The 144179-nt window shown below is 33.6% G+C and overlaps 3 protein-coding genes and 1 long non-coding RNA gene across 14 annotated transcripts; 3 read left to right on the forward strand and 1 right to left on the reverse strand.

The window, feature by feature from the left end:
* Nucleotides 1-28977: 28977 nt before the first annotated feature.
* On the forward strand, nucleotides 28978-50145 carry LOC100265430 (phosphatidylinositol/phosphatidylcholine transfer protein SFH9). Of its 8 annotated transcripts, none has more exons than XM_059738027.1 (15): nucleotides 28978-29212; nucleotides 29726-30026; nucleotides 40971-41070; nucleotides 42273-42539; nucleotides 42623-42700; nucleotides 42796-42897; nucleotides 42979-43028; nucleotides 43127-43226; nucleotides 43358-43447; nucleotides 43536-43628; nucleotides 44184-44268; nucleotides 45085-45476; nucleotides 45603-45677; nucleotides 49554-49739; nucleotides 49898-50145. In XM_059738027.1, exons 1-14 carry the CDS (start codon nucleotides 29206-29208, stop codon nucleotides 49605-49607), a joined length of 1794 nt encoding a protein of 597 aa, XP_059594010.1. In that variant the 5' UTR covers nucleotides 28978-29205; the 3' UTR covers nucleotides 49608-49739; nucleotides 49898-50145. The 8 variants fall into 8 exon arrangements, with proteins under 8 accessions (XP_059594010.1, XP_019076907.1, XP_019076908.1 ...); XM_019221362.2 differs by having other exon boundaries at nucleotides 28984-29277; nucleotides 43124-43226; XM_019221363.2 differs by having other exon boundaries at nucleotides 28984-29277; nucleotides 29747-30026; nucleotides 43124-43226.
* Nucleotides 50146-54249: 4104 nt separating this feature from the next.
* LOC109122866 (uncharacterized) lies at nucleotides 54250-61237 on the forward strand. Its single transcript, XR_002030393.1, has 2 exons — nucleotides 54250-54733; nucleotides 60873-61237. It is a non-coding gene; the product is annotated as an uncharacterized LOC109122866 (long non-coding RNA).
* A 9216-nt stretch (nucleotides 61238-70453) lies between these two features.
* On the forward strand, nucleotides 70454-71804 carry LOC100250032 (trihelix transcription factor ENAP2). Its single transcript, XM_010654219.3, has one exon. It carries the CDS (start codon nucleotides 70583-70585, stop codon nucleotides 71429-71431), a length of 849 nt encoding a protein of 282 aa, XP_010652521.1. The 5' UTR covers nucleotides 70454-70582; the 3' UTR covers nucleotides 71432-71804.
* Nucleotides 71805-75817: 4013 nt separating this feature from the next.
* Nucleotides 75818-95702, reverse strand: LOC100267035 (chromatin modification-related protein EAF1 B). Of its 4 annotated transcripts, none has more exons than XR_009466037.1 (23): nucleotides 95613-95702; nucleotides 93785-93972; nucleotides 93615-93669; nucleotides 93418-93515; nucleotides 91863-93333; nucleotides 91639-91758; nucleotides 91192-91467; nucleotides 89729-89902; nucleotides 89372-89452; nucleotides 89042-89099; nucleotides 88443-88963; nucleotides 88294-88350; nucleotides 86629-86686; nucleotides 86338-86534; nucleotides 86170-86223; nucleotides 85995-86075; nucleotides 85639-85776; nucleotides 85382-85498; nucleotides 84067-84167; nucleotides 83694-83909; nucleotides 83220-83601; nucleotides 76742-78498; nucleotides 75818-76274 (listed from the first exon to the last, which is right to left on the reverse strand). XR_009466037.1 is itself a non-coding variant. In XM_059738029.1 (22 exons), the coding sequence occupies exons 2-22, from the start codon at nucleotides 93925-93927 to the stop codon at nucleotides 76825-76827; spliced, it is 6072 nt and encodes a 2023-aa protein (XP_059594012.1). In that variant the 5' UTR covers nucleotides 93928-93972; nucleotides 95205-95606; the 3' UTR covers nucleotides 76245-76824. The 4 variants fall into 4 exon arrangements, 1 of the variants encoding a protein (XP_059594012.1); XR_009466038.1 differs by having other exon boundaries at nucleotides 88294-88347; nucleotides 95613-95687; XR_009466036.1 differs by lacking the exon at nucleotides 95613-95702 and adding an exon at nucleotides 95205-95606.
* Between the last annotated feature and the right edge of the window lie 48477 nt (nucleotides 95703-144179).

Genomic DNA, 144179 nt, shown 5'->3' on the forward strand with positions numbered 1-144179 from the left:
CCATTCTTGTGGATGAGGGAAAATTAGGAAAAAATGAACCCTCATTTCCATTCATACGCATAAGTAATGTAAGGGAGATAAAACAATGAATTAACATGGTAGATATCAAATAAAATGCATGCAATGAGTATGTTGTCAACCAATAAGTGTGAGGAATGTCCCCCACGATTGGAAAAAGTAAATGAGCAAGTTCTTAAAAATCACTCGAAATCCCTTAAGATACACACCCTTGTACACCCTTGTACAGTTGGTGTACATGTCTTGTACAGTTGGTGTAAATGCCTTGTACAGTTGCAGGAATTCGACCTACCTACAACTTAAAGAGTGAAATTTTAAATTATATACAATTCTAAGTTCTAAATTAGCATTTACCCTCTATTCCCACTCTTGAAAACTACATCCACAACAATCAGAACACCCACATTCTAAGATATAAATAATTAGTTCACTCATAACCAAAGCAAAAGATGAGAGCTCATGTGCACATTAATGTAAAGCCTGCTGTGATGGAAAAATCATTCATCTCTCTAATTATTATAGTTTAGTCATGTACTTCATTGATAATATCCAACCATTACAGCCACTATCTAACGTAAACATGATAGGATAATATATACATATCCTAAAGATCATTGTCAATGTAGAATATGATGTTCTTGGATATTATATCGGATAGAAACGATATTCTAGTTCATTATATCCAATCAGAGATGTTATAATATGCTCATGTTTGATTTGTAGAAGAAATGAAAAATAAAAAGGAAAATATATTGCATATATGTATTCGATATTTTTTAAAATAAAAAATATACCAAGTGCCATTAAAAAAAATGAAGAAAATGGATGAGAGGAACGAATTTAGAATCCATGGGATGTATATATCTATATATATATATATATTTTTTTTTTGATAGGTAGATCCATGGGATGTATATATCTCATGAGATTTAAAAAAAAAATTGGATAAATTATCTCATCACTTATCATATCCTATTAGTTGAACATAAGATATGAGAAATGACGAGATCTTTGATTATTATAAGGAATAATCGAGAGGTTTACTTATCTTATCCTATTTCTTATCACCAATGAGAGTTTCTCTAAACCATTTTATCAGCCACCTTCATAAATATTTCTTTATGGCCAATCTCCCAAGCATGAAGCTAATCTTGTTTTGTAAATTCTTGTCCCATATCTTAGCCTCAACTCAAACATTAATTAAATCTTGCCATTAATGAAGCCTTAATAAATAAACTATTTTATCGGTCACCTTCATAAATTTTCTTCATGGCCAATCTCCCCAAGCATGAATCTTATCTGGTTTTGTAAATTCTTGACCCATATCTTAACCTACGGAGCTTTAACAAATCCATGGCATCTACTAACAATTTTACGTGAAAATTAAAATGGAAAAATCCATGCAAATGTCTTAGGTACCAAGTTCATTTTCATTCTCCACTAATCAAGCATATCATATTCAAATTTTGTGTATGCAGTTTCCCAGGAAAAAAAAGTTCAATGATAATTTGTTTTCCAGAAGGAACAACCTTAATTTTCTGGAAATGGGGGTAAGTGAAAGAGAATTTTGACTTTCCATTTTCAGAAATAGACAAAAATCAACATTAATACTAAAACATTTCTTGAAAAACAATAAAAACAACACTGCGAATATAAGCAGAAGAAAAGAATCCTAACCGCTGAAACAACTTCTCGACGGCCTCGGTCTTTCTGGCTTGATACATAAGAGAATTCTGATGAAGAGGACTGGTGCAGAAATCCTAAAGGAATGATGGACTGAGCCTGGGGGATGGTGCTCCGCCAGTTCTCGTTGTAGAGCGGGCTCCCTGAGGCGGGGTTAGGAGGAAGTGGAGTGGGAGATGGCGGGAGAAGGCTGGGCTTGGCGAGTTGGGGTTCCTGGGAGAGGAATGTGAAGGTGGAAATGGAAGCTTTAAAGGGATTGTTGTGGTGGTTTAGGGTTTTGAGGAGGGTTTTACGGGCTCTGGAGAGGATCGCCATTTGGGACGCCATTGATAAGCTCCGCTCAGTTCAGAGGTTTCATCGAGAGTACTGACAGAAGCGAAGGTGACATGGCATTTCACATTTAACACAATTCTCCCTTTTAATTTACAGCAATCTGACTTGGAAATTTGAAAGGTATATAGGTCACTCAATATCTCATAGCCTTTCTATTAATTCTGTAACATATATGGACCATTTGTTAATTTTTGGGCCCAGCTGGGCCCAAAACACAATTCTAACATAAATAATTAAAGACAAAGAAAAGAGGTTTGTGTTGGGAGGATTTGAGCCATGGACCTCCATAATGGTAAAGCAAATGTTGAATCATTTAGCTATATGAAATGTTGTTATGCAATAAACATATATAAAAATACTGATATGTTTTTCAAATTAATCAATAAACAAGTGCAAATATTTATATTTACATTCACATTTATTTTTATAATAACTATTAAATTATAAATATGAAAAATAATATAAATGAATTAATATAATAATTTTTTAAAATTTAAAATAATAAAATAGATAGACATATAAATAAAATTAAATATTATAATTTTATTTTCATCTTAAATATATCTATATAAAATATATATCTATGACATCATTGATTCGATCATAGTTCAATCGTTGGTTTGATTGTAGTTCAACCATTGAACCGTGAATCAGTAATTCTTTTTGTTTAATGACCAATTTGGTTATAAAAACATTAATTATATTAAAGACCAAAGCATTCCCACTACATTCTTTCTCTCTAAACAAACCCACCCATGGTCACTACTACCTGATGGAAGCCACCACTGAAAAATGCTCATGGAAGCCAAGACAAAGAAGCCTCATGGAAGCTAGGGCTATTAAAGCCTTGTGGAAGCCACCTCCAACAAACTCACGAACTCCCGTACAAATTGTTTCTCTATTTAGGTCTATTGGTGAGTTTTATGAATTTTCTTTTATGGGTTTTATTAGTGGGTGTTTTGGGAATGTTTGTGATTAAGTTTGAGACTTCATTGTTATTGGGTTTGTTTCTTGGTTGGTACTTTTAGAAAAGTTCAAAATGGTGTGTTGTTGAGTGTTTGTGGAAAGGGTTATAAGTTTGTCTCACCTCTAATTTTTATTTTTATTTTTATTTTTTTGTATGATGCTTGAGAAAATAAATACTAATCTTTATAGAGAAAATGTTAAGAACCCTGGATTACTCTGTTCCCATGCCTTGGATAGTGCAGGGTGCATGTAAATCTATCCTAAGCTCTCTAAATATATCGCAACGGATAAACTGGTATTCAAAAACAATAAGAATACCATTGAAAACATAGATCTAGAGAATAAAGTCACATACCTTTGATTCAAATGTTCCGAAATTGATTTCAATTGATATAGATAACCCTAAAGTTGTTGTAGATCTTATAAACACCATGATCTTCCACCTGATGACTCTTCCTTTTGTTTAAGCACTGAAATGGTGGAGATCTCAAGCGTTGAGGCTAAGGTTCTCTCTCTAGACTGAAAGGGAGAATGGCAAGATATTGAAACCCTAACCCCATAAATGGGTATTTATAGGCTTCCTATTGGGCTTAAGTGACTTAAGTCCACCATGGGCTTAGGTCACTTAATCTAGCCCAAAAAGGTTGCTAATTGATTAATTAACCATACAAGGCCCTAATTAATCAATTAGCCCAGTCCAAATATGTCACTAACTTATCCCTATGCAAGCTTGCACAATTACCAAAACTTCTTTATGCATAAAAGTGAATTAAAAACCCATCCAACCCTCATAAAGCATACAATCAAGGAATATAAGCTCAAAACGGGGACCACTAGGACCCATAGGAGTATTGGCTTTCTCATAATCAAATTTTGAAATTGATTCAACATCCTACTACAAAGAGTCAACTGCACTCCAATACGCTATGTAAATTACAATGAGACACCAAGTGCTCATGTTCGAGACCTACTATCCATTGCATACGAACACCACTCTCCATGAACTAGTGTCCACAATCTAACAAGGTAGTGCTATCACTTCTCAAATCCTTGAGTTACAAATCTCACTTATTATGTGATCAATTGACATATTCTAACTTCAAGGAGCATATGTCAAACTCCACTAAATGAATTACCATGGCCACAAATTTCGTGATCACATTTCCTTTGGATCACCTAAGGGGACACACTATCTCAATCCCATGAGATGTCATGGCGCCTCTATTGAGAATACTTGTTGCTACCATCCTCCATCAACAGTGATCCAATCTATAAGGATATATGACCACTTTAGGGTCTCACCCATAGGTCAAAGACTCCTGTTGATTTTGGCACATGCTCAATATCTTCTCAAAGTTAAGAATTCATGCAGTTTGGTAGCTTGGTGAATTATGACAATTGATAGTTTTGCTTCATGATTCACCATAGGTCTTGTCCAATGTGCATCACATACACTAGTACACTTACCATAGGAAATCCATCTTGATGGCTAAGATAAGCCATCTCTTCAATTAAGAGGTGGTGCACTATAGTCACAATTGGATTGCCCAAATCTGTGAACTAACTGTGAACAAGTTATCTACTTACGGGGAACCCATGACTTGTATCTTTTATGAAACTCATAATGCACCAAAGTCATGTACAATGTAAGAGACACGAGCTAAATACTCAAACCAATGTCAATATACCAAGGAGATAGCAAGAGTATAGTTAAGCCTAACTTTGTTACATCATGTCTTGCTTTTTGGGGCTTAATCCCAACAATAAAAACCCAAGAGGGAGAGTGAATTAGGTTTTAAAAAAAAAATTTCAAACACAACAAATTCAAGCAAAGGAAGCACAAATATAAAGAGATAAGGTTAAAGGAAGCAAACTCAAATTTAATAGTGGTTTGGCACCCCTTACCTACATCTACTCTATTCAAGCTCCTAATTGAGTGAGGGTTCCACTATACTTGAAGCTTCAACCAAACTTCTAACACCTTCGTACTTGGACTCCAACTCTAATGAGATCTTACATAATCTCTTCAAGTCTTTACTCACTTGAAAGTGCTAACACTCAAATAACAAGTGCAAATATCTCAACCTAGCTCAACAAGGGCTCGAATACAACTCAAATGCTAGGATAAATCACAAGGGAGCAATAAAGAATATGCAAGTGGAGGTTTAATGCACTAAAGAAAGAATGAGAGTTTTTTTTAGGCAAAAACAAGTACGTAAACAAATAAATTCAAATGTTATTTTTCTTAGAAATGAAGTGGAGCTCTTAATTTATAGGTTTTCAGCCGCGAGAGCCAAAAATGTTAAAAAGTAGTCTCGATCGATCGAGTTAAGGGTCAACCAGTTAACTAGCCATTGAGCAATAAATGTATGACAAGTGATCGTTAGGCCTAGACTGGTCTTTGAGTGGACCTCGACCGAACATCGACTAAGAAGGCATATCCCTCGACCAGGATTATAACACTATTGGAAGAGAGAGAAGATTTTTTACATCTTTCGATTGGACCTCGATCGGGAAGGTGTAACCGGTGAACTGGTACCTTAGCTAATTAAGTTAGTTGGCTAGTGCCTTGACCGATTCACCATTTTTAACCTGAAAACCTTTTTTTCTCTCTCTCTCTCTTCTAACACTTAGGCAAAGTCTTTAGGTAAATTAATATGCCAATTTTGAAACAATTTGCCTAAGGTTTATTTGATAAAGCTCAAGTTTTGATGAAAATGTAACTTTAATGCATAAACTAAGTTTTTAAAGATACATATAAAGATATGAAAATCCTAAGTGTGCCTATGCATCCATCTTACATATGTTTCCTATGATTAAAGGTCTTCCAAATGTCTTGATCTTGCATCCATTGGATCATTTGACAAATTTCTAAACTAATACCTGAAATTCTTTATAATTCAAATCAATTAGCAACTTAACCATGATTTGTTATCATCAAAACGTGATTAGGAGAACCTTTGGGCTAACAATGCTTAATGATCAAATTTTTTTTATTATTGTGTGTGGGATTTTGTCCAAATCCTCATAAGTTTTTAATTTTTTTTGGGACAATCCTAATTGCTTAACTTTCTAAACTTCTTTATGTAGCTCATGTGTTTGTTGATTAGTTAAAAGTGACTACTATGTAGCATGTAGCATGTACATTTGTAACCATATTTTGTTAATTTTTTTTAACTTCTTGATGTAGTTCATATTGTAATGTAACATATAGATTTGTTGTATATGACATGTATATTTGTGGTTATATTTTGTTAAGACTCTTGTTGATGCTAAATTATTGGTTAATTATGATAGAAATAAATGTCTAAATCTGGTTGAAAGTATAAGATAAAAATTTATTTCATTAGTTGTTGCTTATGAATAACCTGTTTTTGACCTCTCGAATGAATGTGTAAATTTGGACTTTGAGGAGCTTTTTGAGGTGTATTTAAACTTTTTATTATGTTCATATTATACAAAACATTATGGAGAATTTTGGTATTTAAGGAGAAATCCATTTTATCCTTATCAAAAAATTTATTTTTCATCATAGTTAAGTGTTGTTTGTGAGAAAATTTGTTTTTAATCTTGGAAATTATTTATAAATTTGGACTTTATAGGCTTTTTTGAGGTATATTTGAGCTTTATTTTGTTTTCATAAGAGATTCAATGCCTTTGATTGATTTTTTTTAGTGGTTAAGATTTTGTTGAGTATAAGAAAAAGAGAGAGAGAGAGAGAGAGAGAGAGAGAGAGAGAGAGTTGATTTTTGTGTTCCCTCTTGTGTGGCTTTACCTTTTTATACTTGTTATATATGTCATGTGTACTCTAATATTGTATTCTTTTTTGCCATATATATACATCCTTTTTTGCTTATAAAAATAAAAAATAATAAATTTGGATAGACACAAAGCTTTGTCCTACACTTAGCCCTTTAATAATGCTAGTATTTTCATGTTAATGTCTTATCCCACTAGCATGGTTAGTGTAAACCTTCAATTTTGTACCCAAATAATCTTTTGATCATTCCTGCTAACCTAAAGAACACCAATTAAAATCTTAACTCTATTGAACCTATTAGATGAGATAACCAATCAAGCATTATTTTAAAATTTTCAAACAACTTTGTAGAGTGCATAATTTATTGTCCATTACATTTTTTTTTCTCAAATCTATGATTGAAGCAAGTTTTAAATCCAAACAATTTATAAAGTGCACATTTCATTTTTTTTTTCTTTTTTGATAATGCTAGCATCATCACTTACCAAGAGCATGGAGAATGGCAAATACACACACTTTTCCACTAGAATTGTGTCAAAGGTAAATGTGGGATTTGAACCTAAGGCATCTAGTTTGAGAGTAAGACCATTTACTAGTTGAGCTACTATTCATGAGAGTCGACACCATTCCCATTTCACAAATCTCTTTCCAAATATTAGCCTATAATTAAAGTAATTTTTTTTTCCAAAAAAAGTTTCCTCCTAAATGCCTTCCTTCTTTGGCTATGTTATGTCTTCTTTGTCTTTAAAACATTTTTGAATAGTTATAGACTCAAAAGCATAAATAATCCTTGTATGAATTATTATTAGTTCTTTTTACAAGACTCACTTTTGCCATCCAAAGCGAGTTTTCCTCTTGGCCAATGCTTTGGAAAGGTGATCCCTTCAAAAGGCATAAAGGACTTGTAGGTTGGGAGGATGAGGAAAGTCTTGAAACTTAATTTCATATTTCCACTAAGGAAATATTACGGTCATAATCTTCCATATCACATGTCCTTTAGATCATCCAAGAGGACACAATGTCTCAATACCATGAGATATCATCATACTTATATTAAAAATATATGTTGCCACCTATTGTTAGGATAAAGCCTTTAAAAGTATGACATAATGTAATAGAGGTTGTCAATTAGTCATAGAGGGGAATGAGGATTAATAATATTGTTTTTTCGAGAAAAGAATACAAGGCACAATAGATTTGCTAGAAAGAATACAACCATTTTAAACCTTTTCTGGACAGTTCACACATAGGTTAGAGGTTTGACTCTCTACACATAGACAACACTCACCTTTAAGATGGGGGGTAGAATGCATTTTGCAGGGGAAGGATTGCAAGAATCACACCATCCAAATTTTTATTAGGGAAAGGGTTTGCACTACAAATTTTCCAATTATAACACTTTGAGAAAGCATTCAACACACACCCTTGAGGAATCCCGAACATGTGGCTTGCATTTTCTTTTTATCCAACCACACCACACAAGGGTAGCCATCTAAATGACTCCACACACCATCCATTCACTTTGAATAAACAGTCCACCACGTTGCCCATAGGAAAGGCTCATCAAGCATGCTGTAATGGAAGATCCCACGCACAACCCGCGATGAAAGATTTGCAACAACACGCATGCAAGGGAGGAAGTCTATCTAGGAGATATGGAAAGATGATTAGTCCATACCGACCATGATTCTTAAGGAGATCAACCATAAATGAGAGGTTCACAAGACATGCAGAATTTGGGGTTCTCCAAAGTAATCGCACCATTGAAGAAAGCATCCATACATGCACCTTTAGGAGGTTAGTTTTGCTTTAATTTTTGTTTAAAAGGTTGGATTTTTTTTTTTTTTTTGGCTGAGTTTTGGTTTAATATTTTAGATTGAAAGATAAAATTGTGTTTGTTTGAAAGTTAGAATTTTTTTTATTTAATTCAATTTTGATTCTTTGTGTTATATTGAAAAATTAGGTCATTTGTTTATTTATTTATTTAATCCAGTTTTGATTCATTAAGTTATTTTAAAAAGTTAGATTTTTAGTTTAGTTGTGATTTATTATTTTAGATAGAAAAGTTTGAAATCTATTTAATATAGTTTTGATTCATTATATAGGTTTGAAAAGCTGAATTTTGGTTTCATTTAGTTTTGATTTATTGGTTAGCTTAAAAAGTTAGATTTCTTTGTGCAGATGAAGAGATAGAGGACTATCTATTCCTTTCCCTCTTCTATCCACACTTTCTCGTCTCTCTTCCATGCCATAGACTACGAAAGCACATACACCATTGAGTACTTTCCTTCTTTTTGTTTTTTATTTCCAAATATTTTCTTAGGCACTCTCTACATTTCGGACATTCCAAGTATTTGATTTTTCACTCTTCTTTCTCTTTCCAATTGCAAGATGAATTTGGATTGAAATTAAGATTGAGATTAAGGTTGAGACATTGTATTTTTTATTTGCTTTGAGAGGTTGTTGCATTTTTTTACAAATTTCGGACAAATTGATATCCTCTACTTGATTTAATATCATTAATATGTTCGTCGTGATTTTTGGTTCTTTCTTGTTACAGATGGGAATCAAAAACAAAAATCAATTGAATCTAAATAAGAGCTTATGGAGATCAGTGATGGAAATCGAGATGACACTAGTCTTGAATCACCTTTTGGATTCTCTTTTTCTGAACCCCCAACCCGAAGGTACATCATAAGAGCTTTATTGGATAAAGGCAAATTGAATATGCGTGTCCTTGAGAAATTACAAATGAAGAGAAAGCGAATAATCATAGTACAACAAAATCCTCCATATTTTCTTAAATCCCCTATTACTGCTCCAATTCAGGATCTTACAGCTCAACCTTCCATTTATGAAGCCCCTACACCTACCCCAGTTACAAAATCTGCACCTTCACAAGGTTGAACAACTCAATTTCAATTTATGGAAGCCCCAAGAAAGAAAATAGCCTTTAGTACATGGGAAGATTCCTCGGGTAGGAGGTTCCATGAGGAATACTATGATTTCAAGGCATTTGTTGCATCCCTTTTGACTTAATTTTCTATGGAGTTGTGTCGTCGATATTTCTTGAAGTCATTTATGATACCTAGACCATTCTTTTATCCATGTATAATCCGGGAATTTTATTGAACCATGACTACCAGGGAGGTCTACTCTCATTCTATGATTTATTTTGAGATTGATGGGAAAGAAGGTATGCTAAATGTTGAAATGGTAACCAGACCTTTGGATATTCCTCTTAGACCTCTAAACCCAATTGAGTTTCAACATATTACTGAAGTTGAAGTTGTTGAAATGGTCCAAGTAGTTTCATGAAGTCAATTTAGCAATACACATGCAATGTTAAGAAAAGAAACGGATTCCAAATGTTGGTTTTTAGATCATGTACTGCGCTCCAATGTTTATCCTTACCAATACTCGATGCAAAGGCAAGAAGATATACTTGTGGCTTTATTCCGAATTGTTAGTGGGTAATAGTGGACACTTGCCAAACTATTTATGGTTGCCCCATTCTATTTTGAAGACAAAGTACATTCGAAAAAGTTACAAAAAGCCAAGAAATATCATTTATTCTTCTCTCGGGTATTAGGTACCATTTTAGAGTACTATGGCTTTCCTGTTGAACTTGGAAAAGAGAATAAACATCATTGTATGGAAGTTTACACTGTTTCTAGATGACAAGGAAGTGTGACTAAGATTGAGTCTACATTCATGGGTACTTCATTGACTATTGTTAATGAGCCTCATTATGTGCCACCTTCAAATTTATTTCTTGAAGATTTTGGTGATAGAGAGGATACACCCTCGAGACCACCAGTTGTCTCTGCACCAGAGGTTGTCTTTAGTTCTCCAAATCCTATTGTAGCCTTCCATGTTTTAGTTCGTCTTTCCTTCACATTGAACATCAGTCCTTCTTCTTCTACTTGCTATATACACATCTCAATTGAGGCTTTCAAGCAACTATTAGATCAGTTGGACATGATTCAAGAAACTCAAGCAAACATCCAATACACTCGGCAGCAACCTATCCAAAGAGTTGATGACCTCACAATGGCTGTCCAACAGTGGAAATCTTCTTTTGAGAAGTCGAGTATATTCAAGAATGCATGACTTTCACCATTCCTAGGGTAGACATTTCAACATTACCTATTAGACCAACTCCATCTCCTTCAATTTATACTTTAACTATTATGGTCACTATTTCCACTAAAATGGAGCTACACAAGAGACTATTTCTTTAGACATGGAGTCCATAATGCCTACTACTACTGTGGCACTTTCAGAGATCATCTCTTCCATCTCATGTTTGATCATAGGGAGTGTCCCTCTACCTTTCTCTTTAATTGTAACTCTGTCATTACATATACACTCCTTAACTTTTGTTTTTTTTTTTTTGTTATGTTGATAGTATTCATTTTTTGTTTTCTTCTTTTCCTTCCACACTTATACTTTTATATTGTTTTGTTTTAGTGATAGGAGCAAACAATACTTTACAGGTGCCTTTCTCTTCCTTTCTTTGCATCTGCTTAGTTAACATTGAGGACAAAGTTTAGTTTGGTTGGGGAGATGGTAGGAAAGGAAGAGAAAAATATTTGGTGATTTAGAATTGCTAGATTTTTTTTTTCATTGTTTTTCTTTGTTTTGTTTGTAATAGTTTGCATTAGCTAGTTTGTTTTTAGACTTAATTGGTAATTATTTTTTTTTTTTTTTTTTGAGGAAACCATAACACTTGTGATTGATGAATGAGTACACCTAACTTGAAAAAATTGATTTGGAATACTATCTTATTTGTTTGATCTTAGAAGACTTGTTATGTAGATTGAAGTTGATTTGACTTTGAAGTTTTTGTTTTCCCTAGGGTCATTTCTATCTAAGTGTTGACACACACTATGTACCCTAGATCCCTGATATAAGATGAAAAACTAGTATAACCTTGAGACTTGGACTCAATTGTCTTAGTAGCTTGAATTACTTTCGAATTGAATTGAGACACCTTAAAAAGAAGCCAATGTGCCCAACTTAAAAGAAAACAAAATTATGAAAAAAAAAATTGATGAATACAAAGGTTAAGTTATGTTTGCCTTGAAACTTGAGCAAGGTACAAGGGGTCTATAGCCTAAAAGTCTTTAAAGCCTGGTGCTCTAAGCCATTTTGGTTAAGAGTCATTGACCTCAATGCTCGCTACATGGATGGATGGGTAGAGTATGAGCTCAATTATAAGTGCTAGGGTATTGGATCCTAATTTGTAGAGTCCGGGGTAAAGTTCGAGGAGTTAATCATTGAATTAGTCTTATAAACTTAGTGCCCTATGCTTTATGATTGGGAGTCATCAATGAATCCCCGCTACACTGTATACTTGGAGTTACCTTTAGCATTGCATTCTTGCAATAAGGTCTTGACCTATGAGAGAGTGGTTTTTGTTGCTTGAAATAAATTGAGCTAGGTTGGGGGGAGGATTAGTTTTGAATACTATATCACGAGGCTAGTTTACTTACACTCAAGACTTGTTTGGAAAGATCATTTTGGGGAATGAAAATGGATGTGTCTTTTATACTTTGATTTGTATGATATTTTTTCAATTAGAGATAGTAAATAAGTTTGGGATTTTGATGATACCTATGGATGGGGAGATGTGTTTTATTATTTACCATTTGTGCTATGGGATTTTCAAAAACATTTTCCAATTGAGTTGTTTAATTTTTTTTTTTATAGTTTTTTTGAGTATTTTTCTATTTCTTTTTGTTATACCATTGCTAAGAGACTAGCAATGTGTTGGTTGGGGGAAATGATTACTACTCAAAAGGAGCACATTTTAAATAAGAATTTTCATGAATTTCATACCTTTTGAGTAGTAATTATGCCTAACAAGCCCAATTAATACATTTTCATCACTCTTGAAGCAGCATGTAGCAGCTGATGCCTTGCTAAGTTCTTTACAATAACCACATTTTAACATTGTCACAATGTAGGGCTTTGGTAGACCACTCCCATCAATAAGCTTAGAATTATTAATATTATCAATGCAAACCATAGCCAACATCATGAGTGTCGATACACAAAGTGACCCAAATCATGAGGACCATTAGTTTGTGCTCCATAATTTCCAGAAACCTGTGATGGATCAGATTTCCATGTTGTATTCCCAATCTTTACTTGCTTAGAATCCAAAATATGGGTAAAATGACTCTTCCCAGAAGTACAGATGCTGAAACCATAGATGTGAGGCTCATATTTCTAGCTTGCTCACTTGGATAATCCATCGAGCATCTCCAATCATCTGGCATTTTGCATGCATATCCACAAGGGCATTTTCAAAAGTTGCCTCTTCCAATCTGAGTTTCATCCCAAGACCATGGACTGATTCGAGACCTAGTCCACACATGCACAGAAAGCACATTTGAAGTGGTAACAGTGTTTAGCAAGAAAGCCCCCTTGTAAGAGAAAGAATGAGAGCAAGTGGGCATACCGTATGTGCCCCCCACAGTAATCTCTATTAGTTTTTGCCTTAGAATTTGATACAGTGGCAGAGGACTCAGTTATCACTCACAACATTTTCTTGCTTTTCAGATTTGGAGGTCTCCAATTTCATACCTGATGATGAGCGCCTGGATGAGGGCACCTGAGATGGTATCCACTATAAACTCCACTGTGCCAGCATCGTGATAACAGACTGTCTTGGCGGTATTGGTTGGTGAGCCAAGGTTACAGATGGCCTATCTGGTATGCTTCAGTTCATCCCAAGCTGCACCAGCATACCCTTCAATTGCTTCATAGCACTTATGTCATCTTCATCTTGGAGTAATAGATTTAACTCACGCCATAGTATTTCTCTTCAAGCAGCAAAATCATCTTTCATGTGCTGATCATCATTGCCAAAACCAGCTAAAACAAGGCAATGTACTCCTTGCTCGCTTAGTAGTTCAGATTTCAGAAGAAAGTGCTTAAAAACGATCCAAAGTTCACATTGATCTCTCTTTCATCTTCTTTATCGATGTATTTGAGTCGGAGTGGCTCCTTGCATTGGTGGTTTCTCTCTCTAATTGCTGAGGCCTGCTATCTACTTTTACAGAGCAGAAGTCATACAGTGGAGCCTCAACTTGCCTAGTCAGGAATCATTTCTTCCATGTCGCTAAGATACCCTTGGGAAGTACAACAAGAAGTCAGTCTTGGGAAGACTTTGCTAAGAAACTCTGCATGAAGTACAACAAGATTCTGGAGCATAAACCAGAATGCATCCCTGGGATTTTCTACCTCCAAGTTGCTTATCAGAAAATTGAAGCCTTCCCCCCTCCCATTTGATGAGGTTTCACTTGCATGTTGTGCCTTATCTCCCATTCCGATGTCCACTTTCCTAGTTATATATGACTAATTTGGAATTCAACATCTTCTTCTAAGATTGGCTTTTCAAAGTTTGAGGGGAGATGTCCCTAAAGATACTCCACCTCAGGCTCTGTAAGACCAGTTCATGATGAGGGACTCTAGTGAACTGACTTATAGCCTCTATCTGATAAAGGTAGTTCAGATGACGGTGACAAAGGATCTAAACTCAGGGCTTTTTGGTGGGAAAGAAGAACCATTGGCATGAATAGAAGCCTTTTATGCACCAAGAACCTGCACCATGCTTCCAGGCTATTTTGCAAGATCAGTAGCTTCAAAATTACAACCAGAGACCAACTTATTTGACCCAACATCAGTAGGCATTCCAATGATCTGGTGCTTATTAAACTAATACTCGAAGTCCAGAATTCCTCAGATGTTTGCAGAAAGTCTTACCAAAAGTTTGATTAGCAGACTCTAAAACTGATAATGTCAGTTTTCGAGCTACAAGAAACCGAATCTTTAGCAAGAGACCATTGAAATTTTGAAGCATGCTCAAGTGGATGAGGTGGAGCAGAATCTTAGTTTTTCTGTTTTCCATTAGTGCCCAATACCTCCATTGCTGAGATTGACTCAGGCCATGGTTAACGTAGGGAGTTACTGAAGATTTGGAGTACCCTTCTCTAATACCAAATCACTGCACTGAGGGCATGCCTTGGCCATTCTAGGTATTATTAAGTGACCTCCCATTAACTGCAAAACCTCATTCCATAAACTAGATGAAGACATTTAAGCTACATGCAGCCACATACCAGTAATCTGATTCAATCTCCTCTCTCAACTGATATAGCTACCACACAACACATTAAATAAAGAATCTGAAATCCTGATGCCTAAGCACCCTTGCTTCACTAGTTTTGGGTTTTCTCCTTCACTTCATCAGATGTAAAGGGCATTTAAAAAGGCAAGGAAGGACACTTTCATTGTGAGATACAATCTCAGATTGCAAATGCTCAGCAAATTGACCCAATGCAAACGATGCAACCCCTCTTACCATTCCAGATATTGGATTATAGAACCAATCTTTGAATTCTTGATGAGATTGAAAGATATGGGGCTTCAAAAAATGCATTAGAGACCAGGGTTCCATGAGATCATTCTGGTTCGTTGCTGCTTCATCAACAAAAGGAACTTATATGTCTTTGAGTTATTTAGGAGGCATTGAGTAGTTCCATTTTCAAATAGTAAAATCATTATGTTGCACCCAGCTAAGTTGAGGTGAGTGAGGAACCCATTTGAGGAACTATGCTATCTAGGACCCCTGTTGCAGCAAGCCAACAACTAATCCTGATCCCCTGATATGCATCCATTTAACTCCAAACGGCTTTCCAACAAGAATTTGCCTCTCAAGGAAGGATCTTGATTAATTGTAATCTGCAAGTACAAAACTCCCAGGTTCTACAACTTTCACTATAGCCCAACTCAACAGCTCTCTGGTATGGTTATTAACTCTGATCCCCACCATAAACATCAAAATATGCATACACCTGAGTTGCTAATCTTATCTGGGATTTGTCCGATTTATCTGTTCCCCTATAAGTTTATGGATTGCGGATTTCTTCAAATCACCAACTGTTGACAAAATCTGCCCACCGAAATTCAAATTTGTCAGGTCCAGAGAAACAATTGGCAAAGTTGACATTACCAGAGAAAACGCCTTTCCAAGAGCCAAAATCAACATTGTGGCCATCATCTTGGTGGAGAAGCACATGTGTTTGGGATTGCAAACAGAAGCTAACCATGCAGCCTTCAAGAACAAGTCACCATTCTGCTGAATCAGGTCAACAAGCCAAGTGTTATCACTAAGAAAGTTATCCATGTTCCAACCTGGTCTTGCATGTCATTCATTTGAGGTAGAACCAATAGGACTGGAAACTTTGGGAGATCCACTGCCAAAATCCCCAGTTTCCAAGTAAATCCCATAAAGCACCTCAACTTCTTCAATGGATTTCTCTATAATCTGCCAATATTCATGTTACCTCTTAAATCAGTAACATTTCCATTCTTGTTGAAACATTGAGCCCTGAAATCATCTGCATACTTCTGAAAATGCATCCAATGTACACTCTAGACCAGTTTCTAACCCAAAAGTCTCCCCACCGTATGATCCAACTGGAGCAAGGCCCAAGACACCTCCAGTGTCCAAAACATCTCCAGTTTCAGCAATAAGGTCATCAACTGCTACTGTACCATCCTCAAGGAAGAGCCCAGGGTTGATGAATGATAATAAAATGCCAAACTAGAAATAAATTCTGAGAAGCCCCGGGTAAACAACAGTCACTACATAGCACTTTCTCCAGGAATAGGAAATAAAGCCATAAAATAGAGTAAAAACTGAAAGGAGAGTAAACAGGGAGTCAAAACACCCAGCAAGCATGAGGAAACCCATTTCATTATTTCATCCATGGGTTTAAAGATCAATGCTAAAAGTGAGTTATATCCATATTAATTTTGAAATGAAACCACAAAACATGAAACCATGAATTGATATCCATAACCTAATTGGAAATTTCCATCAATCAACTAAATGCATATTTAAGTTTCAAATTCACATTTTCTATGATCACTTAGATATTTCATTATCCATTAGAAGAAAATATCAAATTACAATTAATGGAATTACCATGACTATATATTCATCTTGACCATTCACCTTACCAGATATAGTTATCCCTTATGGGATATCATGGTGTTATTATTGAGCATCCATCTTGCTATGTGTTAAATCAAATAATCAATTAATTCAATAATGATATATGACCACTTCAGGGTCTGATGCTTTTGTTACTTAAAGTAGTCACTAACTTAAACATTAGTTTGATGATCTTTTAAGACTAAGAGTGCTTGCAATATAGTACTTAGGAGATGTTACATGTCTAATGTATAACTTACATGACATACATCTTCATAAGTGAAGGGGCCTCACTGAAGGCACCCTTTTGAAATAGCACTGTCAGTTTACAACTTAGAAGATGCATTGAACAATGAGGGATCTACCAGCAATGGAATCTCTGAATTTAAAAGCCTAACCTCTTTGGAGCTTAGTTCACAGATCTCTCCTTCAAGATCTGCTTCAATGGGGCCTTTCGCCCAAGGGGTAGAGCGGCTACAAAGCGTAGGTATGCATGGACTATGTGAGAGACAGTTGGATAAACCTGGTTCCAGGTAAACAACACAAGACAGTGGCATAAGTAAAGCCTCGAATTTGGACAATCCCAGCCTCTTACCTGAGAAATTGATTCAAGTTGGGAAAAACCAAAGAACCTAGCTAGTCTAGAAATTCTGATTCGCAGCGTACAAATGAGATGCAAATAGCTCAGAGCATTCTAAGGCATGTTCATGTATATGTTCTAGTAGATAGAGAGAATTAACATTGAAAAACTGGAAGTGATTTCTAGTATTAAAACTACTTGATGCAGTACATGATCATCGTTAGTTTCTATTTTAAGTTCATCATTAGTTTCTATCTTAAGTTCATTATTATTTTTGTTTAATTTATATTTTAACTTCATCATTAGTTTCCTATTTCTTTCCTAGTTTTCGTAGTTTCTAATTATCTTCATTTCCTATTTTTAATTTCCTATTTCAGTTATTTCGTATATTTTTGCACTACGAACATTATTTAAAGGCTTATTATAATTGTTAGAAGGAGTTCAATTTAATTTTTCAAAATTATTCTCTAATTTTTAGGTCCTATTGTAATCTCTGTGTTTGTTCTTAAATGTTTTTCCATTTCATTTCAAAGCAAACCTTCTGCTACACCACTATTGGTTTGAATGTTATGCCGAAAATTATTCAAGGGCTGGAAGATGCTATATTTGCTAATTTATCGGAGGCCTATGTCTATGGAGATCTGAAGTCATCCAAAATTGCAGTTCATCTTTTGAAATGTTACTCTAATAGGCTGCTTCTAGGGATCCATGAAGTTGGGGATTTTGCGGTAGTGATTCTTTCGCGTTTGCCGTTAACATTTGGAACCATAATGTAGCAGATACTAGTATTGAGGTGACCAAGAAAGAGCTCACTGACTATCTTGGAATCATAACTCAGGATGGTGCCTCATAATTCTTAAAGGCTCTTAAGGAAAATAAGGATTTCGGGGTTGATAATAGACAGATTGGTAAACTTGGTGTTGGGTTATATCCTACATTTCAGATGCAGTGAGGGTGGTAGTGTTAATGAAGAGCCCATGGTCAGAAAAACTCTATTGGAGTTTGTCTTTTTTCATTTCTTACATTGAAATTCATGTCAAGGTGGAGATTGTTAGAGTTTGATGACCCAAATTCTATGTGGTGAAGTTATAATTATGAGATTTTTTTGGAGGTTTGTAGTGGTAGTAGAGGGATCGGGCTGATCCCCATAGCCCACCATTAATCTCGTTGGGGGTGTGGGGGCTTGCTCTCGTGGTATGGACATGCTTTGTTAATTACTCCCCGTATATATATATAGATGATGTATATTTTTAGGGTTATGACGTTTATGCTTCTCTTGTAGCCACTCATAACTCTCCCATCTTGTACCAATTTTGACATAGTGGATTTTCTTCTCCTCTACCCATGGTTTTCCTCGTTTAGGGTTTTTCATGTATATCTATGTGCTCTTCTTTTGTTTTTTCTTATTGCCTATTCTAGCTATTTCGTAACAATCTACATATAATGATACAAACGCAAACACACATACAAAGGAAAGTGAAAAGGATTTTGTAATGAATTTGTATCATGCGTGCATATGTGATGAATTGCTTTGCATGAATTGACAAGCACAAATCCTTGAGCCTCTGCCATGTACTCAAAAGATGTCCCAAAAATGAAAACATAAAGAATAAGTCTTAATTTTTAGAATTATGTGCCAGCCAGTCATGCTATGTTTTTACTGATTAATCTTCAAATGAAATTAAAAATCTTTGATTAATTTTCTAATCCTTGAAAGAGCAATGAAAGAAGAAATAGATCTTGTAATGGATTCTTAATGAACTAAGTCCAAATGATAAAAATAAAAATAAAATGAACTAGAAATTTAAAGAAAAAAATGGAAAGAATTCATTCATTTGTTGTTATAGGTATAAAAAAAATATTTATAGAGGCACTTAATAGAAAAAGGGATGGAACCAAAGGACACAAGATAGATATAGAGCATGCCAAGTAGAAAAGGACCACAAACTGTACCTACTATCTAACATTCAATAAAATCTAAGGAGAACCAACATGCAAATCCAAAAAGACTGGAGACCAACAAACAAAATGTTTAAAAGGTACTTTTCATAATCACTCTAAAACATTCCCCACCCTTGAAACTTCTTCTATTTCACTCTTTCTAATGCACCAAAGCACACATAAAGGAGCAACCCTCCACAAGCTCCTTGGGCTCTTCCGTACAAGTCTCCTATTCCATCCCAACATTCCTTTAAAGACATTGGAATTACCTGATAAATCCCAAATAGAAAAAATAACAAACTCCACAAACTAGAGGGACAAAGAACTTAGAAAACTGTTGAGCTCCATTAATTGTGAGGGGAAGTCGGGCAGAGAATCAGATAGGGGTGGTATCCGTTTTTCTTTCAGTTTCTCAAAGAAGTTACATATTCTATCTTGGGATTTGAGAGGAATGCATGGTCTAGACAAAATGAAGGTAATCAAATATTTTGTTTTCAGGAAACTAAACTAAGCGACATGACTGTTAGGGTTGTGAAAAGCTTGGAGGTGGAAAGGAACCTGGAGTGGGCTTCTCTGGATGATAGGGGGACAGAGGGAGGGGTCTTGTTAATGTGGGACTCTGGGGTCTTGGAGTAGTTAAACAGGGAATAGGTTCCTTTTCCATTTTTGTTTGTATCAAAAGTTATGTAGATGGTTTTACCTGGGTGTCTTCGGGGATCTATGGCCCTCTTAAGGTGATGCAACTTTTTGAGGAATTTTACTTGAAGGATTTCTTTGTTCACAACCTCAATGCTACTTTCTTGCTCTTATTCCTAAGAAGGGAGGGCAAAATAAGGAGTTTAGGCTCATTAACCTAATAGACAATCGTTATAAGCTTCTAGCAATAATGCTAGTGAACAGGTCAGACACATCCTTAAACATCACAAATGCAACCCCAGAATCTAGTGAACGCAACAAAAACCATCCATATAAAACTTGTTCGCCAAACGAGTACTCACAAAGCCCTAAACTAGAAACAAATAAGCAACATGGGCAAGTGAAAGATAGTATAGGCCAGGGGAAGTAATGGTCTTGGGGTCCCAACTTCTGAAATTGGCTCTTGGCTAATGCCTAAACTTGACATGCATGGGAAAACTTCGCTTGTAGAGAGAGCAATTCCAGGAAAGTAGCATGCCTAGAAAGTAACTGCCAATACTACAATGGGAGATGACAGTTGAGGAGTTTTTCTGCACCTCCATTTTTAACAGCTGATTGTTCCAACTGGGGAGAGGGGAGTGTTTCTTCTTTGTATACTCTTGAGTCATTGTTTTGGCAACTCTTTTCAATACAGTTTTTATGTTACGATGGATGGACTCTTTTTGTTAATCAAACTAATTCCTACGTCCACAAAGTATATCACTTAACAAACCAAAAGTGAATGAGAAGAGTTATAATAGCAAAGCTCTTAAAAAAAACCTTTTAATTATAGGTGCACTCACCGAAAAAACCGTAAACATAAAAGGGTAACTCGTCAATCATCACATATAAAAATATTATTTAGAAGGCGTTGTCCCCTTCAACCTTACGAGCTGATCAGATGGCTCAATCCCCACGAGCTCAATGGAGAACACAACCCCACAAGCTGATGGATCAATTGGATCTCTGGCATTCTGAATGAAAATCAACAAAATTAATTCAAGTTTTACAATCCCAATATTTTTTAATCATGTAAATGTGATTTAAAGTAATGAAAGTTATTAAATATACCATAAAAATATAAGAGGGAGTACACATTTTCAATGGTATGAGAAGTGATTCTTGAACTTGATTGTTTTACTTCACAAAGAGTAATTGTGATATTTTATATGAGAAATCGGATGGAGAAAAATATTTATTTATTAGCTCTCTCTCCATTACATAGAGACGGTGATGGCATTTTATGATGAGTGGAGGGGGCCTTCTAGAAGCAAACCGATGTATACCTAAAAGCGGTGAGGTGGTGGTGGGCGTGCCATAAATGGAATGGGACAATGGGTTCACAAGACTCTCCACCCACGTGACAATGAAAAAAATGTAAAAGAAATCAAAAGAGAGCCACTTATTTGGTGGGACACCCACCCAACATGTCCAAAAGGTGGCAAATTAGAATTGGCTACACTCACCCTTCTATTTTTCCCCTTTTTTTCTTTATATAACAAAAAAATTCTTACTTTAGACTAGGGTTGGCCTGGCCAAGTCCAACCATCCACTTTATTTTGAATGAGGTGATTCTACACCCACCATTTTTTTCCAACTTTATCAATACCCATTTTTACCCTTTTTTTATTTTAAAAAATAAAAACAAAGAGGCCCATTCCATTTTACAATGCAAACAAGGATTATTAATTTATTATTTGTAAACAGGGAAAAAAAAATATATTATCTTTTGAAACTGAACGAGACATGTGACCATGCAAGCCAATGGAAGTCAGTTGCGTGGGTGAACCAAAGCCAGGAATTGAGGTAGATCTGTCTTTCAATTTAATAAAAATAATAATTAAAAAAAAAGAGAGAACAGCAAACGTGGAAAAAATTAACGTCAGTACGTCAAGTTTTATACGAAATAGTTTCTGGAATGAAAAATATTTTAAACTTTTGTATTGATTTTTATTCAAATTTAAAATAAATATATATTTATTCAGATTTTAGCTAAAAAAAATTAGGTAAAATTTTACATATTTTAAAACTGTTATTTATTTATTTTTTAAGAAATAATAGTTGATATAAAAAATTAAAATTAAATTTATTTATTTTTATTTTTCTTTTTTGTTTCCCTCCTTAATTTTTTGTCTTCCACCTTATCCATCAAAAATTAAATTTAAATTTATTTATTTTTATTTTTCCTTTTTGTTTCCCTCCTTAATTTTTTGTCTTCCACCTTATCCATCAACCTCTGGATTACACTTAAATAATAATGCGTTTATTATTATATTTTTAATACATCTAAATTTGAATTTAGTTCTTGAGACACACACACTACAAGAAAAATGGGAAACAATGACGTTTTTTAAGCGTCAAGAAAGGTAACAGATGACGCTGTCATTGTATGTCTTAGGCAACAATGACATTTTCAGGAAGCGTCATCTTAGATAAAATAAAGGTTTTGTTTTTGGCTGAAAGATGACTTTCCAAAACTCTAAATCCGATCTTCACCGTTCAAATTTAAGATTAATGACTTATAAACCTCTCCTCCAAATTTCAGCTCAATCAGACCATGAAAAAAGCGGCATCGGACCTTTGATGAAATCTGGGCATGATGTAAAAAACCATTGTTTTTCTCTCTTCTCCTCTTTCCCTCTAATGACTGTCCGAAACTCCAAATCCAATCTCCACCGTTCATATTGAAGATACATGAGCCACGAACCTCTCCTTCAAATTTCAACTCGATCGGACCACGGACGAAGTGGGATCGGACATTTGATGAAATCTGGGCATGATGAGAAAAACCTACGTTTTTCTCTCTTCTCCTCTTTCTCTCTAATGACTGTTTGAAACTCCAAATCGGATCTCCACCGTTCATATTGAAGATACATGAGCCACGAACCTCTCCTTCAAATTTCAACTCGATCGGACCACGGACAAAGCGGGATCGGACATTTGATGAAATCTGGGCATGATGAGAAAAACCTACGTTTTTCTCTCTTCTCCTCTTTCTCTCTAATGACTGTTTGAAACTCCAAATCGGATCTCCACCGTTCATATTGAAGATACATGAGCCACGAACCTCTCCTTCAAATTTCAACTCGATCGGACCACGGACGAAGCGGGATCGGACATTTGATGAAATCTGGGCATGATGAGAAAAACCTACGTTTTTCTCTCTTCTCCTCTTTCTTTCTAATGACTTTGCGAAACTCCAAATCCGATCTTCACCGTTCAGATTGAAGATAAATGAGTCACGAAACTCTCCTCCAAATTTCAGCTCGATCGGACCACGGACGAAGTGGGATCAAACCTTTGATGAAATCTGGGCATGATGAGAAAAACTTGCATTTTTCTCTCTTCTCTTCTTTCTCACTAAAAACGGTGGCTCTCTCCCTTCTTTCTTGTCTTCCAAAAGTTAGGATTTTCAAGGGAGACTTTATAACAAATTCTAAAATACCATACATGTCCTTTTTCAATAAATTAAAATAGTATTCTTTATTTCATCTTCTAATAATAATTTTTATATATTGAACTCATAATGAATTTATATTGTTTAATTATTTGATATTTTAGGTTGATGTTGGTTTAATTTGAATATTGATATTTTAAAAAAAAAAACTAATTTAATAGAATGAGCTTAATTCCCATAAATATTAGAAAGTTTTTATAAATTTTCTTATTGCATTTAGTTTTATTGTGAGTCTAATCATCATTAAATTAATTTAAATATTAATTTATTTCATTTTAGTTAAATAATTTCAAATTTATATTCATTAACTATAAAACCTTCTCAAATAAAAGGGTTAAACCCAATAAATGTGGCCCAAGGCTCGAACAAGTGCTCAAAATAGGCCACTTTTTTGTGGTCCACAAATAAATTAACAAATTATTTTTAAATGAAATATAAGATAATTTCTAATTTAATAAAAATGAAAAATAGTTTATGAAAATAGATTGTATTAATACAAACTATAAAAAAATTAATATCAAACAATAAAAAAATAATTGATTAGGATTTTATTTTATTTATATCCAAATTTTTTTTAAAAAAAACCTTAATGTAGCAACTTTATGTCATTAATATTAATGTCAATTTACCATAATTATTTTATAGAATAAAATTCTAATATCAAAATTTGTATAAGTTAACTTAAAAACAAAAATTTTAAAAGTCAATACAACTATGACACTTCTCAGGAACGTCATTACATACCCATCAAATAATGATGCTTATAATAAGTGTCAAGGTAAATAATAAAACTATGACGCTTCCTATAAACGTCATTATATACACAGTTATAAGGAAAAAGATGACATCAAATAATGACATTTATAATAAGTATCAAGATAAATAATACAACTATGACACTTCTTATAAGCGTCATTGTATACCCTCAATAATGAGGCTTTTAGAAAGTGTCATAAAATAAAACGTCATTAATTTCAATTTTTGTAGTAGTGACACAAGTAAATTTTGGAGGATTAAACCGTTCTCAAAAATAGTTTTCTAACTTAGAAAATATGTTTTGTAAACTTTTGATATAAAACAAATTTCAAAATTTGCTCTAAAAATTATTTAAAGATATTTTTCTTTATTTTTTAATTTTTATAGTGTTCTTAATAATAATTGAAAAAAAAATACTTTAAAAACTTTTACATTATGCATAAGTGGATGGTATCATGGAGAATAAATTTATAAAAAAAAAAAATTCATATTTGAATTCTCAAATAGAATTTATTCTTAATTAATTGAGATCGGTTTTTTAAAATTGCTCTAAAAGACTGTTTTTGAAAATTTATTTTTTTTGAATGTTGCCAAATAAACCCTAATTTTTTTAAACAAAATAAACAAATGAATGAATATGATAGATAAAATATCCTTTTTTTTATGAGAATTAAAGTGTTTTCTTCTTCAAAACAATAAATACAATTTTATTTTTAAAATATAATTTTGGTCATTCATATATTTTAATGTTAAAAAATAAAAATAAAAGGAGCAAGAAACAAAACACAACTAAAAGAAATGGGAATATGCTATTTTTCACCCCATTTTTCTTGTATCAAGATAAACAAAATTTGCAAATAATGTAATTTTCTTTTCCTCAATTTTTATAACTATGTTTGATTCTCGAAAGGTATTAAAAAAATAAAAAAATAAAAATAATAACAAAAATTATTTTCTCATGTTTAGACTGTGAAAGAATCAAAGAAAATCAATATAATTAAATTTAATTAAAAATATATATATTTTAAAATCATTTAGTCTTTATCTAATAAAAATAAATAAATAAAATAGTTTTAAAAATTAATATAAAGATAATTTATTAATTTTAAATTTATTTTTTATTTTTCTTCATTTTTTCTTTTTATTTTCTGAAACTAGACCATATAAACAATCAAATAAGATTAAAAAATTTGTAATCTTTCTTATATTTTCTTTCACTCAAACCTTGTCGGAATTAAATAAAACTTAAAACCACATTGAGAAAACACAATTTGTAGCAATCATACGAAAACATTCACAACACACCATCACCCTCATGACTAATTTTCCATTTTTTTTACTTCAAAAAATGACTATATAGTAGTGGTAGGTTTCAAAAACTCAACGTAATCCCCTTATTGGATGTTCATAAGATTTGGATTTGACAAAAATATTTACTATAATAGTTACACGAAATCCGAGTAGAGGGGGAAAATTGCTGGGTTTGGTGGGGAAATGGTCAATAATTTTACAGGTAATGCAGTCGAGGTTTGTCATTCTTCTAGAACTTTGGACAAGTCAAAGATGTTCTCACCATGTTGACATTTTTATTCAAGTTCGGCGTAGGAGTTAGGGAGCCAATATGAGTTTAGACTCGGGACTCAACCATTGCTACTTCAAAAACCTTTGTGGGCACAACTAGGTGTATTTATGCTTAAAAAAAAAAAAACAAAAAGGGTATGTTTGGTTTTTTAGAAAATTTTAGAGAAAATATGAAGGAAAAAAATTAAAAATATTAAAAAATATATTTAAAATTAATAAATTATTTTTATATGTTATTATTGATTTATTTTATATTTTATATTTTATAATAAAACCAAGAATGAGAAAATAAATTTTTATAATAATTTTTTAAATTATTTTCCTCCAACCAAAAGTAGCATCAAAATTTAATATTTGATCTTGATTCTTAATATTTCAAGAGTAAATAGAATAATGAAATAATGAAACTAAAATAAAATGTCTATCAATCTCTTGAAAATGTCAATCTTTGAATTAATTAAACATACACACACTTTCTAAGTTCTTTAATAATTTGACACAAAGGTTATGTTTGGTTCCGAAAAGTATTAAGGAAAGAAAAAAGAAAAAAAATAAGAAATATGATTTTATCGTTTGGTTTTATAATGAAAAATGAGAAAGATAGTTAAATATAATTAAAATTATTAAAAAAAATTGTGTATTTTTAAATTATTTAAATATAGAAAAGTTAAATCTACGAAAAAAAATTTGAAATAACATATAAAAATAATTTATTAATTTTAAATTTATTTTTTATTTTTCTTCACTATCTTTTTCCTTTTACTTTTTTTTTTTGTCTATTTTCTTTCTTTCACATTTTCCTTTAAACTTTTTTAGAACCAAACATAGCCTTAACAGACATTTTTTAGAAATAATTTCTTTAACCATTTCTTACCTCTCACAAAGCTACCATCAAAACAAATAAAAGTTTTTTAAATGATCTAAGAGTTCATTTGAATGACTTCCTATTTTTTGTTTTTAACTAAAAATTAAAGTTGAAGTGAAATTCACAAAGTTTAAAAAGCAATATTAATATTGTAAAAATTCTATTAAATATCTTTTTTTTGTTTTTTTTTTGCACAAGCCAAAATAAAGCTTTTGCAAAAGTGATGATATTTTTTCGAACATATTAAATTCTCTTTAAAATTATAAGCTCTTTAAACAATATTAACCAAACGATTATGAAAACTCTTCTCGACCTCAAAAAAGGGCATTGAAATCTCAAAAATTGATTAAAAGAAAAAGGGTTGTCAATAACTTAACTTTTAGGGATTGAATGACCATGACCCGAATTAATGTTCTTAAAAATTCAATGCTAAACTTGAAGTAGAATTGGATATATAATTTTATTATAGCATCACGTTTCTTTAAATTCATGTTCAAATACGATTTAATTCATGAAATCTAAATTCAAGTGTAATTTCATTTTTATTGCAATCAAACACTAACCAATAATTAATTAAATTAAATTAAATGAAAAGGGCTGGCATCACCCCCGCCCAAGAAGGCAAGCAAATAGAAAGAGTTGGTATCAAAATCTCTAATTCTAAACTTTGTCATAAGAATATGATGTAGCTTGCTACAATACCACTTCCAATGATGTAATACCAATTTATTTTTAATGCTAATTATGAATATTTTATTTTTATAATAAAGTAGAAAAAAAAAAAAAGTTAAAGACTTTAACGTCAATTTCATCGCCCTACGTACCGTATCAAATTAATAAAAATTATAAACTATTTATAGTTAATACAAAGACGAAGAATCCAAAGAGGTAGGACGGATTAATGGTTAATATGTTGCCTAATTAATTGTGAGGAATGGAATGAAAGGGAGATTTTTGGAATTATTGGAATTGTGGGGTCCACTTCATTTTGAGGAAACTCGTGGCTTTTCGACAAAAATGTCTATTATTAAATTATTATAATTATTTTAAATTAATATAATGACATATTTAATTCTATTCAATTTTGATATTATAATTATTTTAATTGACATAATGACATATTTGATTATGAAAATTTTAAATTTATTTTAATTACACAATTCTAACATTTTTGTGTAACTAATTTTAAGTCACTCTCAATTTTTGTAAAATAAAAATATAATATTATAAAAATATAAAATCAACAATTTTATAAAGTATTTATAGTATTTTCTAACAATTGAAATTTTTTATCTTTTTAGTATTAAAAATATTATAAATATTTTTTAAAATCATTACCAAATACATCCTTAAAGTATGTTTAGTAGTGATTTTAAGGATTATTTCTAATATTTTTAATGTTTAAAAATTTTATTGTTCAAGTATTAAAAATGTTAAAAACATTTTCTAAAATCACTGTCAAATTCACTCTTAGAATTTGTTTTAAAGTGATTTAAAAAAAATCTTTAACATAAAAAATATTTTTTAAAAAAACCATTAGATATTTATCAAAATTTAGGAAAAACTTTTAAAAATTTAGAAAATTATTGTAATGTTAAAAAATAACTTATTTTAGAAACACTTCTTAAGAAAATATTTCCATTAAAAACACTATGATTAAAAAAAGAAAAATTTATTATAAAAGAATATTAATATATTTTTATTTAATATATATTGAATAATATATATATAAATTTTTTATTTATAAATATTGTTAAGCATAAGACAAATATTTATTTTTTTAATAAAAAATATTAGAATTTAATATAATTTTTATTTTAATAATAATTTTTTTTATCCAATATGATAATAAAAATATAAATCCTCGGAAAATGAGAACAATCAAATTTAACTTTATATGAATCCGATCTTATTAGCTCAATCATATTTAGTTCCATTGTATCTTGGTTCCATGGCATTCATGCTCGCCCATAATATGTTTTCAATGATTTGAAATACATCTTTCTATAAGTTAGGTGAATAATTTTTTTTAATATATTAATATTTTTTTAATAAAAAATATAGTAATAGTAAATTGGTATAGTAAAAAATCGGATAGGAATAATATTGTTTTGAAAAATGGAAATGGAGTCAGCGCCAACGTAATTATGACCACCGACACATGGCGAGACCCGAGTGGGTGGTGACGTGGTGGAAACAAAATCGTCCGACTCGGACTATTCACAAAACCAAACTCAGTAAATTCCAACTTCCACAACCCCACACTCACCACCTGAGCTGCTCCGTCTCCGTTAACAAACGGTGAGCGCCACAGTTAAAAACACAAGACAGGTATGTGATCGTGTAAGCGCGTATGTTAAATGAGATAGAACTAACGGAGGAGCCCCGTTCGGCGGAAAGCGGCCGTTGTACGCCACGCCCACACTCGTCTAGCATGAAGAGCCTCTGACAGCGACATTCTCACCGTAGCATGAAAGCAACCGCTCCTTCTGGAGAGAGAGAAACTGAGATTTGTAGAGAGAGGGAGAGAGGCGCTTTTGCCTTTTGAATAGTCTCTTTTGTTCTCCAGTTTCATCGAATGCCAGGTGCTTGATTCATCGAATGGTGTTTGATTCGCATTCCGGTCTTCTTTTGTTGATTTTCTTTACTGGTTTGTTCGATTTGAATTGTAAATGGTTTTGGTTTTGATTCGCATTTTTCGTGTTCTTTTGTTGATTTATTTTTATTTTTACTCTTTGGTCGAATTGAGTAAAATGTTAGATTTTTTATCGGCGTTTTGATGTTTTTTGTTTGATTTTTTTCTTTAATTGATTGAGTTCAAACTATTGATTTTTGATTGGCGTTTGAATGTGTGTGTGTGTGTGTTTTTTTTTGAAATTTATTTTTACGTTGTGAATTGAATGGAGTTGAAAAAAAGAAGGTGATTTTCGTTTCGCATTTTGATTGTTACCTGACTGATTGAATCGAGTTGAAAAATTTAATGATTTTTGTTTAGCAGTTGGTTGTTTTATTATTAATGGCAGTAGGTTGATCGAATTGAATTGGGAAAAAAAATTTGGTTTTGATTCGCATTTGGATGCGTGGTTGTTGATATTTAGGGGAAATTGTGGCGGTTGCAGAGGATGAGAAGGGAAGGAGGTCTGATCCGGAGACGTCTGAGGACGAGCGGCCAAGGAGGCGGATCAGATCGCTGAAGAAGAAGGCGATGAGTGCTTCGACGAGGTTCACTCACACTTTGAGGAAATGTGGAAAGCGAGTAGTGGATTGCCAATTTGCCGCATTTTCGATTGAGGATGTGCGGGATGCAGAAGAGGAGGATGCGGTGGATGCTTTTCGGCAGGTGCTGATTGCCAAAGATCTGCTTCCGGCTGCACACGATGATTACCATACTATGCTGAGGTAAAGCCATTTACTGTTTGATCGCCAGTTTGAATGATAAAAAAGCTGGCTCTGCTTTGGTCTCTCTCTTTGTCGGCACTTAAGCATTCCAAAATTAATTTAGAAATCAGAGAAAGTAATACTTGTGCAAAACCTGTTGGAAAGGGATTCAGATATGCTGAAATTTTCAGTGTTCCACAAAGTCATAGTTTGTATGAATCTGTTATTTTTTCGGGTAATGAATGGATGTGAAATTGGTTAAGAAATTGAGGTTGAGTAAATCAGGCTACAATGCTTACACAGCATTTGGTTGATGACTAACAGTTTGCAATCTTTAGGTGGTACAAAATGTATATGTAGTTTGTATTTGTGTATGTTCTTACTTTTTGGGTGGTAACTGGCAAGTGAATGTGAAATTGGTTAAGCTGGTGAAGTCATTTGATTGAATCGGTAGATTGTAATACTAAGGTGGCCTCAGTGGACGACTAGAATCTCACCATCATTAGGTGTTACAAATTGTATAGGTCCTCTAGGAGTGTAGTAGTTTTCTAGCTTTCAGCAATGGATAATTTAAAAGTTGAAAATTTCTTAGATGATCTGTAGAAGTTAGGAAATTGCTGATGATAATATTGAGGACGAAATTTGGAACTAATTATGAAAAAAATTCAAGAGTGGTATTGAATCTTGGAAAACAAAAAGGTAACGTATATTAGGGAAAGGGAGCAAATATTGGCATTATAATTTGTTGTAGATAATTCTGTAATTATGTGAAAAAATGATTGATTTGTGAATTGCAAAGTTGTACACAACATTGATAGACTATAGTTTATTTTAATGGGGGTGGCGTGAGATTTGGAAAATTTTAAAACGATAAGTATGCTAAAATGCTAACTGAAAGTATGTTTCATGATCTTGGATTCCTGAAATGAGCTACAACTTTTTTGCTCTTATGGATCATAAATCTTGGTTTTGGCCTAAATTGAAGGAAAGAACCATGCACTGCAAAAATATGCTACCTTTTTGGATTTATTTGCATCAAGCTTTTTATTTTTCATGAAGAGTTCCTAGATATTCTCCTTTTGTTTTCATTGACTTTATAAATCCAAGATCTTAAAATTTTATGGAAGATGCTCAAGTAGGGATGACAAAGACCTGTAAAATGATTGGCTCTTATAAAATTAGTCAAACATCAATTCCATAACTAATCTTCACTCTACTATAGAGGGTTAATTGTACTATAATATTTTATGTAAATTACATGAAGTAATTAATTAATTAATTGATTAATAATTTGTTTGGTCTATGACCTACTATTGCATTGCATATTTTCCCTATGAATTGATATCTATGATTTAATAGGAAATTTCTATCAACCGATTAAATTACATCTTGATTCCATTGAGTTACAAAATTCATATTTTCTATGATCACTTGATATTTCTTATCCATTAGTATAAAATATTAAATTTTAATTTAATGGAATTACCATGACTATGGATTTAACCTGATCACTCACCTTAGTATTACTAAGGAGATATAACTATTCTTGGTGGGATATTATGGTATCTATATTGAGCATTCATCTTACTATATGCTAAATGATTAATCACTCAAATACATGAGAATATATGACAACTTTAGGGTTTCGCAATATTATGACTCAAAGTTGCATGTCAAACTGATAATATACATGACGTATATCTCCATAGGTCCTTTTCAATGCACAACACATGTATATTAGTACATCTACCTTAGACTTTGATGATCAAGACATGTCTTTTTTACCGATTAGGGAGATGATGCACTACAACCACTATTGAGTCACTCAAACTATGAACTGTTCTGAAAACACTTATCAAGCCATAAGGATCCAATGATTTGTATCCTTTGTTTATTTGCATACACCCAAATCATATACAATATGCTTAGTTGAGCTAAGTAGTCATACAGACAATGTATAATAAAGAAATACATTCATGAATTTTTTTTTTTTTTGATAGATAACACACATATAATAAAGGGCAAAGGCCACCAAGCATACAAGAAGTATACAAATCAGCCTCAAAACGAGAGCACAAAAAAAAAGAAGCACCCTTACCCTCCCTTAAGTGGCTGCTAGCCACTCCAAAAAACCTAAGAGTGAAGAGGACTCCTCTCCAATATACACCCTAGCCCAACTCCACAAGGTACAAACAAAAGAATTTTTGAGTTTCTGTATATTTAACACTTCTCTCTTAAAAGCTAATCTATTCTTTTCCTTCCATACCGTCCAAAAAATACACAACGGGATAGAATTCCAAATTTTTTTCCTTTTTTTCCCCACAAAGGGACCCCTCCAACTGAATAACGCCTCCTTCACTAACTCTGGGAATACCCACTGAACCCCCACAAGGGCAAAAACGATTTCCCATAAGGCCCTTACAACTATACAATGTAATAGAATGTGATTTACACTTTCCTCTTTATAGCTACACAAAAAACAACGGTTAGGGAACTGCCAACCCTTTTTTTGAAGCCTATCCAAGGTGAGAATCTTCCCCCACGTGGCTTCCCAAGCAAAAAATGCCGCTTTGGTTGGGACCTTGTCCACCCAAACACATCTATACAGAAAGTCACAAGCATTGATAACAACCAGCCTGTTGTAGGCACCCTTCACCCCATACTTACCATGGCCCCCCCCCTTTCCAAAGCACCACGTCCTCCTCTGAGGATATCTTGAAGTCCCTGAGCATATTAAGCAATCCTCTAATCAAGTCCAACTCCTAATCATTGAAGTCTCTATGAAATCTAAGATTCCAACCTCCTTGACCACTGCTATGATCCCACATCTCACTAACCGTTGCATTCCTATTGACCGCCATCTCAAAAAGCTGGGGAAAAGAATGGGACAACATCTCATTCCCACACCACTGGTCAGTCCAGAATTTTACTTTGGTCCCTTTCCCTACCTTAAACTTTATGTTATCCCAACACCACTTAGCTTCCTTCATAATCTCCTTCCAAACCCCCACTCCATAAGTACCACGGGCTTCTTTAGTTCTCCACCCAAACTCTTCCTGACCATATTTCACCCCAATCATTAACCTCCAGAGGTTATCTTTTTCAACGACAAATCTCCATAACCATTTACCTAACAAAGCTTTGTTCAGAGAGTCAATCTTCCGAATGCCAAGGCCACCCTTCTCCCTTTGAGTGCACACCACCTCCCATTTAATTAAATGGACTTTCCTCTCCAAGCTGCCTCCTCCCTAAAGAAAGTCTTTTTGTAATTTCTCGAGTCTATTTACAACACTCTTTGGCATTCGAAAGAGGGACATATTGTAAATAGGAAGGATGGCCATAGTACTCTTGATTAAGGTGATATGCCTCCCTTCGAAATATATTGTCTTTTCCACTGGGCTAATCTTTTCCTCATTCTCTCTTCCACCCCATCCCAAATAGAGACAACTTTGTGGTGAGCTCCAAGGGGCAGCCCCAAGTAAACAGTGGGCAGCAATCCCACTTTACAACCAAGCTCCACAGCCATCTCCTCAATATCTTCCACCTCACCAACTGGAATTAAGACGCTTTTATCTAGATTAATTCTGAGACCGGAAGCCGCCTCAAACCAAGTCAAAATCTAGCTTAGAGCGGACAGTTGATCTTTGCTAGCTTCACAAAAGATGATCGTGTCATCAGCAAAGAGAAGATGGGAAACTATCATCTCCTTTTCCCCTCTCCCCCAAATTCTGCAACCTGATAAGAAGCCCTCATCAACCGCCCTTCTAATCAAATTATTAAGAACTTCCATACCCAACACAAAAAGATACGGGGAGAGGGGATCTCCTTGTCTTAGCCTCTTGGAATTCGAGAAGAAACCAACCAGCACCCCATTGATCATGACTAAAAATTTGGCGATTGAGATGCACCACCAAATCCACTCCATCCACCACGATCCAAAGCCCATTTTAACCAGAACTTTCATGAGAAAGTTCCAATTAATGCTGTCATAGGCTTTCTCAATGTCTAATTTACAGATCAACCCTTTCTCGTTCCTCTTGTGCCAGAAATCGATCACCTCATTGGCAATAAGAGACGCATCTAAGATCTGTTTGCCCCTCACAAAGGCGTTTTGGTCCCCGGACACCACCTTATCTAACACCTTCTTTAGCCTATTCGCCAACACCTTAGCCAAAAGCTTGTACAAACCCCCTACCAAGCTGATTGGCCGGAAATCACCCAAGTCTTCAGCCCCTTCTTTCTTAGGAATGAGGACTATAAAGGTGGAATTAAGGCTTTTGGCAAAAGGACACTGGTCATAGAATTCTCTAAACAATTCCATAATCTCCTCCTTCACTAGCTCCCATCTTGATTGCCAAAAAGCAATTGTGAAACCATCTGGGCCCAAAGCTTTATCCCCATTCATACCCATTAAGGCAGCAAAAATTTCCTCTTTAGTAAACTGCACCTCCAAGACTTCAGCTTCACAGGAATTTAGACGTTTAAGGTTCAGCCCCGCAATATCCACCCTCCGGCCTGGATCTTCTGAAAGCACCTGCTGAAAAGCACTCACTATTCCCTCCCTCATTTCCTATTCCTTAGTCATCCAAACTCCATTAATTTTTATTCTATCCAGAGAGTTATTCCTTCGGTGAGCATTAGCCATCCTATGGAAGAATCCAGTATTTCTATCTCCCTCCTTAAGCCACAATTCCCTTGACAATTGTCTCCAGTGGGTCTCCTCCAATAAGACCCATTTTTTAAAGGAATCCTTGGCTTCTTTTTTCAGTTCAGTTTCACCTTTAGACAAGTTCCTTTCCCTTTCCACCCCGTCCCAAAACTCCACTTGTTGAAGGGCTGAGTTCTTATTGGCTTCTAGTCTACCAAACACCTCCCTATTCCACACTTTAATCTTTTGCTTCAGCACCCTCATTTTAATGGCTAGTCTGACACTGGCCCTCCCTCTTACCTCAACTCCCTGCCACCAGCCCCTAAGAAGATCCGTGAAGCCATCAGCTTTAAGCCACATATTTTTTTCAAACCTAAACGGGGATGGATCTCTCCTTAACCCACCCCCCATCAACACGATAGGAAAGTGATCTGATGTAGGTCTGGGCAGCCTACATTGCATGACCTCATTGAAATGGTCAAGCCAACTCTGGGTCACCAGGAACCTATCCAATCTGGCCCAAGCCTGATTATTCCTCCCCCCACTCCAAATAAGCACCCCTCCTTGCAATGGAAGATCAATGAGTTCTAGCTCATCAACAACCTGAGCAAACCTTCTCATTGCACTCGTTAGTCTTCCCTGATTGCTTCTTTCCCTTAGTGACAGGGTAACATTGAAGTCACCCCCTAGACACCAGGGATCCTCCCAAATGCCTCTAATTGCTCCTATCTCCTCCCACATCCACTCCCTTTCCTCTCTAGAGAAGGGCCTATACACCCCAGTAAACATCCAAACTAGCCCATCTTCCACGTTCCTCATCCTACAAGAAATTGAGAAATTTCCCACTTCCATTTCCATTACTTCCAAGGTCCTCTTATCCCAGCAAATCAGTATCCCTCCCGCAGACCCATGGGCATCCAGAGTACCCCAATTAAGAAACCTACCAATGCCTAAGCTTCTCACCAGGCCCTCTGTCATTGCCTGAATCTTGGTCTCCTGGAGACAGAACAGATCCACTCTTTGACTCTTGATCATGACCTTAATCACCTTTCTTTTTGAGCTATCGTTAGCTCCCTGAACATTCCAACTCAAGATTCTTAGCTTCATTTAACCACCATAATCTGACACCCTCTTACTAGCATTCCACTCTTCTGCTTCTTCCCCCCCTCGTAGTTAATAGAGCATTCCAACCTTTTCAATTCCCTTTCAAACTTGGATTTTTTTAGAAGGTTTTTGTTGTGGACTTTTTCCCTTCTTTTTTGGATTTTAATCAGAAAATCCAAAATTTCTTTCTCCAAACCTTCTGTTGAAAATCCCAAGAACTTACTGAATTTGGCCAACTCACTCTCCTCCCAACTTTCCTTCTCCCATCCCTTTCCATCTCGTGGCATAGATTGGGCTAACCTCAATTCCTTTCCACAGCTATCCTTGCAGTCGCTTGGGCCCTCCATCAAATCCTAGCGGCTTGCATTCTCCTCTTCTTGGGATCCCAGGGGAAGAAGCATGCGTAAGGGGGTTTATCTCAGGTGAGTCACCCTATCATCCCCAGAAAGGTCGCAAAACTCCCCCAAAGGAGTCCGACCAAAAAAGAAAAGAGAAGAAGGAGAGGGTCCAGACGCCATCAAACCACAAGGGATAGGAGCACACCCGTACCTCGACGCTTCTTCAATTAGGGCACAGTCGGTCCTTAACTTCTCCGCGAGAAAGAGCTCCACCTCAACTTGCCTCCGCCTGCCATCATAATCCCAGAAAGGGAAGCATTCAACATCTGGCTCCCTCAGATGACTTGGACCAGCCCACACAAGAGGCAAAGCCACTCCAGAGCAGCCCACCAAGGACTGGGCTGGATCACGACAATCTTCCCTCCCAGTCAGCCCGCACATCCTAATGAACTCCACTGGCCTAAGGCCCTCTAATGACGAAGGCCCTACAGATGACGAAGGCTTAATAGGATGTGGCCCGGCCTTAGGCGAAGAATCGAGCCCATCGGACCCAACACCCAAGTCAGGGCCTCGAAAGGCCCCAGCAGGGCCAAGCTTCCCATGCAAGCCTTCTTGGTCCCCTAGTAACGGCCCAATTGGGCCTCGGGACCGAGCCCAAAGGGACCTCGGCCCACCTGTCTGCTCCCTCGTCCCATTAGCAAACTGTAGGTGGGTCTCGAGCCTCGCGCCATCCACTACTTCCATCACGTGCTTGCCCGCGCGTGTAGAGACATCACCTTCAACCTCTCCTTCAACACCGCTGTTCTTTCCCCTCCTTTCTTCCGGCAGCACTCTCATTACCGACCTTACCTCCCACCATAGGACAAGCGAATAACACACCCCTTCGACCCCAATTTCTATCATGCTAGGGATCTCCTCGTCGGATAGTTTCATCAAGATTCTTGCCCACTGCAACTCTTCCAGCCTCTCTGTCTGAGTATCAATCGCTAAGAACCCCCCGCATTTCTCCCTTACCTTTCTAAGGGTATCCCGATCCCATAACGAGATGGGTAACCCCACAACTCTCACCCAGGCCTCATTCTTCTCCTCTCCTACCAACAGACACCCCGTCCTAGGGTTCCATTTCTCCAGTCGCAGAAATGTCTTCCCTACCAAAATCCCTCCCATATTTAGGGTTTTTTCGGCTTCAACAATCATCTCAAACTCTAACAACACCTTTCCCCTTTCCAACTTAGCCAATCCTAAGTTGCCCTTCAACCCCCAAAATCGTGCCATTTGGTTCCCCCAACTCCTCAGATCCTCCCCCTTCACTGACTTTGGATCCCACGATCCAACAATGCACTGATCCAGCCTCTTTAGGTCTCGGCAGAGGTCCTTGTGGCTTACTTCCACCCTAGCCACTGACCTGCCATTGCGTTTTTGCCCCTTCACCACTTCTGCGAAGCTTTTCCCCACACTAGGCGCCACCGGCATCTTCTCCTCCTTCTGACACTCCTTCCTCTCCATAGTAACGTCCAGCACCTTAAGTGTTTCCAACATCGCAATCTAGCCCCCTTTCCCTCCTTTTCCTTTGGGGATAAAAATATTAAACCTCTTCTTTTCCAGATCCTCTACACCCAGCCAGATGAAGCTTCCTCCCTTATTATTATCCCACGACAGTGAATAGGTCCTCCCTTTCTCCCTCCAATTTCTGACCCATTTGCCTGTTCGTGTATCCTTAATACACAGAGTCAACCCTTCCACAACAAACCCTAGACTGTCCGACCCCATCTTAATCCACGAAGACACCCCTCTTTTCCTTTCCTCAATGATGAATTGCATTTTGCCTTTCTTCCTCTCTACCTCGATCTCGAAGGTCTTCGACTCCACCTCGAAGCTTCTCTTCCATCGGCTGATTTGAGCTTCCAGGCCACTGAAATTTTTCTCACCATCGCTCGCACACAGATCTGCTCGCTCTCCTTCTTTACTCACACACTCTCTCTCTGCAGCCCCCTCTCTCTCTCTCTCCTCCATCTCCCTTTTTGTCTTCTTGCATTCATGAATATGTGCACAACAAAATTCTACAAGAAAAACATAAACAAATCCTAATTACAACTCTAGGAGGCAAGAATCTCTAAAAAATAGCAGCAAATGCTTTGCTGGATCTTTTAGCTAAAAGGTACACCATTTGATTGACTAAGTGAGGAATCCACCCAATGGAGCATCCCAATTATGTAATGATATCAAATATTTGACAATGCCATCTGTCAAACCTCTATGAATTTCTTTCCTTCTTAGCCACCTATGAGGCCAACAAAGCTAGAATCTCAACCTTAATAGCAAAACCCTCACTTGTAGGTTTAGAAAAAAGTTTTTATCTTTGTACTATAGTGATCTCCAATTACTCTACCAATTTCAAGTTGTCCTAGGCTATCTAAAGAGCATTCATAAAAGTTCAACCTGATGAACTCTTTAATTAGTAGTGACCATACATGATATTTTATAAAATTGAGTTTATATTTTATGGTTTTTTTTAGCCTATCAGAAAAAAAATACATGATAAGTCTTCTCAGCCAAGAGAGTGCCTATGTATGCTTTGGGATGCTCTTTTGGCGCCCCTTTTCTTTTCTTTACACTTTTTATTTAACCTATCTAAATAATAATAATAATAAAAAAAAAAAATGAAGGCTTGACTAACATCCGAAGGGAGGTAGAAAATAAAACAAGTTCCAAATTGCATCTGCCTCCCTAAACAGCCTAAAAAATCCTCACATTTCTTTCTTGCCATATTGTCCGAATCAAATTGAGGTTTACCAGTTACTTCATACAACCTTGCCTTTGGAATGACTATAAAGCTATTGAAAGAAATGGTCATCATCTACACCATAGTAAAAGGTGTGGCTCTATCAATCCCAGCAAGGCTAAACAATCTATGCCACAAATCCAAAGCTATTGAGTAATGAAGGAAAAGATGATCTATCATTCTCCACTCTCCTCGCACATGACACACCACTCCAAATTAAGAGCTTTGAAGGGCTCCACTTTTGGTGCATATCATTGGTATTAACCATCTTACTAGCTATAGACCACATGAATGCCTTTACATTAAGAGAGGCTTTAGATTTCCAAACAAAATTAGTTGAAGCAAAGGGGATAAAGGTAGACGAATAAGAGAGAGCTTTGAAAAATGAAACTAACTGAGAACCCAAGTTATATCCAGTTTGTGAGAAGCATAGAGGTCTTAAGGACCTTAATTTCTTCACAACTTGTATCCAGTTCAAAGAATTGTGTTAAAAACTCTTTTTCATTTTTTAATAGGTAAAAAATAGTAAGAAATTCAGACCTGAAGCTAAGAAAGTGGTGCTACCAAGCAGACAGGAAGCATATGGGAGAATCTTCCATAAAATTTAACATCTGATAAAACATTTCTTTGAGTCTTTTTCAGAGTTGGTGGTCCATTTAGGGAGCCCCTTTGCAGAAGAGGAAAGGTTCCTTGGGCTGGGGCCTGGCATAATATTGCATTCTAGTCTCTCTTCTTTTTATTTATTTATTATTCCCAATTTTCTTCCCAAAAACTGAGTGAGAGTGTATGTGAGATCATCTCAGCAGTGTTTTCTACTAGGTGAAAGAGATACCAATAGTAATATCTCCATAGGCAATAGGTATATTCCTGGCATGCAAATCATAGACAGTTTTGCTTGTTGCCAATAGGTACATGAACCCTTCAACTTTCAAGTGTAACTTGCACACACATAAGAACAGGTTTTTGTTATGCTAGAAGTCTTTTTCTGCTTTTTGTATGCTTCATGCCTTCATTTTGCTAAATGTAGCCTTTTCTGTTAATTTTTAAGCCAATTTCATTTTTTGTTTCTTTTTTACCTGGATCTATCTGAGCCAACCCTAACTCTAATGTGTTGCACTAAAGAAAATATTACTTGACTCTCAAATGGAGGATCCTAGTTGAACAAGCTATACTGTATCCCTGCAAGTCCAAGCTTTCAGGGGTTTAGACTGGTTGGCTTTAAAAACAAAACTGACATCTTCATTCTTAAAGACTATGGTGGTGTTTGTTTTTTGGCTGAATAGAAAAAACCAAAATATTTGACTTTTTCTATTCAACTAAAAGTAACCTGTTAACATCATCCAACATAGCTAAAGTGAACTTGTTATCAATATGTTCAATTTAATTATGTTAAATGATACTAACAGGTTACTTTTAGCTGAATAGAAAAAGCCAAAATATTTGGCTTTTTCTATTCAGCAAAAAAAGCCAAAATATTTGGCTTTTTCTATTCAGCAAAAAACAAACACCACCTATGTCTTCACAAGTCATAGTGCTTTTGAAAATTGAGACTAACTCATCCATCATGGACATTTTTTTCCTACCAAATAATACCTTCTCATCATTGCCCTTATTCAGATTTATTTAGGTTTGCACATAGTATGTGCCAAGTGGAAGCTGCATAAAAAGGCACATGCTTGCATATAAAAGATTATGTTGTAATTTTATATTGTTACTGCTTAAAAATTTACTGTTGCTAGGCCTGATCTCTCAAGAGCTCTGTGGGCTTAAACTCAGAAGCATGCTGGATGGTTTCAGAGGCAAAGCAAGAATGGTCATTTCAATCATTTAGATTCCAACATCAATAGCCTTCACTTTTTCTTTGTTTTAGAGCATCCTGTATTTGTTTCATTTTTAAGTATATACCTTTTATAATTTCATTTGTTTTCCCTATGTATGAAATATGAGGGGGTCATGTTGAACCTTTTGTTTGGCTTCTTTTAGTATGATGGTTGGCTGATAGATGAATGCTTTTGATTTTCTATTGTTATTAATTTTTAATTTTTTCTTGCATGCAAGCATGTCTTCTTATCACTGGGATTTTCTTGCTTCAGGTTTTTAAAAGCAAGGAAGTTTGACCTTGATAGAACAGTCCAGATGTGGAAAGAAATGCTCAACTGGAGGAATGAGTACAGAGTGGATTATATTTTACAGGTACATATGTGATCATTAAAATATTCTCTCTTTTTTTATGGATTCTACTATAGACAAATTCTAAGATGCTCTCACCCAAAGTAAGGACTGAGAACGGTAGAAATTCTTGCTGAAAGGTCTTTCTAACATTTTATGCTGCATGCTGTATTCTCCATTTCTTTTCCTCTTAATTTCATCACTGTTACTAAGCAACTAAAAATGAGATGCACACAGCCTCTTTTTGTTGGCATTAGTTATTGCTGAAAAGGTTTCCTAGCAGGGCTATTTAGGTTTAACCAAAACATCAATTTGGGCTTTAATGCTCAAAACCAATTTAGGATCAAAGGCTCAACTAAGGCTTTGTTGATACTTTGAAGTGTGGTGGAACATGAAGAATTGATTCCTGTCTATAAGAGTAGTATATATATACACAATCTTGTAAAACATGCACACACATGCACATAAGCAGTTTTGTAATGCATTTACTTAATTTTATTGTAGTAGTCATGAGTTCTTGAAAAAGGGAGGCTTGGAACCCTCTATAAGGAAATAAATTATGCTAACTAGTATTATGGCTTTCCTGTTGTCATTGGATCAAAGGCTCAACTAAGTTTGCTTTTTTGATACTATGAAGTGTGGTGGAACATGAAGAATTGATTCCCGTCTATAAGAGTAGTATATATATACACAATCTTGTAAAACATGCGCACATATGCACATAGGCAGTTTTGTAATGCATTTACATAATTTTATTACAGTAGTCATGAGTTCTTGAAAAAGGGAGGCTTGGAACCCTCTATAAGGAAATAAATTATGCTAACTAGCATTATGGCTTTCCTGTTGTCATTTGAAAGGAAATAAACTTCTGAACTTTGAGGGCACAACTCTTCAATAACAGTGGCAGAAAAGTTTGTTGCTGCCAACTCATCTTTCGGTCTTTGGTTGGGATATTTTTAAGTTCCTATCTACTTCTAAGGGATTGAGATTCCACCATGTACAGAGTGTGGCTTATTTACTTTTCTATATGTTATTTAAGTACTCTATTCTCTCTATATTCCTAGTGTGGGATCTATTACTTTTCAAAGGAAAAAAAAAATTAGAATGTTTACAATATTTATAAGCTACAGTTTTGTTGATGAATTTATGCTATATAATTATTTGTTCTGTAACAATATTATTTTAAAGATTCTAACAGATGCCACAATTTGATGATCCATGTTTAGGAATTTGTATTTGATGAATATGAAGACGTTCAGCATTATTATCCTCATGGTTACCATGGTGTAGACAAAGAGGGACGACCTGTTTACATTGAAAGACTTGGAAAAGTTGAACCTAGTAAGCTGATGAGTGTCACCACAGTGGACCGGTTTTTGAAATATCATGTTCAGGGGTTTGAGAAGGCATTTGCTGAGAAATTTCCAGCCTGTTCTATTGCTGCCAAGAGGCATATTGTTTCAACAACAACAATTTTGGATGTGCAAGGGCTGGTAAATTCTGAGTTTCCCATGATAGCTATTGCAGTTTTGGATAAAATTTAACCTTGCTTCTCATTATTTTGCTTATTATGCAGAACTGGATGAGTTTTGGCAAGGTTGCCCATGATCTCGTTATGCGCATGCAAAAAATTGATGGTGACAACTATCCTGAGGTGCCTTAACTGTTATTAAAAACCTAGAATATGATTAGATGAATTTTACATATACTTACATAGTTTCTTCTGGCATTGCCTCATTCTCTACACAGACTCTACATCAGATGTTCATCGTTAATGCTGGCAGTGGATTCAAACTTCTATGGAACACAGCAAAAGGTTTTCTTGACCCAAGGACAACCACAAAGATACATGTAAAAATGACTCTTGGTATTTAAGATTCTTTTACCTTTTGAGGTCATCAGAACCTAATCAGATTTGCACTATTTGCACAGGTTTTAGGAAACAAATTCCAGAATAAACTGTTGGAAGTTATAGATTCAAGGTCAGGATCTCTACTTTACTACTATTTGCAGTATCTTTTATTAGGTTATTGTGGTATTCTTACTTCAGCACTTACTTTAGCCGTTTATCTTAAAGCAGCCAATTGCCAGATTTCCTAGGTGGCACTTGCTTATGCCAAAATGAAGGTGGGTGCCTCAGATCTGATAAGGGACCCTGGAATGATCCAGCAATAATGAAAGTATGAATCTTCTGCAGCACTCTTTATTTATTGTGCAACAATGTTTGTTTGACATTTGAGCATATAATTTACAATGTATAATGCATTTTCATCCCCCTAGCTTTATCACTCATATCAAATGTTATTTACAGCTGGTAAATGCCAGAGGAATATCATATGTGAGGAAGGCTAATAGTTTTTCTGATGGCGATGATTCGGAAATCAAGCTACTTGCCTATAAGGTTAAGTGTGTATAAATTAACATGATCCAACTGTCAATCATCCTATTTCCATGCATCCTGTTTTACATAATTTTGCTTCTTTAAACAGATTGCAGGTGGTGATATATCTTCTGCTGAGTCAGGATCAGATGTTTGGCTAAGTACTTCTCAAATTGTGCAAGTAATGCCACACCGTAACAAAGTAAGTGATTTAGATTTTTTTCTTCCTCCATTTGTATGGATTTGATCTGGATAGCTAATACCAATTTGGTATCTATTCTTTGAACTGTTTGGCCATTTTAATAGTGAAATATGGCCAAGAATCATCATATCCTTCTCTACCAAGAGAGAGAGAGAGAGAGAGAGAGAGAGAGAGAGATGTGTTATTGATTCTGCATATAGATTTTTCCCGAAAAAAAATCAGTATGTTTTGGAGTTATCTATCACCATTTATTATTAAAAAAGAAAACAAATGAGAAAGAAATGAAGATTATCCTGGCAGAAGAGGGCAACAGGGTGGAGTAGGGATACAGATGCCCTTTCATTGACCTGCCCAAGTGGAGGAAAATCCCTTCCAAACCTGTCCCAAGCTCAAGCATGTGGGTCCATAACATGTTTGGGGTGGCTTGGGTCCCACTGGGCCTCTTGAGTTCACATCTATGTGCTTGTGGATGTTATGTGATTTTTAGATTGTCTGTTGACAACATATAAATCATCAATTTATTTCTGTCTTCCTGGTTTGCACCTACTGTCACAGGAAAGGATGAGGGATCCGGCATCCATCCACGGCCTGGTTCAACCAGTTGACGCAGCTGCTAGAACTGAAGATGTTGGTTCAATAAGTAGGTGATCACTAAGCTAGTTGTCATCCAGATGCCTGTCTTAATCTTATTATTTTCCATCAATATTATAGGTCATGATCAAACATATATATTTATCTGGAACAAGTGATTGAATCTTTTGTTATTCAGACCTTAAATTTGGTTTGCAGCTGTGCTACTAGATAAAAAATAATTTGTTCAAGGAAAAAGAAAAATGATCAAACTTGAGCAAACATAGTGTTTAATAAAGGCCATCCATGAGCCTGATCAACCTGTGTAGCATAATTGTCCAAGCTGGAGTTAGGCTTGTACTTTTAGTTGGCAAATTTGGATTTTAAGCCCATCCAAATTTCTGATCTGAGCCTGGGCACTATGAACTGAAGCTGTCACCCCCAGCCTAACCCCAGCATATGTTGGATTATAGGGAAATTTGGGATAGTTGTGTTAGCTGTATTGTGATGTGATTAATGTTTGGCATTAATTGATGTCTAGATTTTTATTTTCATGACAGGTAACTTTTTGTCCTTGCTAGGACTCCAAACTGGAACCTCCCACATTCCCATCCCAACCCCTTGCACTTGAACATTAATTGACATCTAGATGGATTGATGGTAGTTGGATTTATTTTGTACATATCTAGATTTTATTATTTTCTTGTTGCCTTGTGTGGTAGACCAGATTTGATGCCTTTGATATTTGTTCAATCTTAAAATCTTTTAAAATATTCTTGGTTACTGTCATGCAATCCGGTCAATTCTGTTCATTTGATCTAATAACTTAGAAGATATGCTTCTGCATTCAAGTTTTGACATGTTCCTGACTTTGTATTTGTGACAGATCATACTAATAGTGTAACACGAAGAGATCAGCTGAAGTTCATTCCCCATGTAGCAAATTTAATCGTTCACTTCATAGTCAAATTATTAGCATGTATATTTCTTATACTCCCAGGGTTAGGGAGATTTTTCGAGGTAAAAGGTGCAAAGAAAGAGTTAGGAAACAAGTGCAAACCTCAGCTGGCAGGTGTGCATTCTCAAGAACAGCATACATTGTGTGGTATAGAGGAGGACCAACTCCATCCATGTTTGCAGAGACTGCAAAATTTAGAAGCTTCAGTAACTGAATTGTTTAAAAAGCCTACAAGAATTCCTCCAGAGAAAGAAGACATGATTCATGAGTCACTGAGTCGTATTAAATCTATAGAATATGACTTACAGAAGACAAAGAAAGTAAGATGCCTTCCTTCTTAGCCCTTTAACATGTTTTTATTCTGAAACATACAGTTCTCAGAGATTTCAATATCCTTTCTTGATTGTGTACAGTTGGTTGTTGAAACTAAACCATCATTTTTGTAGGTGCTGCTTGCAACAGCATCAAAACAAGTGGAGTTGGCAGAGTCTCTAGAAAGTTTGAAGGAGAACAACTCAAAAGTAAGTTCCTATGGTGCTTGAAAACTTTTGGATTTCCATTAATGAAACTAGAAACATGGGCATGTGTTCTTTTAGTAGAGGCAAGCATTTTCCATTAATGATTACTTAAGGACTACAGTGTCTGCAGTTAATTCTTCTGGCCGTTCTCTCAATATAATCAGTTTCCTAAAACATAATGTGATATCACAAGATTCTTTTGATAAATGTATTCTATGCTTGAATTTTAGGGTTCTTGCATTTCCTTGAGCATTTCTAGGCAAAAAAAAAAAAAAAAAAAGAAAGAAAAAAGAAAAATGGAAGTCATTACACAATAATGCTAAGAATTGTGGCGCCCTGATTGAGTTTTGGAATTATGGAGAAAGCTGAATACATGTACACTGCCATTAGTGGGAAAAATATGTGTTGTGTGTGTGTTCACATGCCTACATTTTGGAAGCCTTTTGCTTAAAGTGTGTTTTACATGGACTCAGGTATGTGTGTTAAGTATGGGTATGTAACTTAAGTGTCAGAGTCAGATCTCAGGACATGGGGATTTGGCTGAACCATGAAGCTGTCCAAATTTTGTTATTTTTATTTTTGCACCAAACACGAATGCGAAACATTAGCCTGTTTGTCACAGATACTTCACTTGTTTTGAAATAAACATGCAACAGAAATTAGGAGTTTGAACCTATAAGTCAACTGGAAATATGTTCACCCCTTCTTTTGGTGGATGCATGTGCACCTGTTGAGTACTTATCTGCAAGTGTTCTCTGTCCATAATTATACCATAATGTATTATGTTTGACATGGGTATTTCAAATACTTTGAAAAATCTCCACACAATGTTGCTCAAAGAACATTAAATCCTAGGAGAGAGGAATAAAATGGTGAAAAGAAGATATTGAATAACATTATGCTTTTCAAAAGGGTGTTTAGAGAAATTAGGCATTTTCCTCTTGATAATTTGAAGCTCCACTTTGAATTGTTGGTATTGTTTCTCTAAACCTTTTTGGTTATGTTTGGTTCCCAGAAAATACTAAGGAAAGAAAAAAAATGCTATGGAAAATGATTTTCTCATGTTTGGTTGCCCTATGGAAAATACCAAAGAAAATCAAATATAATTAAAATTAATTAAAAATTTATAAAATTTCAAATTATTTAATCTTTATATCGAAGGGTTAAAACAAGTGAAATGAGTTTAAAGTAACATATAAAAATAATGTATTGACTTTAAATCTATTTTTTATTTTCCTTCACTTTTTCTTTCCTTCCACTTCTCCTCTCTATTTTCTTTCCCTCACATTTTCTCTCAAATTTTCCGGGAACCCAACATAGCCTTTGGGATCATGATAGGTGGATGGGACATAGCATGGAGCTCTTTTCTTGGCCTTAAGGAGGGCAGGGTTTGATTTGGAAGATTATTGTAGTGTGTGAAGCCCTATTTGAAGATTATTGGCCTTGGAAATGCTACTATCACTACCCATTAACACTATTGCTAATATTTGATGAGGCAAAACACATTAAATACATGCAAAGCTTGCATTAAAGACAAAATGCCATGGCCCATACATGGATTGGCTGCATACAAGGGCCACACAACTTGGAAGTGGAGGTGTTTCAAGGAGTACTAGTACTGCTACAAAACCTACTACTAGTTCTATTACTGTTATTCTGATAAGATAAATGCATGTCAGTACATGGGAGGTATACAACAGGACCTCAGAGCTTAAAATGCTAAAATCCTGAAGAGAAAAAGATATGCAAAATTCAAAAAGAAGAACTTGCTGCAAAGAAGCAAAAAATAGTTGAATAGACTCTGAAGAATATCTCTGCAGATAGAGGTTTTCAAAGATTACTTATTGGTTGGGGTAGGGATGTGGAAGATTCAAGGTTTGATCCCCAACAGGAATAAAAAAATATCTTACCTACAAAAAGGCTGCTAGCATTTCATGATCTTGGAATTGCTGCTTAGATGGATGCCTATCAGAGCAAACAATGAAGAGGGATATTCATGAAAAAGAGGAAAAAAAAGGAGTTTTTGAGTTTATGAGTAGAAGGAATTTGACATGTCTCTCGAACTTCTATTTATATATAAATTTTTCTTGGTTATTCTGTTCTTTCTTTTCTTTGATATTTTTGGTGATCTTCATTCTTGTCTTTTCCTTCTATCCTTCTAATAAAGTTTGTTGCCATAAGAATTCGTTTTCTCTGATTTTCTGGAGAACGCCTCAGCCTCCCTTGTAATCCCCTTCAAGAGGGATAAACTTACAAGAGTTCACACCAATGCTGCCATGATCTTGATTGCTCTTGTAGCAGGAGCAACGGCAAAATAGGGATTGGTTAAGCCCATGAATTTAGAAGCTTCAAATTTTTGGAGCTGGTAAGAAGTGCCATATGATTTACCTGGTACAAAGTTTGGATTTGTCCAGTGCTAGAGTATTTCTTAAGTTGGTTCAAGTAAGTAGCTACAGAGTGGTAGCAATAGCTAATATAGGATAGAGAAGACATCTCAAAGTCTTATTCGATATTTATCCATCCATATCCTAGTTTTCCATGTGACTTATAGGTTCTATAAAACACTTGCAACAAATAGGCTCTAGGCAGTTGCTTTGGCAATTCTTTCTCCTACTTATTTTACTGATCCATGAATTTCTGGAGACCTGATAGAAGTAGTGCACTTCTTCTCATTTGAGGAAACAAAGTTAGAATCAAACTATTCTAAAGAAAGAGGACAACAGAAAAAAAAAAAAAAAAGAGGAAAAAAGAAGCCCTTGAGGCCTGGCTCAAGTGGTAAAGGGTTGGGGTGGGTTTATGGGAGGTTCTAGGTTCAAGTCCTAATGGGGACAAAAATGGAAAAAGAAAAAAAAAATTATCTTTCAGAAAAAAAAAAAAAGGAAAAAAGAAAGAAAAAAAGGCTGTGGGCACCCAAAAGCAAAGGTTGTTCTATTGCTCTTTTGGAATTTTAGTAAGGCCCACTTTGAAATATGAAAGAGGAAACCATATCACTGAGTGGTTTCTGGGATGTTACCTAAGCTTTGAGAAGCTGAATTTTTTTTTTTTTTTTTTTCCAATTTGATTAAGCTTTATTTTTAATGGAAAAATTCTTTGGCTTTCTTCCCCATGTTAGTATGAGAAAATAGAAACAAAGTCATCAACATGCATATTGTATTGTGAATAAGTTTTTCTTCTTCTCCATCATGATTCATATTATATTGTGTATAATGAAATTATTTATATCCTTGGAACATAGATGTAAGCATGGACAATCCTGTAGGAGCAACATATATTATTGCAGGAGTGGATTAGACAGCAATACACATTAAGTTTCACGAAAGACACTTAGATCCAAAGAGGCAAAAGTCAAAGCATTTACCAATATTTTGTATGTATGCAAACATTAAGATTGTGTTTGGTTTATGGAAAACTTAAGGAAAAATGTGAGAGAAATAAAATAGAAAGGAAAAATAGAAGGAAAGAAAAAATGAAGGAAAATTAAAAATAAATTTAAACTCAATAAATTATATCTTTATGTTCAAATTATTTCACTTATTTTAATTATTTATATAAAAATTATATAATTTGAAAATGTATCAACTTTTAACTAATTTTAATATATAATTTCGTAACTAATTTTAAATAATTTGAAAATATATTAATTTGTAACTAATTTTAATCATATTTGATTTTCTTTTGTACTTTTTATATAATGAAACAAAACACTAGAAAATTATTTTTCTTTATATTTTTTTTTTCCTTTCCTCGAACAATCCAAAGGTTGGATGAAGTATTCTGCTAAATATTGTCCTGTTTGGGGATTGATTCTCATACCTGAGAGCTTGTTCCAGCATCAAATAACTTTCCAAATGCTGATTAAATGAGCCTTGATGATAACAGGGAACAAATTCTTGTTGGCTGAGGAAATGCAACTCTTCCCACCATGAAAGATGAACACCATTGCTGGAAGACACAAGTTCTTTTTTTTTTTTTTTTTTTTCTCTCAAGTTGAACTCGGACAAATGACGGCCAATAACCACCTGTTTCCAGCTCCTGAATGATTTTGATGGGTTGCATTCACTCTAGGTGACAATCTCCTTTCTATACATTCTAAGAAAGCAAATATGGTTCTGTCTGCCTCTCCGTCTCTCTCTCTCTCTCACACACACACTTCACTTCATTTTTTCCTCAGGTTTTCTAGTTGGACACTGTCATCTCTCATTTCCTATTTTTTTCCTCCTCAGGTTTGAGTTGGTGATCGAAAGCAACAGGTCTCGGATCCATTTTTTTTCAGAAAGATAAAATAGCAGTGAGTGCAACGCTGGCTGAAAATTTCCTCCATGTTTTTGTACATAGTTTGATATTTCACCCTTCATATTCAGTGCGAAAAGCATATTTACAAAACCATAGGCTTGTTCAGGGCAAATTTTGGTATGTAAAACTTAAATTGTTGTTATTTATCTGTTATTAATCTTTCATCTTATAGCCTAAAGCACCTTCTCCCGCAGATTTTGATGCCTGAACCAAACTTTGAGCAGTTAGTTGCTAACAAAATTCCTATAAATTTGTCATCATTTGCCTAATAATTTTACATTTCTTAAGAGTAAGAGCTGAGTGATTTTAGAAAATGTTTTTAATATTTCTAACACTTGAAAATTTTTATCATTTAAGTGTTAAAAAAATTTAAAAAATATTTTTTAAAATCACTGTCAAACACATTCTAAATGTTTTGAGATAGTAAAAAATTTGAAGTACAATTTTGTTTCCGGGCCTCTATCAACAAATGGACATAAACGGTTAACTTTTCTTGTTCAATTATCTATAGTGCACACACACAGGTAAAGCATATGCGTATACTGTTTGTGGTTTGCAACATTCTACGAAATTTGGAAACGTTTCCTTACAGCATATGACTTTTCGCATTTTATTTGAATTTGAGGATTATTTTGGAATTTAGAGTTCTAATTGAGCTATAAATTGTAGTGAACTATGGTAGTAGCTTCATCCAAAAGAGAAATGTTTATTCGAAAAGAGCAATGAGAAAAAGAAAATTTTTGCATGACCCTTTGCCCACTAAAATTTTGCATTTCTCATAGTCTGAGTTGATTAACATTTTCCAGACACCGAAGAAAGTTTTGTAAAAGCTTTAAGTTCTTTTAGTTGATGATCTAAAATCATAAAATCATAAATGGAATTGACCGGACTTTTTAGCAAAATAAAATACCTTTATGCTATGTTTTGGATCCTAGAAAGTTCTAAAGAAAGGGAAAAAAAGTATAAAAGAAAATTAAATATCATTAAAATTAATTTCAAAATTATTTATTTCAAATTATTTTATATTTAATTTTATTTATTTATTTATTTATTTAATAGTTGAAGATTGAGAGGCTAATGTTTTATTTTTATTTTCTCTCTCTATTTTCTACTCTTATATTTTTCCTTAAAATTTCAAAAAAAAGTAAACGTAAGGCCAATTAAATTAGCTAAGTAAATTTTGTCCTTGTTGGTGTTGAAGGGCAAATAACTTCTATACCTAATCTTTCATCATATTTCAAAAATAAAAGTCCCTACCCTCTTATCCAAAAAAAGTATATATAAATAAAATCAACCACAAGCCAGAGGTTTGGCTCAAATGGACCATTTCGGCCATTAAAATATATATTTTGGCTATCCTCCCAAACTATTGTTAAAAATGGCCCTTTGGGCCAATGTTTCATTTTATTTTATTTTAAAAAAAAATTGTTTGAAATCAGGTCTTGAAACTGTGGTTGTAGGATAAATTTAGAAATTGCATCTTCAAACCGTTGTAGCACAAATTTGTTCTAGTACAAATTTAGAAACTAAAAATATCGTATTAAGCTATTTTTTAAAGGTTGATTTGAATCAGGGATAACAACGAGACAGGTACAGGACATGACACCCCATCTCAACCTCCACCTCTTTTATTTAAGCATATTCATATCCTTGTCCCCAAAAAAATTTAAATTGGATGGGACCAGACAAGTATGAGAATTTCTTGCTCCTTCTTGTTTAATTTTAATTTTAGGTTTTTTTTTCATTTTTTTTTTCTAAATTTAATAAAAATAAATATAATTTTAAATAAATAAATATTATAAATTTGTATAATTTATTTTAATGATTTTTTTTCACTTTATATGTGTTAAAATAGGGAAAATAAAAAATAAACTAAAATAATTTTATATTAATTATATATTTAAATGGATAAGGTAATATGTCAAGGAAAGAGACATGTACCTGAAAACACCAACCCTGTTGTCATCCTTAGTTTAAATAATAGTTTTTAAACATACCAAAAACCTACATTTTGTTTGATTAATAAGTTAGTTTGACTCAAAATTCTAGAAACAAAATCTTCTTTAATATCAAATAATGATATCTAAAACAATATTCTTGAAATATTAAAGATAAGCTTCATTATGGTCAAACAAAAATAGGCATCCATCTCCTTCTAGATACGATTTTCTCTTTAAGAAAATTTTTGATTTCACCTTCAAATTTTTATTGATTTTAATAAAAAATAAAAAATGATGTGGATAGAATCTCTAAAATGTCCAATACGTATTCCTTTTGTAGTCATCGATCAATGGCTTAAGTATCAAATGAAGAAATTGTTGAAGATTTGATTTTGCATGAGGTTAATTTGAATCTTACCATATATGGTTGATCAAGTCTTGAGACTTGATGTAACTTGAACCTTGACTTGTTTTGAGCCTTAGGTTTGACTTGAATAATGCCAAAAAGCTTGATTTTGGATCAAGTATATCTATTTATAGATTTGAATTTTGAAGGTTGAACCTAAAAACTTAAAAGATCTTAACAATTAAAAGGTGCTTTGAAGAAACTTTGTTGAATCTCTTTTGAAAACTCTACCTTAACTTCTACTTTATGAATTGTCTTTTGAAGTTGGCTAAAATTTTTCCTTTGAATTATGCTTTGAAAACTTTAGAATGAGGCTTATTTATAGCGAAGTGAAGTGTCATATTTAAATATCTATTTTTTTATCTCTTACAAAGACCACATTTCGAAGATTCAAAAGACCACATTTGGCTAATTTGTGAAATATTATTTTTAAATTTAAAATGATATTTAAGATGATTTGGAAGACTATATTTAATAATTTTCAATTTGTTTCTCAATAACAATTGATAAATTAGTTTTTCTATAATCAAATTCATTTTTTTTTGTTTATTCTAACCATTATATCTTAATTTCCATAATAAATGTTTTTTTATATTTGAATAGAAGAGAACTTTTCTTTCCTTTATGTGGAGCCTATATGACACATGACATTATTTTACTGCTAAAAAATTTATATTATGTGAAGATTTTCATTCAGCCACAATTTGAATTAATAATAAGAATTTGATTTTTACTATTGATCAATAAATAACTTGATTTGACTTGTAAATTATAGAAGGTTAAATTTTATCCTCCTACAAATACTTTCTCAAAAAGTTTTCATGAACATAAGTTGAATATAGAAACTAAACAACTTTTTGAACTTTAACTTTTTTCCTCCTTCAACAGAGTTTTAACTTGAGTGGTATAGAACATGCATTCTATTTGAATTTTTTTTTTTTAAAAAATTGAAATATTTTCCATGTCGCCTACATATACGAAAAGGATCTAGTCATAATGTAGTTTAAGGAACTTTTTTTAATGCTCTTACTTGGAAACATAAGGTAAACACCTAAGAGAGAAGGAGAAGTGAATTGGGTATTAGTCTCTTTTTGCTTTTAACAAATTTTAACTTAGATGATTCTCGGTTCCAAAAGACCTTCCATGATCATTAAGAAATGCCTCATTTTTTAATAATCCTTCAAGTGACACTTTGAGAATCCAAAAATAATACTTCACACTTAAATTCCTTCCTCATAAGGACACAATGAATTAATTTTTTGAATCGAATTCCTAGTTTACAATTTTGGGTCACGGAGTATAAATGAAACTAAAATTGAGATGTACTACATGAATAAGTAAATCTATGAATCAAGATCACTCGAAAACACTTTCACAATGAATAATAATTAATGTTTGGTTATTGGAAGAACATAATGAGAGTTAAGGAGCCTTCTTTGGTTATTTTGGAAAAAAATGAAAATTTTAATTAAAAAATTCCTAACTAGTTTCACTCCACACAAGTAATCACACCAAGCCCTCTTTGGTTATTCTTTGGATATTGAGAGGGTGTCATTTACAATGGGTTCTTGCTTCCAAACAAAAAAGGAAAAAGGGAAAAGGGAAAAGGGAAAAGGGGCAGGTGATTAAGGTTTCACCATTTTTTTTTTTTTTTTTTGGGGGCATAAATTTTGATTGTGAAAGATGTGGACTGAAAATCATAAATGGTGATTCTTTTCTTGCAGTTGACATTTTTTTTTTTTTTTCTTAAATCCAAATACTAGTGGACAATGACATAAGAATGAAGTAGAATCATATACCCAATTATCGGTGCCCTCTGTTTGGAATATTCTTTATTTGTTTGTTGTTGATAATTAAGAGGTCCATGTGTATATCAATGTGCGTCTCTCTAGTCTCTACCACTATTGGGGTGCTTATCTCTCTGTTGCCTATAGTATCTGTCAGTGGGTTGATTTCATTTGAAGGCAAATGGTGCCCTCAAAACCTTGAAAGATCCATTCGGATAACCTCCTATCTGTATCCATCCTACTTTCTCTTAATATGAGACCAAGATTGCTGAGGAAAAGCATCAAACTACACAGTGAATTTAGGCCAAACACAATAAGTTACAAGAATCCCAAGTGAGGAGCCATGGATTGTGGGCTACTTATGTGAAAAGCTAGTTCTTGTTTACAAATATAGTCGGAAACCCGTTTTTCTTTAATATAGTTTTTAAATGCAGATGAGAGGTTCTTTCATAGCTTCATTGAAAAGCCTACTATTCTTACCTCCTTCTATTTTGCTAATAGGAGCTTCCTTTGGTAATCTAATTCATATTTTTTTTCAAAAATTGTAAATGTATCCTTGCTTAGCATCTTTGTTCTTTGAAGTTCTCAAGTCTACAAGGATATATCTTTCCTGCCTATAAGCAATAGTTTCAGGTATGCCTACAACTCACCTATTGATTAAGTTTTTAAATTTCAACATCTAATTACTACATGGAGTAGTTCATACGCATTTCTGAAATTTATTGGACAATTGTACAAGTTGATTAGAAGGTCACTGCATCATGACCATTGATTTTCAAGTTGGACCATTTAGTTTTCACATTATTTAATTGTTCAGTAAAGTATGAAAAGAAAATTTAATCAAAATCCTCTCTCTCTCTCAATCTCTGATAAAGAAGGCAAATGAAACCAGAATTAGAAGATGGCCCATTTTCTGATGCTTGAAAATTTTCATCAACAATATTAGCTCTTCCTCTACTTTAAAAGCCCTCAAGGTTAATCACTGGAACCTGGAGTTGAGCACCAGCTGCTGTAGGCACTTGGCAGATCCTCTGGTAGGTGAATGAAAATAGTTGGGATCTTGACCACCCTACAATCTGCCAGTCCCTTCACCCCAGCCTTTGTTTCATTATACTCTCCTGTACTTTTCTTTCCCTGTCATAGTTTGAACCCCTTTTTTGAATTCAATTCTCTGCTGCAGGAGAGAACTTCCATTATGGCCTACAGATGTTGATTAGCAGCAGAGATTATGCTCTATTCTCTGAAACAGTTTCATAGTTTAGTACCTTTATTCAACTACAAAAATAAAAAATTCAAACTAGAGTTCAATATAATACCAATTGGTATGTTACTATTTTTCTTTCAAATCTATACCATATATAAAATCACAAAAAATTTATGAACATTTTAATTCCTCAAGTAACTCAGTTATATCATTATAACACTCATTTTTCCTTAACATCCCCATGGAGGACACCACCCTAAATTGCAGCTCCCATTGCAACAGCCTTATCAGGGGCTAACACCTTTGCTTGGACTCTTGCTAAAGATCTCTGCTACTACTTCTTGTACCTTAGGAACATGGGTCATCCCTCAAACAAAAAGAACTTCATCAACCTCCTTGACTGATATTCCTGCATCCTTCAAACAACTCTTTGCATGGATTTCTTGTTCTCTCAATCAAATTGTCCACCAAAGCCTCAAAATTTGTTATGGTCAGGGTGATATTTAAATGTTTTGCACCAGAAGCATTAGTAGTTATGAATGGTAGTTTGATATCAGTATGGGATGTAGATGAGAGTTCTATGTTTGCCTTTTCAGCTGCTTCTCGAAGCCTCCGCAAAGCAAGTCTGTCCTTTGTCAGATCAATTCCTTTAGTTCTCTTGAACTCGCTCACCAAGAACTCTAATAGATCATCGTCAAAGTCCTCCCCTCCTAAAAAGGTGTCTCCATTTGTTGTTTTAACCTAACACAGAGATAGTTAATCAATTGAATTGCCCAAAGAAAGAAGAATAATATCACATTGAATAGCAATAGATCGCTACCTCAAACATGCCATTAGATATTTCCAAAAGTTCCACCTCCAAGATCGAAAACAGCAATGAGACCTTCCTTGTTATTTAACCCATAGGAAAAAGCAACAATAGTTGGTTCATTAATAATCCTTTGCACACCCAAACCTACTATCCGCCCAACATGTCTTTGTGAGTCATTAAAGTAAGCTGGAACTGTAATAACAGCTTTAGACAAAATTTTCCTGAGGTAAGCCTCTGCAGTTTTTTTCATCTTTGTGAGTACAAATGCCCCAATCTGACTAGGGGAATACTACTACCTATTACTAAGATTTGCCCAAGCATCTCGATTGAGAGCTCTGTCTATCTTATATGGCACCGTCTTCATTTTTTTCTGTCTGAGGGTCATCAAATCATCTCCTAATCAGACATTTAGTTCCAAAGAGAGTGTTTGTTGGGTTGGTCATGACTTGACCTTTTTTATATCCCTCAGTCCTATCACACTCATTACCCTATTTCATTTATGGAATTTGACACCTTCCCCATTTTCATAATTTGTTTTACTTGGCTTTCATAATATTTTCATCTTTTTCAAATTACATTACAGCCACTTTGACTCTAGTGGGAAAGAATTTGTGCTAAGGGTAATTTTTCTTCTTGACAAAAAACCTAATTAGTAACCTTTCAGCTCAAGGTTTAGAGCTTTGTTCCATGAGTTCATGCTGAAACCAAATGATAATTTATACCTTCAACTCAATCCAATCCTGTGGAACTGTATCTTCAAAGAGGCTCTCATTTGTTGATGCAACCAAAGCTTGCTGGCGTAGAACCTAGTTTTCTGCTTCGAGGTTGGACAAGCTCAATTCTAATCTATAAGTGAGCATAGAAGAGTTATTTGCAGAGTTAACTATACATGACTATCTGCTTTAGGGTTTGTTTTTTATTTATTTTATTTTTTCCTTCTCTTTATTTTTATTTTTTAAATAAATTTCCGGAGTTTGTCTTGATTGATATGGAATTCATAGCAAATTGGTTTACACTTTGTTGTAAGCTTAGTGTGATTCATACTTCAATGAAACTTCCCAACTTGAGGTGGAATTTGGAGCCTTTGGGTTAAAGGCTTGTTGGTAGGGGTGAGCATGGGACAGGGCAAGGTAATTAGAATGTACTATAATTAATAGAAGTTGTGCTTGCCTAGCCTGGCTTGATCTTGTGTCTTATCTCTTCAGCCTAAATGAGGCCTAAATATAAAATATACCAAAGTTATATTAATTTATGACGTAAAAATATGTACTAATGAATTGTCAATCAGATATTTAGAGATAATGAAAAACACCAACCTTAATGGCTATATATGGAGAAATTCAACTGCAAATTATGGAATATCTGCTTATGTCCATTTTGAGTTGGCACTATAGGATTGCTTCTGAAATTTAACAATAACTGCTCAAAGAAACTGCAGATGTCAGGAACAATGGAACACAAGCAATATTGGAAAGCACTATTAGTAAAGTTTGGCTTAGGAATCCCTAATACAGTTTTAAAATTCAACAAAGGAGCTATACAAATTCAACTAAATTAGCAATTGAAATGCTGATTGACTGCATTTTACAACAATATCCTTTTTGTAAGCAGTGATCTCCATTGAATGGCAGCAATGGTCCCCTGTTTAGCCTGTAGCAGGACATACCCCAATCTTTCATATATGATATACCCCTAAACTAGCTAGAATGGCACACCATGATCACATGAATAACTCCTTAAATTCGAGTCCCTGAGTACCGTTTCTATTTAGCTTGTTAGTTTAACTCTTTTCAAAAGCATGTACCAACTATTCTTTATAGTTGCAAACCTCTATTAGCTGGGTACAAATTAAAGCAACTCCCCCATGTAGATGCGAAATGAGTCTAGTCCCATAATGGTGGAAGGGGTTTTAGTACTTGTTGTAAGTGGATGGCAGGAGGTATCCTACATGTAAGGAGGAGGGAAGAGAGTATACCATTAGGAATAGAGACTTAACTAGACCTATCCCTTAGAGAATATGATTGTGGCGTGACTACTTCAAAATAGGGTTGACAATTTCACGGGTTTTTTAGGTCACCCACCCTGCCCCACCTCTATTAGGATGGGTATGGAACTTAGTGTTGGGAACCTTGGATTACTCCGTTCCCATGCCTTGGATCTCATAGGGTGCATGCATCTATCTTTAGGGCTCTTTAAATCTAATGCATCGAAAAATAATGGCTTCAAAAACCATTATAAAATAAAGATCTAGAGAAAAAGTGTTCATACCTGGATCTGGATGTTCCCATGTTAATTCCTTGCTATGAAGAACATGCGTAGAAAAAAATTGGAAAATCTCTCCTCATGCTACTACCCATGTGCACGTCCTGTGCACACAACTTGTGCATATCCTATGCAGTTCTCATGCGTGCGGCCTATGTGATTCCAATACGTTTCTCGTACACCCAAGATCTTCTACTTGATAACACTTTCTTCTGTCTAGACACTGAGATGGTGGAGATCTCAAGGGTGGAGGCTAAGGTTTTCTCTCTGGATTGAAAAGGGAGAATGACAAGACCTAGTAATAACCCTTAAAAGGGTATTTATAGGTTTCCTATTAGGCTTAAGTGACTTATGCCTACCATGAGCTTAGGTCACTTAATCTAGCCCAAAAAGGTTGTTAATTGATTAATTAACCATACAAGGCCTAATTAATCAATTAACCCAGTTTAGAGATACTACTCACTTATCCATGTGCAACCTTATGTAATTATGAAAATGCCCTTATACACAAAAGTGAACTAAAAACTCATCCAACCCTCATAAACCATGTCATCAAGGAATAAGAGTTCAAAGTGGGGACAATTGAGACCCATAGAAGTATTGGCCCCCTTAGAATCAAATTATGAAATTGACTTAACATCCCACTACAAAGAGTTAATTGCATTTCAATACCCTATGTATATTACAATAAGACGCCAAGTGCTCGGGTCTGTGACCTATCCATTGCATGTGCTCCATGAACTGGTGTCTATAATCTAATAAACTAATGCTATCACCTATCAAGATTACCTCTCAAATCCTAGAATTATATATCTCACTTATTATGTGATCAAATGACATATTCTAGCTCCAAGGAGCATATGTCAAATTTCACTAAAGGAATTACTATGACCATAGATTTCATGATCACATGCCTTTTGGATCACCCAAGGGGACACATTATCTCAATTCCATGAGATATCATGATGTCTTTATTGAGAATACCTATTGTCACCATCCTCTATCAATAGTGATTCAATCTATAAGGATATATGACCACTTTAGGGTCTCACTCATAGGTCAAAGCCTCTTGTTGATTTTGGTTCACAATATCCTCTCAAGGTTGAGAGTCCATGCAGTATAGTAGTTTGGTGACTCATGACAATTGATAGTCTTGTGTCATGATTCATCGTAAGTCATGTCCAGTATGCATCACATACATTAGTGCACTCACCATGGAAAACCCATCTCGACGGTCAAGACAAGTCATCCCACTAATTAAGAGGTGGTGCACTATAGTCTTTACTGGATTGTTTAAATCCATGAACCGACTGTGGACAACTTATCTACTTACAAGAAACCCATGACTTGTATCTTTTGTGCAACTCCTAATGCACCCAAGTCATGTACAATGTAAAAAACATAGGCTAATTGCTCAAACCAATGTCAATAAACCAAAAAGATAGCAAGGGGACAATTAAGTTTAACCTTGTTACATCATGTCTTACTTTTAAGGGCTCAATTCCAACACTTAGTAATCGGGGATGGGATGGGTTTGAGTTTATTTTTTAAAACCTGGATCGAGTTTAGGTTTTGTAATAATCCGCCCTACTCCGAATATAAAATTACAAGTTTACCTTTTACATCTTATAAAATACCAAAAAACTCCACCTATAAATATTTGTTTCCTATATCATCTTTAGGGTTTCTCCCACTCAATGCAGAAATCTCCTCTGCTTACTATACTCAAATGTTTTTTTTCCTAGACTGATTTTTCCAACTAAAAAATTTTCTATCTCATATTTTGAGTCATTAGAAGAGACAAGAAATAGAGTTCACAACTTGTGGAGACGACTCATCTAGCTTCATTTTTTGCTTTCTCGAAAGGCAAAGAAAACAAAACTAAAGCTCACATAGAGCACCAAAATCTAAGGACTAAAGGCTTTGGTTTTGTTTGGATTCCTTTTTTTCTGGTAAAGAAACTCAAAGTTTCTAGGTTTTGTTTGCTCAAATCCCTCTTTCTTGTTCTTGCCTGAAATCTCCATGTAATTTTTTATTGTCAAAGCTAAACCGATTTGATTTAGTGGCTTCACATGCACGAAAGCAATGAATGATTTTATCTCTCCTTTATCAACTCATCAATTGTAAAAAAAAAATTCTAACTCTAACCCTAGTTTGAAATCCATAATCATTTTTTTTATAATTTTTATTTTCATATTTATTTTCAAATTTTCCATTTCACATAGATTTCATTTTAATGCTATTTAGAATTAGCAACTCCATATTTTTGTGTATTGCGTCATTGTATTGTATAATTTTTTTTCTCTATATGTTTTATTTGGTTTCCAAGAAAGTGTAAGAAAAAATAGAAATGAATTAAAAGTTGGAATAATAGATTTTTGTTCTATTTTTGGGGTCTATTTATGTGGTAACAAAGACTTATTTATATGGGGTTTACTTGGGTTAGTTTGAATGTAAATAAGATTCTCTGATTGATTTGAATGATTTAATTATAGGCTTTACTTCATATTAAGAAAAATGTCATAAGAAGAAGGGGAAAACTTTTTCATACCAAGTGCGGGTTCAAATCCAAGTATAGGTGGTACTTCAACTACTGATGGAACATTGGGATCTAAAAGAAGAAAATTGACTTCGGTTGTTTGAAATGATTTTGATGAAGTCATAGAAGATTGACAAGATTATGCTATTTGTAAACACTATAAAGGAAAGCTCAAGGCTGATAGTAAGAATAAGACAAAATATTTACATGTATATGTGGATAGGTGCATGAAACAAAGAAATGTTGATATCAATAATTATTAGCAGTGGGGAGAGAAAGTCATGGAAAAATTCAAATTGGTGGTTTCACCTTTGATCAAGATATCTTAAGAAAGAAGCTTGCATGTGCAATTATATTGCATGACTATCCATTTTCAATTGTTGGCCATGTAGGGTTTAGAGATTTTACTACTAGTCTCCAACATTTGTTTAAGATAGTTTTCTGTAATACAATTAAAGGTGACATAACAAAGATTCATGATGTTGAGAAAGGGAAAATGATTAACTACTTAGAGAAACTTGAAAGTAGAATTGCAATCACAACTAATATGTGGACGTCAAATCAAAAGAAAGACTACATGGCTATCACTGTACATTACATTTATGAGTCTTGGTTACTGCAACATCATATTGTAAGGTTAGCTATGTTATTTATTTATTTAGTTTTAACTTCCTAAGTGTTTTTTTATTTGATCCTTTAAGGATATCTCTTGTATTAATGATATATATATTTTTAATGTGGGTTTGTTTATTTGCCTCCACACACAAAAGAAGTTCTTTCAAATGTGTTAATGGATTTCTTGTTAGATTAGAATATAGATAGAAAAGTATCTACAATTATTGTTGATAATTTCTTAAGTAATGACAGAATGATTGATATCCTTGTGGAGAAATTATCTTTGAGGGGTTCACTTTTATTGAATGGAAATTTTTTTCACATGTGATGTGCAATACATATCTTGAACTTAATTGTGAATAAAGGTTTGGATGTCATTGGAGTAGAAATTAAAAATATTCGTGTATTGCATATTGGTTGGCAACACTATCAAGAGTGGAAAAGTTTGAAGATGCAACTTGTCAATTGTCCATTCCATGCAATAAGAAGTTAAGTCTTGATTGTAAAACATGATGAAATTATACATACTTGATGTTATCAATAGCTATAAAAATATAAAGATGTGTTCCCATGTTTGAAGCAATGTGAAAAACACTATATGTTTGTGACATTAGAGGAAGGATGGAATATGGAAAAAGAAATATGTGGAAGATTAAAATTGTTTTACAACACAATAGAGTTGTTCTCAGGGCAAAACTATTCCACTGCAAATACTTTCTTCATCAAAGTGTGTGAGATCAAAGAGGCATTGTATGATTGGTTGATTTGCTCAAATGATGTTGTGAGAACGATAATATTATGTTGTAAAAGTCTGACAAGTATTGGAGTGGGTGTCATATTGTGATGGCAATAACATCTATATTTGACCTAAGATACAAAATGAAGATTTTAGAGTTTTACTTCCCAATAATGTATGGCTCTGAAGCTTTAAATGAGATAGAAAAAGTTTATGGAATGCGTTATGAGTTGCTTTCTAAGTACCAATCAAAGTCTAAGTTGGGGCAAAAAACTTCATCCTATGGCACTTCATCAAGTTCAACTCTTTTGGAGTTCAATTATGATGAATAAGATCCTCTTTCAAAGTTTGACTTATTTGTTCATAGTACCATTGGAGAAAGTCATATGAAGTCAGAGTTAGATTATTACTTTGAGTAGTCTATTCTACCAAGGACTTTAGCTTTTAATGTCTTAAGTTGGTGGAAGACAAATGGTATACTTTGTAGATGATTGTTCGAAACATCTATGCTATTCCATATCAACAATTGCATTAGAGTTAGCCTTTAACACAGGTGGCAGTATGGTATTAAAACATTGTAGTAGGCTTCATCCATATACTTTGGAGGCCTTAATGTGTGCTCAAATTTGGTTATGAAAGGAAATAAAAGGTAACCAATTTACAAAATTATCAATTTTATGAATGGTTTTATATTAAAATATTTAGTAAAGTTACTTATATTTTTTTGGGTTTTGTTTTCTTTTTTTTTTACTAGGAGATTCTTCAATTCATGACTCATAGCTCCAACTCACAATTATGGATGGATGATGATTCACTTGTGCTTTAGGTTTTTGACTTGAGATGATGTTAGAGACATATTTTGGGATGTTAACAATTTCTTTGTAATGTCTTTTTTTATTTATTTTTCAATGTTGTTAGGTTTATGGATATCTTTTAATTTTGGATGTTGTATTTTGGGATGACACGTATGTTGAACTATTAATCACTACCAATTTCATTGTCAATCTTAATTGGATTGGTTTTATAAGTACAATGGTTGCAAATGTTGCTTTTACCTACAAAATTCTATATTTAAAGAAAGCAATGGTAAGATCTTTCTTGATGAAAGTGGTCGTGCGGGCTGGGGTGGTTAAAACTTAAATTATTTGCTTGTCTTTCATCTTTGAATGTATTCAATCTTTTTAAACCGAATTCTTTCCAAGAATGTAGCCTTAATTTACCCTTGTTTATGCAACAAGTACCATGGAATCTAATGCGGTTTAGCTCCAAGAAGTACCATGATGTTTCATTACACTCATATTTTGGTTGTTTCTACTGCTTGTCGGTCTTATTGATTTGAAATATTCACTTTGATCCTATACCCTGCAAAATGGTTACTATTTCACTAGTGGTGATTTTTTTACTTCCTCATTTTTCGTTCCCCTATTTGACTAGGTTAGTGATAACTCTTATGAGTTTTAAAACTTATAGCTACATAGTTTTCATCTTTGTATTTTTTTATTGTTGTTGCTCCACTACTGCTTGTCTGTTACAATACAAGGAATTAAAACAAATGTTTTTTTGTTACATATTGCAGCCTTTATTGGAAACTATAAAGAAGAAACTTTCACAACTTTTTGGTTATGTTTGCCTTCATCAATGCACTCTTGCTTATTTCTTTTATGGCTTGTTATCTTCAATTTTTTTTTTTTTTTAATGATTTTGGGTTTTGTTTCATGCTATAGTTCTTAATTCAAATGAGGAGTTCATTTTATGCATGATCAAGTTGTTCCTTACTTTAGAAAGGAAAAAGCAAAACATAGGTATACATTGGTGTTTGGGTGAAGTTCTTTTTTTTTTCTCTTCATCATCTTTGTTTCTTTTTTCCTATTTAGAATGGAAAAATCAAATCACATGCATAAACCTTGTTGGGTTTAAACATTACAACTGTTCTATTCTTGTAATTTGAGGGGGAAAAAAGCTTACCTAGACATTACAACTATTCTATTCTTGTAATTTTGAGGGGAAAAAAAGGTTACCTTCTTATAGTCTGCATAAGTTGATTCTAGATAGATTGTTTTTGCTATGTGGATGAAATGCTATGAGATAGATCCCAAGACATAATTAATAGGTATGATGCATGTCTTATATTTCTATGCTTTAACATGATGTCATAATAATTATAATCAAAGCCCTGAAAGTTTAGGTAATGTGAATTATAGTTAGTTGAAATTACAGAAGGACAAAATTTTTTGAAAATTTTTTAGAGGAGAAGAATTAGTATGCATCAAATACTTGTTTATGAATCCTAATTATTTTTTAGGCATTGCCTTTAGAATAGAGGACGTGTTCATGTCCATCATTTTAGTGAGAAACAATGCACTATTTCTAATTAAGTGGCTAGCTCCAATTTAACATTATTTATTAGAAACTGTATTAAGTTTAAAAACTTCTCACAATATGAGAATAAATGAATCTCATGAATAAGTTAATGTGGACGATCCGGTCAATTGAACAATGAATTTCAATAGAATTTATGGTGTTTAACAATTCTTGTATTTGCACTTCTCCTCTTTATATGCATACAATATTTTTACAATTTGTTTGATACATAAGATCTTTTTATTTCTATTAGTAAAAGTAGTCATGTCTATTCTTTAGGTTGCCAATCATCTCATCTTTGGATGTATAGGGTACATGACTCACAGAAAGCCATTGTATGTGGCTATTGCTCAAAGGAAAAATGAAATTTTTGCCAATTTGATTAATGGATAAAGTCTTCTCCTAATTACATGCACTCTTTTTTCCATTTTGCTTTATTTTATGGGTTAGATTTTGTCAAATCATCAACTATTGCTGTAAAAATAATTATAGTCAATTCATTTAGAAAAGTGAACAAGTATCTTGTTTATGCCATTGTCTTTAATGGTTGAGATGTAATTGACTTTCTTATATTTCTTTAACTTTCCTTCTACAGAACAAATGCTTAATACTCCTAAACAGCACAAGAAAAACAGGGTGGGACAAATGGGTATATTCAACCACAAGGTGGTGGTCACTCTACTTCATTTATGCCACATTTGCAGTAACTAACTCAACTAGTGATTTCACCGAAAGATTCAATCAATCAACAAGTTTTTCCATATCTTTCTTCATGCTATTATTTCTTCTCACTATGTTTGGTATGGTGGAGCTTTTCACTTGCTGCAATTATTGATGAATTTAATGCATTATTCAATCCTATATGTAACTCAAGTCACTTATCAGTCTTCATTTTGCTTGTTTGTTGCTCCCTACATTTCATACATGTTGCATGACTACTCGAGCATGGTTTATTTGGATACCCTATTTAGGTCATCTAATTCCCATATGATATCATGAGGGTTTTTTTATACATTATTGGAAACATTCATTTGGCTTTATTGGAGATAGACAGACTTGTTTGAACTAAATTGTTTTAAGATATTTGCTAGTCTACAATAGGAAAGATATTCAAATATGTTTTATCATAGGAAAGGCTTTTGGATATGTCCTACCATAAAAATTAATATCCAAATCTTTCTTAATCATGTACTACCTTTAAAGTAATGGGTTGACTTTCTTTCTAATGCACAATGTAAAAGGAAATTGATTGAATTTTCTGCTATTCTTTTCTTACTTTCTTAAGATTAGTAGATTAGGATTGTTTGCTTTTAGCATGTGGCATTGTTATAAGTTGTGGGAGCTTTTGCTTAACTTTGTCCACCTAATTGCATGATAAAAAGTATATATATTTGATGCTTGTAGCAAATAGTTAGTATTTCTTTCTTATTTAGCAACTTAAGTGAGTAAATAGTACACACCATCCACTTGTATTCTTACCCTATTGCTAGTTCAGGGTGTCACAATGTGCCAGAATAGCCAATTGCCTTGCAAAATTCCTAGTTGTTTTTATTTCTTTTATTTTCTATAGCCACCTGTATAACTTATATTCGATTTTGTTCCTTTTAGGCGACTCTAAAGGCATCATGGGTTCTGAATCTAAACAATAACAAATATTTCTCAGGACCATATAGTATGGACCATTTCCTTTGTATCTTGAAACTTTTGCCTATATTTGCTAATTAATAAAAGCGCATGCGTTTTTATTACCTCCATGTAGGAGAGGATGTTGTCTTCATTACTAATGATTAGCACATTACTCTTCTGCCATGCCACCTAAAATCAATGTACCAATCTAGGGGAATTTAAAGAAATGCCAAGGTAAAAGGGTGTTTGATTTTACTAAAAAGTGAAGCATTTAGAATTCTAGCCAACTCATAAGTCTCATTTCTTAAGGTTTGAGGTTTTGCTTGTTAAACTATGCCAAATAGCTTTTTACATCCACAACATTGCCTACCAAGGTAGATTTACTTTTCTGATTTTGCAATCCTCAATCTACCACATAGATTCAAGAGCTCTTTTGATTTTATGGACGAGTATGTATTATCAAACATTACATATTATATGAGTTTCATGAACTTTTCTTTGCTCTTACAAATTTAAAAGCATTTCAATTTTGTAGGTATGACAAACATGTGAAACAAAGGAAAATCAACTGGATGAAGATTGGAATACTAGAATAAGATAAAGTTGTAACCGTAAGCCTATACTACACCCAGGAACTTGTTTTTAGTAAAGCTAAAGGTGTGGAATTGGACAACATCATTTATAAGAAAACCATATATGGAATTGTGAACAGTATGAGTGGAATCCATCCATAAACAAACACATTGAAATTCATTACAATGCTGCAATTGTAAGCTTTCTAAGATTTTCTTTTGTTTTTGTTTTTTTCTTTTCTTAAATCACTAAATATTTATGGTTGTAGAAACCTAAACTTTAGGTCCTCTTTAGGTGATGAATGTAAAACCTTTGTTAGGACATAGAGTTTTGCTTATATATTGACAATTTTGTTCATTTAAAAGTTTGACCATAGAAGACTTTTTAGATAGTGACTTGCTCTCCATTGAAGATCAAGAGTTGGTGTTCATCCAATTGGGAAGTCACATGTACGTCTAAAAAGGTTTGACTTGTGACATATTAGCTCCTTTGAGGTAAAGAGAATCTGCTTTGTTTTTTTAACTTAAAATGAATTAAATTAATTTTTTGAAAAAGGTGGGATTGCTCAAGAGGCCTGGAGTGCTTAAGTGCTTAGGACTGTTCAAGTGATACTTACCGCTCAAGCACCCGAGGCACTCAAGCAACGGGTGAGTTGGCTCAAGCAGTCATGTTGATTTTACCAAGATTTTTCATGCAAATTTGATTTAGAACTCTTTCAAAACCAAACCTATTTGGGTTTTTGCCTATAAATACCCTCTCTTTTAACCCCTTGAGGGTAAAAGATCGAAAAAGATTGTAGAAGATTGTATTGAGATCATTGAGAGACCTTACATCCTTTAGAGAAGGTCTCCTAGTAGGAAAGCCTAAAGTGTTACACCATTCTCGATCTCTCATTCAAGGATTGATATTTGAATCTTGGTTTGAAGAGTTTCATCCCTTAGGCGAGATTGAAGTGATCCACTATAGATATTGAAGGTTATTGCGTTGCAAACATGAATCAAGTTATAGGTATTAGAGAGTAAGTCTTTAGGGTAAAATGGTTAAGTAAATTTGTATGACTAAAAAATATGTCACTAATGAATATGAGATCAAGAAGGTACCATTGGGACCCATAGGAAACTATTGGCTCCTTCAAAGTCTAATTTTAAAGTTTGACTCAACATTATACTACAAAGGGTCAACCGCACTCTAATACCCTATGATATTAGAACAAGATACTAAAAATCGGGTCCATGACCTACTATCCACTATATGTAGGCTCCTTATGAAGGAATAACTACCTAAAAACATGACATGATGTAATAAATAATTAGATTTTTATTATTTATTTAATAAAGTTTCAATTCACTTTTATCTATCCTATTTTCATGCACTATATCTTATAAGCACTCTGGGTTGCATCTTTTGCATTATACATTACTTGGATGCATTAGAAGTTGTACGGAAGATCTAAGCCACATGTTCCTTGCAAATAGATCACTTGTTCATAGTCGGTTCATAGGCTTAAACAACCCATTAGAGGTTGTAGTGCACCACGTCCTAATTGGCAATCCATAACATGTCACAGACCCGAGCACATGATGTCTCGTTGTTATTTTAAACTCATTTAAAAGTGATTTTAAAAAAAGCTAAAAGTGTTTTCTAGTAAATATATTTTTATTTATAATTTTTTACATTTACTAGAATCACGGTTAAATTGACTTTAAAAAAGCTAAAAGTGTTTTTTAGTAAATATATTTTTATTTATAATTATTAAAAAAGTTACAAATAAAATCACGTTTACTAGAATCACGGTTAAATTGACTTTGTATTGACATATGCAATTATCTATGAATTCATTGATTGTTAATAAGATCGCTCTACAAAAAGTCTTTTGTGCATTATAAAAGTTTTGATAAAAATTTCTTATTTATAGAAAAAGTTTATTTCAAATAATTGCATTGGATGAAAAATTTAGATAAGTAGTGCAATGCATTCTTTCAAAAGATGAATAAGATCATTCTTTTATCGGAAAAACCAATCATCTTACAAATTGATAATCTTTTTATAAAATTTTCAAACTAATAAAAAAAAAATCCAAGTGTATTGCTTATTGTCAGGTTTGAAATTTTGGTTTTTATCGTCAAAATATCGGCAAAAAATAAATTATCGGCAGTGACCGAAATGAAATCGGCCACGGATATCGGTGGGAGGAAAAATCGGCAAAATGTTAGAAAAACCACTGACATATCGATGAGATTTTGGTTAGGAAGCGACCGCGCATGGGGCAAAGGGTGGTCTCAAAAAATCACTGTAAGCTTGCCAAAAGGAGGAGCCAGCCCAGCACATTTCTTTTGATTAATACATATAACTATATATTATATGAATGCTCTTTTTAATTTTTTATAATTTAAAACATTTAAACAAATATAAATATTTATATTCATACTTATTTTTATAATAATTATTAACAATAAATATGAAAATAATATAAATTAATTAATATAATAATTTTTAAAATTTTAAAATAATAAAATGCATAGATACGTAGATAACATTAAATGTTATAATTTTCTTCTCATATTTAAATATTATATATTCTATTTAATAAAATTTGATACATTAATATATTTATTTTTATGTTTATCATTTAATTGACATATCAAATATTAAAAAAAATGAAATGCAATAATTTTAATATTATATATATTTCTTAAAATTATTTTTAATTTTAATAAAATATAAATTATATATTCATAACATCACCCGTTCGAATGTGGTTTGATCATCGGCACCGATTCGATTAGTAAACCCTGAACCAATAATTTTTTTGGTAATAATTTTTTTGGTTTAATGATTGGTCCAATTTAAAAAACATTACAAAAAATCATCGATAAATCATGGATTGAAAAATTCGTCAAAAAATTGGAGATTTTTTTAAAAGTTTTTTTTTATTCATTTTTAATTTTTAATTTTTTATTTTAAATTTATATTATCTTTTTATTTTAAACTATTTTTCATATTTGTCTCATTAGTCATATTTTAAAAAATTATTATCACTTTACTCTTAATTTTTTTTTATTTATCCTTTTAGTTTTAAAGATTTTTATTTTAAAATATTAAAAATATAATTTTAGTCCAAATTTTCTATAATATAAAAAAATTTAATGAAGTCCTAATATTTTATAAATTAAAATGAATTTGATAAGATAAATTATTAATAATTTTAATTATTTAAATAAATTAATATTAATAAAAAAATTGTTACCACATATTTATAATAAAAATTTAAAAATTAAATTTCAAATAAAATATTTTATATAAATCAGTTTAATTTTTTTATTTAAAATGAAACAAAACATATTTTAATAAAAGTATTTTTAATTTTTAAAATAAATGAATATAAATATATTAAAAAAATTTAAACTAATTTTTTTTATAAAAATGTGATAAATATTATCTTTAATCATATTTTTATCAATTATATTTATAAAATAAATCCAACATATATACTTACTCATTTTATCATTTATTTTTTTGTCTATCTATATTTATTCGATATTTTCGACATTTATGTAAAATTAAGTAACTGTATATCCGTATTTACTCTATTTATCTATTATCCAAATCCGTTAATATAGGGCGGATCCAGCCCACCTCCAGGTTCGGGTCCACTACCTCCCACCTACGCCCACCTGCCTCACCTTCCTCACCTCCCCCACTCACCCCCACCCCATTCCCACTTCCACCACCGCCACTGCTCACCACCACCACTAATGGCCACACCGTCACCACCACCACCATCATCCTCACCTCCAAACCGGCCCAAGAAAGCTCAACCCCTCCCATGGTCCCACCAAGAAACCACGCACCTCATCCAAGCTTACCAAGAAAAATGGTACTCCCTCAAGCGCGGCCAGCTCAAAGCTTCCCAATGGGAGGAAGTCGCCGTCACCGTCGCCGCCCGATGCAACTACGACGAGCCCTCCAAATCCGCCACCCAGTGCCGCCACAAAATCGAAAAGCTCCGTAAACGCTACCGCGCCGAAAAACAGCGCATCGTCATCGGCGCCGCCGCCTCCTCCTCCTGGCCATACTTCCATCTCATGGACTCCCTCGAACGTGGCCCCCTCCCCATCTCCGCTCAACCCATGTCCGTTCTCAAATACGAAAAAGCATACCCCTACTCTCACAACTGCAAACCCAATGACGATAATGTCGGCAACGACGATTACAGCAATTCTAGCAACGACGAAGATTCTGGGGCTCTCAAAACCAGGTCGCGCAGCATCAATTATATTCTGCAGAGGCCCGCTGTTGTCAACCGGTTTGCAGTAGACCCGAAATTGAACTGGAGTACAGAGCAGGAGGAGACGGGGGCGGTGGTGGTGGAGGGAGGGAAGGGCGTGGTTTGGGAGTTGGCGGGGGAGATGAGGGCTTTTGCGGAGAGGTTTGTGCGGATGGAGAATATGAAGATGGAGATGATGAAGGAAACAGAGAGGCGTAGAATGGAGATGGAGAGCAGGCGAATGGAGATGATTGTGGAGTCGCAGCGGAAGATTGTGGAGACAATTGGGAGGGCCCTGGGGTCTAATAAGAAGTTGAAGATGAGTCAAGAGATATGAAGGTTTATGTTCCCTTTCTCTCTCTGTGTTTAAGTTACAGAGTAGGAAAGTTTTTGGATGATAATAATTTGAATTAGGATGAATAATAGATTCTGTACAGTGAACTCTAGAAATAGCATGTTTTGAATAAGGTGGCTGCCTGATTCTTTAGAAAGTAAAATAGGGATTCTTTTTCATTCATCCCTTTCAATTAATGTCATCAAGGCTTGATGAGCACAAATCTTGTGGTTTTGACAGAAAATTTTGAGTTTATGTTAGTGGATTTTGTTCATTAGAAGAAAAGAGTATTGAGGATTTGTGTCACTGGGCACCTTTCAAATATCGATTCAATGTGTGCTCCATTTCAATGCATTTTCAATCAGATTCATTGTTATGGTTTTTCTTCTTGCAAATCCTATTTCCTGGCAACATATTTGTATATTTCTCAGTTTTTGTTTTGTACATCTTTTTATATCTTTTTTTTAACATTGAGTAATGTATTTTGTGTCATCAAGATAAGAAATGATCATATCTGAATGATGTGGCTCCTCTAAAGATGTGATCAGTGAGCTATTTGGTTTGGTTCCATTTGGACATTAGTTCTTCATTGATGTAAAGTCCAAGGATTGATTTGTCTATAACGGAAATGCCCTTGGTCCGATGAAGGAATGTCTCTTATTTCCTCTTTTCACCAGGTAGTGCTGTGAAGATTGTAAACGCAATAGAACTGTAAATTTGAGTAGTATGCAAGAAGAGGTTAACTCTTCTTACTAAAAATTTAAAAAGTAAAATGCTGAAAAGAACACCTGGTCCAACTTGGCATGCTGTGTATCTTGCTGCACTAGATTATATGTGGTATTAATTTTTTGATAGGCAATTAAGAATACACTGACTAACATCTTGTGGAGGGCTGGAACCTCAGTGCACATGTGTCAAGGAGCATTCGACAAGCAAAAAGGAAATCTAAGAAATATGGACTCCCATTGATCTTCCTGACCAGACAGTATTAGTTCTTACTAATAAATCTCCTCATCGACCAGATAAAGTATCCTCAACTGATATAAGCAACAACCAAGAAACATTGGAGAAGGGGAAATGAAAATCACCAAAGGCTTCTAGCCATAAAAAAGTATCGGGTCTGTACAACTAATCTAGTCCTATAAATCTGCATCTGTGCAAGGATTCAGCTGCTTGGAATACCTATTTGAGTGCAGAGCCAATCTCTTGGATGTCATGTAATCTTAACTTCCATTGCAACCTTTTGGATCATGAAATAAAAGAACTTACTCAGCTCATATTGACTTTAGGGAATGTCTATTTGTTATTCACTTTTCCGGATGAAAGGTTTTGGTCCTTGGCATCTTTTGGTCTGTTTTCAGTCAATTCTCTTTTTAAAAGCCCTTACTGTCTCCCCAACTTAGTCCCTTTCCACCTGCAAATTGTTTATCTTGAAATCTAAACCCCCTCTAAAAGTGAAGGCCTTCACATGGCTAGTGGCAAATGAGAAGGTTAATACAATGATTTGCTGCAAAAAAAGAGAGCTTATAAGGCTCTCAACCTAGTCATGTGTGGGAGTTGGGAATCAAGGCACTATGGTATCTATTCTATTTCTCTTCATCTCTTTGGGCATAGGCTTGTGCAACATTCAAGGATACTCCTTTGAGCATTATATGCTAGATTGGAACCTAACATGCAAATCTACTAGGCCATCTAAGGAGACACTTCCTATTTGCTCTCCTTTTCCAATGTGTGTTGTTAAGCTGAACTTTGATAGACATTCTATTGGTAATCTGGCACAACTAGAATTGGAGGAATGCTCATGGATTATCTTTGAACCATTAATACAAACATTCTTGAAACATGTTGGACAGGGACTAGCGATCCAGGTGGTGACTTTAGCTTTGGCCTTTCCTAAGCTCACGTGCAGCACTTAGATAACTAAAGCCACTTGTCTATGACACAAAGCTGAAGGTCCCTCCAATCTTTTAATAAAGGGAGATTTGAAGAAAGTCATATCTTGGTTGAAGGAGAAAAGAACAAGGATCATTGAACTTAGATAGCTGGGTCTGCCAAATCTTTGATATTGCCTCAGAGTTAAATGTTCTTTTGTTGGATTCCTTGCTTAGTTTATCTATTGGCATGTCCATTAGCAAAGAGGTAGAGCAAAACATTTGACTTCCTTTTCGGGAAGGTTCTGCTTCCAGGAAGAATTGATTTTTATAGTTATAATCTCTTTCTTATTTTTCATCAGGATGTTGTAATTTTTTTATGGGGAAGTCTTACCATTCCTTGCACCTAATTATTTCTTGACAATAAAATGTTTGTTTCTGATAGATAAAAAAGAAAGATCACCAAAACAGCTGCTGCATCTTTCCTTTTCTTCAGAGTTATTCAAAGATTCTCTGAAGTGTATCCTGTTGCCTAAGATGTCTTACCCTTTTTCCATCTCCAGTTGCTGCTGCTTCTTTCTCATCAGCTGAGTTTTCATGTAACCAAACAACTTTGGCTCCTTTTCACTCTTATAAGACTTTCTTTTTTAGCCTTTTTTTTTTCTTTTCTTAATAACCCGCATAAACTGTTAAGTTATTTTTTAGTCTTTTCTGTCTACATTGCCCTATCACTTGTGAACATATCACTGTTCAAACTTGCCATCCTTGGTTTTTGCATGACTTGTGCCACCCATCAGTAGGACATACCAGGAAAGTTTTATTGTCTCATGGGCTTCCAATTGTAAAAATGCTCCTCTTAGTTCAATAAATATGTTACAACATTTACTTAGCCCTTTAAACAATCAAGCATCTACCAAAGCTTCCTGAGAAGAAAATTCTGGAATAGACTGAGAAGCAGTATAGCGCTGTTAATGTGTAATAGAAGCCACTCTGACCATGCTGGTGACTTATTCCATGATTTCTGCATTACTTTTCTCTCAAAGGCTAACAATCTACGTTTGCTACATATACATAAATCCAGACATGTTCTGGCGTCTTGATTGTGTAGTAGGCATTTGCAGTAATGCTTGGCACTCTGAGTTGTTTACAAAAATGTTATTGGGAAGATTACAAAAAAATAATCAATAATACACCAGGACTCTTACTCATAATGGAGAAAAGAATTTAGTAGATGATCTTTTGAAGGTTGAATGCATGTAGGTGGTTGTTTGTTTGTTTGTTTTATTTTCTTTCTTCGCTCTTTTAGTTAGAAACACAGAATTCATTGGCCATGCTCAGGAACATGTTAGGAGGATTTAGATGCTCAATTCTACCGTCTCCTGTAATAATACTTTCACTCTTTTAGGCCATAGCTTGAATGCAAAAGTTTCATCTGACATTTTGGACCATTAGGACCAAGAGTTTTCCATGGGTTTTTTGGCAGTCTGATGACCTATAGCTGATTAAGTATTTTGCTTTTGAGCAGCATATTTGGAATTGAATAAACTTGGGGATTTTAGCATAGGAGGAAATGAATCATGAGATGTGATTTTCAGCCAAATGTAGACCTTGTTTGTGGGTTATTGAAATTATGTCCTTCACTAAAACAGTTGCATCACACCCTGCATATCATTTTCAACTAACCAAGATATTTTTGTATTTTATTCTGGATATCATTTTCAACTGACCAAGAAATATATGATACTATTTTACGTTTTCATTCAATGTCAGTGAATGTATAGATGGCCACAACACTGGATATGCAACTCTTGCCTTCCGAAATAATTAAATAAAATCAGAGCATCATGTTTTTCTTTTTTGTTTTTGATTTTTTGATTTTTTTAGCTGCTTATCATGATTATTGATTACTCTCGCACTATGGTTCTAGAAAAACAGAGGAATAAAAAATAATAAAAGAAAAATCAAATTTAATTAAATATATATATATATATATATATATATATATATATATATATATATTTGAAATAATTTATTATTATTATTTTTTCATTTTCTCTTGTTATCCTTTACTTTTTCCTTTTTTTTTTTTTTTTTGTTTTCTTTTGTGGTCATATTTTATCTCAAATTTTTTGGAAATCGAACTTAACCTAAAACTGCCAGTTTGACAACAAAGCTAGTGACTTGTGTAAAATTAACATTGCATGATTGCAATTTTACAGTGAATTGTTATGGTGTACAAAAAGAAAAGGGTTATTGAAAGAATGTACAAGATTGTTCAGTGGTAGTGAAGTCTCCTTTTCACTTTGAAATGTACATGGTTCATCCGTAAAGTTGATTTTGATTATTCATTCCCACTCCCGTCTTCATGAGCCCCGGATAACTACGCAATTGCAAATAAGATATCAAAGGCTTTTTTTTTTTTTTTTGTTTTGGCATTATGGAAATTGGGGAAACAGCTTACAAATTACAACAATTCCACAAGCGCCCATGGCAGTGACAGATGATTGTTGCAGCATCATTGATCAAGAGTGTATACACCAGAAACCTTATATTCACAAAATTTTCTAAGGCTTTTCTTTTGCCCAAATACAATGAGAGCTACACTCCCCCCTTAAATCCAAAAGGGTAATAATACATCCACTAATCTAATGGGGCAAAAAAAGGAATGAAGCTCCTCCCCCACCAAGGAGGGGAACCGGGTAAAAAGAAAAAAAAAGAAAAGAAAATGTTAAAAAAAGAAAAAAAAAGAAAAAAAAAAAAGGAAAGGAGAGATGAGACCCCTGTACACATACCTCTATATCCGTCTCTATCTTCCCCAGGCTCTCTAGACCAGTGGTAATATACATAATTCCCAAAAAAAATTATGCCCCGCCAATATTCCATCAGTTATCTCTAGCAGAACCCCTACAAATAAAAATCGCCACCTCTTTCTTTTCCATCTTCTACTAATGCCCTTGTGGAATGACCAGCTTCATCTGCATACAAAACTCAATGCCTCAATTACCTCTAATTCCATTCAAATGTGCAACAAAATGCATAGATCCCACACCAAGTAAATGACTAAAAACCCAGTTGGAAGCATTAACATAATTCAATGCAGCCGAGCATTTCCTGATGGGGATAGTTCCCAAGAGGAAGAACTAAAGGAGTGAAATTTACAAATCAAATTACAGATAGAGAGAGTCAGGAAGAGAAGCTTCCCAACATCAATTGTGCAGGACAATAAAAAAAAAAAAAATTGGATGCATGTGATGTGAAAAATAAGCATATGTCATCATCATAAGTATTAACTAAGGAATGGAGATATTATGCGTACCAATAAAAGCTATGGAATAATTGAAGATCATCAAGAAAATTGGAAAATTTTGTCAAAATGATGTAACCAATGGAGCTATATCATATGTATTTTAGATCACTACAAAGTATTTGAAATCAAAATTACCTGTACACTGCTGCCACAAAGGCATGTGGACCCAACCTGACAGGACCTACTGCTCAGAGAACTGCTCAATCCAGAAGGCTTGTTCATTCCAGTCTAGAGTTAGTGGGTCTGATATACATACTGCCTTGCCCTGGTTGCAGATGCTGCTGCTGCTGGGACTGTTGCTGTTGTGGCAGCTGTTGTTGGGGTGATTGTTGTTGTTGTGATTGTTGCTCTTGCTGCTGGTGTTGGTGTTGTTGCAGCAGGGATGGCGGTGTTGAAGGCTGCTGTAGCTGTTGTTGCTGCCACTGTGACCCGCCATTATGCGCATGAGGCAAGTTACCTGATAACTGTCTTTGGACAGGCCCACTGATGGAAGGTACTGACTCACCCCCAGCTGAGCTTGTCATTGACGGGCTCCCAATGGAACCCACTTGTGTAGCTGGATTTGTTATACCAGAATCATATAATGATTCTTTATATGATTCTGGTGCTTTCCATTGAGAAGCACTGGCAGTAGATACCATGGTAGACGATTCCATTCCAGCCTGAGACACTGCTGTTGTACTCATTTGGGACGTGTTATTCACAGGCTGTGGATCAGCTCGAGCTTGATCGGTTTGAGACTTGCTTGCACGGTCAGAATTTGCTTGACGGTTCGGTTGAAGCATTCTCTGAACATGCGGTTGAGTGTTAACCTGTTTATGGTGCGGAGACGGCTGCATCTGCAGCTGCTGGTGGTTGGAAGTCATAACTGATGGTGGAACCACTTGATGTGGAGCTGATAAGGTGGCATGACCGGATGGAACTGCTGGAACTTGGCCTTGATTGCTATTGTCAGAATGAGGAGGCATCTGCTGAAGTTGCTTTGATGAAGTGGGTGCTGGGCGCTGGGACTGGGTTGCAGACTGAGGCACTAATGGTTTAGCCGGTTGAACTGGGTTTACACCAGACCCAGAATATAGGCTTTGACCTTGCATCATATGCATAACCTGCTCGCCTTTCTCAGTGGCATGGCTTCCAGGAGCCGTTGAAAGACCATTCAGATGAGAGGGATCAACAGAAAGGCTATGATGCATCAACATGTTCCCTCTTCCCGTTCCCTTCAGAAGTTTAGCCTGCTGTTGAGATTGTGACTGTTGTCGTTGTTGAGGATGGTGCCTGCCAGTTTGTTGAAACTGCTGCTGTGGCTGTCGTTGCCTTGGCTTCCCTATCTGATTGGTCAACCCACTGGCATTTATTTGAGGGTTCCGGTTGAGCCCATGAGGTGGCAGATGATGTTTCTGCTGCTCTTGTGAGGATATGGGTGTCATTGGGGAAGATGCCGTTAGAGGTGGCAACGTCACAGGCTGAGAAGTTTGCGAATGAATCTGAGAACTATTTTGCACAGAAGATGACATGGGAAGTTGAGGCTGGGGTTGGACATGTGGCATCAAATTATTGGATGAAGCAAACTGTTGCTGCTGGTGCAACATTCGGTGCTGCAGCTGCCTTTCTTTAGCAACACGCATGGCATAGGCTTGCTGTGTGCTAGTAGTATGATTGGGGCCTTGAAGGTGAGGATGATGAGGGTTCCCAAGCACATGGGACTGTTGAGAGGACATTTGATGTTGCTGCTGGGAATGGATCGGATATGGTTGAACAGGAGGGACTGTCTGATTGGAGAAAGCAGAACCCATGCCATTGAAAGCAGGGACTCCTTGGCTGTTTCCTTGTGAGACTTGCATCTGATGCTCTGGTACCATCATTTGCCTCTGATGTTCAGGATTATGACCAGGCTATCAGACCAAAATAAGAACTGTTAAGGACTGGAAGTGATATGCCATGCAACAGTTGCTACAGAACAATGTGTCTAAATATAGAGCAGGGACACCAATTGATCATTTGGTGCCAATTTAGTGCAAATAAGCATAGAAGGATGTAAAAGTACATGACCAGTTGCCATGCCCAGAACAATATTCTTGTAATTTAGAAAAGACAACAGAAATAATTCAAGTTTATGCGCGCGCACGTGTGTGTGTGTGTGTGTGTGTGTGTGTGTGTGTATATTCAATAGGTCAATAGCTCAAGTTCATATATACTATAATATAAACAAATTAAAACACCATATGATTACTATACCATGTTATCAGAGAACAATAATTATCTACCCAGCCTGCCACCAAACCCAAATCCACCTGCCTTCTCAAGGATCAAGATCGAGGTTTTAAACCAGTTTCAATTTTCAAATCTCCTCACATCCGGGTCATTACCTACCTGGTTATTACATTCTATCAACAATTTACTAACTATTAATCAATAAGACATGACATTAAATGTATATAATATTTGAGAAACGAACTTGCTCCAGTGGAGGATAAAACAAATAACTTGTAGCACCCTCAATGAAGCCTTTTCCCAGCTATCACCATCTACCAACACATTAATTCATTTTGGAAAGTCATGTCACATTATTGGTCACTAGAAGGGAAAGGAGCTGTGTGTGAACAAAACTGTTAAGAGTAGGAATAGTGCAATTGGGAGTGACATCAAATAAATGCACCTAATTCTCTAGAAGGTTGCATGGCAAAATCTGCACCTTGGTTTAATAAAGTCATGTGAATACACATGAACTTACACAGTTATGCAAAGAAAGTTATAACATGCAAAGAGTTCAAAAATAAATACTAAACCTGCAGTTCTGATTAATCAAGTTTCTTGTATTCATTGAAACATGCTGTCAAAATACGGGCTCAATCATTATTATTTTTTTTATAAGAGAAAATACTAAATCATTATTAAATATCATTGATTAATTAGGTTGTGCATGATCAGGAAGCTATCTCACCAAGATAAGACAATAATCCAATTAAAGTAGCAAACCCATATACATTCAAGATCAACTATACTCATCTTCATAAATCAATTCTACATATATTGGACTTAAAACAAAATCCAGCTGTTACTTCAAAAAGGGCATCTTTGGGCTTATTTAGAGGAACAAATTGTGTCTTTCTTGTTACTCATAGAGCCTGCACAGTAAATTAAGGCACAAACAAAAGCAAGAAAGTTCAATCATCTCTATTGAAATAGACCCTCTCGTATACATCTTGCTAACTGATAAATTTTGTGTCTAGCATTGTTCCTTCCCCTCACCATGAGGTAGGACAACCCTAGGATGCTTGCCTACAATCAAATAGGTGGGCTAGGGTTTTTAGTTTTTAGGGTCTAAGTAGAGGGGCAAAGGATAAAATTTATGATAGAGAAAGATAAAATAAAAAATATAAAGAAAGAAGATACCAAGAAAAAGAGATAAAAACCTTAGAGTCTCACTAAGGCCTTCGAGGAGTCTCACGTAGAAAAAAATCAATTGAATCTCACCATTTAAGGATTGCAACACTTGCAAAAAACCTAATATCATCTATCATCAATTAATTACTTTGGTTTACAGTAATTAACCTTATTTATAGGCTTCTCTGAGAAATCCAAAGTCTACTAGGATTCTAACAACCTATTATATCTCTCATTCTAATTCCCCTACAACTTAATTAGCTATTCTTAATTTAACTCCAACAAATACTAATCCTAATTTAATTCCAAATAATATTAATCCTACTTTAATTAAAACTAATACTAATTCCCTTTCTTGAACATTCATCCTTATCCATTCCCCCTGACTTGAATAAAACTTGACCTCGAGTTTTAGTGATTTTCCACAGTCAATTGAAATCTTGAGTAATGCCTTCCAACCTTTCTTTTTTCGTCGACTCTTTTCCATGATAAGACAAGGCATTAAGATCTCTTGAACTTGTTCAATTTCATGCAAGGCAAGTATCAAACTTCGAAAAACTTTCAAATGTTGCAAAACAAGTCGATAGTTCTTGAAATAATTACGTGTCATCAAAAAGCTTGTGGAGAGTTGCTTCCCACACTCTTCTTGTAAATTGTCTTACAAGAAAATAAGATTCTTGAATTCCCTAAATTCAAAGGAAATTTCAGCAACTCATATTATAGAATAGGATTCTTCATGTTTGCCACCAATCATGATAATGTTTTGCCTTAGGAAATCAAGCATTGGTTCTTTTAAAGCTTTTACAACTTCTTTGAGCTCTCCTACAAGTTGTTCTAGGATTAGTTCCATTACCTCTTGCATTTTAAATTCTCATTGGCGATTTTCTCCTCCTCACTAGTAACTTCGAATTACTTCTTAGTGGGAGTATTTGATGGCCCTTCTAGTTTCAAGGATGTTAATTTTTCTTTTGGTTGCTTAAGTAGTGGAATTTCCTTCATTAGACAAAGGATATTCTTACGCCCATTGCATACAAGTGTCAAGCGTTCTTATATCCATCATGTTGAACCCTTTCATAAAAAAGTCACGGTCTTCCAAGCACCATATGGGTAACTTTCATTGGCAAAACATTACACCATATTGACAACTCAAAATTATTGTTAAAATTAAATGTCATTAGACAACAAGAACTCAGCAAAATAGATGTGTCAATTGAATGATATTTGATAGAGATTTGGATGCTCTTTTCTCTATAGATTAAGCTTCTCAACAAGTTCCTCTTAAGCTAAGTTGGAACTACTTCCTTCCTTTATCAATAATCATTGCACATAGTCTCCCTTTGGCAAGTAACATGAGTTCGGAAGATGTTAGTACATTGCCAATCCTCTTCTTCATTTAGCCTTGGTATGTTCACCAACAGTTGCATAAAAAAGTTGTAGCCTTCAACCATGGTTGCATACATTGCTCCACTCCTTTATTGCATACGCCTTCAAGCCAAGAACTTTTGCTTTTATACCAAAACTGATGTAGGACAACCCTAAGATGGTTTTCTACAATCAAATAGGTACACAAGGATTTTAATTTTTTAGGGTTTAGGTAGAGAAACAAGGGATAAAGTTTATGGTAGAGAAAAATAAAATAAAAAATATAGAGAAAGAATACACCAAGAAGAAATAGAAACTTGAGAGCCTCACTAAGGCCATTTAAGAGTCTCACCTAGAAAAAAAAAATCAATGGTGTCTCATCATTTGAGAATTGCAATACTTGCAAAAAAAAAATAATATTATTTACCATCAATCAATTACTTTGGTTTGCATCAATTAGCCTTTATTTATAAGCTTCTCTAAGAAATTCAAAGTCTACTACGGTTCTAATAGCCTATTATGACTCTAATTCTAATTCTCCTAACTTATTTAGCTACTTCTAACTAAACTCTAACAAATACTAATCCTAACTTAATTCCAAGTAATATTAATCCTACCATAATTGCAAATAATACTAATTTTCTTGATATATATCTTGGACATTCATCCTCATCAAACCCCACCCCCCACCCCCTTTTTTCTTCTTTGATGGTCAAACAAAATAATTTTGTAGATAGAACAAACTTTGTGTCTTGTGTTGTTTTCGATATCTAGAAACCTCACCTGTGGTTCAATCTTAATTGCCACATTAGTCATTGCACATTTGTACACACCTCTCACCATTCAAACCCTACTCTTTACAATTTCTCCTATAGATCTAGTATTAAAATACATAAGATTCGGAAACTAAGCCTGAAGCTTCTACCTCACATTTATAGGTCCAATACCGGATCTTGAACGTTTGCCTTTCAAAACAATAAATATTTGTAGTTGCTGCTACCTAAATAACTAGTATCCAATGATACTTCAAATATGACTATTAAAAAAAAAATCGTGATAAACTATTAATAATATAAGTGGCAGACATTTTCATACTGTTGTATTGTATTTATATACTAATCTCTAAATTAAAAAGGTCAGGTCATTATGACAGTATGTTTGCATATAGACAATAAGGCATTGGCCATCATAATCAAATTATATTAATAGCAGAATTTGTCATAAATCCTTCTTGAAAGGACCATAAATTGTCAAAACAATACACCCAACAAATAACATATCAATAGATAGCGTTGAGGCTAAAAGAACAGAAATATTGGTGGGGGATATCAAGCAGTTCAAATAGATAGTCTTACTTATTTGATAGATATTGATGTAGATATCTAAGCCAAAACAATTTATTTGTCCTACATATTCAAGCTATTGCCAAATCAATTGAAAATTTCATAACATGACTATATATTCTCAAGCAAAATATATCTTTGTTCTCAGAGAATTAATTGAAAGCAGCTATTTTCTTTCGAGCAGTATAAGTAGGAAAAACTAAGAAATGAAATGAAATAGTGAAGTACAATGCTAGGTAGTAATTTGGCTAATTTCAAATAAACTAGAATAAATGTCATTTTAGACAAATAAAATGCACTTGACCTAACCCTTCCAACCCATTGTAGCCCTAATAGCTTGGTGATGCGCAATCCAGAGGTTGAACAGAGGTTAAAGATAACTTTTTATTTCACTTTTTTGAATTTTAAAAAAAGCACAGTTGCTTGCATCTTTTTAACATCCTTGCATTTAATGTAAGCAAACTTGTGCTCACTCAACTGAGAAATTCTGCAAGTAACATACTTAAAAAGGGTAAATAACTCACCCGTATCATATGCAAAGCCTCACGAGGCCGAAACATTGAGTTTCCTTGACTAGGACTAGCTCCAGAGTGCATATTTACAGGGCTTGGCATTCCGACCATACTGGAGGAAAGCATACTTCCAGAATTCAGCATAGTTGATGAGGCAATTCCTTGAAACCCTGGCCTTGGCATTGGTATGCTTCTATTCAGCCCAGACACCACTCCCACACCATTTCCACCAGTTAGCATGCGAACACTACGATCAGTTCCTTGAAGAGTCCCAGGAACAGGCAAGCTGGGTTGCTGAATGTTCCTACTGGATAACATTGGATTATATTGTTGCATTCTTTGCTGCTCATCAACTGGTAAAGATGTGGCTCTTGGTATCGAATATCTATTATCCCTAGAAAAACATAAGACCCAACATGCTAGTACATAAGCACAATACAATGACAAGAGCAAACAGAAACCACAAGCTGTAGCATTGCAAACTACCTGACAGAAGGATTGAGTGGACCAGATGGTGATGACAAGTTACTGCCAAGAACAATGTTGGAAGACCCTTGAAGTGGAGAATTTGCACCAGAAGCAGGAAGCATTGATGCTACAGAACCCTGATTTGAAATTGCTAAACCGCTATTATGAGAACCTTGATACCCAAGGGACATAATGTCTGAGCTTGATGCAGTTGCATCACAGAGATCAAGAGGCCTTCATTAAAACAAATAAAACAAAGAAATAAAATTTCTTAACCAAGACAAATGCAATCACATTCCAGAAAATGTGAATTTAAAAAAATATTATGTGATGAAATAAGTTGAATACACTGCAGGTCTACCACTAATATGCACAATAGCACCAAACTTACGTTAGTGGACCTCCATTCAGGTTATTTGGGCAGACTTGGGTAAGCGCAAAAACGTGAGAACCGTGGACTGGTGCTAGTTGTTTAGGTTCCTGATTATCATTCTTCACAAAAAGCAAAATAAGACAGAAGCAAAGTCATGAAAGAATTCAAAATTCAAAGTAACAAGAACACCAAGTGAACTTATAAGGTTGTTTTCAGATTTTATGATTGTAGATTCCACCTTCCCCAAGATCAACATAATGCTTCAATTTTATTTTATTCCCTTCTAATCTCAAATCAAGCATTGCAAAATGTCAATCTCAAAGCCATGTACCAAACAAAACAAGGAAAAAGTAAATTGGGTAAAGAGAGACAAAAAGGGGGATCAATGAAGAAGTACATTGAGTTGAGATAGATGAAAAAGGGGGTTCAATTTCTATTTTAATGTAAATGGACAAAAAAGAAAACAGCATTACAGATTTGGATTTGTGCATGTATATGTGCAATGACAGAGCCAGGAAATAAGTTGGGGGGTTTGGGGAGGGAGCAAGATCTAGGAATTTATTTGAGGGGACAAAAGTAGAACAACTTGCTTGTGTAGCCTACTGGTAACCATGAAATTCATGTGTAACCCAATGAGAAAGGGATCAGATCCCTTGGTGCCCACTTGCTCCCCATGTATCATATGGCTCCACCACTATATACACAAGTGCACAGTTTTCTGTGCTTTTTAGTATTCAACAAGGTTTTGAAACTTTTTTTTTTTTTATTTTTTATATCAACAAGGTTTTGAAACTTAAAAGTTCACATTTTTCCAGTACATCTACGAATTTGAATCCCAATAATGGTCAAAACAAGTACAAAACAAAAATTTGAAATGTAAATGTGCAATAGATTTCAGTGCTCTTGCATGAAAAATTTATATAGACCTCAGAAGTTCTTTGAACTTCTACATTATATAGAGTTGATTAATATGGAAAATCAATCATTTTAAATACAGGGCATGCCAACATTCCATAATATGGTAACAAGAACGGAACAACAAAATACTAACACTAGCTATTCCAGAAACCAGCAAACTGAAGCACAGAAATGACCTCAATCATAGAGAAGAAAAGAGTATGGAAATGTTGAAGTAACTAAGTTCGATTCTGGGACAAACGAATACTAATAAAAAAATGCTTCAAGAAATTACCTTTGAAGAAAGAGAGTATATTCCAATTCAAACAGTTTATTTAAGAAAAGGCATCAATAGAAGCAGTATCAGTATTTGGCTAAAATCTAGCAATATGTTTGTGCCAGGATGGATACAACTAGTACACTTCAAGGCACATACCTGACTCCTTCGATAATGATGCTGCTGCCCAATCAAAATGATTTTCTCAAAGTGAGACTTGAGGGTTTCCTCTAGCATCGGCCCCTGCAAATGTTGAAACAACTGTCTGGCACTGCCCTGAGCAAGTGTAGAAACAGAGATAAATTCAAACAGCTAAAATTAGCTCAATGTCAACAGTCTACAAGTTTACATCAATACAAAAAAATAAAAAAGGAACTATTTCTAACTTGTCAAAAAGGGAAAATCAAAATTCTTACCTTTGGAATGCCAGGCAATGTAGATGGATAAGGCTGAGATGACCCTGAATCTTCAGCACTATCAGCCCCATCACCAGCAGTCCTATCCATTAAAATTTTGTGCCGCTCCTTGCATTCCTTAGGCTTGCGGAAGATGCACTGGATATGTTGCACATGTCATTAAGATTGCAATTCCAACATCCAGGAGAAAAAAAAAACACAAAAGAAAAGGAATAAACACCAAGGAATCGGCAAGGAATTGGCACTTTTTCTGGAATAGAAACGTACAGCATAAACCAGTTTTAGATGATCTAAAACAAGACATAACTTGGGCCCAAAAGAAGTCTATATGAGAAACAACTTTAACTAACATTTACCTTGAATTGGAGAGTGCTGTTGATAGCATCACTTACAAGCTCCCAATTTGCACCCATATCATGTACAAGGACCACAAGTGCCTATAATAATAACACTAGTAAAACTTCAGCACTTTTACTTTCTATCACTAAGAATAAAAAAGACAACATCAGAAAAAGAAAAAGGAAGAATAACCTGATCTTCAAAGACAGACCATGGACTTCCTGAACCTGGCTGCCCCGCAGGCAACTGCAGATAAATTCGAATGCTTAACTACGTGGTGAAATTTATGTTCAAAAGAAGGTACGCCATAAAAAATGGGAACAAGTTGAGAGCATATGGCCAAGTAGGCCATGTAAGTACCTTCAATCCTTTAGCTTTCCTGCCCCGATCCCGAACACCAATCATCCGGATGATTTTATTTGGGTTGGACATATTACTCATTTGAGACGCCACTGGAGAAGGAATTGACCCGCTCATTGGAGTAATGTTATCAAAAGTATTATCTACTGAATGCTTTATTATCTTCGGTTTCTTTGAATTATGTTGCCCAAATAAACCTGCAGGGAAGACATTTGAAAATGTAAAAGATAGATAACCAACAGAATGTCCAACCGACCATTGAAGCATACATGAGGAGGAAAAGTGTTTTACCACTGCTTCCATTAGATTCAAAATGATGACCCTCTGATCTCTTTTTTGAATGATCCCTCTGCATTTCAAAGGACATCATAAAGCATTCAATGACTGCCTCAGAAAACAATATAGGATGCATACTTTTGGCAGACCAAATGAATCAATGAGGAAGGTGGAGTCTGATCCAGAGAAAAATTCAATTAAAGAAGCAAGGAATAAAACAGGAAGGAGCATTGATATGATAAATAGCATAATTCTGCATGCCACTAATAGAACAGTGTGCATTTCACACCATTCATATTATTATAACGAGGAAGATGCCAGTTTGGTCTCTCTGTAATGGAACTTTCAAAAGTTAACCTCCAAATCTACTTCATTCTCACCATCTAATCCACAACTCCATATATTTATATTTATTTAGGCTAATTCCATGTATTTATAGGTTGTAAGTTTTTAATATTTTTAGGAACTTAAATACTAAAGCAGGTGATCTGTTTCAATTTGAGACGGTTAATATATGAATGACCCATATTTTTCGTCCACCGTAACTTTTTACAGATGCACCAATATAATCAACATATTAGTGTTTCTTTTGTGTTTTTTGGTTACAACTGCTATAGATTATATAGATAGATAGATAGATAGATAGATACATGCACCCATGAATGTGTGCATGGCGGTCCATGCACATAATATACACCTTACAAATCTTTTTTATTTGTTTTGATAGGTAATATACAACTTACAAATTTATCAATATGAATCAATAATTAACAAAAATAAAAATGTCAAAAATCTTACCATTAAACTAAAAGACATTTTCTTACTCCACTAACTAGAACTATAACCACATTATATCTTAGTCACAGTTACAATGGTTTATTGATCTTCTCTTTTACCCAGCAAAGGATATACACCTCGTAAAAATCCTTGATTAAAAACTTTCATTCTTATGCAAAGCATTTTTAGAGGGTTTACAAGGATAAAAGCTAGGATAAAAAGAATGTGGATCAAGAAAGTGAGCAAATTGTGTGATGGTTTAGGATTAAATATAAAATAAAATAAAAAGGTTTCACCTAACCATTTGACAGTTAATTTCATCTTCCCAATTCCAAAAATGCAACAAAAAGAACCCATTCTATGGTTCCTGTAATTTGAAAAATATTCTCTATCGATTCTTTCACCTCCTCTCATTTTTTAAGTCACAGTTACCTGACTTTATAATACATTTCTCCACCAATATACTTGTACTAATCTAGTCAAAGCCCCAGCTCTACCGAACAGAGGCAGACAGGACTAATAAACAAATATCTAGGGAGACATTTTACATATTATCATAAGTTCTTAATGATAAGATTCTGAATAACTGAGAACTCAAGAATCAAACAACTAAAGGAATGCACAAAAACAGGTCAACATAGCAATAACAAGGAACTATAATGCCCTTCTAAATGAGATTACCATCAGAAGCCAAATAGTACATTGATAGATCACATATATCCAAATCCAAAGAGCCATACCAACTCTATTATTGACATCCTTACTACCTAAAACATATTTTTGTTAAATCATCAAAATCAGATAGTCATGTCAGTGATTTGGATTGTTGAAAAAACCAGATGCATTGTCTATCAAGCAAATCTACTCAATCCACCAAATAAAAAAAAAAATTTTAAAAATCACCTGTTCATTATGAACAGTGGAATCAAGCTGCCATCTCTGCTCATAAGTGGAACCCTGCTACAATGCATAATCCAGGCAACTTAACCAATGATAAAAAGGGAGAATACAGTAAGGCCCTAGTGCACATTGAAATATGAGTTTAAATATACCAGATGTTTTGCCTTCTTCTTCTTTTTAGGTTTAGTTGAAACTTCTGCAGAATCAAATGGTAACTGCTTTTCAAAGTCCACCACTGACTCGACCTCCAAACTTTTCTGGATCTGGGATCCACCGTGTAGAGTGCTCTGATCATCCTGAAAAGAACTAGTATCTCCACTAGAAGCATCCGTTTTATTTGGAGCCTGCACACAACCAGTCACTCCAGCCCCAAAAGGACTCAGCCCCCTTTGCCTTGAAGCAGTGCGTACACGTTTTGTTGGAATTGAACCAACATTAAGACTATTGGCAGGCCTCTTTCCCATGAATGCAGATTGTTGAGCCCCAATTGTGCAGTGTCCATAAGGAAAATCAGATCCCATTTCATATGGCCTAGCATTGTACGGCTTTATTGAGTTTTTCTTTTTCTTCTGGGAATATTTTGATGGCTTGCTACCTTCAAATCCACCTGGCAAATAATAAGTGCTTGTTTCTCCTTCATCTTCATCATAGCAATTCTCTTGAGATCCAAACTCTGGATTAGGAACTGATCGGGTCAGTAACATAAAATTAAAACAAGATAGAAATAAATCACAACAGCCTCCAGCAATACCTGCTACAGGATCATACATAGATGTTTCAACTTCCTCTTGCATGCTACTACCAGTTTTCTGCAATAATTATCATGCCAATAAATAAGCTACAAAAACACACACACTATGCAGTTTAGAAATAACTGCATTTAATAATCTTAAGAATACTATAAACACCTTTCAATTAAAATATGAACATCATTTCTAAGAACAGTGGCAACAGATGTGTGGATTTACCAAGAGAGAAAAGAAAAGGTAAATCGCAATCTCCACAACAGGAATGTGATTCCACATATTAGCAGGAAGGAACAGAGAACACACATACAACACGTTGATGATTATATGCTTACCTCACATTGCACCAAATGGGACTCAATAGATTTTCTGTAGGTTTCCATCGCACCAGCAGGAACTGTGTAAAAGAGGCTTTCCTGCCAAAGTAGAAACTCGATGTGTAATTAATGTTGTACCCATAGCCAAAACTAGATAGAAAAAGAAAACAGTCGAGATATGCAAGAATTTTCTCTTCATGAGAGAATCAAGGTGGTCTTTCAAGATAACGGAGACAGTCTACTTAACAGAATTAATAGATTGATGGGCATTAGTGTGTGTTTGTGAGTTCATGCATATGGAGAGAGAGAGGCTTCCATGGCCAATATCAAGGAGGTTAACTAAATATGCAAAGTATGAGGTGACTTGGTTCATACTTCAGTGAAGCGACCCTCCCATAACATGTCAACAATGCCTGAATCAGATAGCCTTTCAGGAGTCAACGGCGCTTCTGCTTGGACAGGAGGAACAAGGGAGTTGTTATATTTCAAGAATCTTACAGCATAAGCCTGAACAGTTTTTCCAGGATGCTCCAGTTTTTTGCTAGCCTCCTGCCCAAGACCACCACATCTGTGAGTACTATATATCACAAAAGATAAGAGAAAATTTTGATGTTTCAGAGGAAATAATGTATCTATGGATCACCATGAAGAGACCATAAGGGCAGAGCTTATGACAATTCACAGACAACCCAATTTGCAGTCTTTTTTTTTTTTTTTCTTATGATAGGTAGACAGCCCAATTTGCAATCTATATCAATAACTCCAGACAATGAAGCCTTCTAAAGCTACATGATGAAATCATTCAGCTCAAACATGATGGTAGGCATCTTATCAGAAGCTACAATGCAAAAGCTTTGTTCAATCATCATAGAAGTGTCTGATTGTCACAGAAGAATGACGTGTGCAAGGATACTTATGCAACCAAATTTGAAAGTTAAATCAACAAACCGATGGAATCCAGGAGACACTGATTGTTATTCATTACAATCAGAAAACAACAAAATCTAATAATATCTAAGTGCATTTTTTACTCCACTAAAGGAATTAAAAAATTTAATCAGCCTCCCAAGTCCTTTAAAGAATTCATTTTTGCTTTAAATATATTAAAAAAACCCAACAGTTGGTGAAAAATTAAAGAAGAAAAATCTATAGGCCACCTTTAAAATAGAATGCAGCATGAAATATTTAGAATGCTTCCGCAAGTTAATGTAGTACCAGATTTAGCTTTGAAATAGTAAAGATCTAATAGCATATTTACTAAATGCTGCATAGCTCACAAAATGGCATATAAATTTTTTTTTTTTTCCCTTTTGTGATAGGTAAAATCAAAACTGAATATAGGACAAAATGGCAGCATAAATTGACACTTCAAAGAAACCAATGAGCTAGGACAATATACTGTTGATCCATGTCTACAGTGTTCCAAACCATCTATCTACAGTTGTCCATGGTTACATCTTTTTTCCTTCCTTTCCTTTGTATCTTCTCTATCTTTACAAATAATGTTTTCCTTTCCAATTCATCTAAATACCTTCCAATTCTATACCATCAATGTATCTGTTCCTCTACCTTTCATACAAAAATTTCCCCTTCTTATTCATCAAATGGAGGTACCTTTACATAAGTAACAGGAAATTCAATCCTGAAATTGAAGACAAAAGAAACCATAGCCAACCAGCCATCTATTTTGACAAATTAAATGGTAAAATGAGGGGAAAGAAAGAAAAATAATCACTACCACCAACAGATAAAACAATAAAATAGCATGACAAATATATAACTGAAAACCTACAATAGAGCAGTGACCAAAAAAGAAGGTCAAAGTAAATAATCATCACCATATTGGCTTCTCCAATCTTGTCCACAGGAACTTCATTTCCATCGATCCTCCTTGATCCCACCAACTCATATTTGCAGTTTTTTGGACCAACACCTAGATCATCACCATGTAGAAGAACCTCTGCTGAATGCCAAAATTGCATGACTGCCTTTGCCAAGGCATGAGCTACTTTCTTTTGCTTCTGAAATTGTTTTTGTGCTTCAAATCTCAACCGAGAAGAAAAAGAAACGCGATAACAGATTTGGGCAGCAGTAGTTATCTTCCATAAACGCTCCTATATGTGAATGAGAAAAAGAAAGGGTAAGTTTGAAAGACATGAAGTTGGAAATTCCAGTTACAGTATTTTTCTTTTAGATAAAAAAGAAGAGGAAAAACAAAGAATAAAAGGTAGAATACATCTGTGTGTGTGTTTGTGTTAGGGGAAGATGATCATGTGTAATCAGACCTGCGCAAAATCATTTGCCAACCATGCCATTTCCTCAAGGACAAAATCCCAGTGAGATTTTCTGTGATACTCCAAAGGTAATGCACCAACAGATAATTCAGCAATCCTCTTGCGCTTAGCCTGTTTATTACATTGTCAGACCTTCAGAGCCTAATGAATAAAAGAATGTGCATTCCAGGTTTATCAAATTACAGATCATAATCAAAAGAAAATAAAGAAGCAACCTCAATGATTCGAGCCTCTTCCAAAATTGAATCCTCATGTGCCTTATCCATGATTCTCAAGCGGTTTCCAGCACAAGTTTGAAGATCTGGGGCAGCAAAGGAGCCCTTCCTGGACAAAGTAGCTTCAGGAAGCTCACAAATTGAGGAACCCATAGAACCCTGAGGTCTACCAGTGGACAAACCTTCTTTGGTGGGATTGGAATTATCACCAGGCATATCACCTGGTTTTCTATCTGTATTTGACACAGAATAGTCATTCTGTTCCATTCCCTGAATATTAGAAGGATGCTTAACCTCATTTTGTGAGCCAGATTGACTTCTATGTATTTCTTCCTCAACTACAACTACGGAACCATTCCCCTTGTGGTTTTGATGCACAGAATCAAGAGCATCATTGATAAGAGCACAACAATCAACATCCTTAGCCTCATTCACTTCTTTAACCATTTCATCACCTGCAATATTTGGTGTTCCTTCAAATGCTAACATTTGCTCACTAGGATTTCCATTAGAATCAACATTCTTTGGAACAGTACACTGATCACTATCATTATTCCCATCTATGCTAAGGCTAGTTTGGGTGCAAGAGGACTCTGAGTCTAAACCCTTTGTGCCAAATGCTGCACCACTATTTTGACCTTCATTTGGTAAAATTTTTCTCTCTCTTTTAAGGTTGCTGAAACCATTCAGCTGACCAGAACTTGTTTCATTTTCACTTTTTACAGTAGCCGCAGAAGGAAGACATTCAGGCCCTGCAGAAACTACCTGTTCCCTTCCTCCAACTGGATCAGGATCTGCAGATGCTACGTCAGTAAGAGTTTGCTGAATGTCAACTTGCACAGATTGAATATGTTGGTTATCCCACTTGGACGATGTAGTATCAAAGTTAGTTTCAGGCACACTGCCTTTTGTGAGGCTGCTAGTTGCTTCCACAGCCCGCACACTATCCAGCACCATATCCAACTGATTCTCAGGAGCTACAACCTTAAATACCACGTCACCATTTGAACTTATAGATTTGGGATCAGAAATGGGAGAAACGTTATGATCCTTCTGATTGTTGAAGTTCGTTTCAGATATTGACCCCTTTGCATCCCTTGAACCATGGCGAGCAGGCAAAGAAGAACCATGGCCACCACGAGATGGAACTATATCAGCAGAACTTGATCGAGCACCATCACGATTTGATCTGGACCTATTTCTTCGAGCATATGGACGAAAAATAGCTGAATCTTCAGATTCCTTTGCATTTTGGCTCCCATCTACCTGGGATGACTGTTCTGATGGAACAATGTTGTTCCTTCTACTAGGATGTAGGGAGTTCCTATCAAGTATCTCATTTTCACCATCAAAAAGCAAGAGATTATCAGCACTATTTGGTTCACAAACTGTAGGCCCCCCTGGTCTGCCACTACTTTCAACAGAATCGCCATGAGGTGAGGCAGTCAACGCAAAACTGCCTTTTGCTTCACTGTTACAAGAACATCATCTAGTTCAATAAAAATAATGCAGGTCATCCACAATTTTTTAATTTGCATCTATAAGAAAGAATAACCTGGTAACAATATGTTCAGGATGCTGATCTGTGAGGGAAGTAGACTGGACGCTAACTGAAGCTGCATGTCCAAGTTTGAAATCCAAAGGATTGCCACCCTGCAGGTAAGGAGCATTTAATCACCTGGATATGCTCAAAATAATATTTGCTTTGATAATAAGAGAAGATAAAAGCAAGGAGGGATTAAATAAACATACTTTCTCAAGAAACTCTAGCTCTCTTCTCCTTTCTTCACGAACATCATACTCCTGCCTGTAACCAACAAATAATAGTTTGCTTCATTTACACTAACAGTATTATATCTATATATATAAACAGAACTTCAAAATGGGCTAGGGTTAAATAAAAAGGAACATCCCAGTAGTACCTAAGCTCTGCTTGAGCCTTTTCAATTGCTGCTCGGCGTGGAGAGGGTTTGCTACCAATTCCAACTCCACCGTCAACAACACCTCCCATGGAATCAACTTCTGCATTTACTAAGATAGCAGTTCCTGAGCTACATCCATGCATTCCTATCTTAACTACAACTTTTCCCTTCCCATCGATTTAAGAAATCTATCAAATCCATAAAACCAAAAAACAGTGGGGGTCAGACAAAAATGAGAAGTCGATAGGGAAAAGGCATAATTAGTGAAAACTAAGTGTAATGGCCCATGAATGAATGAACATTTTAGGCCTCCTATAAACTGAGAAATTTGCAGCAGCCGATAAACATGCTGATGCTCACAAGCACACTTGGAATGAATCTCCTTATTTGAATGAAGATTCAAGCTTGTAAAAATTCACATGATTCAACCAAGGAGACAAGATCAATCTACTAGCATGACACCTTAAGATAATACCATTAAAATAATCCAGGAAAATAGGTTTTGAGAGAATAATCATTCATTTTATGAAATGAGAGGATTATACATAAATTATCCATTATCATCCCAACCATGTCATACATAATACAGGTCCTATTGCTGTGCTAAATAATCCATAATTATACATTCCCTTGCAGTTCTATGTGTATAGAAAAACTAAATAAATAAATAATCAATGATGACTGCTTTATATTCAAATACATGCTTGCCCTTAAAGTTCTCTATGTAAGATGTCCCAGAACAAAGAGCAAACACCAAGAATATGAGTTCAGCAAGACTGTAAAAAATTTACAGTCACTGCCTATGATGATCAAGCAAGGGATTTTGACACTCATGCACAAAACCCTAATGTCAACCCTAACTAATCACCCAATTAATATCAAAGATGAGTAACACCCAGGTAGTAAAAACATGCATCCATTATAAGTAATAACTATCAGTCTATCACAGAAACAAACTCTCAATGCCATACACACATTGACACACCACACGTTCAGAAAGATTAATGATGACACAAAGAAATCATGTCTTAAATCAGAATTATGACAGGAGCCAGACACATACAACATATGATCAAATTTAACAAGAAAAGAACCTTAATGCCATCATGCAATAAAATTCCCTGAAAGGGTAAGACAAATTGTTCTCATAATAAACCCAAATGTTGCCAATTAACATACATTAAAAGCATGAAACTATCACACAAAGATGGTAACTCTTACATGACAAACACAAAGACAACCAAAAAGAGTACCCCTATACAAAATGTGATCAAATTTCCAAAAAAGAACACAAGAATTGTAATGAAAACAAACTTGAACGTTGCCAATTCACAAACCAATCCACTCCAAATAGCAATGCCAAATGCTAAATGATAGTAACAACACTACGAGAACAACAACAACACTACAAATTATTTACATGTTAGCATCAACAGAGACTAAGCCGCTGGGAGCCACAATTCTCATGGAAATCCCATGAGGTATGGAGCACCAACAAGTACAGGCTCAGTCACATGGTGACGGGACAGAGGAGAAGGGTTGCCCATGCCCGCGCTCCGGGACTCAAAACGCAGCGTTTTGGGGGCGGAGACACCCTCCAATCAGCGAATTGCGATTCCACAATCCGTGTCACAGCTGCGAGTTCCAGATTCGAGAGGCACCAAACCCTATTCAGGGGACTTGAATTTCATTTGAGAAATGTTGGTCTCTTTAGGGATTACACGTTACATTTACGTATTGGAGTTATTGTATGGTTCAGTGAGAAGACGAAGAGGAACGCGAAGCAGAAGAAATTGGGGATTAGGGTTAGGGTTAGGGTTAGGGTTACCTGGTGCTGAATGACGCGGTCGTTTCTTCTCTATCTCTCTCTCCTCTTCTTTCTCTCTTTCTCTCTCCTGAGGCCAACGTGAGAGAAACCTTTTTAGATTTTTATTTAATTTATTCCATTTTCTTTAAATCCTTTTACTTTTCGTATTCTTAAAATTGACACCGAACCATGTTGCATTGATCTTTCGTGAAATTTTATTTTCCTCCCTTGTAAGTTTCATATCTACAAATTCTTTCATTATTTTATGAAAAAAAAAAAATCAAAAATCAAAAAATTAGTTTTAACTCCCTTTGGATTCTTAGACAAACGGCTTATTTCAAAATTAATTTTAATCTAATTATTTTTTTGATTTAGAAAATATTAACACAATTTGAAAACATTTTTTTATTTAGAACATCTTTTAATTTTTGTTTTTAAAATGAGAAATTTCATATACAAGTGATATCGATTTTACCTTATGTTATTAAATATCATTTTCATGAATTTTTGAATTTGAGGTAATTAAAAAAATTTTATAGTTCAATATTTAAAAAAAATAAAATCATTATTCTTTTTTCAAGGTAAATCTCAATGAGTTCTTGTATCTTATTAATATTTTGAAAAGAGAAAACAAAAAGCATAGGTGTTTGTTTTTTTGGCTTAATTCTAAATATAACTTAAAACTATATAATATTTAATAATGTTAAGTATTAAGTTGTTTATTTTTATAATATTTTATTTCTATTAAATATTAAAAAAAATAATATGTTACTTTTTTATTTAGAAAAGTTAAATATTTTAGTTCTTTCTATTCGACCAAAAATTTATAATAAGTCATGAAAAAAAACAAACAACTTAAAATCTAAAAATAAATTATTTTCAATAAAAAGCTAAAAAAAACAAACATCCTCTAATTTTTTATTATTAACATAAGTTAAACAATAGTAAAAATATTTTTTAAAATAAAACATTAATGATATTAGTGATTTTATAGTCCAAATTTATGGAGAGCATTTGGTGTTCCAAGACCTCATATGAAATACTACTATGATTTAGAAGTATTAAGGGTAATTTGATAATTTTTGAAACTTCAAGGATTTTGTGTGCAATAATTACTAATAGTTTGTTATAGAAAAACACATATAAATACTACACACTTTAACAAGCTCTTAAATAAGGCATAGAGATTGTTTTTGCAAGAATGTAAGAGAGTCTTATCATATTTGTCGAATAGCCAATTCTAAAATAATATTACTATATCGATCAGAGATCAATATGACAAAGATAAAAGGCATACGATAGCTGAAATGCTAATATAATTTAAAGGTATTATAGGTAGATTGTATAATTTTCAAAACTTTAAGGACTTTGTGTGCAAGTCTTTTGGAATTATTTAATTATCAATCATCTTTTCCTATAAAAACACATACATGTAAATTCTAGGCACGTTAACAAGTGTTTGAATGGAGTTCTTAAATAAGGCATAAGCTTTGTTTTTGCAAGAATTTAAAAGAGTGTTATTATGTTTGTTGGGGTAGTCAATTTTGAAAAAAAAAACCTTCATTATGTTTATTGAGTAGTCAATTTTGAAAAAGATTTTATTATGTTTATTGAGTAGTCGATTTTGAAAATTTAGACTAAATGAGTCTTTTTTTTAAAAAAAACTTAAACTTTGATAATCACGTGATTTTCTTTTAATTATGATTCTTTTTAAAAAAAATGTACTTGAATACAATTATATCTATACATTTTGGGTTCTTAAATAATGTCTTTAAACAACGTAAAACATTTCATTTCACAAAATTGAAATGATGCGTAGCTTAAAATAAAAAATGATTTTAATAAATTAATTTATTGAGTTAAAATAAATTCATAATTTAACTTAAAAATCAATTTTAATTATTGAATAATAAGTATTAAATCTTACAATATACTCCCATGGTTATGGTCCTTATGGATTTTTTCTTTTCATCGAAATAACATACTTAAAAGGAAACTTTTGTTAATCATTTTAAACAAACTCTTATTTTTTCATCGAAACAAAATTCAATGACAGATTATTTGAAATAATTTCTAAAGGCTTTTATAAATATTTATAATTTTCTCTTGATTGTTTGGCTCTAGACGTTTATTTATTTATTTTTGATGTTATAAAACATATAAATACAAAATTCAAATGCATTTTTGAACCAGGTACAAGTGTACAACACATAAATCCCCAATTTTGGGGCAAATTTTACATGCAGATGTATATGAAGGGTCACTTTATAATTTCTGAAACTTTAAGGGATGTATGTGTAATTGTTCTCTTTAGGTATATAATTACTGTATTTTATACTTATCAACTTTTTTGTAATTACAACTCCCCTTTTGAGTAAAAAGCCTTTTAGTTTTGCAAGAAAATAAATGTCATTAGAGACTAGTAGAGGAATATTTAGTGAACTTGGATGGAAATATATTAAGGGGAATTCCTAACATTAAAATAAAAAACATAATCTTCTCTCATATATATGGTTGGTTGGTTACAAGCATTTTTTTTGGTTATAGAAATGTGCTTAAATGCAAGTTGACATTAATTAATTTCTTTTCTTGGATTGTTTAATAGGAGACAACATAAATACACTTATTTTTCCAAGAAAAAAAAATTAATGTTACATGTCATTCTACTTGTTAAAACAACAATTTTCTCTTATCTATATGCTTACGAATATTTTTCGGTTATAAAAACGTGCTTAAATGCAACTTCTCTTTAATTAAGTTTTTTTCTTGGATTTTTTTAATTAAATACACTTATTTTTTCAAGAAAATAAAAATAATATCACATGTCACTCTCGTTAAAGAGATGATTTGATAAGCTTGATTGAAGAAAAATTACGCGGTAATGAAAAGTGTGTTTCTATACACTCAAAGGAAAAAAATTATAAAATAGGAATTCAAGTTAATAAATATAATTTCAAATAACAATTTTAAAATAATTAGCATTTTATACTTTTTTTTTTTTTGTCAAATGTAATACCTTTGGCCATTCAAGTACTACCTTTTAATGATGCATGTATTGCCTTCAGCTTATGTATTACTTTTTAACTAATTAGTACATGAAACTTAAATTATTTTTAAGGGGACATATTTTATAATTATTTTTATATGAATGTATGCAAATTCACTTTTTCCTTTCTTTTTTGGCTCTATTGAAGTTATGTTTATAAATGCAACTCATTTAAGCTAAATTCTTTAGTAGGTTTCCTAACAAAAGAAAATACGTACCATATAATTCAAAAAGGGAATTCTAGATCTCAATCGAGAAGTAATGTGGGATAATTTTATGTAACAACCAGAGAAATTAAAATCTTAGTATAGTAATTAATTTCTTAATAAGTAGAATAAATAGGAAAGTTAAATTAGTAAAAATTCAATTAATAACATCATGAAGCTAGCAAATAATGATCATAAATAATGGTAAAAACAAAAATGGGACAAACTCTTGCAACTATATTGGAATAACTCTAGAAATAATCTAAAATTTTGTAATATAGAATGTAAATGAATTAAGTTCCATATAAATCGAATGAAATTGGGTAATTTTAATAAACTTTTGAGTTAAAAATGAAGTAAATTACCCTCAAAATTACACAAATTAGTTAACAAAGGTAAACATTAACTTCGACTATTAGTAGAAGTATAATTAATTTAAGGGTTGTCAAATGTATCACACACATCACATCTATGAAAAAAAAATAATTAGGCACTACTTGAAATTTGGTGGCAATCAAGGGCATTTTACTCACTTCCTTGTTTAAGAAAAAAAATATTTAAATTGAGTGATAATTGCAAAGAAAGTATGAAAAAGAGAATTATTTAAAGAAAATTCATATGTATATATATATAATAAAAAGAATAAAGTTACCCAAACATTTAAAAGAAATTTTGGTTTATAACTTACTAATGTTCTTAAGTTTCATGATTTTTTTACTATTAATAAATTTTTTGAGTTTTAAATTATTCTTGAAGATTTATCAAATACAGTTTGATTTAAAATGTATTTGCTTAATGAAAATTTTTAGAGAAGTTAAAAGAATTTTTTTTTAAAATATGTATAATCTCAAGGAAGAGCATATTTTAAGATTTTTAGTATTAGAATTAGATTGTGGAAAGGGAAATGGAATGATGTCATATTTAATTTTATTTATTTCTTATAGTTTTTTTTATAAAAAAAAATTCTATGTTTTCCTTTTATTTTTAAAAACTGATAAAAATAACTTTTACTTGTTTTCTAAAAATTGTTCTTCATTTCATTTTATTTTTAAAAATTGTTTTTAGAAAACAACGATAAAACAGTGTTAGAAAATTTTAAAAATAGTTTTCTCTTTTTAAACAAAGAAAACAAATTTTAAATTGTACTATCAAACAGATTCTTCATTCCTTTCAAATTTTCTTCTTTTTCTTTTCTTTTCTTTTTATATTAGAGTTGATTGAGAAGAAATAGTTTGTAAGTTGGTAGGAAACATAAATTTTCATCTCTAATTATAAGAAAACATTGAAAGTAGGAAATTTCAATAACTTCTTACTATTACTTTCGTTGTTTTTTCTCCTATTTTTTTCTCTTTGTTTTTCAGGATTTTTTTTTTTTTCCGAAAACATATTACGACTAGTAAGGTTGTTGCATGTGCTTGAAAAAAAATGTTAACATAGAAATAATAGTTAATGTCCAAATTTATGCGCTTGGTTGTGAGTGTTCTCATTACTTAGTAAAAGAGCATAAAGTGAGGGCTAACCTTATTTTTCTTAGGTCATGGGCTATTTGGCAGTGAGAATGACAAAAAAATATTGGGTTTTAAATCTTAATTCATATATGGGAGTAAAATCTTCTAGTGTTACTATTCAAGGGGATTGACTACGTTTTTTCATCTCATAATGGATAAACTCCCTTATTACAACATTGAAAAGATCAAAACCAAAAGGTTAATCATCTCTAATGTAATACATTTGAGTTGGCTTGTGGATATAACTCCATTGATGGAAAAAAAAAAATCTCATGAAAGAGGAATATCGTTCTTTTGGTGTTTTGACGAACTTAGAATATTTAAGATTCTGGATTTTTCTTAAAGATAAACTATACAAGTTTTGTTACATTTGGACAATGTTAACCTTATAAAAAAATGCTTGATAAATTGATATCAATGAGAGGTTAATTGAAATAATTTTAAACCAATCATGCCTCTCAAACTTATGTGATTTTTTAAATGATATTCAAACTCTTAGTTATTTTTATAAACTAACATAATAATTGACAATTTCTCTCTTGCTACTTAGCAAATTTCTTCAAGTATTCTCATTTCTTTTGATAGTTAACAAATAAGTAAAATAAAATAAATCCCTAACTAGGAATCTTTGCAACAACCACAGATCTTGATTTTGTCATCGATGAGCATTATTTTGATATTAGAAGAGAGAAATAGTTCAACTCTAGTGAATAAAGTTTAAATATTGAAAGAGAAACAAAAAACATGGGAAATAAAGGATAAAAAAAATAAGGAAAGAAATGAAAAAAGTATTTGATCTCAGTTTTCTCCCCACAAGTTATTAAAGTATTACTTATAACTCCTACTTCAAAATTTCTTTTCAACTCAAACAAAGTTCTAAAATCAAGTTCTAGGAGTCTACAATATTATACAAGAACTAAAAAAAAAAATTTAAGGATCATCATAAGTAAATCAAAACAAATTTTCTTTTTAGAGATGTAGTAAATTGAACAAGTTAACAGTAAAAGGTTTTTTTTTTTCAAAAGGATTTTTATGTAGGGGTTTTACTAAGTCCTTAATTGATATACACAAAATTAGCCTATGCATTCTCGACCTCGCATGAGTATTGATAAACTCATCAAAGTCAATAATTATCCCCTTTATTTGGGACCACAAGCTTGGACTTATGTTCCACTCAAAACTGGATTTTAGTCAAAAACTAGAGGAATGTGAAAACCAATCAAAATATGGTTGCATATATATATATATATATATATATATATATATATAATTTTTAAATTTGGCCCTAAGGATTTTAGATGAATTTTTTGAAATTGATTTTTCATACGGATATTTTGAGAAAAGACTTTCTTTTTAAAAGAGATGCAAAAATTTAATTTTTAAACTACAAAACACAAGAGTAAAAAATCAAGCAAAACAAGAGAAAACAAAACCACAAAGTGAAATATTGACAACCAACTTAATTAATAGGGAGAATTGTGTTTTGGGCCCATTCGGGCCCAAAAATTAAGTTTTAGTCCATATAACTGAACCATTTAAGCTCAAAACCTAGAGGAAATGTCAAAATTGAGAAGAAGAATATGAATTTTTATTATTTCCAAAAATAGCCTTTGCTGACTATAAAAAAATAAAAATAAAAAAACCAAAATATCTAGGTTGGAATTGTTGCCCTAATTTTGCTCTCTCTTTAGCATTTCAATCCTAGATAGTTGTTTTCCTCTCTTTCTCCCAATTTCCTCCATCGCTTGCATCTCATCTTTGTGTCTTTTTCCTTTTCTGTCGATTTCGTCTCTCCCAACCATTTGATTTAAGGCCAAATACATTGCTTTCTCTTCAGCATTTTAGCCATAGACAGTGGTCATTTTCCTCTCTCCCTCTTGATTTCCTCCATCTCTTCCATCTCATCTTTGTGTCTCTTTCATTTTTCTTGCATTTGTCTCTCCCAACCATTTGATTTAAGGCTAAATACATTGTCGTAATCTCTCTCCCGATTTCAGTTGGTCGTCTCTCGTTCCATCATCGATCCCCATTGGTGTTGCCATTCGTGCCGATCGTAGTTGGCTATTTGAGGTTAGTAGGTTCTCCAATTTTGTTTTCTCTCGATTTCGTCTTTGCCAACCATTTAATTTCAACCCAAAATACATTGATGTAATCTCTCTCTCGATTTCAGTTTGCCATGTATCGTTTCCTAGTGAATCCCCACTGGCATTGCCCTCGGTGCAGACCCTTATTAGATATTTGAGGTTAGTAGGTTGTCTAAATTTCGGCCTAGATTTGCTTAGTCCTATATTTTTTTTAATCCTCGTTGGTATAAGGAGAGAGATTCTTATTTTCTGTTAACCTTCAGTTTACAAAGTTAATGTTGAGTGTTATTTTAAGGACAGTTGAGGCAAAGTAGGTGACTGGTGGATTCCTTGCTGCAGAAATCTCTTGGAAAGGGATTTCCATACTCCCTAATTCTAAATAAGACACTGTAGATTTGTTGTAATGTTTTAAAAGAGCAATTTTTTTTTTGCTTTTGGAGCATTGTTATTTTGAAACATATTTTGGTTGGAAAGACTTCAAAATCTTGGTGGAATAGCAACACAAAATTTGGAATTAACTCTTTGATTTTGATATATCTCATCTCAAATGCCTAGAGTTGGTAGCCAGGCAGTTTGAGTTATTCTAAGTTGTGCAAGTCTATCTAGAAGTTCTATACTAGTAGGAGGAAGTATGCCTTTGTTTCTAGCTTATGTTAAAGCTATCAAGGGAAAGAGTTATAAAGTTGAAACTTTTGAAATTAGGCAAGTCACTTTATACTACATGGTTAGGGAATCTGATTCAGCAGACCTAAATTTTTCTGGTGCCTTGGCTTGAGGTGTAGACATAAGTAACATATTTATCTCCTTTTATCTATTAGTTTTTCTCACCCTTAAATGTGTTAAACTATTGTTTATGGTTTTGTATGAATCATCTAAAGTAGACATGATAGTTTAGAAGAGAATTATATATTTGTTGCATTTTTCAGGCTATTATCTCTTCATATTATTTTGCAAAGCAACGCTTATAATTAATATTTAAATATCTTCATTCTCTTTGAATAAGTTTGTAGTCATGTCTAATATAGTGGTACCAACATAAATTGTCACAGGGTTTGAGTGAGAATGAGAATTTCTCTTCTACCTAGTCTAAGTATAGCTCAGAGCTTAATAAAATGTGAGGGATTATATCAAGGTTGAAGCAGGTGTAGCATACTGTTTGAATATTTTCTAGTAGCTGGGGGAGATTTTATGTAACAATCCCAACTATTTTTTCTTTTGGAAGATCAAGTGTCATGGATATTGAGGATGTTGAGGAACTGGAACAAATCAAACTAACTTGGAGAAAGCCTGAGAAAACCTGGTGAGACGATTCAAGATGGTTATAAAGTGTAGAATAACACTAGAGAAAATCTGGAAACAATGGATCTTCAAAGACAATTGGTTGGTGGTTGAACCCAATATAGGAAGCTTTCTGGTGATTAGAATTATTTATGGAGTTTCTACAACTCATGTGTGGCTTTGCTGAACACTTGACCTTCTAGTTTTGAATTCTATTTACCTACTTGGTCAGGGTTTTATCATGGATCTGTTGAGTGGATCGAGCCTTGTATCTTTCTTAGGCTCTTTAATATGACGATTAATAGGAAAAATCTATGGTAACGATTGGGTACCATAACAAACTCTTAATCTTGACTATTCAAATGTATGATGAAATTTGGGTCGATATGATCACAAATGAACCAATGGGACTAAGAGCCGAAGCAATGAAAGTACTAAGCAATGAAACACTAGGTATTAAGCGATGAGATTGAGGTGGGACTTGGTTGAACACGACACCTTCGGATTAGTGGTACCAATTAGTGATCATATTAAGACCTATAATAAAACTATTTAAGAAGACAAACAAAGTCTCATGCATATTAAATTAATTTGCTTCGTTATAGAAAAAGGTTAAATTAATCAGTTCCTTTGGAACTAGAACAAGTCCCTTTTGGGATTAGGCCCCAAAATGAGAGAAGACAGAGATGGATTGGATAAAGTTCAGAGCAGATGTAAAGTAAAGCTTTAAAGTCAAAACAACACTCTGGTTTAATTAAAAAAAAAACAAAGTTGAACCTAAAACCCTACCCAATTAGTCTTCAATAGATACATACAAGATAAGGGGTTTGTTCCACCAACCAACAGATACATATAGGTAATGAAATTCCAAAAATACCCCTGAATGTTGTTGCCCTCCCGCATCCCCAACCTATCATTTGCCCTTAATAATAAAAATACAAGCTTGAATGGCAAATTTCGTCGCTCTGCTCCGACATTTGCCCCTTTTTCTCCATATGTTTTTCACTCAATATAAGCCACATACTACAACAATCATCTCCTCTCTAAATTTAATTTCATACGATCTTCTTCCCTCTTGTCTTGAATAGATGCTTGCTTCTAGTTTTCAACTAGCATATTCATTTTCTAGTCATTTATCCATCTTAACATGTCCATTTTAGCATGTTTATTTTATGTGGGCAGACACCATTTGTATGTAGCAAAATCACCCTTTAATGTTAACCTAACAACCCAAAACCAGTTCCCTACAACATCTATCATGCTCTAATCTTATAGTTAATGTTCACTTCATTCTCCATATATCAATGATCGATTGAAAGATAACCAAATTGTCACTTGACCATGAATTCTTACAATTCCTCCATTTTTACTGTTGTAATCATTTATTAATTCTACTATTTGCTTATTGATTATTTGTATGAGTATACAACCAATAAAATATAAAAGATGCCACTCAAAGAACACCGCAAGTACATGATACAATTGTAATATAGTTAGTGATGTTATATTTTATAAAATTGAATATCTTCTTAATTTAAACTCCATAGATTGAAAGGCTCATTTTCACAATTATAACTTAAATAAAATCCAAACAATTTACACATCACATAAGAAAAAAGATAAGGATGATTTGGAATTGATTTGTCTATCTCTCTTGTAATACTCATGATTTTCAATGTATTGGTTCTTTGTGACAGTAATATATCTTGTGTCTATGCTCTCATTCAAAACTTGAACTTTTTGTCCTTCCATCCATCAAATCATTTTGATTCCTTGTCAATGAAATTGGGGTGGATGCAAGGGATAAAAGCATTTGAAAATGAGCTCTCACTAACATTAACTTCCTTGTTTTTGATAAAATTCCCTTCCTCTAAGAGATTGTATGTCTATTAACCATTTCTCTCACTAGTGCGATCAATGCAAAGCAATTTGAGCAGTTGGTTATTTAGGCTATGGAGGGAGGGGGTATAAAACCTAGCAAAATTGCTTGGTTGCGGAAATGGGTCATTCCAACTTCTTTGTTCAAACTCCTCTTAAGTGAAAGCAACATGGAATGCAAAAGTGGGGAGGTTAGTAGATTAGAAAAACATGTTGAGTTTCAAACTCATGAACTCGTAACAACAAAGGCTCTAATAGCATTTTAAGCCATCGAATTGCCCCAAATCAGCTTGATGTGTATTATTGCTTCATCATTACTTAACATCTTAAACTTTTGAATCAACTTTATATCTTAACTTTGTATAAAGGGGAAAGTTGTCAGGAAGTCATCAGTTCAAACCTCACTGTATTGTTTATTTCCCCAATTTATTGAAGCTATTTGTAATTTCAAAATAAAGTAACGACATTCATTTTTTTTACTTTCATTATTTATGCTTGATATGAATAAAGGTTGATTACTTGGGCTTGTTTGGATATATTTGTTAGCGATTTTTTGTGTTTAAAATCATAAATAAGAGCATAGTAGGAAATTTTATAAAAGATGCATGATTACTACCAAAAAGTGCTATTTTGTAGACCTAATAATAATGGTTTTAAGCACCTTTGAGTAGTAATCATATTCATTTAACCCAATTAATTCATTAAGGTCCTTAGTAATTGGTTTTAACCATTTTGTGGCAAGTTTACATGTTTTTATCAGCTTATGAACCAATTCAAGCATGCCAATTGATGGAGGAGCTATTTGGGCGAGTTAAACAAGGATTTTGGATGATTACAGGCTTGAATTTCAAGTGGAAACACGAGCACAAGCAATGGAGAAGAGGAAAACAGAGTGAAGAAAACAGCTGCAGTCTTCTTTCGCACTTTTGAAGCACTTTCTGAAGTCCATTTTTTGCATACTATATACCATTTGAAAGCTTAGGAAGTCAAGAATCCAACGCTTTAAACCGTGTATGATTTGGAGCTGAAATGAGGAATATATGGCCTTCGAAAGACAACTGCATCATGTCAAATGACCAATTTCGCAAGGAGATTTTCTTCATGGTGCGAAATTTGGCCACTTCGCACCATGAAGAACCCCCTTGCGAAAATTTCGCAAGGTGGATTTAGGCACATTGCGAAATTCCTTTGAATCCTCTGTTTCTCCATGCACGCACTACCGACTTCCCAAATATTTTTAGCTTGATATTTTCTCATGTAAATTCCTTTTGTAACCTTGTATTCAACCGACATAAAGCTTTATCTTGTAATTTTGCTATATATAGAGGTGCACAACACCTCCAAAAGATATGGGATGATTGGGGGATCGATGCTCTGTACATTAACTTAGAAATATATAAAGCTTTGTTTTTCTCTCTTCTCCTGTTCTTCCCCATTTTCTATTTTCTTAGTAGCCAAACAGCCTCTGAGGGCTTTTCCTCAAAGGATGATTGGCTAAAACTTTTAGTTTCTCAAAGTATGGATGTTATGTGATGGCTTGGATGCAATCCCATGGAAATTTCTCGCACCTGGAAGGTAAGGTAGTCGTTTTTCATTAATGGTTCATTAATGCAAAGTTTAGTTTTTATTTCCTTTGGACAACTTCCAACGGCCAATACTTGATAAGCTTTTGGATTTCTATCCATTAGTTATCTCCTACGAGCTATTGGAAGGTGAGGTTTTCAATTCCAAGTTTTGCATTAATCCGTTAGAACCAATTTCAATGGCCATTGAAAGGTGAGTTTATCACCTGGAATGACTTTGAGTTGCCAATATTTGGTAAGCTTTTGGCTTTAGACCATTAGTTATCTCTTACGAGCCATTCAAAGGAAGTCTAAGGTGAATAACCATTGATGAAATTCACTACCATCTATTTTGCCATTTTAAAGGATTAAAACTTGATTTGCTAAATCCATACCGGTTCGGGAAGCAAGCATCACCATAGTTGCAACCCCAACGCGAGGAGCCTATCCTGAGATTTCCAATTTGCATAAGAGCCAGAGCATAGCTATCCTATATTTGAGAAACTTGTTTTTACACCCTTTTATTTTAGTCTTTAATGTTAGCTTAGATTAGTTTAAATCTTTCTAAAACATTTACATCTTCTTTTAAAGCTAACATCCATAAGAAAATCACCTATTTTCCTAATTTGAATATCACTTGTGTTTGCGAAAACCCTTCCCAGTGAACAATCCTAGAACCACTATGCTATAGTAGCTTGGCTACTTTAGTAATAGTATTTAAGGTATAAATTTTGTTGATACGCCTTTAAAGCTAAGCTACCATGAGTCGCATCAATGCAAGAACCCTTTAAGATTGATATTTAAAAATTGTTGCAGAAACTAAGGTGTTATAAAACTTTTAATAGTTCCAAATTTAAATTATTCAAAAATGATTTTTGAAGACATAAGCTAAAGTTACATTTATTTTGTATATACATTTTTAAAATATAATTTTTTTTCATGTATTATTTATTAATTTTTTGAAAGAGAGTGTGACAAATGTATTTATATCAATTTACATTATGTGTTTTAAGGAATGTACATTGTGAGGCATTGGGACTGGTATGTTACTTGGGGCTATAAATTATGCAATTGCCAAGGTTATTAAATTGTCTTAGTTGATGAATTGGTATTGCAATATGAATTATGTAGTTATCTTATTTTCTTTTATTTTCTACAGATAACATTAGAAGGCAAAAAAGAGTTATACATTTAAATGACTTCAGATAAATGTATATGATAATCAATGAACATGACTCGAACTCAACATATTTTTAACGGGTTTGAGTTAAGTATAAATGAGTATGAGTTAAAGTCATACCAATTTTGCATCACCTGTTTAATTAATAAGTAGTTTTTTTTTGTCAGTTGGCATAAAATAAATGTTAATAATGTGAGTTGGTGGCTAAGTTGGTGACTTTCCTCCGTAGCCTTTTCTATCTTCCATTTGACGTGCTTATTCTTAATTACTTCTTGTTGCCTTCACATTAAAGGTATGATACAATTGGACTCAGACTTTGTTTTCATAATACATATTGGTCATAAAATGTTTGTGGTTCTATTTCATATGGGAACATTACCTATTGTGAGAAGAAAAAACTTTTCAGATCACATTGAATATGCATTATGGTTTGTTCAACAATATAAATTTGTGCTTTATTTGAATAGGTTGATGGACACCACAAATATGATATACTGTTATATTTTCGTGGGACACAAACTTGTCCAAAAAAATGATGGGCTTTGGGAATATGTTGGTAGAAGAAGCAAAGGTATTCACATTTATAAAGTAATGACATTTGAAGAATTCACTCAAAAAGTCTTAGAGAAATTCATTAACTCCCTTCATGTGATGAGGATGCTCTACACTCTCAAGTTTAACTCCAGAGTCATCCAAGATTTAGAAGATGAGGATGACTTGGATAATGTGGTTTCCAACAGTGATGACTTTGCAAATGTGTACATAGTAGAGTCACCCCATGTGGAAGCCATTGAGGCAAATATATCGAATACACAGTTGGCGTTTGTGTAATGCACTTTCACATGGATATCTATTTAAAATATTGTGAATATCAATTTTACGCATGTAGTCTAATTTTGTTTATGTATGTAAATGTAGAAGTCCACCTCCTATGTTTCCTTCGTCAATGCATCATGCGATGCAATTCCTAATACTATGATGTTATCAAGAGGTTTTGCATCACATTGTGTAGATAGTGAGTATACCTCTTTGGAATCTAATCGGTTTCGTGAGGCAATATTAGGTTCTGGACATACATTTAAAAATGAAAAGGAGTTTCGGAATGCAATATACCATATGTCATTAGCTGGGAGGTTTCAATACAAGTGCAAGAAAAATTCACCTACTCATATGTTCGTAAAGTGTTCGGTTGAGGGTTGTCCTTGGAAGATAATAACTCATGCTATTAAAGGGAATGAAATAATGCGAGTTCATACTTACTAAGTTAATCATAATCATATAGCTCAAGATGAGTGTTCATCTAAGGTGAGGGTTTCTTCAAAGAGAGGTGTTGTTGTTGTTGAAGATGTGTTTAGAACAACTCCATAATACCTCCCTCATCAAATATGCAAGGATTTTGAACATGATCATGGAGTTCAATTGACATATAACCAAGCATGGCATCTTAAAGAGAAGGCAAAAGAACACTTATATGGAGCTCCACGTGTGTCCTACGCGTTTTTGCCTTGGTTATGCCATAGGCTAAGGGAAATTAACCCTGGAACTATTGCAGAGTACACTTCTCATGAAGGTCATTTCAAGCAATTGTTCATTGCCTATGCAATTTCAATTCAAGGGTTCATCATGAGGTGTCAACAGGTATTGGCTATTGATTCTTGCCACCTAAATGGTCTATACAAGGGAGCTCTTTTGTCCGTCATTGCATATGATGCAGATAATGGAATGTTCCCTCTAAGCCTTGGTGTGGTTGGTTCAGAAAATTATGAGGACTAGTATTGGTTCTTGGAAAAATTAAAGGGGATCCTAGATGGTAAAAAAGTAATTATTATATCAGATAGCCATTAGGGGATGTTGCGTAGTGTTTTGAAGTTGTTCGGGACAAAAAATCACTCCTATTGTTATCGACATGTGAAAAAGAACTTTTCTAGCTTGTTCAATAGGCAAAACATTAGAGGGAAGAAGGGGAAAGAAGATGCTTTATTGCTTTTAGACAACATTGCATATGCTAGGTTGGATATAGACTACAACGAGGCATTTGAAAAACTTGTGCGTTTTAAAGCCGACCTAGCAAGGTGGGTTATGGAGAATAGTCCGGAGCATTGGGTGATGTCAAAGTTCCTTAAAAAACGTTGGGATAAAATGAAAACTAATATTGTAGAGTCTTTCAATGCGTGGTTAAGAGAGGAATGCCACCAAACAATTTATACATTGTTGTTGATGCACATGGATAAGCTTGTAGTCATGTTGGACACCTATATGTGTGGTACAAAAAAGTGGAAGAGCGTGGTTGGACTGAAAACAAAGGAAAAGCTAATGTCAAATATCATGAGGTCTGGTCTAATTATTGTGATGCCCTATTTGGGTGGGATGTTTAGGGTGTTTATTGGGGAGGTTTATTTGGTTGTGGATATGTAGCAACATAAGTGTACTTGTTTGACATGACAAATGTCTAGATTGCCATGTGCACATGTATGTGCTGTGACCCGCACATTGAGACACGATATGTATGAGTATATCGAACCCATGTTTTCATGTCACCACTTAATATTTGATTTACTCGGGTTAGATTCAACCATTACCAACGCACAACATGCCCAAAGTTTGTGAGGATGAGACTTTGCAAGATGGTTGATGCAACATAGTTCCTGGTCTCCAACCCCGTAAGTGAGGCATCCTTTAGGTAGCCCCAAAAAAGGTGCATTGAGTCACAATTTATCCATAAGAGAGCTATTCATTGCTCTTGATGCAATGACATAGGTCATAACCGGTCTAAATGTAATAATCCGTTGCCGTGACATGTTCATTTTTTTGCTTGTAAGGTTTTCATCTTCTATACGGTCCTTTATTGCTCCATTCTTTGGTATATGGTGACAAGGTAGTTGCTTTTGGTACTTATGTATTGCCCTTATTATAGGCATGATGCTCTACTTTTTTATTTTCATGATTTGGAGTTGCTTTCATTAATGGATTAAATTGAAATTGCACTTTCAATGTGGTATCCTTTAACTTGTTGTACACTTTCACTTGCCTATTTTAAGTATGGCCTATTTGCTATTTTGGTCCAATTTTTGGCTGAATATTAAGAGGGAGTATGGTTGTTCATATTGTGTAGGTGGATGAGGTCTCTACCATATTCGTTGTACTGGGTTCACATCATTGGATGCCTACATTTTCATGTGACTTAGCTGAACTTTCATAGTATGCTACTATACTTGGTGTGTAGTTATTTACTTAGTAAATTTAGCCGTGCATAACATTGTACTCTTCTATGCCCAATGATGTAGTTATATTATTCACAATGTTTGGTAATGGGAAAAATGGTTCTGGTAGCAGTTCACACCCTATCTTGGTATGGTACATCATACTGACTTATCTTAGTTGCCTTTTACTGCATTCTTGCGTTGCAAACATACTATTTGAGAGGTTGTGGCTTTTATAGTAGAGTGCCACAACAACTTATACTCTACAGTTATGCAATTTATATGTATTGTTAAGACATAATATAGAATGCATGTTGGCATCAAAAGGGGTAAAATATCCTTTTATGATATTTAAATATTTGAATTGGTGTAAACAAATGACTCCCTTGTGGATATATTATGTGATATCATTTTATGATATTTTCATTTTATGATACATTTTAATACAACATATATATACATACATACATACATATACATATATATATATATTATGCAGGAAATTTATGTGATTTCTTCATCTCCCTTGTTATAGTTATCATGTCTTAGTTATGTTGGAAAGTTCTCTAATATAATATATATTAATAATTCAATATTTATTCATTTTATATTATTCTATCAGTTGTGTAAGTTGCCGGGTAATATTTTTGTACAATTTGGTCATCTGGAAAATGGTTAGGCACATAAATACTAAGTACTTGTGCTTCAGTAAATATTTAACTATCAGGCTTTAGGTAACATCCATTTTGTTCATTTGAGTAATTATTGTTAAGGATATTGATATGGTTAATCATCTATTATGACCAAACAAGTTTTGAAGACAATTGAAGGCTTATTGAATGGTTTTGTTTTTTATTTAGTTGTACATTTATTTTTTTATTACTCGTATATTTTACAAGGAATGCAATATATATTGTTTTCTTCATTTCTATGCTTCTTACGGAGAAATTACTTTTCAATTCTCGTGCAATCACAACAAAATAAATCCATAGAGAAAACAAAAGATTTATGTGTCTGTATGGCTATAGACTCTCTAGGAAGGCCTTTTTACCCCTCGGGTGTAGTAGTCTATCAAGGCAAGAATGCAAGACGCCTTATGACATTATTGTTTTGGTTCACTTTTTTGTGTGGTTGGATCGAAAATTTTGCCTTTTTACAACACATAAGGATCTACTGTTCTAGTCTATAGAGCTGCAGGGATTGTAATTGCTTTTGTCTACTGAAAAGCAATTCTAGGTTTATTTGATCAAAATCTTCTTGTTGCATTGTTATCCATGTCATCCTCATTTCCTACATGTTTTTTTTTTGAATGACTTTTATTTTATGGGTATCCTAGTTTTATCACTGTTTTTCAGACAAAATCCTTATCTTTCTTTTCCATGTACTATGTATTTTGCTTGGAATTTCCATTTTAGCTTGTGAGTATCCATTTCATCTGACTAAAGTATTCACCTTTACTTGAACCACAACTTTTTGTATGGCTATTATGGTGAATATCTTGATATGGTTAATCATCCATTTTGTGCTACTTCATTATGTAACTATTACAAATGACATCTTAACCTTTTGAAATATTTTTTGCATCACCAACTGCATTGATGTTGCTATTTCTAACATGGCCATGTTATCAAACATTGCATGTAGGTGCCATCAATGTCCACCCAATGCTCAGCTACAAGAAAATATGTAACCGTTTACCCGATGAAAAATTGCAAGCCATAAGAGACCTCCAAATTTGGAGGTCTCTTATGACCTTAAACTACACAGAGGTTTGATACAACATCTGTTTGTTTCTAATCCAACATTTCAATGTTGGATTTAGACAGATAGAGTTATCACCCCACAAACACTATGCTGTTACAACCACATATGTTGGCCTCATTTTTAGCCTCCCAACAGAAGGGCGTATTCTGCAGGTGACATATACTAATCAGAGCATCAATTTAGTACAATTCGAGCATGGGAGGAGAAACTCCTTAACTTACCTATTGGGGAGGAGTTCCGTCGAGCATTCATATACTACGAATGTGCCACATTATTAGCCCTCACGTCTAGGCTTGATGGCTGCAGTAACTTGTGGTATACCATCCATGTGGATGGATTCAGAAATGATGTCAACTAGGCCTAGTTTGTGCTTGACCAGCTCATAGAGGGATTTAGGAGACATCAATAATCAAACACCTCTTGGGTGCATGATTGCGTTTTGTTTCTATAGGTATTGAACTTATTAAGGATTTGTCTTCCATTTTCTAATATAATTTTATTGCACTACTAAGTAACATTTGCCTGTTGATTTTTGTATTTGTTATGCAGCTTCATTATGTAATTAAATTCCATATTCCTTTAGTCCAAGTCCCTATCACAGTGCCCCTAGCATTGGCATGGATTGATGAATTGATTAAACAACGACTAACTGCTGAGATAAGGGAGTTTGGATCATTCAGACATGTTGAGGTTTATTTTTAAGTAATGTATGTAGAAATATAGTGTCATTACCATCATAACATACCTTATTTTAGTACTAATCTTGAGTGCTAATTATAGGCATCCGAGAGATCTCCAACCGCAGAAACTAATGTGGAACCACAGACTAATGTGGACCATGAGACAAATGTTGAGCTTGAAAATAGTGATGCAAGCTGACAATTTAAAAAAAAATTAATTTAGGTTCATTTCATTGTAATTGTAATTTTTTTATACTTGTTAGCTACAATGAAATATATGTTTGTGACATTTTTTGCACAAAGATTGTCAATGACCGTGTGCACATGAATTTACATGTGATAGGAAATATGACACCAATATCATGATGCGGAACGAGCAATCGACCAATATCAAAGGGGCATACAGCAGTATCTAGGAATAATGTGTGATCTAATGCAGAAGTTTAGGGCTTGAAGACATAGTCGAGTCAATTCAGATGTTGCTGGTCACTCTGGCGATGCACCAGTCGACAATCCCACTACCGATGACCATGCATTTCCTGGTGAAGAGGACATGCCTTGGCATGGTGCAGACCATGTGATAGACATACCAGATCGCGTTGCCACCCCTAACTATGAGTTGCAGCCCAATGTAGCCATTAATGTACTAAGTGGTAAGTGGTAAAATTTATGCAAACACCCATATGGTGAACAACCTAAGGACCCAATGATATAGTATACCTCTATGCTGAATATTGCTAAATCCCATATTGCAGATGGTGAAGAAAAACTAGAAGGTGATGTAATTCCATTGAGTGATTTTATTATAGCCCCCACAAATAGGAGAGTCCGGAGATACCGAGTGCGTCGAATGGCTCCAAACCTCTTGTCCCCATTCATATCCCAACCACAAACCAGACAATCTACCATAAGAATGGACCTAAAAGAAGTAGTTGCATTGGTCTTTGGAGGGGATTTGGATGCTAGGTAACATACTTCAAACACACTTTTCTCATTGTATGAAAGTGATGAAATAAAAACTAAATTGTATGTGTTTCCAACAGTGAGGAACTAGTGGCAATGCATGACACTAGCTTAACCAGAGGCAATTTGGGCTGCTTTGAAGGGAATGGCTGGATAGGGAACGATGTGCATATGACTTCTTATCATTCTATATGCATTATTTTAAGTTTGAAAATTAAAGTGTTGTTCTGAAGTATTTAGTTGCTTACACTTTTATGATGTACGAAATCAAGTTGTTGATGCCTACTGTAGATTGTTGCAGTATGAACATGAACCGAAGAAGAAACTGTTTCTATCCCCCTACATAGCTGTGATGATGACTGATCCATTAAATCATTGTTGAACTTTATTTTGTGTCTTGAACCATGCATTACCTATAATGACAAATCTGATGTTATTCCCTATTTGATATGCAGGAAATGGTCATCTACTCCCAAGGAAAACACTTAGTGAGGGAGGTAGTTATAGGATGATTTGAGCCACATTTATATCCATGGATATTCCATATGTGAATGTGAACGAGGTGTAGTGCAGTGTTTTATGCTTGTAATTCTTTTGGTTGCATGAAGGTCCATTATTTAGATATTTGTTTAATGGTAGTCCATTGTCTTCTTATCAGTGCTTATAAAGAACCATTGGACACTCTACATATATGACCTACCGAACAAAAGAATCCAATTTCTAGATTCTCGACCTGGTAGGAAGAAGACCACTTTGAGTGGAATACAACAAAATATGGTGAAATAACAAGTAACAACTAATAATTTGTTAGGTTTGTCTTCCCAAAAAAGTTTCAATTGTTGCATTAATAAATGTTTCAGGCTAAGGTTGTCCTATGGCTAGCTGCACACAAGAAAGAGGTCTCACCTTAAGAATTGAGGACATTCAATTTCCTAACACCTGATGTACCCCTCCAACCTAATGAGTGAGTATTTATCTTGTAATCCAGGTTTATGTTAAAATGGATTGCAACTTATTTTAAGTTCCTCTTTTATTTATAATTCCACACTTAATAACATCTTGGTCATGATATTGTGGTAGGCACGATTACGGAGTGTTTGTAATGAAATTCATGGAGTTGTGGTCAATGCGGGGGTTTTCCAAATCAATCGATGTGGTATGTAGGAGGAATTATATATTATCATCTCATTAATGTTAAAATAGTTACAAAAGGCTAAATTAATTAATTTGTTGATTTGTTGCTATAAACTTGAATGAATGTAGGGAAAATTGAAACATTATAGATTGAAGATTATGAGGAATTTGTTGTTTTCACTAGAGAATGTACACCGATAGCATGTCTTGAGGGATTAATGGGGATTGTAATTTTTGATGAGACCATATAAATTTGATTTGGTTGTAATTTATGTTGGACAAATGTAGTTGTGTAAATGTTTTTGTATGGTGCCACTTGCGTAACTGAATAATGGAAGTATGGAATAAGTAGGAGTTGGATTGTTTTTTTAATTAAGCTGATTGTAATTGCATTCGATGTGAATAGGGACAATTAAAACCTTCATTTCTGATTGTAAATGAATGTTCATTGTTACAAGAACCTAATGTAATTGGAATTATACACATATTTTATTTGGTTTAATTTAGATTCCATAATAGGCTACGTTAGGTGTTTGGACTATATTATAAAATATTTAATTATTTATTATTAAACCCATGTTATGTCATTGTATTGCATTTGTATTTCTGATTTATGAAAATTCTAGTTCATATTGTATATAAACTTTTTGAAGCTTCTCTAATGTGATTGGTCATTGTTAGAGCCAAAGTACGTGTAACAATGGTAGCATATTAGGTTCATTGTGAGGAAGTGTATAACCAATAGCAAGGAAGGAGGAATTTAAATGGAGAAGTGCTTGTTTTTTTTTTTATGAAAATAGAAGAGACAAGGTAAGTTGAACAAAATGAGGAAGAAGGTGAAGATGTAGAACTGAAGTAGTGGGCTTGGTTTGGCTATTGCTGAGATCCTTTCATTCCTTGTGTAGAGAAATAGTATTAATTATTGGGGAGAATATGCTTAATGAAACCATAGATTTGGGGCTCTCAAATGTCAATTGTAAATTGCTTGGCATTTTCCTGGGATTGTAGTTTTCCTTTTACTCGACCGACAATTCCTATAACAAGGTCGACATAATCATATGGACTTATCCAATGTTAGAGCTTTCCCTTTCATGTAACAACATTGATTCATTTTCACATAATATTAAAGTTCTTCTTAACATATAGTTCTTCATATTGTAACAACATTGTAGCAATGCTTTAAGGATTGTAGTTATCAAGCTATCATTATCCAATATTATAATTTAAGATTGAAGAGGCATTACATCTAAATATTGGATCGTATGTGTTTCAATTAAGATGAGTAAAAAACTCCAATTTGGTAGGGCAAGAATGACTATAAATTGTAGTTTCACATGATGTAGAACTAGTTACATGGAAGGACATAAATAGTACCTTGTCTTAGCCAATTTAAATATTAATAATAGTATTTTGCGTATCATAGCAAATTGAATTGAATATATTCATTCTGAAGATTTTTCGGAATTACCGAATAGGATGTTATAATGTACATGAAGAACACTTTGGTCATAGAATATTATTAAATTTTACGATTGACTGAAAGCGATGGGTCACAAGAACACTATTTTTCTGAAAATTATCTTGATAATGACACTTTTATCAGACATATGTATTTATATTTAAAACTTTCATATAGGTCTTGTACTTGTTATCTTTATTGCAGATAGGCCCTCATGCCAATATTACGACTAGGCCCTCCAACCAATCTTCAAACTATATAAATGGTATAATCTCAACTTCAACACCATATGCTAGTTCAAAGCACCGTGTAAGGAACCTTCATTCCAAACATATATCAACCATATTGTCCAAGTATGTTTAAAGGCGTAGATTTTATATTTAATTTATTCAATTAAGCATATTATCAAAGTTTAGGAAAATATGAAAGAAATGCCTCATGAATAGATTGTTTTTGTGGTTGCATTAGTATAAACAAATACATGGCAAACGATGACAAGATCTACGTTGTTTTTGTTGGAAGGAGGCCGGGGGTGTACACAACTTGGTCTGAATGCCAAGCTCAAGTCATTGATTACCAGGGTAATGTTTATAAATCATACATAACTCATTGTAAAGCTATATCAGCATGGGTGATGTACGAGCCTTGGTGGAAAAAACCTGATGCACATATTGAATCTGGCGAGCATGTAAAAGGTAAACGGGTTATTGGCTAACTAGTAGGTGACCAAGTATTAAAGAAGACTTCAGATCGAACACAAAATTTTGTTCCTCCTTTTGTTCTCGGATGTGTTGTAATATTCATGATCATGTTTGTCGTTCAAAAGTTTTTTTAGATATGCTCAAATGTGGTGATACTAAGCAACATGTTGTTCTTGTATTTCATGTCTTGAATGCAATGGTACCTTGGCCATTCATCCTTCATTATTTATTTCATTTTTAAAACAATACTAAAACAACATAAAACAAAATCGGAAGTTACAATTTGTGGATGAGGAAAATTAAAAGGGAAATGAGTGAGAGAGTTCATTAAAATTCTCTAAAATCCTTCAAGATGGCCTACCTTGTACACCCTTGTATAGTCAGCACACGTACTTTGTACACTTAGTGTAAAATCCTTGCACACTTGCACAATAACGTACACATATAATACAATGTGTGCATATGGGTGGGATAACTATGTTTCCATTGTCATGGGCTAGGAAAAGAGGAAAAAAAAAAAAAGAAATCGAATCCAACCATGTATCCCTAATCATCATGTATGACTATAAAGTGATGGAATGAATGTATATGAGGTCAAATAAATACATGGATTACACGTGATGAAGACACATGTGTGAGGAATGTCTATTATCTCATGCTTGGAAAAGGGAAATGAGCGAGTCAGTTCCTCAAAGTCAATTGAAAGCATTCAAGATAGGTACCCTTGTACACCCGCGTACGTTTACCATATCGTGGTTGAACACTTAAGGTAAAGACCATGTACAATTGCAAGAAATTCCATACAGCCACAACACATGAATCCATATGGGTGGGGGAACCATGTTCCAATGTCATGATTGACCAAATTTTTAACAAATTTGATGTCAAATTAAGGTTTTGTTCACCATACTCCGCTAAGTAACATGATGAACATGTATAAACTCACAAAAAATTAATGGGATGCTTGTCTGATCAAGGAATGTGTCTGATGAATGTCCCTCATTGTTGAAAAATGGAAACGAGCAAGCGAGTTCTTCATATACCTTTCAAATTGTTATGGATAGCTATCTTGTACACCCTTGTACAGTTAGCACACGGACCTTTTACACTTAGTGTAAATGTCTTGTATAGTTGCACATTTACATACACCTATAATGAAATGTGTGCATATGAGTGGGTTAACTACGTTTCCATTGTCATGGCTCTGGAAAAGAGGTAGAAACAATGAAATCAAACCCAACCATATATCCCTAATCACCATTTATGAATACAATGTGATAGAATGAAGATGTATGAAGTCAAATAAATGCATGGATTACACATGATCAACCAATATGTGTGAGACATGTATCTAATCCTTGGAAAAGGAAATGACTGAGGAAGTTCCTCAAAATCATTTAAAATCCTTCAAGATAGGTACCCTTGTACACCTTTGTACATTTAGTGCATATGCCTTGTACACTTTGTGTACATGCCTTGTACAGTGGCATAATTTCAATATAGCTACAATTGAACGTGTGCATATGGGTGGGTTAACCATGTTCCAATGTCATGCTTGATTGAAAAAGAGGAAAATTAAACCCGAATTATCTTAGTATTCATCATTAGTGTGGTAACTTATGTAATGAAAATCTACAAGGGAAAAAAATTGAATGGTAACGTAAAACACCCTCAATCCTCTACAAACCTGGGTTCTAATTCCAGAAACTATACTAACCCGAAAACCACTTCAACAGATGAAATATATTTTCATGTTCAAAGGAGGTCACTGTGCATATATGCTACTACCAATGCTGCAACGACTTTAGATCTTGAAGGAAATTCTTGCTTTTGAGATTTGTTTGACCCGAAGGAATTGTGAAGGAATTGCATGATCTTCACAAAGTCTTATTCCTTAGAGTTCACCCTCTCTCTCTAAGAACCATACCTAAACCCTCTCTCTGAATTTATTTTATTGGACAATAAACCCAAGTCTTAGCCACATACACATTTTAAAGAGATCTGACATGGCAACTTCGATTGACCACATGTGAAACCCAAATTTTACAAACATCTTATATGGAAATTTAAAGGGTATATTTGTCTCTTGATTTTTTATATCCTCCCTCTCAATTACGCAACTTATATGACCCAAAGGTTAATTTTGCATTGCAAAGTGTAAGTTTTTCAAAAGCATTTGAAATCCTTTAAGATAGGTAGCCTTGTACACTCTTGTACAGTTAGCTAATTTGCATTGTACACTTAGTGTAAATGCCTTGTATAGTCACGAAATCCCATATAGGTACAACCGAATGAGTGCATATGAGGGGTAAACAATGTTTCCATTTTCATGGATTTGGGAAAATGAGGAAACAGTTTACCCTCATTTCGGTTCATATTCATCATTAGTAGGAGAGCTAGTAGAATGAATTAACATGGTTGAAATCAAATAAAATGCATACAATGAGTGTGTGGTCAAACAATGTGTGTGAGAAATGTCCTCTATGATTGGAAAAAGTAAATGAGTAAGTTCTTCAAAATCACTTGACATCCCTTAAGATAGACACCGTACACCCTTGTACATTTAATACATTTGCTTTGCACACTTTGTGTAAATGCCTTGTATAACTGCAAAAATTCGACATAGCTACAACTAAATGAGTGCATATGGGCGGGTTAACCACATTCCAATGTCATGGCTGAGTGAAAAGGGGGAAAATGAAACCCAATTTAGGTTCCTATTTGTCATTAGTGCGCTAGCTCATCCAATGAATGTGTACGAAGGGAAATGAGGAATGACTATGAGGAATGTCTCCCTTAGAAAAGAGAAATGAGCAAACAATTTTTTCAAAAGCATTTAAAATCCTTCAAGATAGGTAGCCTTGTATACACTTGTAAATTTAGCACATTTGCATTGTACACTTAGTGTAAATGTCTTGTACAGTCATGAAATCCCACATAGGTGCAACCGAATGAGTGCATATGGGTGGGTAAACAATGTTTCCATTCTCATGGATTAGAGAAAAGAAGGAAAAAGTTTATCCTCATTTCGGTTCATATTTATCGTAAGTAGGGAAGCTAATAGAATGAATTAACATGGTAGACATCAAATAAAATGCATGTAATGAGTGTGTGGTCAAGCAATGTGTGTGAGGAATGTCCTCTACGATTGGAAAAAGTAAATGAGTAAGTTCTTCAAAATCACTTGAAATCCCTTAAGATAGACACCCTTGTACAATTAGTACATTGGCCTTGTACACTTTGTGTAAATGCCTTGTACAATTGCAAAAATTCGACCTAGCTACAATTGAACGAGTGCATATGGGTGAGTTAACCACATTCCAATGTTATGGCTGAGTGAAAAGGGGGAAAATGAAACCCAATTTAGGTTCCTATTCATCATAAGTGCGCTAGCTCATTCAATGAATGTTTACGAAGGCAAATGAGGAATGTCTATGAAGAATGTCCCCCATAGAAAAGGGAAATGAGCAAGCCATTATTTCAAAAGGATTTCAAATCTTCAACATAGGTACCCTTGTACACCCTTATACAGTAAACACATTTGTCTTGTACACTTAGTGTAAATGTCTTATACAATGGCAAAAATTTGACACAACTACAACTAAAAGCGTGTGATTACTACTCAAAAAGTGCTTTTTGATAGCTTGTAATTAACTCTTTTAAACACTTTTGAGTAGTACTTATTGCCTTTTAACCCAATTAACATATTAAGGATCTTTACAATCAATTCTAATCAAATTGTGTTAAGTTTTGGTGTTTTGATAGCTTTTTGATCACCAAAGCAATCTGAGATTGAGGAGAGTTATTTAGAATCCATGGCAAAGCAATGGAAAGCTCAGAAACATGAAGAACCAAAGCTTTGAAGTCCTTTGCCATAAACAAATACGGAATGCAAGGAGGGGAAACAAAGAGAAATCTGCCATGAAGCATTCTTGATGACAGTCATATCAGCCACTTTTGGAGCACTTCCTGAAGTCCAATTTATGCATTCTATATGTCGTTTCGAAGCTTAGGAAGTCAAAAATCCAATGCTTTAAACAGAGCGTAATTCGGAGTTGAAATGAAGGAGTTACAGCCATTGCAATCCGATCACTCCAAGCTGAAGGAAGAATTTTGTACAGCGCTACGAAATCACCCTTTTGTTGCGAAATGATTTCACAGCCTTTTTGTACAGTGCTGTGGATTTCCCCCTGAAGTTTCCTGTCACGTTGGAAGCCGAACACCGCAAGCTGAAAGACCACTTCGCAGCGTTGCGAAGTCAGCCGTTTGCTGCGAAGAGATTTTGCAGCCCTTTTTGTGCATTTGCGAAATCTCGCAGACCTCGTTTACACCTACGAAATGGTCCTTAGTGCTTCCCGATATTTACGACCGACACTTGGAGATATTTTTCATCAGATTTTTGTTGTCTAAATCCCAAAATTCTCCTTATAAGCCACCAATTATAAGATTCCTTAGCTTTTAAGTTAGGAAAAATAGTAAATATCCATGTAATGATTAGTATTGTAATTTTTCATATAAATAGCTTCTTGAGAGCTTGTTCTTGAGGAGACGACCCTTTTGTAAAAGTTTGAAAGAAAGTAAAATACAAACCTTCTCACTTTGATTGTATTGTTTTTATTTACTGGTTATGAATTCTCTGAGGAAGTTTCCCCAGAGTATGAGTAACTAAACCTTTACTTCCTTGGAGCTAAGGTTGCCGGGAAAGGTTCCAAGTGCATAAATATATAGCTTTGTGGTTTCAGCCATGAATGAAGAGTAAGTATTACCCTTTTGTGATTTCTATATGTTTTTAGTTAACTTAAAACGCATTGGAGTCACCTGGGCCAACACTTGGTAAGGCAAGTGATCTCCGTTTATGGAGATGCACTAGTTTACCCTTTGTGAGCCTCTGGGAGGTGACTTGAAGGTAGGATTTTCTAGAATTGCCAACACTTGGTAAGCTTTTGGACTCCAAGGAGACATCCATTAGTTATCTCTTGCGAGCTTTTTAAGAGAAGTCCAAGGTTAAAGATCACCTTGAATGGTAAGTGCTAGTGAGAGGCATGAACCATTGCAAGTTGCATCAGTGAGAGGGAATTAAAGCTGAAATCCAATTAAGGGATGCTTTTATACAGCACCGATTAGAGAATTGACTATATGTTAATTCTCTAATGCGAGGAAATGAACCATCTGACCGGAGCTATGTTTTTGCATGAGGAACCTCCTCTGTGAACCTAAATCTCCAAGGAATGTTTTTCTTCATAAGTAATTTACATTACTTGTTTTGCCGTTAGCTTAAATCTAAATTTTTTTCAACCAAAGTTTGTGTTTTATTTCTTAAGCTAACCTTGAAATGAAAAAGCACCAATTCACTTTGAATTGGTATCATTTGTAATTTGGAAACCCTTCCTAGTGAACGATCCTAGAACCGCTATACTATAGTAGCTTTTTCTTTGCTACCCTAGTATATGGTGTAATAGGTTATAAATTTTGTTGATTACTCCCTCAATCAAGGAGCACCAGCTGGACACGAATCATCTGAGACACCAATTGGGCATGAATCAGCATGCATAAGGGTGAGCTACCATGTTCTAATGTGATGCCTAAGGGAAAATGGGGAAATGAAACCCAATATAGGTTCTTATTCATCATTATTGTGGTAGGTCATCCAATGAAAATGTATAAAGTAATAAAATTGAATGGGATGAGTGCGTGATCAAGGAATGTGTGTGAGGGAATGTCCCTCATCCTTTCAAAATGGAAATGATTTTAAAAGGATTTTAAATCCTTTAACATAAGTACCTTTGTACAACCTTGTACAGTAAGCACATGTACCTTGTACACTTATTGTAAATGTCTTCTACCGAGATAGAAATTCCATACAACTACTACCTAATGTCTGCTTATGCATAGGTTAATCATGTTTGCAATCTTTTGGTTCATAAAATAAAGAAAAACTGAAGTATCAATTTGTTCCCTAACTACTAGTCATCATATTATTAATCTTCTACTCAAACATAAAGGAGCTTCAATCATATAATTAATGAGGTTGTGCTTTGGATCATAGCAAAATAATTTTCACAAATATGAATGTCACAATTCATCTCTAAACCTAATAAAAACACACTCAATCCTCCATTAACCTAGGTTAGAATTCTAAAAAATATACTTACCCCATAATAGGGCATAAACCCTATTTAGCATATTTTCATCTTCACAAGAGGTTGTTGGGCCACTGCCATCATCACGACCACAATTGTAGCCTTCGGAGTTCTTCATTTTCTCCATTTTGTGTGGTGGACCAACTTCTCTACTTTCGAGATATGTTTGATCCAAAGGATAACTATTATGGATGAATTGCATCATCACTAGAGAATCTTCTTCCACAAAGCTCACCGTCTAGATGATACCCATTTCTTCTCTCTGGATGATAAACCTAACAAGCAGATTCTAAAGTGAAAATTTTTAAGACAGGTGAAATGACATTTTTGAGGAGATCTTTTCCATAAGATTCACCGTAAGTTTCCTGATTTTACTTAGGTTACGCTACATTCCTATGAGCCAAGATGGATATGATCAAAGCCTCATTTATCCCCCACCCTACATCCAAAAACACTATGTTATTAAGTTCAAAATTTTTTTAAACACCCCAACACGAGATCAAAACGGTTGTCTTTCTTAAAACCTTGTATTAACCTAGTAAACAAACATCCAACACATCATCAAAGGAACTAACATGATCAAATTAAAATGTAAGAAAAGAATTCAGACCCCCATATCATTTGGATTTGGAATGATGATGATAAAATACCTGCAAAGGCTTTTCTGAGTTGCTCACAATCTTTGGTTGCTGAACTGATTGGGGGACAATCATAGTCGACATCGTCTGTGAGTATGTTGTTTATGGAGGGAGAGAAAAGGGTAGGAGGGTGGTGACCCTTATGGCCTTTATTTCAGATTTTTTTAGTCAGGTGACATGACATTTCAAGTTTACCACATGTGAAACCCATTAATTTACAACCATTTGAGTTGGAAATTTGAACGGTATATTGATTTGTTAATATCTGATATCCTTTCCATCAATTATGTAAGTTATGTGGACCAAAACTTAATTTTTGGGCGCAATTGTGCCCAAAACACAATTCTCCCAAATTAATATGGGGAGAGTAGAAGACAATCTTTATTATTTCTCGAAGGTCTCAGAAAAATCAAAATAAGCAAATGATCACCAAAGCAATGAATTAACGATTTTTCTATCAAATAAGCTAACATGATATCGATCAATAATTATCAAAGACCTATCAAACACATAAATTGAAAATAACAATAAAGAATTAACATAAGAAATTTTAACTTTTAATCTTTTATCTAAAAAAACTATGAAAATAAGTACCCAAAAGCTCTATATTTTAGACCAAATTCAAGATCAAACTAACCAAAAAAATCTAACATCTTAACATCAATTAAACATCAAGAATCAAATTTAATATAAAAATCCCAATTTTTAATCTAATAATAAGGTTCAACTCTAAACTAAACAAAATTTCCAACTTTTTCAATATAATATGATGAATCAAAATTAAAACTAAAAAAAAAAAAAAATCAATCTTTCTTGAATTATATGAATCAAAATTAAAACTACGCTAAATTCAAACCTTTTCAATCTAATATAAATTGAAATTAAAATTAAACAAAAATCCAATATTTTCAATCTAATATGAATTAAAATTAAAACTAAACAAAAATCCAATCTTTTCAATATAATATGAATTGAAATTAAAACTAATTAAAAATTCAATCTTTTCAATCTAATATGAATAAAAAATAAAAACTAAACAAAGATTCAATCTTTTCAATCTAATATGAATCAAAATTAAAACTAATCAAAAAATCAAACTGTTCAAACTATGGATGAAAATTAAAATTAATCAAAATTCAATCTTTTCAAACTATGAATAAAAAATAAAACTAAACAAACTTTTTAAATTACTTGAACCATAATGCACATGGGTGGAGAGTTTCCTTTGATGTGGCCTCCTTTCTATGTGCATCCACCACCTTATTCTCTTCTCAATCTCCAAAACGTGTACACCAAAAGAATCTTCTAATTAGGTTATTCTCATACCTAAATTTTGTTACCAATTTTTCTCATTGATAACAATTGATTTAGGAGTCGTCAATAGACCGATTGTATCCCTTTATCTTAGCTTTCAACTACTTTAAGAATCACCTTGTTTTACTATTTGTGGCAAAAGTTATCCTCAAAATACTGAATCTTGCTCAGCGTATGATGGAAAAGTTCACCCAAACTTTGTAGCGAGATTTAATCCTTGATAGCAATCGATTCTAGAAAATTGTTAACATATAAATTTTTGCCCTATTTCTTAGCTTTCCATAGCTTCAAGAATAACATCATTTTGATACCTGTAGCAAAAGTTATACCTAAAATACCAAAGCCTACTAAGCATATGATATGAAAGCTCTCTCGAACCTTGTCAATCTCTCCAATGACATGATGAGTCTCCTAATCTCCCCTTCAACCATGAGTAATCTCCTTCCGTAAGAATCCTCGTTCATTTTAAACTCTCAAAGACATCTTCTTAATTTTCTTAAGGTAAGTAGCAACCCGTGGACTCTTAAAGAGAGTCTTCTTTCCTTAAAACTCCTTTGTGCGTGAATATCCTCTCCTAGGAAATAATATCTAGCTATGGTCTTCTTTTTTTCTTGATATGCAGTTGTGGAATTTCCCAAAAGAATCTCTTCCTTCTTAAAAAAAAGTGGCCTATCTTCAACAAAATCCCACTATAATCCAAACTTTCTAATGGCTTAAATGTCACAACCTCACCTTTCATTATTAAAAAGGTTTAGTCTTGCCAAAGCATTTCATATAATAATAATAATAATGATAATAATAATAATAATAATAATAATAATAATAATAATAATAATAATAATAATAATTGTAATAATAATAATAATAATAATAATAATAATAATAATAATTGTAATAATAATAATAATAATAATAATAATAATAATAATAATAATAATAATAATAATAATAATAATAAAATAGTAATAATACTAGTAGTAGTAATAATAATAATAATAATAATAATAATAAAAAAAAATAGTAATAATACTAGAAATAATAATAATAATAATAATAATAATAAAATAGTAATAATACTAGTAATAATATAATAATAATAATTCATGCATATATATATATAAAATATCAATTCATGCAATTTTTTTTTTTTAAAAAACAAAAGTATTAAATACATGTAATCAAGAATCAACATACTATATTAATGCAATAATAATAAAAAAAAATCAAAATGTCAATCTCACACAACTAAAAATTGAAATTCATCTCATGTAATAAAAAATCAAAATCAAGCCAAAGCTCACTCAAGCCCACAATTAAGTAATCAAACTCAAGAAATCAAACCTAAGTGAACTAAGCCAAGTGAAACGTCTAAGTGATCCTAACCTAAAAAATAGTGCCTAAGTGACCTAAGCCAAAAACTAAGCTTAGTGGAATCTGAAAGTGCACCTATCCTAAAACGTGCTTAGGTGAACTTGTAAAAGGATTATTTGAGTGAAACTAACTTAAACAAGGTGTCTAAGTGACCTAAGCTTGAAGGGCGACCAAGGTCATAGTGAGGATCTAGATGAGCCTTGAACAAAAGGCTCCTAAAGGTGGCTCAGATATATTAAATCCATATGAGTGTAAATGGGCCACCAAGGGATGACTAAAGTTAAAAGAGAAGCACAAAAAAGTAACTAGTATTACATGTGTTAAGAAGACAAAATAGAGGGTCTACACTCTTTTTCTCAAGTTTGGAAAACAATAGTCAAAAGCCTTGGAAACCCTAACCCCTAAGAGGGTATTTATAGGGTACCCCTATTGGGCTTAAATGACTTGAGCCCATATGAGCTTGAGTCACTTAATCTTATTGGGATTAAGCCCCTAAAAGCAAGACATAATGTAACAAGGTTAAACTTAACCATCCCCTTGTTATCCCTTTGATGTATTGACATTGATTTGAGCATTTAACTTATGTCTCTTACATTATACATGACTTGGGTGCAGTAGGAGTTGCACAAAAGATACAATTCATGGGTTCCTTGTAAGTAGATAAGTTGTCTATAGTTGTTTCATCGATTTGGGTAATCCAATAGAGACTATAGTGCACTACCTTCTAATTGGAGGGATGACTTGTCTTGATCGTTGGGATGAGTTTCCCATGGTGAGTGCACTAGTGTATGTGATGCACATTGGATAGGACCTATGATGAATCATGATGCAAGGCTATCAATTGTCATGATTCACCAAACTACTATACTGCATGAACTCTCAACTTTGAGAGGATATTGAGCCTATGCCAAAATCAATAACAGACTTTGACCTATGGGTGAGACCCTAAAGTGGTCATATATCCCAATGGATTAAGTCACTGTTGATGGAGGCAGACTGATGACAATAGGTATTCTCAATAGAGGCACTATGATATCTTATGGGATTGAGACAGTGTGTCCTATTAGGCGATCCAAAGGATATGTGATCATGAAATCTATGACCACAGTAATTCCTTTAATGAAATTTGACAGATGCTCCTTGGAGTTAAAGTATGTCAATTGATCACATAATAAGTAAGATCTATAGCTCAAGGATTTGAGAGGTAATATTGATAGGTGATATCATTACCTTGTTAGATTACGAACATTAGTTCATGAGAAGTTTACATGCAGTGAATAACAGGTCACAAACCCGAGCACTTGGTGTCTCGTTGTAATATACATAAGGTACTGGAGTGCAGTTGACTCTCTATAGTGGGATGTTGAATCAATTTCATAATTTGATTATGAGGAAGCCAGTACTATTATGGGTTCCAATGGTCCCCACTTTAAACTCATATTCCTTGATGACATGGTTTATTAAGGTTGGATGGGTTTTTAGTAATGTTTTAAAAACCGGATTGGACCAACTGGTTCAACCGGTCAAATCGTCGACCGGACCTTAGTCCGGTTTGGTTGAGCTTTTGAGCCACTATGAGTTTTGGGTCGGGATTGAACTGGTGGTTGAACCGTCGAACCGGATAGAACTGGGGCAGTTTGGTTCAACAAATTTTCAACACTGGGCTTTTAAAATTTTTTGGGCATAAACAGGCCCAACAACCTAACACCTTCTCTTACTCATCCTCTCTTGGGCTAGTAGACAGCTGTGAGGCCGAAAGATTCAACCTTGGACCTTGGACCAAAGGTTCAAGGTTAACATGATTGCACCAACTTGCTACCAATCAGTTTATGCTAAAAATTGTCAAAAAGATAATAAAATCATCTAAAAAAATATATAATTTTTAAACTTATAATATATATAATGACATAATACTCTTCCATTTTCAATATTCATTTTCACATTTAAATATTATATATGTTTTATTTATTAAAATTTAAAATATTAATATATTTATATAAAATATGAAAAAATAAATATTATTGATTTTTAATTTAATTTATATTTATATTTTTTTAAATTTATTTTTAATTTTAATAAAATATATAGTATATATTTATGACGTCACTGGTTTGACTGCGGTTCAACCATTGGTCTGACCATTGAATCGTGAACCGGTAACTTTTCCGGTTCATTGATCAGTCCGGTTATGAAAACATTGGTTTTTAGTTCACTTTTGTGCATAAGAGTGTTTTGGTAATTACTCAAGATTGCACAAGAATAAGTGAGTGGTATCTTTGGACTGGGCTAATTGATTAATTAGGACCCTATATGGTTAATTAATCAATTAACAATCTTTTTGGGCTAGATTAAGTGACCCAAGCCCATGGTGGACTTAAGTCACTTAAGCCCAATAGGAAGTCTATAAATACCCCTTTAGGGGTTAGGGTTTCCATGTCTTGGCATTCTCTCCTTTAGTCTAGAGAGAAAACCCTAGCCTCCACTCTTGAGATTTCCATCATCTCAATGACTAGATATAAGGAAGAGTCATTAGTCAGAATATCATGGTGTTACGAGATATTTTACAACTTTCGAGTAATCTACATCAATTGGAATTGATCCGGGAACATTCAATTCAATGCATGTGACATTATTCTCTAAATATATGTTTTCTATGGTATCCATATTTTTTTTGAATATGTTTATCCGTTGGGATAGATTTAGAGGGCTTAGGATAGATTTGCATGCACCCTACGTGATCCAAGGCATGAGAACGGAGTAATCCAAGGTTCTTGACAAATTGTACTTTATGAGCATTCTCGCATAGCTTTTTTTTTTTTGTATTATATGTGATTTAGGTGTATTAGGAGTTACTCGAAAGATCTAAGTCTTAGGTTCCTTGCAAATAAATGATTTATTCATGACCAGTTTGTAGGTCTTAGCAACCCATTAGATGCTATACTACACCACCTCTTAATTAGAGAGATGACTTGTCTTAGATATCGAGATGAGTTTCCTTTGGTGAATGCATTAGTGTGTATGGTTATACATTAGACAAGACCTATAGTGAGTCATGACTTAAGGTTATCAAGTAGTCACAATCTCGCCAAGCTGCTTTATTGTGTTGTCTCTTAGCTTTGAAAGAATATTAAACTTGTTTTAAAGTTAGTAGTGACATTGTCTTATGGGTGAGATTGTAAGCTGATCATATATTCCCTATGGATTTGGTCATTGGTTATGGAAGTTGATAGTGATAGGTATTCCTAATAGAGGCACCATGATCTCATGAGATTGAGAAAGAGTATTGTCCCATTGGGTGATCTTAAGAAGATGTATTCATGAAAACTATGACCATAGTAATTCGTTAAGTGGAACTTGACCTAGGTTGTTTGAGAGTTAAGACATGTCAGTTAAATACAAAAGGAAGGACTCATGGGCATATCAGTCAAGGGAAAATTCATGAGCAACACAGGATTTAAGGGGGGTAATTTGTGACTACATTTGAAGGATTTATGGAAAATGAAACACACACAGGTGAGGTGGACAACTTTTAGAAGCAAATGATCACCAAATTTTTAAGAAAGGGGAATCACACAATTTTGGAGGTATTCTATATGTAATTTTTCTCAAAATCATTTGTTGCTTAAAATTCTTGATTAATCCATGTTAGTTAAAAAATTTATTTAAATCTTTAGTTTTGATTCTTGATGATCCATGGCTATATAACTTTTCACAAAATCATTTGTTGTTTATGATTCTTGATTAATCCATGTTAGTTAAAATTTTTATTAAAATCTTTAGTTTTCATTTTTGATGATCCATGACTATATGTAATTTCTCACAAAATCATTTGTTGTTTATAATTCTCAATTAATCCATGCAAGTTAAAAATTGTATTTAAGTCTTTAGTTTTGATTCTTGATGATCCATGACTATATAATTTTTCTCAAATCATTTGTAGTTTATAACTCTTGATTAATCCATGTTAGTTTAAAATTTTATCTAAATCTTTAGTCTTAATTCTTGATGATCCATGATTGTATTTAATTTTTCTTGAAATTATTTATCGCTTATAACTCTTGATTATCCATGGTATCTAAAATTTTTATTTAAATCTTTAGCTTTGATTTTCTATGATCTCTGAATGTGTATGATTCTTCTTGAAATCATTTGTTGTTTATATCTCTTGATAAATCCATGTATGTTAAAAATTTTATTCAAATCTTTAGTTTTCACTCTTGATGATCCATGACTTTATATAATTTTTCTCGAAATCATTTGTTGCTTATAACTCTTGATTAATCCATGTTAGTTAAAAAATTTATTTAAAGCTTTAGTTTTGATTCTTGATGATCCTTGATCGTGTATATTTTTTCTTGAAATAATCATTTGATGCTTATAACTCTTGACTAATCCATGTTAGTTAAAATTTATATTTAAATCTTTATTTTTAACTCTTGATGATCCATGAATGTATATAACTTTTCTCAAAATCATTTGTTGTTTATAACTTTGGTTTACTCAATATTAGTTTAAAATTTTATTTAAGTCTTTAGTTTTGATTTTTGATGATCAATGACTGTTTGTAATTTTTCTCGAAATTATCTATTGCTTATAATTCTTCATTAATCCATGTTAATTTTTTTAAAAATTTTATTGAAATCTTTAGTTTTTTTTTTTAATTTTATAATTTTTCTTGAAATAATCATTTGATGCTTATAAATCTTGATTAATCCATGCTAGTTAAAAATTCTATTTAAATCTTTAGTTTTAACTCTTGAATATCTTCGACTATATATAATTTTTCTCAAAACCATTTGTTGCTTATAACCTTGATTAATCCATGTTAATTTAAAATTTAATTTAAATCTTTAGTTTTGATTCTTGATGATCCATGACAATACAATATTTCTCAAAATCATTTGTTGTTTATAAATCCTGATTATCCATGTTATTTAAATTTTTTATTTAAATCTTTAGTTCCGATTCTGGATGATCCTTGACAATTTATAATTTTTCTTGAAATCATTTGTTGCATATAGCTCCTAATTAATTTGTGTTAGTTGAAAATTTTATTTAAATCTTCAGTTTTGATTATTGATGATCAATGACTATATATAGTTTTCTCAAAATCAGTTGCTTATAATTTTTTATTAATCCATTTTAGTTAGAAATTTTATTTAAATCTTTAGTTTTTATTTTTGATCATCCATGACTACATAATTTTTCTTGAAATTATTTCTTTTTAATAATTCTTGATTAATCCATGTTAGTTAAAAATTGTATTTAAGTCTTTAGTTTTGGTTTTTGAAGAACCATAACTGCATATAATTTTTCTAGAAATCATTTGTTATTTATGACACTTGATTAATCCATGTTAGTTTAAAATTTTATTTAAATCTTTAGTTTTGATTCTTGATGATCTATAACTGTTTATAATTATTCTCGAAATCAGTTGTTGCTTATAACTCTTGATTAATCCATGTTGTTTAAATTTTTTATTTAAATCTTTAGTTTTGATTATTGGTAATCTTCAATTGTTTATAATCTTTCTCGAAATCATTTATTGCTTATAATTCTCTATTAATCCATGTAGTTTAAATCTTTAGTTTTGATTTTTGATAATCCTTGATTGTGTATAACTTTTCTTTAAATCATTTGTTGCTTATAACTCTTGATGAATCCTTGTTAGTTGAAACTTTTGTTTAAATCTTTAGTTTTGACTCTTGATGATCCATGGTTGTATATAATTTCTTTTTTTGTGGAAATCATTTGTTGCTTATAATTCTTGATTAATCCATGCTAGTGAAAAATTTTATTTAAATATTTAGTTTTGATTTTTGATGATCCTTGACTATTTATAATTTTTCTTGAAATAGTCATTTGTTGCATATAACTCTTGACTAATCCATGTCAATTACAAATTTTATTTAAATCTTTAGTATTAAATCTTGATGATCCATGACCGTATATAATTTGTCTTAAAATCATTTATTGTTTATAATTCTTGATTAATCCATACTAGTTAAAAATTGTATTCAAGTAATTAGTTTTTATTCTTGATGATCCATGACTGTATGTAATTTTTCTCAAAATCATTTACTATTTATAACTCTTGATTATTCCATGTTACTTGAAAATTTATTTAAATCTTTAGTTTTGACTCTTCATGATCGACGATTGTATATAATTTTTCATGAAATCATTTGTTGCTTATAATTCTTCATTTATCCATTTCAGTTGAAAATTTTATTTAAACCTTTAGTTTTGATTCTTGATATCCCCAACTGTGTATAATTTTTCTTGAATTTATCATTTGTTGCTTATTATTCTTGATTAAACCATGTTAGTTAAAATTTTTATTTAAATCTTTAGTTTTGATTCTTGATGATCCTTGACTGTATATAATTTTTCTCGAAATCATTTTCCCTATATAATTCTTGATTAATCTGTGTTAATTCAAAATTGTATTTAAGTCTTTAGTTTTGATTCTTCATGATCCATGACGTTATAATTTTTTTCGAAATCATTTGTTGTCATGTTAGTTTAAAATTTTATTTCAATCTTTAGTTTTGATTCTTGATTATCCATGACTGTATATAATTTTTCTCGAAGTCATTTCTTGCTTATAACTCTTGATTAATTCATGTTGTTAAATTTTTTTAATAAAATCTTTAGTTTTGATACTTGATGTTCCACGACTATATAATTTTTCTTGAAATCATTTGCTGTTTATAATTCTAGATTAATCCATGTTACTTAAGAATTTTACTTAAATCTTTGGTTTTAATTCTTGATGATCCATGATTGTGTATAATTTTTTAAGTAATGATTTGTTGCTTATAATTCTTGATTAATCCATGTTAATTAAAAAATTTATTCAGATTTTTAGTTTAAATTCTTGATAATTCCTGACGTGTATAATTTTTCTTGAAATAATCATTTGTTGCTTATAACTCTTGCTTAATCCATGTTAGTTAAAAATTATATTTAAATCTTTAGTTTCAATTCTTGATGATTCATGACTATATGCTTTTTCTCAAAATCATTTGTTGTTTATAATTCTTGATTAATCCATGTTATTTAAAAAATTTATTTAAATATTTTGTTGTTTATAATTCTTGATTATTCCATGTTAGTTAAAATTTTTATTTAAATCTTTATTTTTGATTCTTGATGATGTCTGATTAAATAATTATTTGTTGGTTATAACTCTTGATTAATCCATGTTATTTAAAATTTTTATCTAAATCTTTAGCTTTGATTCTTGGTGATCCATGACAATGTAATTTTTCTTGAAATCATTTGTTTTTATTTTTTATTTTTTATTTTTTATTTTATTTTTATAATTCTTGATTAATCCATGTTATTTAAAATTTTATTTAAATCTTTATTTTTGATTCTTGATGATGCTTGATTAAATAATCATTTGTTGGTTATAACTCTTGATTAATCCATGTTATTTAAAATTTTTATCTATATCTTTAGCTTTGATTCTTGGTGATCCATGACAATATAATTTTTCTTGAAATCATTTGTTTTTTATAATCCTTGATTAATCCATGTTATTTAAAAATTTTATTTAAATGTTTAGTTTTGACTCTTGATGATGCATGATTGTATATAATTTATCTTGAAGTCATTTGTTGCTTATAATTCTTGATTAATCCGCGTTATGTAAAATTTTTATTGAAGTATTTAATTTTTATTCTTGGTGATCCATGACTATATATAATTTTTCTTGAAATCATTTATTGCATTTGTTGCTTATAACTCTTGATTAATCCATTTTATTTAATTTTTTTATTTAAATCTTTAGTTTTGATTCATGATGATTCATGACCGTATATAATTTTTCTTGAAATTATTTGTTTCCTATAACTCTTGATTAATCTATGTTATTTAAAATTTTTATTTAAATCTTTAGTTTTGATTCGTGATAATCCATGTTCGTATGTACTTTTTCTCAAAATCATTTGTTGCTTATAATTCTTGATTAATAACACAATTTAATTATTATTACAAACTAATTTACAAAATATTGTATACTTAGTAATAATCCATGTTATTACTAATTTTTTTCTTGAAATCATTTGTTGAAAAATTAAATTTTTCTTGAAATCATTTGTTTCCTATAACTCTTGATTTATTTAAAAATTTTATTTAAATATTTAGTTTTGATTTGTGATGATCCATGATTGTATGTAATTTTTCTTCGAAATCATTTATTGCTTATAACTCTTGATTAATGATTCAATTTAATTATTATTTCAAACTAATTTATAAAATATTGTATACTTAGTAATAAAATTAAGCTTGGTTGTGTTTTCCCATTCAACTGGATGACATATATGATTAAATTAGTAGAGAAGTACTTTTTCTGAGTATATTATAAAGAAAAATATTTACAAAATAATAAAATATGGTGAAGAATATTATTTGAAACCTTATAGTTTCCAAACATGTTATTCTTTCTTTAATGTATAAGTGAGTTTAAAAACAAGGGAGACCTAAATTTGTTTTTTACTTTTAAATTTCCAAGTAGAGACACAAGAAATGGCAATTATTAGTGAATAGAAATATAAGAAAAATAAAACGAAAAATCAAAATTTAAATTTTATTTTGTGTAATTCTTTTATTATAACTAAAATGTATAGATAATATTTTTATTGAATGAAATTTATGTGTATAATTAAAATATATCTATTATACCTTAAATAATTGTTGTTATTAATTTCTCATAATTTAGAATCTTGTTTAAATATTATATATAATCATTTATTCTAATTTAATAGAATTAAGAAAAGATAATGAAAAAGTAATAATATTAAGCTTTGTTGTGTATTTCTATTCTATTGGGTGACAAATATGACAAAATTAGCAGAGACTACTTTTTCTGAGTATATTATAAAGAAAAATATTTATAAAATAATAAAACATTGTGAAGAATATTATTTGAAACCTTATACAAAATAATAAAATATGGTAAAAAATATTATTTGAAACCTTATAGTTACCAAACATGTTATTCTTTCTTTAATATATAAGTAAAGTTCAAAAACAAGGGAGACCTAAATTTGTTTATTACTTTTTAAGTTCCAAGTGGAGACACAAGGAATGATAATTTTGATTTTAACATGAAAATTAAAATTAAAATTTTATTTTGTGTAATTCTTTTATTATAACTAAAATTTATGGATAGTTATTTTATTGCATGAAATTTATGTGTACAATTAAAATATATCTATTATACCTTGAATAAACGTTATTACTAATTTCTTATAATTTAGAATCTTGTTTAAGTACTAAGTATAATAATTTATTCTAATTTAATAGAATTAATAAAAGAAAATGAAAAAGTTGAATTTCACATTTTTTTAATTAATACATATATTCTAAGACCTTTTTCTAATAACATTTTCTCTTTAATGGGGTGTTTGGTATACGGGAATGGGGAGTGAGAATAAACATCTCATTCATTTTTTCCCTTATTCCTATGTTTGGATAAATGTTAATAAAACAGAAATGGAATAAAAATTTATTCAGACAAAAATCAAATCCAACTTATAAAATTCATCAAAAGTAGGTGATATTCTAATCCATTAAACCCATTTGATAATATAAAATAATATAAATTTACTATTTTACCCTCTATCTCATTCTTCAAGCCTAATACTTATCTTCTTTGCAAAGGTAGAAACTCATTCATCATCCACTTCTATGCAATAAGTGATTCTCCCAAACTGAATCAATCAAACATTCTACGACATTTAGAAAAAAAAATTTCAATTTCTAATTTCTAGGATTTTGAATGAAATTTGAATTCTTTATTTCCTCTTTTGAAAATAGGAAAAATATTTGCTAGCTTTAAGAATTTAAATATATATATATATATATATATATATATATATATATATATTTGGTAAAATATAATTTTATAACTACTTAAGTATGACAAATTATTCAAATTTTTAATAAAAATGATAATTGAATATTTGTACATTAGGGTTATATGATTTTTTATGGTTAATTTTTTATTTATTGAGTATATATATATATATATATATATATATATATATATATATATATATATATATATATATATATATTTTAGTCTTATTATTTAATAAAAAAAACTCTTAAAATTTATTTCTTTTAAATAAAAAATTATTTTAAATTATATGCAAGGATATTATTGTAAATTTATTTATTTTTCATTTCCATTCCTATTATTATCAAACATTGGAATGTAAACAAATAATCATTCCAATTTTGCATTCCTAAGTTCATCCAAATGCTCGAAATGAAATCATCAAATTCATTTCTATCCATTAAGAAATAGGAATGGAAACAAAATATTCATTTCCATTCCCTATTTCGACGTATCAAACACCCCCCTAAGTCTCTTTTCATTCAAATATGGAGAGGGAAAAGGTAAATTCAAATTTTGAAATCAAGAAACGATTACAATGGTAATATATGCTTACCTCTATCCAACTCTTTTTTGCTCTGGTTTAAGACAACTCTCATCTCTCGGTTTCTCATTCTCATCCTCTCTCTTGAGCTTAGGGATACAAACTTTGAAAGGTATAGATTCTGTCATATTTCTACAGTAAATCTTTAATTTTCCTGTTATATTTCAATGAAAGCGTTAAAAGAAACCCTATTTCTTTGTTGATTTTGTCGTATATCTTGTAAATCTTTAAACGTTTATGGCAAAATTCCTTCATTCTCCATTTTTTCCGGGAAGATCAAATGAAATTGATAGAAAAACAATGTTCTTTTCTTTCACTTTCTCCTTGGTCTGATTCCCACAGGGTCAAATAAAAATGGAGGAATTAAAAAGTACCCATGTACTGTTTATCTTTTCCTATGATAATCTTGTTTTTTTTCACTAATTTTCTCTGCAACCTAACAGCTATCTAAATTTCTCCATGACATTTTATAATTGTTCTTTTTAACAATTTTCTCTATGTTTCCAGTAAATTTAATTTTGCAATTGTGAGTTTTGTCATTCTCAAACGGCTTTCAGAGGGCGTCATTCTGCTGAGTGGCTAATATTCTTGCCTTTACATGGTTGTAAATGCTGGGTGATGAATTTAAAATTGCCTATTCAGATAAGTCAAAAAGTTCTTACTTCAAGGTTTCTGTAACTTTCTTGGTTAATTGACTGAGAAAATAAAGATATGGTAGTAAATCTTTCATCACGATCATTGTTTCTTATAAAAAAAGAAAAAGAAAAAAAGAAAACAGAAATCGCAAAGAGTGATACGGTTCCTCTGTGCAGTTGATGTTCACAAACAAAGGGTGTCACATCCAACAAAAAGATGCCATGGAATATGAGTCCAACCGAGGAATGGAGAGCTTAGTCTAAAATTAAAGAACACTACATGGTTTTTTTATCTGTCAAGAACTTTGGAAGGAAATTGCATTCTTTTGTAGGTAGAGTTGCAATGGAAGGGAAAGTGGAGCATAAATTTGGCACGAAGCCCCACAAAGAAAATATTGAGTATGGAAAATTGTGCCGTGAAAGGACAAATAAATCTATGATTAAGAATAGACAAATTCAGGTAGCTCATCTCACTTGCATTTTTTTTTTCTTTTGTTATTACTTTGGCCTTTTTTTGTTGCATATGATTATGATGGTCGATTATTTTTTCTCTCTTTTTAATTTATTCAAAAGGTGATTGCTAATGACTGGAGTGCATATGAGGCCTATGCCCGGAATGGTTGGTCTGATTGCATCCAGTTCGAAGGTATCAACTTCTGTCTTGGCACTATTCATGCTACTTCAGTTAAAACATAAAACATGCTGCTAATTTGGAAATTCCTGAACTAGATCTGACTGGCCCACATGCTTCATGCTACCTAATTATGTTACACATGCTTAATAATTTGTATGTGTAACATAATATTTTAAGTAATCTTAAACCTATTAATCATTTTAATATGTAAGAGTGTTCTCAATTACTTATTTTTTATTTTTATTTTTCCATTTACTACCAAAATTTCCAAGACTATATCCTAGGAAGAGCAACAAATATGTATTATTTATGGTCAACCATCTCTGGCAAGATAAGAAGAGAACTGCACCACTAGAAGGGATCGTGGGGAATTGGAAGATATTATGTTCAGGCTTTTTGAAAGGCAACCTAATTGGGCCTTAAAGCAGCTAGTCCAAGAGACAGATTAACCTGCAGGATGTCTTTTGATTACTTCAGTATTGCATAATTGTTCTAAGTTAATGGCTCTCCTTTGGAATGTATCAGTTGCCTGTGATGTAATTATTAGAGAATTCATTACAATAGATTTTCTTTCTATTTTCAAATTCTTTTAATTAGTTGTAACTTCCTATTTTCTGTTGTAATTCCCTAATTCTAGGATTGTTTCCTATTTTTGTGTTTTGGGCTAATTTTATGATTGTTTTCTATTTTTGTTGTAATTCCCTAATTCTAGGTTTGTTTCATATTTTTGTGTTTTAGGTTTTGTGTATATATATATTCATTCTTAATCAATGGAAAAGTTAAGTCATTGTTTCTCAATAATTCTCTCTCTACTTCAACATGGTATCAAGAGCCTAATCTTCGTGGGTGTATTTTTTTAATTTTTTTTTCCTTTTCCTCAATGGCTTCTGGTGCATCCTTCTCTTCCACCAACGATCCTATCACCATCCAAAACTCCTAAGATCCTCAACATCCCCTCCTTACAATTAATCTCTCCAATATCACCAAATTGTCATCCACCAATTATCTCACATGGAGCCTTTAAATCCAATCTCTTCTTGAAGGTTATGATCTTCATCACTTCATTGATGACACTCATACTCCACCACCACCCACCGTCACCATCACCGGTGTTGCATCCCCAAATCCGACACACACAACCTGGAAGCGTCAGGATCGTCTCATCTTTAGTGCTCTCCTTGGTGCTATCTTTGTTTCACTACAACTGTTTATTGCCTACACCACCACTTCCCTTGATTCATGGCAAACCTTAGCCAATACCTATGTCAAACCATCTCGTGGTCATGTTAAACAATTGAAGGAACAATTAAAGCGGCGTACCAAGGGCTCAAAATCAATTAGTGAATATCTGCAGGCGATAAAAACTCGTGCCGATGAACTTGCCATTTTGGGGAAGCCAATTGAAGATGAGGATCTTATTGATCGGGTTCTTGAAGGACTAAGTGATGAGTACAAATCCATCATTGATGCAATTAATGCCCATGACATGTCAATTTCTTTTGTTGAGCTCCATGAGAAACTTCTCAACAAAAAAGCATCTCTTCCGACCGCTCAACCATCTCCTCTATCACTACCATCAACGACAAATCCTACAGCCTTCCAGAATCGTCCAAATTGGCGTCCACTAGCCACCACTCCACAATAACCAGGCCTTACCACTGCGTTTGTCTCCTCATGATCAACGCCAGCCCAAACCTTATTTGGGTCGTTGTCAAGCATGCGGTATTCAAGGACACACTGCCAAGCGATGCCTGATGTTTTGGCTTGTCACTAAGTAACAATCCCCAACACCTCGTTCTCAAGGCACTCAGGGATATCACCCCTCCACGCCTTGGCAACCAAGAGCCAATCATGTTGTTCTCGACAACAACACTACTCCTACTTGGCTGCTGGATAGTGGAACATCTCACCATGTTATGTCTGACTTGAGCAATATCTCTCTTCATAGCCCGTATCAAGGATTTGATGATATCATATTGATGATGGATCGGCCCTTCCCATCACACATATCGGTTCTACCACCATACCTACTTCATCTCACACCTTTACTTTACAAAACGTCATTTGTGTCCCTTCCATGCAAAAGAACTTAATTTCAATTTATCAATTTTGCATTAATAATCATGTTTCTGTTGAATTCTCACCCTCTGCTTTTCAAGTGAAGGATCTAAACATGGAGCAATCCTTTTGATGGGTGAACCTAAGGATGGCGTATATGAATGGCCGACTACATTCCCTTCTGTTACCTCTTCACCGTTGCTTGCATTTTCCAATGTCAAGACCACTTCGTCTGAGTGGCACTCTAGACTAGGTCATCCATCATTTACTATTATGAAAAATATTGTCTCTAAGTTTTTTTTACCATTGTCTAGTCCGTTATCCTCTTCTACACATTGTAATGCCTGTTCATGCAATAAAAGTCATAAAATTCCATTTTCTTCTTCTACCTTAACCTCATCCCATCTACTCGAACTTCTCTTTTATGATGTATGGACCTCTCCTGTTTCTTCTATTGATGGTTTTCAGTACTATGTCATTTTTGTTGATCATTATACACGGTATATTTGGTATTATCCCCTTAAACAGAAATCCCATGTGTATGATGTCTTTGTGCGCTTCAAGGCATTAGTCGAAAAACAATTTAAACACCGAATTGTTACTCTCTATTCAGATAATGGTGGTGAATATCAAGCCCTTGATGATTTTCTCTCCACCAATGGTATATCCCATCTTACTACACCACCACATACACTTGAACACAATGGTATTTCCGAATGACGTCATCGACATATTGTTGAAACCGGTCTATTTCTTCTCACTCATGCATTGATGCCTCTAACTTTTTGGACTTACACCTTTGCCACTACTGTATATCTCATGAACCGTATGCCCACACCCACACTCCATCTCTCATCTCCTTTTGACAAACTCTTTGAGTCTCCACCCAACTACACTAAACTTCGGGTGTTCGGTTGCTTATGTTATCCATGGCTTCGTCCTTATTCTCAACATAAACTTGACTCTCATTCCACTCCTTGTATTTTTCTTGGTTACTCTTCAACAAAAAGTGCCTATATCTGTCTTGATTTGTCCACCTCTAAAACTTATATTTCTCATCATGTCAAATTTTTTTAAAACACTTTTCCTTTTACCACTCACCAATCCCATCTAGCTCGTCCCACCCTAGAGCTCATTTCCAAATGGCTTCCACCGGTCCAAACTCTAACCATTTCAAATGGCTCAATCAATACGCCTCCACAAAGGGATTCCTCGTGTCAACATCCGTCCTAAAATGCCCAACCAGTCTACTGCCCATCCTCACCAATTGACTGTTTACCACCAAAACCACACAATTCTAAGACCTCTTCTGCTTCAACCACAACTCCATCCACCCATCAAAATACCCATCCCATGACCACTAGAGCCAAAAACAACATCCACAAACCCCTAACCAAGATGAATCTCACTGCTGTTCTTTCTCAACCATCAAACATTGAGCCTCATATTGTTAACCAAGCCCTAACCGATCCCAAATGGAGACAAGCCATGAATGATGAATTTGTTTGATGCTCTTGTTCAGAATGGAACTTGGGAGCTTGTCCCATCTACTTCTATGCAGAGTCTTGTTGGATGTAAGTGGGTTTTTCGTATTAAACGGATTCTTGATGGCTCTATTGACAGGTACAAAGTCAGATTAGTTGCCAAAGGTTTTCATTAGCGACCTAGCGTGGATTATCATGACATCTTTAGTCCGATTGTCAAGCTGACAACAATACGACTTGTTCTAAGTCTAGTAGTCAGTAAAGGTTGGCGATTGCGACAATTGGATGTTAATAATGCCTTTCTTCAAGGACATCTTTCCAAAAATGTCTACATGGCCCAACCCTCGGGATTTGTTGATAGAGACAATCCAACACATGTATGCAAATTAAAGAAGGCCATATATGGGCTTAAGTAGGCCCCACGGGCTTGGTATCTTGAACTTTTCCAGTTTCTCATTGAGTCTGGGTTCACAAACTCTCATGCATACACTTCTCTATTCATTCTCCACCCAGGTGACATTACTATATATCTACTTGTTTATGTGGATGAAATTATTATCACAGGTACCAACACCAATATTATTCAACGCTACATTGACCTCCTGGCACAAAGATTTTCAATTAAGGATCTTGGCGCCTTGTCCTACTTTCTCGGCATTGAGGTTCTTACCACTCCATTTGGTGTGTTGCTTACTCAAAGGTGCTATATCTCTGATCTTCTTGCCCGGACAAAAATGTCTGGTGCAAAACCTGTTGCTACACCACTTGTCACAGATGGAAATCTCACACTTCATTCAGGTACAACTTTGACTAATTGCACAGAATATAGAACCCTTGTTGGCAGTCTATAGTATCTTTGCCTCACTCGCCCAGACATATCATATGTTGTTAACAAGCTATCCCAATTCATGCATCGTTCGATTTTTTAACATTGGAATGCTGTAAAATGACTGCTTTGATATTTGTGTGGGACATTGACTCATGGATTATTTCTTCATAAGGCAAATACACTTTCTCTTCATGCCTTCTCAGATGTAGATTGGGCTAGAAACAAAGACGACTATACCTCTACAAGTGCCCATATTGTCTATCTTGGTCGTCATCCAATTTCTTGGTCATCTAAGAAACAACATATAGTTGCTCGGTCATCCATAGAGGTCGAGTATCGATCAGTTGCCGCTACTACTTCAGAAATCAATTGGATTTGTTTCCTGCTC

The sequence above is a fragment of the Vitis vinifera genome, chromosome 7, assembly GCF_030704535.1.
Source record: "Vitis vinifera cultivar Pinot Noir 40024 chromosome 7, ASM3070453v1".
Lineage (NCBI taxonomy): Eukaryota > Viridiplantae > Streptophyta > Magnoliopsida > Vitales > Vitaceae > Vitis > Vitis vinifera.

Excerpts from the sequence above, each read along its gene's own strand:
- LOC100250032 (XM_010654219.3), top strand. The coding sequence starts at position 70,583 with ATGGCCACACCGTCACCACCACCACCATCATCCTCACCTCCAAACCGG.
- LOC100265430 (XM_059738026.1), top strand. The coding sequence starts at position 29,229 with ATGGTGTTTGATTCGCATTCCGGTCTTCTTTTGTTGATTTTCTTTACT. Across the intron at positions 42,540-42,622 it reads TTTTGGATGTGCAAGGGCTG|AACTGGATGAGTTTTGGCAA; the intron begins GTAAATTCTGAG and ends CTTATTATGCAG. Across the intron at positions 44,269-45,084 it reads TGAAGATGTTGGTTCAATAA|ATCATACTAATAGTGTAACA; the intron begins GTAGGTGATCAC and ends TATTTGTGACAG.
- LOC100267035 (XM_059738029.1), bottom strand. The coding sequence starts at position 93,927 with ATGCATGGATGTAGCTCAGGAACTGCTATCTTAGTAAATGCAGAAGTT. Across the intron at positions 91,468-91,638 it reads TGGCAAATGATTTTGCGCAG|GAGCGTTTATGGAAGATAAC; the intron begins GTCTGATTACAC and ends ATTCACATATAG. Across the intron at positions 86,224-86,337 it reads GGAAAGCTAAAGGATTGAAG|TTGCCTGCGGGGCAGCCAGG; the intron begins GTACTTACATGG and ends ATTTATCTGCAG.